Consider the following 142,615-nt stretch of genomic DNA (forward strand, 5'->3'; position numbering starts at 1 on the left):
ATTCTGCTGAATATTCTAGGTACATCTAACAGAACACATTGCTATACTGGTCCGTATTATGTACTCCTTAACATTCCAGTGAATGTCAATCGAATGGCAGCAACAAAGCAGGTAATATGGAAAACTAGCAGAGAAAGGACTAATACCCCAAATGCCTGACATACACAGGAAAATTCATTGGTATGATGAAATGTAAAGATGACCTAGCAATTAGAGTATTTTAATAGTACACAGGAATGAGACCTTGTTAATGTCAGAGTTGTGTATCTAACGTATGTGATTAAGCAACCGTAGGGAGCTTGATACCCCAGAAAAAAAGGAATTGTGGCTCAATACCTTTCAAAGTGTATGTGTGCGGGGAGTCATGTTTATTGCACTAAATGCTACCCTTATGACACTTATGGTCAGCTCCCATGAAAATCAGTCGGAGTTATGCATAACTACCTAGGCAGAATTTTGCAATATGAACGTATACGGCAGGTGCAGTGCTACCATTATGTATGATTTTGCACATTTGGTGCCCCTCGTTATTTATTCATCTGAAGTAGCTCCCCAAATACGCTAGGTGCTTTCCAAATACAAAGTAAGAAACAGCCCCCTGTCCTGAAGAGATTACAAACAAAATAAAGAAGACCACAATAAACAGACAGACAGACAGAGACAGACAGACAGACGAGCAAAATATCTCAGGTGATCTTAGGTATATATCAAGATAGAGCCTGTCTCCTTTACATCCCAGCACCTGTGAAAATCAGGCCATTTTTGTTTCTCTGCCTTAGACACCTGAGCTTGTACTGTGGCCTCTGATCTTAGTACCAGCAGAGGCTTACCCATCTCTACTCTAGACCTCGTATCTTATCTTAAAAACTTCTTCCATAAATTTGGTGTCTTTAGAGTATCTATTGCAGCCAGTTAGCCAGGAACCTGGAGCTGGTCACTTGTCACTGTAGGATAAATGTTGTGTGTGAGAGAGGGATCATACAAGTTTTGCTACTAATTCTTCATGCAGTGCACTGAAATCCAGTCCCCTGTCCCAGAAGATTACAACCACTTCTACTTAAGATGCATTCATGCCAAATCAAGTTTTGCTTTTATGAATTCATCATTAATGCAGAATTATGCAAATTATAATTATACATAAGATGGCTTTTCAGTTTATTCTTTCATGCATGCATGGGGAATTTCCATGTCTAACTCCCATTACTATTAGCACATCAGTGGGAGAGAAGATCCCATTATAGGATTTTGCACTTCAAATAAAGTCACTTTGACCGAAGACAGCTTTCAAAAAAGTACATTTACTATGAATTGTCTCTAAATTAATTGAAAGTTATATTACCCAAAGGGGTAACCTTGTGCTTCTAGCAAAAATACCCCCCCACACACAATTTACTATGTTAATGTAACCAATTTGCCAAATACAAATGGCTAATCAAAAAGATATAAGATGAATTTAAGCTATAGATTTGAAAATCCAAATACAGAGCTTTATTTTCTACTTTCTGCTGAAATAAAAGAAGGGAAACAAACCTGGAAGTGGATCCCAAATAAAGCCCAGTCCCATAGCTTATGCTCAAGTGCAGCTCTCTTGGAATTCATTGCATGAGTAAAGACTGGAGGGTCAGGTCCATAAATTTGGTATGTTAAAGGAAAAACGGTTACTTTCTTATAACTGTTGTCCTTCGAGATGTGTTGTTCATGTCCATTCCACATTAGGTGTGCGCACGCTGTGTGCACGAGTTTCGGAAACTTTTTCCCTTAGAGGCTCCGTTGGGCTGGCAGGCCCCCTGAGTGGCAACACTGCACCCCGCATATATACCCCCGCCGGCTCAACCCCCTCCAGTTCCTTCTTGCCAGCGACTCCGATAGAGGGGTAGGAGGGTGGGCGGTGGAATGGACGTGAACAACACATCTCAAAGAAAAACAGTTACGAGAAAGTAAGTAACCATTTTTTCTTCTTTGAGTGCTTGTTCACGTCCATTCCATATTAGGTGAATTACAAGCTTACCTCTGGAGGAGGGTAGGAGTCACAGAACAACTGCTCGGAGGACTGCTCTGCCAACTGCCGCGTCCTCTCTGGCTTGCTGGTTGACCGCATGGTGGGTCGTGAAGGTGTGCACCGAGGACCAAGTGGCTGCTCTGCAGCTCTCCTGGATTGGGACCTGTGCCAGGAACGCCGTGGAAGTCGCCTGTGCCCTGGTCGAATGGGCCGTGACCGCTGGGGCCAGAACATCTGCGAGCTCATAGCACGCCCGGATGCAGCTTGTAATCCAAGACGAAATCCGCTGCACCGACACTGGGAGGCCATTTAACCTCTCAGCCACAGCCACAAACAGCTGCGCGGACTTGCGAAAGGGCTTGGTGTGCTCCAAATAGAATGCCAGCACTCGACGCACATCCAAGGTGTGCAAGCTGCGGTGACTCGGGTCCATATGGGGTTTTGGGAAGAACACCGGCAGACAAATGTCCTGGCCCAGATGGAATTGGGACACCACCTTAGGGAGGAACTTGGGGTGCGGCCGGAGCTGCACCTTGTCCTTGTGAAATACTGTGTATAGTGGCTCAGAGGTGAGGGCCCCTTCAGACACCCTTCTGGCTGAGGTAATGGTAACCAGAAACGTCACCTTCCAGAAAAGGTGGAGGAGAGAACAGGTAGCGAGGAGCTCGAAAGGGGGTCCCATGAGATTAGAAAGGACCAGGTTAAGGTTCCATGGAGGGACTGGTGGGTGGGAGTATGGGAACACCTTCTCCAACCCTTTAAGGAACCGCCCCACCATTGGATGGGAAAACACCGAGCCCCCCGAGAACCCCGGATGGAAGGCAGAGATGGCTGCCAGGTGCACTCTGAGTGAGGATGGGGCTAGCCCTTGCTGCTTGAGGTGCAGGAGGTACTCCAGAATGGCCTGCACCGGGGCCTGGCATGGCCGCACCTGTGGGGGTTCACACCAACACGAGAACCTTTTCCACTTGGCCATATAGGCCGCCCTGGTAGAGGGCTTTCTACTGCCAAGCAGAATCTGCTGCACAGGAAGGGAGCACTGGCTCTCCAGGGCGTTTAGCCACAGAGCCTCCATGCCATCAGGTGCAGTGACTGCAGGTCGGGGTGGAGAAGCCACCCACCGTCCTGTGTAATGAGGTCCTGGTGTAGGGGAAGGACTACTGGGGTGTCCACCGACAGCTCTGGGAGCTATGTGTACCAGTGTTGGTGGACCCAGGCTGGAGCGATGAGGATCACCACCGCCCTGTCTCTGCACACCTTGAGCAGGACCTTGTGCACCAAGGGGAGCGGCGGGAAGGCATACATCAAGCCCCCTCTCCACGGGATCACAAACACGTCCATGAGTGAGTCTGGGCTGCGGCCCTGGAACGAGCAGAACCGCGGGCATTGGGCGTTGGCCCTGGTGGCAAACAGATCTACCCGGGGAAACCCCCACCTGAGAAAGAGTGAAAGCACGGTGTCTGCCCTGAGCGTCCACTCGTGCATGCAGTACGACCTGCTGGGGGAGTCCTCCAGCTCATTCCACACCCCTGGGAGATAGGACGCCTCGAGGTAAATCGCATGGGCTATGCGAAGGTCCCAGAGGAAGAGTGGAGAGGAATGAGCCCCGCCTTGCTTGCTTATATAAAAAATTGCAGTAATGTTCTCTGTCAGAACTGTCAGGCTGTGACCACTCAGAGCGGCGTGAAAGGTCTGGCAGGCGAGACGAACCGCCCTGAGCTCCTTCACGTTGATATGGAGCGACCGCTCTGCCTCAGACCACAGCCCCTGCGTCATGAGGTCCCCCAGGTGAACCTCGCATCTGTGGTCTGATGCATCCATCACCAGCATCAGGTCCAGAAGTGGGGCGGCAAAGGGGATGCCCTCGCAAACCACAGGCTGGGACTGCCACCACAGCAGGGAGTCCAGCACATCCCTTGGGGCTGACACTAGCAAGTCCAGGGGGTCCCTGCCTGGGTGGTACACCCAAGCGAGCCATGCCTGCAGAGTCCTGAGTCTCAGTTTGGCATGCCTGACCACGTGCATGCATGCTGCCATGTGGCCCAGCAGCCGCAGGCAGCACCTGGCCGTTGTTGTTGGAAACTGGCTCAGGGAGGCCACAGCTTGTTGGATAGCCCAGAATCGGGATACCTGAAGGCTTGCCCTGGCCTGCACTGCGACCAGGACCATCCCTATGAATTCCACTCTCTGCGTGGGTACAAGCGTGGACTTGGGGATATTGACCAGGAGCCCCAGCTCGCAGAACAATCTCAAGGTCACCTCCACATGGCCCCGCACTTCCGCGTAGGATCAGCTCGCCAGGAGCCTGTCGTCGAGGTACGGGTACACCCGGATTCTCTGCCTCCGAAGAAGGCCGCCACCACCGCCATGCACCTCGTGAACACCCTTGGGGCCACGGCTAGACGGAACGGGAGAACCACAAACTGATAATGTTCTCGGCCCATGGTGAAGCGTAGGAACTGCTGATGTGCTGGGAAAATGGCAATATGAAAGTACGCGTCCTTCATGTCGAGGGCGGCGTACCAGTCCCGCAGATCCAGGGAAGGGATGATGGTGCCCAGAGAGACCATGCAGAACAGGGCCTTGACCAGAAATTTGTTGATCCCGCACAGGTCTAGGATTGGGTGAAGGCCCCCTTTGGCCTTGGTGATAAGGAAGTACCAGGAGTAGAACCCTTTTCCCCTTAGACCATGAGGCACCACCTCTACTGCCCCTGCCCGTAGCAGCGAGCGGACTTCCTCCTCTAGGAGATACTCATGAGAGGGGTCCCTGAAGAGGGACAGGGAAGTGGGGGTGGGACGGGGGGAGGGAGGAAACTGCAGCGAGTACCCATTCCGCACCGTGCGTAAGACCCAACGGTCTGACGTAATGGTGGACCACACACGGGAGAAACGGGACAGGCGGTTCAGGAAACAAAGAGACAGATCTGGTGACTGGTCTGGTACGCTGTCCTTGAGCGCACCTTCAAAAGCCTGGCTTAGTGCCCTGCTGGGGTTTGTGCTGGCCTGGCACATTATTGTTATTATTGCTGTTGCGCCGTCGCCTGTTATCCTTGCCTCGCCTACGGTAAGGCTCATGTCTATGGCGAGGCTGGTACTGGCATTGGGGGGGGGCTGCAGCGTAAAGGGCTTCCTCTGGGTCGCTGGGGTGTGCATACCCAGCGACTTGAGTGTAGCCCGCGAGTCCTTGAGGCTATGCAGCCTCGCATCTGTCTGATCCGAGAAGAGCTCGGACCCTTCGAAGAGGAGGTTCTGGAGCATATTCTGGACCTTGGGGGGGCAGGCCTAACCCCTGGAGCAACGCTGAGCACCTCATGACCACCCCAGACATGATTGTTCTAGCCGCCATGTCTGCCCAATCCAAGGAGGCCTGGAGAGAGATCTTGGCTACTGCCTTGCCCCCGTTCATCAGGGCTGTGAACTCCGGTTGGGAACCTTGCGGGAGGTTGTCCTTAAACTTCCCCACTGCCACCCAGGAGTTGAAATTGTGCCTGTTGAGGATGGCCTGCTGGTTAGCAATCCTCAACTGAAGGCCCCCAGATTAGTACACCTTTCTACCAAAAAGGTCCAGGCGTTTTGCCTCCTTGGCCTTAGGGGCAGGGGCCCCCTCGTGGCAGGGCGCCCTGCTATCCATGGCGCTCCCTTTTGTTCACCGCCAAAACCACTAGGGAGCATAGACTCGGGTGGCAGAATAGGAACTCATAGCCCTTAGATGGGGCAAAGTATTTACGCTCCACTCCTTTAGCCGTTGGAGCGCTGGAGGGTGGGGTCTACCATATAGTCTTATAGTTAGACTGAATGGTCTTAATGAGCGGGAGCGCTATTCTGGATGGCCCTTCAGGGCTCAAAATGTCCACCATGGGGTCCTCCTGCTCAACCACCTCCTCGGCCTGCAACCCCAAATTTTGGGCAACTCTGCGCAGCAGTTCCTGGTGGGCAATATGGTCTATTGGCGGAGGGCCGGATACCTCTGTACCCACCACCGCCTCATCGGGGGAAGACAAGGAGGTTAGCTGCTGCTCGACCCCCTCTGGTTGGTCCTCCTGCTCCCCATCTCTCATGGCAGGGGCCCCCAGCTCAGGCTAGGGCGAGAGTCCATGGGACGGCACCAGGCTCGGTGCCGGACTCTCTGGTCTAAGCTGGGGGGTTGCTGGAGGCCTGGATACTGTTGCCTCTGGCACCATCTGGCATTGGTGTGGGGACTGGGACCACTGCACCAAGTAACTTGCCCTGGATGGGGCCCTTTGGCGCTCCTGATAGGCCCAGGAGGTCCAGAAGGGCCAATGGCCTGGCAGCCCCCATTGAGGTTGCCAGCTCCCCTGAGGGTCCCTGCTGTCTGGGCCCCGGTGTGGGTAGCTATAGAGGCTGGAGCTGGTGCTGGACTGCGGCGATGCTGATCGCAAAGGCCATGGTGGTACCAACGATCTGCGCCGGCAGCAGAATGAGCGGCTCCTAGCTGAGCGGGACCGGGAGCGGTACCAGGACCAGGACTGGTGCCGGTGTTCCCTGGACTGGGACCATCGGTGGGAGACCTCTGGCAAGGGCCGTCTCAACTCCTCCCAGTGCCGGTCTCTGGGCAGTGCCGGAGAGCGGTGTGTCCTTCCTGGCGCTTCTTCGCGTCGACCCGCTGCCAGTGCAGCAACCTCCTTCTGGGCCGCTGGCAAGTGCGAGTCTGCAGAGTCAGAGCTCAACTGGGACCAACTCCGGGAGCGGTGCCGGGACGGTGTCTTTGAGCAGCACACCATTGCCGGCTTACCCCTCGACAGCGCCCGAGGCATGGGTGCCAGAGGGTCCTCCCCATATAGGAGGGGGCTTGCTGCCAACAGCTCAGTGAGGTCCTTTGCAGCCTCAAAGGTGCCAGGCGTAGAGGGCTGATCCGTTATGCCCTTGAGCCCATCGTCCGCACTGAGCTAACTTAGGTCTGGGCTCGGTGGGGCTTCTGCCACTGGGACCGCCTGTGTGAGCGCCGATACCACAGCCTTCCCCCTCTTGTCGGTGCTCGGTGCCTTGGGAGGCGCCAGCCTCCTGTGCAGGGAACGACTACGCCTTCCTTTGGGCTGCGCCGGGGGCCGCAGCAGGGAGAACGATCGGTGCTGGGGCCTAGCCTGGTGCTCTGGGGCCAACAGTTTACAGTGCTTCGCCGGTGCCGGGTCTCCTGATGGCTCTGGGGCACTATGCACCGAGGAAGCCTGAGCCGGTGTCGGGCGCTCCGGGCCCAGCAGCTGCAATGCGGTCTCTATCAACAGTTGCTTTAGGCAAAAGTCTCTTTCTTTCCTTGTCCTTGGCTTGAACGCCTTGCAAATCCTACACCTTTCAGTTTGATGTCCGTCCCCCAAGCAACGTAGACACGAGTCATGGGGGTCACTAACCAGCATAGGTTTGCGGCACGTGGTGCAAGCCTTGAAGCCGTGGGCCTGCGGCATGCCCCGTGGCCTGGGCTGGTGCTGGAGGCCTCCAAGCATCTAATCACTTAAGTGTTCACAATCTATACGTAAATGAACTGATAACAGCTACTCTAAAGGCTAAGGGACTGCTCTTCTACGAGAGAGAGAGAGAGAGAGAAAGAGAGAGAGGTTGTTCCAATGCCACCATGGATGGTAAGAAGGAACTGGAGGGGATCGGGCCGGCGGGGGTATATAATGCGGGGTGCAGTGGCGCCACTTGGGGGGCCCACCAGCCTGACAGGAGCCGCTAAGGGAAAAAGTTTTCGACGCTCGTGCACGCAGTGCGCGCACACCTAATGTGGAATGGACGTGAACAAGCACTCGAAGAAAAATTGTTCTGTTTGACATTGTCATAATATATAATTATTGAGGCTATTCTACTGATAGACATCCCAGAACATGAATTAGAGGTCTTCTTTTTCTTGTCCTTAATGCAAGTGCTTGTACCTTGGTTTATCATTTCCACATTCTTTTATATGAATGGCAGGAGTGGTCATGCTGAACTCAGAAACCCTCAGACCAGGTAGGCGTTCCCTATTCTTTATATAGGAGGAGAATCTGGAGTTGCCCTTCTGCAGTTCCTGTTGACACAAAAGCATCTGAGGCCTTAGAAATCAGGCACTAAGGCCAAGATCCTCAAATGTACTTAGGGGCCCAACTGATTGTCTTTTTCATTGGCTTGTTTTTTAAAAACACTCAACTGCTATACATGGAACTATATCAAATATGTTCTAAATAACGGCTTACACCTGCTGCTATTGAACTGATGGTACCAGTCCCATTGACTTAACAGGGGTGTGGAAAACCAGTGCCATATTAAGAACATGGAATTTTCCTCTCTAACATGTAGTGATGTCTTCCCTCACAAGTAGAAAACTGATGGGTGGATATGAGCCCATCGGTGTCTGTATTCTGCACAGGTACATATATGTGTGCATTATAATGTAAAATACTTGTCAGATCACTGCACTTTCTGTGATATACAGTGTACACACATGTGAGCAGCTCAATGAATTCTAGTTAGCTGATGAGAAACACTATTTCTAAACTTTTGTGTAGCAATATAAAAACGGGTCATATACCCAATAATTTCCATAATATTACTACTTTCAGAGTAGCAGCCATGTTCATCAGTATCCGCAAAAAGAACAGGAGTACTTGTGGCACCTTAGAGACTAACAACTTTATTAGAGCATAAGCTTTCGTGGGCTACAGCCCACTTCATCAGATGCATAGAATGGAACATATAGTAAGAGGAGATATATATATATATATATATACATACAGATAAGTTGGAAGTTGACATACAAACTGTGAGAGGCTAATTAGTTAAGATGAGCTATTATCAGCAGGAGAAAAAAACTTTTGTAGTGATAATCAAGATGGCCCATTTAGACAGTTGACAAGAAGGTGTAAATGGCAGTATAAATGGCCATGTTCTATTAGAGACTGGCCCACACCTAAACACCACATCTAAACATCTCTTCACTTGAGAAGAGTACAGATCTGGATCCAAGCTCTTTGGCTTTGGGAGTTCTATGTGTTTTTAGGGGCCAGTGTCGCTAATTATTTGCGATGCTCCAAAGTCTTACATGTGGTTTTGGATTGTGTTAATAGTTCAATCTCTCAAACCACTTATTTGCTATTAAGCAAAAAAATTTTACCCTCCAGTGATAAAAGTGTTATATAATATTCTTGGAGATGTATGCATTATTGACAAAGCCACAGGGAACATAATGATGGAACCATAACAGAAAAATAACTTTACGGATTTTATTTTTAAATATATTCGATACAGTGCAGAAATTAGTGTTATATAACTCTCTCATTTTACAAAATTTAACATGTAAAGTTTAAAAACAGAACTGTTTGGCTTTTGATAAATAGTACACAGAGGGATAGGCATGCTAAAAATAGGTCAATTTTGGACTATAGTAACTTACAGTAACAGATCTTATACTACAGTAATTTAACAGATGAACAGTAATTTAACCTGAAACTCAACAGAAGTACTATCTGATAAAATGGCAAGCTTTTACCATAATTAGGGCCCTACCAAATGCATGGTCAATTTCATTTTGGTCATGCATTTTGGTCAATTTCACAGTCATTGGATTTTAAAAATAGTTAATTTCAGGGTTTCAGATGTTTATATCTGAAATTTCACAGTGTTGTAACCTTGGGGGGGGGGGGGTCCTGACCCAAAAGGCTGTCATGGGGCAGTCCCAAGGCTATTGTAGGGTGGTCGTGGGATTGCCACCCGTACTGCTTACCCACCAGAGCTGGGTAGCCAGAGAGCTGCAGCTGCTGGCCAGGTGCCCAGCTCTAAAGCCAATGCCGCCACCAACAGCAGCACAGAAGTGAGGGTTGCAGGATATGGAGGGTGGGTTACCATACGTCCGTGTTTTCCTAGCAGCTTCTCTGCCCAGGGTTCGGGCTGACAGCTGGGGCCCCAGCCTCTCCACCCGGGTCGGGGACAGAGAGTCACCCTCCCTTTTGCACTGCCTTCAGAGCTAGGCTCACAGCCAGCAGCTGTTGAGCATCCCAGAGATGGGTCTGACCTGCATCCAGGAGCAGCCCCTGCAGGGGAAGAAGAAGTCAAGTCCCGCCCCAGCCTAGGCCAGGACTAGCAGCTGGAGCCCGGCGCATGGTAGGAGCCCCCAAGCTGGGGTGCCTCCACCTCTGCTCCTCTCCTACGATAGCCAGATTTCATGGAGAAGATCAGATTTCATGGTCTGTGATGCATTTTTCACAGCCATGAATTTGGTAGGGCCCTAACCATAATGCACGGTAGAATAAAAATGTTACTCTGACAAAACCAATGCAACTTTCCCAACTTTACTCATTATGTCTCACCTAAGTTTACACGACAGTTTTATAGTTTAAAATACTTAGAAATACAAATAATACACCCAATAAAATACATTTATTATGATAAATGATAATGGGAAAGAGAGTCTGGCATAGTTGTCTATGTGGTATGGGTTTTTAACATAGAAGCAGTCAGAGATACAGAAGAGTCTTTTCATCACTGTCATTGGTGAATTACACCCACTGTGTTTACTTTTCTCCTCTTTTCTGTTACTGCTGGTATTGATGTTTTTCTTTGAATCAACTTTGTTAATCTTGTCAGATACATTACAACTGTTTGCAATTGTTGCCAGTACACCATTAATCTCTTCTTCGATCTCTTCATCCTCATCCTGACAGGAAACAAAACAGCAGGAGAGAGGCACTTAAGCATATGTTTCATTGCATATATTTACATTTGCACTAAACTGAATGATTAGGTTTCCCTATGACTCCCTTTTTGTAGTGCACACCTGATTTTAGTGGGTATAAACATACATGGCAGTAACTACTGTCAGTTTTCAAAGTCGCCAAATATAGGACAACACAATGACTTACATGGCAGCTTTTGGCAAAAGTTCAAATCTGACTGTAAAGGAAAACTAGATTTGTACAGAAATGTTCCATCAAACGTTGAAGTGAGCATGAAATCTGTTGAATGTATCAAAGGGGATAAACATTTTTTTTGTTGGAAAGATCAAGTTAATTGTGCAGCTAGGAACTGTTTAGGAGTACATCATTATTTTAGCAGAAGATCAGTGGAGCTGCAGCTATCCCTAGGTCTAGCTAGCTAGTTCAAGCACCTCAGAATTTGAGAGTATCTTACTTTTTGCACAGTAGGCAGACTATTCTTCAGCCTCTTAGGCTCATGAAGAAGGTTGATCTATCCTGACAAGGATGAGGAAGAGGAACGAACCCCACCACTAAATTAATACTTCAATATTTCATAATCCCCTATTTCAGTTCCTGGTCCAGCAAAGCACTTGAAACACATGCTTAAAGTTCAGGATGTTAAAGTTAAGCACATGCTTAAGAGCTTTGCTGAAACAGAGCTTTGTTGAGCCCTACACAAATATTTCAAGAGTTTTTCCTTTGTTTTGATTGGAAAGAGCATTGAGCCAGAAAGTTCATGGCTGAAGTCCTGACCCTTTGAAATATGGAAGTTCTGCTGTTGACTTCAGTGGGGTCAGAATTCTACCTCAGATTTAGAAGTAAAATGCAGTGAGTCAGTGAAACAAAATAGAAGGAATTGGAAAAATTATCATCACCATCATTTTTGTTTTTCAATTTGCTTGAAAAATCTAGTCTCTTCCATCTGACAGAGAGAAACCATGCACAACCCGGTGGGTCTTCCCAGAAAATGCACCTGATGGGAAATATTCCTTTCGTCTGCAGTATAGCTTCTTGCAGCAATGTCAGTAATTTGAAATCAAAAACTGAGATTAAAAATATGTTTATAAACTACAGATAAGATTAAGCCATAAAATTCCAGTCTGGATTTTAAGCACTGCCTGAGGAAATGCTAGCAATTGAGTTTTACTTTGAACCTATCTCTACTACACATTTCAATTTCTGAGCTAGTTGACTTTAAAAACTGTACTCAGCACAACATCGTTCTCATGATGCCAGAGAAAATCCTTCCCAGCAGTGTCTCTGACACTTTAAACAAAGCATCAATGCTGAGTCATAATGATTGTAACTGGCACTTCAAAAGTTAATAAAATCAAGAAACCTGCCAGAAGATATCTGACTGTTCCCAGGTTCTCATTTATTAGAAAGAGAAAAGGAGCAGAACAACATCTGTGTTTTAAAAATGGTGGGAGTTAGTGCATTGTTCAGTTTAAAATTTGATTTCTCACCCAAGTAAAGTCAAATAAAATTTGTACAGAATTACAGTTTTATTGCACAGCAGGAAAGGACACTGCCTATGTGCCATTTTTCTTTTCACACAGCTGCACGGAAATGATTCACAGGTGGCTTATACTTTATTAGGCTATTCTTAACTTATTTTCCCTAGGAAGCCCTTAAAACTTGAGTGGAAAATGCTGTCTATGGCGTGGTGCACGTCTCACTCCTGTTGCTGCGTTACAAGCCACTCTTTTTTCACAGAACATAAAAAGATGCATTTACAGCACAAGTTTGATTATCATATTGCACCTGTGAAAAGAAGAAAGAGAATCTACAACAGAACTACAAATAGCTATCTGCCTTACAAATCAGGGATGTTGGGGGACTTCAGAAAAAGAGGGGCTTTGGGGAACTCTGTGAGAAGAATAATTATGCTGCTTTACATTATGAAAACCTTGCATTTCAAGAGAGAATTCAATTGCAGCTGTATTTTTTAAAGGTGATGCCATTTACTCTTCTCTCACTCTCAGCTCTTAATGAGAGAATAGCAGATGGCACGATAAAGGGATTTGTTTGAATACAAAAATCAGCAGCATCCATGAAAAGGTACTGTATGAGAGCTGAAAAGTACTGTATATGTTATCTGCTTTTGCTGTCTATATTAACTGAAGTGTTTGACATCCAACAGCTGACAGGAGGAAAGGTGTCACTTCTGCTGAAAATTATAGATTTTTCAAGATTAAGTGTTTCATCCAAGAGTGTCCTGGTATCTCGTGCACCTGGAGATTCCTTTGCCAAGCCAATTTAAAATGTTTGTAAAGGCAACATGATGCTGTGCATTGTAGCTGCAGCAGGTGTGACCAGTAGGTATAAGAATGAGTGTTTCCACTACTACCCCATTTTCAATTTGTGGCACTTTCCCCTTTCAGGATGAAAATTTCCAGGCTTCTTCTCTAGCCAAAGGTGAATTTAAAAAAATACGGCTAGATGAGGATTCCTTTCTTTTATGCAGGGGAAAGAGCCAAAGGGTTTCTTTAGTCATAAAGGTGGGTTCTGTTCTTCGTACAGAAGAAAGTAAGATGTAAGGCCTTTGAAAGGTAACCTGTTGGTTTATTCAGACTCTTATGCAGTGGGCTAATTGAACTGAAATGAATGGGACATCGTGCTTGAATTCCCATGCAGCAGGTGACTCATCAGTTTTTGTCATCGACTTTGATGTTGTCTGTGCTGATCATGGCTCACGTGGAACTTGCTACTGCAGGTGTCTGTATATGGCTAGCTATTTCATATTTCATATTATAAACCGTAAATCCCCAGCACATCAAAAGAACTAAAATGTGCCAATTTAACCAATGCTGGATCTTGAACAAACTCATTTAAATACTAAAACAGAGTGCAACACAGATCATTCTTACTCATTGTTTAAGGCTACCATTACAAAATGGTTTCTACTTTGTCTTCTGAATTTTGATTCTGCAATTTTGTATGCACAATTTCTCTACTCAAAATCAGATTTGTGCACAAAGCCCTATTTCCCTGAAATTTCCTTGCTCACAATTTCTAAGTCTGGTCCTTCAGTCATTTCTGTGTCCAAGGAGCACTATCTCTGCTCCATGCTCACGACTGCTTCTCTCACTTTCAGATGGCTTTCTCTTGGCTTTATGCCTCTCTCTCACCCACACCCAGCTTGCCAAACAAATCCTTAGCTGCTGCATTTGCAACCATTCCCAGAGAATACCCTCAGACTACATGTCTTAGCCTTGCTCAGGCCTTATCTATATTACAAAATTAAGTCAACCTAAGTTAGGTTGACATATTGCCACCACAGTAATTACTGTGATTTTTCATGTCCATACTAGCTTTTTCTCTTGGTGGTGCATGTCCTCACCAGGAGCACTTCCACCGATGTAACCAACAGTGTGGGGCATTGAATTGTGAATGTAGTGATTGCAACTGCTGCTAAGAATGGGGTTATATGGGAAACAGACACTTTGAACTAGAGACCATAGAAAGGTCAGGATATCATGTAGCATGTGCCCCGGACAGGTTCAAGGGATGGAGTAGATATCATGCTTAATACCTGGGCAAGCAAGGTGGAAGACAAGAAGTTACAAAAATAATTTCCTAAGCTATAAGAGGAAATGCTAGTAAGTGATTGTGACCCAAATATGCTGCTCTTGGTTGCATCTAAACAGTACTGAGAGTTTTATGGTCATGGCAAGAGTCAGATTATGAGTGGCCTTTGTAGAGACAGCTCAGAGGATTGCCCAACTCTTGTGTAGTTATGTAAGGGCCTCCTGTAGTAGCTGTCCCTGCATTTAAAACAGGTTAAGGCGGAGTCAGAGCTATGGTCCTGCCCCACCCAGTCCATGCCACTCTGCAGAGCAAGGAGTATTCATTCGGGGAAGTAATTTTCTCCATCTTAATGGATATGGCAGATTGCTTACCCCCTTCTGTGCATGGAACAGCCCCAAACTCTGCCTTTCCTCCTCCGGGGGTAGACAATTCCATGCCTTCTCCCACATACAGCTGCAATATAAATGCCACAATAATAGTGCCAAAGACTTCAGTGATTCATGAACTATTCTTTGTTACTGTCATTGGGTTGTGTGGATATAACTGAGAGACATAAAGTGTCCCCTAGTAAAGAGGGCCTAAGCTGCAAAATTCAGAGCTGGCTTTCTAATACCCCAAAGTTCAAGGGGTATTAGAAATCTTAGTTTTTGTTAGACCCATAATGCCTTTTAGTGTCCTTGTTGTAAGAAATATTTCCATTAAATGTATATACAATTCCCATTAGTGCTAATGCAGGTAATGTACTCTCCTGACAAGGAGTTCCTGAGGTATTTGTTCTACTCAAATATTTAAAAATTTAAATACCTTTGTGAGTACCCTCAAATTGGAACGATGAAGAGTACAGAAATGAGCCACAGCATACTCCAACAAAGCCCCAAAGATGAAACTAAAACAAATACCAAGGTATACATCAATTGCCTTTATGAAGCAATTAGCATTAGGAAGTGAAGTCCTGGCTCCCATCATGAGAGTTGTCATGGTAAGCACTGTTGTGACACCTGCGGAACACAAGGAATGAGGTAAAAGTGGTGTTAGTTATGGCATTCTATGCAGCATTTGGAATAGCTGCAAACTAGTGTTTTCTGAGCTTTATGATCACTGTGAACTGTTCAGTGTGTGCAATCGCATTTCCCCATTTACTGCTGGATGTTCTAGAAATAAGACTTTTAAATATATTTAAGATTTTGAATTCCCGTGTTTAAAAGAAATAGAAAAACAAGGTTAATAATCCAGAGAGTCTGTAATCTAAAATGAGAGGAACTGAAATGACTCATGCTGTGTACACTTGTGATATTACGGTATTATGCAAATGGTCTGGATATTCCCTGACTACAAAGATGGTTCACAATGATTTTTTATAACCACAGTGTAATTATCTTGTATTTCTGCTGTGTAGCATTTGCATGAAAGTAGGTACAGTAACCATTTCTATGAAGTTACACACATAGTGCTAACACCACTCCATTCAACTGTGTTCACTCTGTATGGACACCTTTCCTTCTTACAAATCCAGAAGCATGAGGCTATACATCTTATAATTGTTTCTCCTCTGCTCTGAACATTTCAGTCTTGTGGCAGCTGATTCTTTTCTTCCCAACTCCACATCTCTCTCTCTCTCTCTCTCATTTAAAATGTGTTATTTTACTCTCGTACAGTACTTTCTCTTCCGTTATTCGTGGGTTAATTACTATGTATTGTTCATCCTCACAAACACCTCATAATTCTTTCTTGTGTGCAACACGTTGTACTTGAATGTTTTGAAGTGAGTTCAGGAATGACTGAATGTTCTTTGTGCTTGTCTGCCATCTAGACTCCCTATGGCTTCCCAGGACATTTTCCTTGTTAAATAATGCACAGAAATAAAAATCTGAGGGGAATCTACATGATGTATTGCATGTATGGCAAACCAAAGAAGTAATTGCCTAAAATACAGAAGTCTTTGCACTTTCTGGAAATGAATGCTATGTACCATGCAACAAAGAACACCTTTTAATGTTTCAACCTCCATTTTGTTTTTTTACTTACTCACCTATGCAGATTCTGGCTGGAACTGATGATTGGCTTATCCAGAATGATACCCAGGAGAGTACAACTAGCAAGATGGATGGTACATATGTCTCTAGTATGAAATACAAGATGTTCCTCTTGAGTTCAAAATGGAATACTAACTTTGGATAGCATCCTGTGAAAAGAGCAGCAAACAATCTTTTGAAACAAACAAACAATTAGTTGGTATAAGGTAATGTTAGATGGTGCCACTTACCACAATTTCTTGCAAATGTCAATTTTTAACATTAAAAATGTTTTTTCTACATTTGTCTTGCACACTTCCCAACAAATCTGTTAACTTTCCATTTCTGATACTTTGGCAGTAAAAGCTCTAATTAGGTCCAAACTGGTAAACCAATATTGTAATTCTTGTCAATTTTGTTTTGCTAAAATTCCAGTGTAGAGAGGAGAGCCTTTCTTAAAGTAAACCTATATTCAGTATATGTCAGAGTCATCCATTCTATACATTAACCTGAGCAATTAGGTTTTGTGCTGGGTATTAAATTGGGGGTAAGTGGAGTAGGAGGATGGAACAAAACTCCTAATCTATGGGAAAATCAATTAACTAAATCAATCTACTTCATCACAAGGCAACCTTAAGAATTTGACTTTTGGAAACATATTTAAATGTAGCTATTTGCAGCATATTAGCAATTGGCACCAGCAAATATTATTTAAACTGACATGTTAATTATATTTTTATAACATAGAATTAGGTGTAGTGGCTGCATCCATTCGGGTTCATTTGTTCATGGCTCTTTTATTTATTATTCCCCTATATGTGGGTTACAGGTACTTTCACAAATCTTGTTGGGCTACAGTTTGTATTTCTTTTCAAAAACCATAACTACAGTTTCTTTGTATTTTCATGGTCCACTCTTTTTAAAAATATATATATATTGCATTACAATGTTTGTATTGTTTGTGGTACAACTGTTCCTCTTATGTTTACTGCCTTCAATAGTAAGACATTCAGGGTCAGATCCTCAGCCACTCTAAGTGATTGTAGATCTGATGAATTCAGTGAAGTTATGCTGATTATCCAACAGGTTCTTGGAATGTATTGGAAACTTTTTTTTATTTCAGAAGATGGAGAAAGCCACTAGGGGAAAGGCTGTTCTAGATGTGATTTTGACAAATTTGGAAGAACTGATTGAGAATTTGAAAGTGAAATGCATCTTGGGTGAAAAGTGATTCTAAGGAGTGTTAGGAGTATTGATTCTATGGAATAGTAAGAGGGAAAATAGCACAAAAAAGACAATGGATTTCAAGAAGGCAGACTTTAGCAAACTCAGGGAGTTGGTAGGTAAGATGCCATGGGAAGCAAGTCTAAGGGAAAAATCAGTTCATGAGAGTGGGTAGTTTTTCAAAGAGACATTATTAAGGGCACAAGAGCAAACTATCCCACTGTGTAGGAAAGATATGAAGTATGGCAAGAGACCACCCTGGTGTAACCAGGAGACCTTCAATTATCTGAATTCAAAAAAGAGTTCTACAAAAAATGGAAATGAGGTCCAATTGCAAACTAAGAATATAAATAAATAACACAAATATGTAGTGACAAAATTAGAAAGGCCAAGGCAAAAAAGGAGATTAAACTAGCTAGAGACATAAAGGTAATATTTATATTCTACAAATGCGTTAGAAATAAGAAGACGACCAAGGACAGGGTAGGCCTGTAACTCAATAAGCAGGGTGCGTGGGGAGGGGGGGGGAAATAACAGAAAATGTGGAAATGGCAGAAGTGCTAAATGAGTTTTTTGTTTCAGTTTTCAACAAAAAGTTTAGTAGCAATTGGACGGCTAACTTAATGAATGGCAGTGAAAATGAGGTAGGATCAGAGGCTAAAATAGGGAAAGATCATGTTAAAAATAACTTAAACAGGTTAGATGTTTTCAAGTCACCACGGCCTGATGAAATACATAATAGAATACTCAAGGAGCTGACTGAGAAGCTATCTGAGTCATTAGCGATTATCTTTGAAAAGTCATGGATGTCGGGTAAGATTCCAGGGGACTGCAAAAGGGTAAATATAGTGCCCATCTATAAAAAGGGAAATAAGGACAACCCAGGGAATTACAGACCAGTCAGCTGAACTTCAGTACCCAAAAAGATAATGGAACAAATAATTAAGCAATCCATTTCCAGACAACTAGAAGATAATAAGGTGATAAATAACAGCATGTATTTGTCAAGAACAAATCATGTCAAACCAACCTAATAACTTTTTTTGACAGAGTAACAAGTCTTGTGGATGGGGACAGGGAGCAGATGTGATATATCTTGACTTTAGTAAGGCTTTTGATACTGTCTCACATGACCTTCTCATAAACAAACTAGGGAAATACAACCGAGATGGAACGACTATAAGGTGGGTGCATTACTAGTTGGAAAACCATTCCCAGGGAGTAGTTATCAGTGGTTCATGGTCAAGCTGGAAGGGCATATATCAAGTGGGGTCCCACAGGGATTAGTTCAGGGTCCAGTTCTGGTCAATGCCTTCATCAATGATTTAGACAATGGCATATAAAGTACACTTATAAACCCCCCAAGATGGGAGGAGTTGCAAGTGCTTTGGAGGATAGGATTAAAATTCAGAATGATCAGGACAAACTGGAGAAATGGTCTGAAGTAAATATGATGAAATGCAAACTATTCCACTTAGGAAGGAACAATCAGTTGCACACATACAAAACGGGAAATGAATGCCTAGGAAGGAGTACTGTGGAAAGGGATCTGGGGGTCACAGTGGATAACAAGCTAAATATGAGTCAACAGTGTAACACTGTTGCAAAAAAAGCAACATCATTCTGGGATGTATTAGCAGAAGTGTTGTAAGCAAGACACAGGAAATAATTCTTTCGCTCTACTCTGCGCTGATTAAGTCTCAACTGGAGGCCTAATTATGACCCATGAAGGAACACTGAAAAAATTGGATTTGTCTAATCTGGAAAAGACTGGTGGCGGGGGGGGGGTAGGGACACATGATAACAGTTTTGAAGTATATAAAAGGTTGTTACAAGGTGGGAGCAAAATTGTTCCCTTTAACCTCTGAGGATAGGACAAGACGTAATGGCCTAAAATTGCCGCAAGGGCATTAGGAAAAACTTCCTAACTGTTAGGGTGGTTAAGCACTTGAATAAATTGCCTAGGGAAGCTGTGGAATCTCCATCATTGGAAATTTTTAAGAGCAGGTTAGACAAACACCTATCAGGGATGGTCTAGATAATACTTAGTCCTGCATTGAGTGCAGGGAACTGCACAAGAAGATCTCTTGCAGTCCCTTCCAATCTTATGTTTCTATGATTTGCACAAAGATCTGAACCTTGGAGCCAAATGCAGACTTGGCATAAGTAGTGGAATTACACACCCTTATGCTAAGTCTGAATTTCGTCCTTCATAGTCCCAGAGTCCTAAGTGAGCTTTTGTACATCTGTGCAATTAAAGTTCAGGATGTGAATTTGCCTTTACCTTATGTTCCCTCTAGGCTATAATGCATGAAAATAAAGAAACAATCTGATTTTTTATTAACATAACTTGATCCACAATTAATGTTCAGTACAGACTTTATTTTGAACGTTACAAAATGATGATAACCTTTAACTTTTAAAAATTCCAATTTTTCCAACCTCTGTAATTACTACTTCTACCAGAATATCAATGAAAGGGCGAAATTCAGGTATTCACTGTGGTCAGTTGGCTTGAGCTATTTTGTTTGACTAAGTGAAGTTACGTGTTTGTTTCTAATATTGTGTGCCATGAGTCATGAGTGTGCTTTATAAATATGGATGCACTTTAGCTGTAAGCCACAACAGCAATATCTGCATTAATAGGCTATTTGTGCATCCCTCAGGTGCACTGTGAAGTATGAGGTTCAGAGTACTTTTTAACAGCGTGAAGTGCAACCACAGCCTACAAATGCACACGCTGGTCTGTCTTATTGCTACCAGACTAGAATATGGCTGCTTACATTTAAACATTTACAGTATTTTTAAAACATACAAAAAACTGGTCTAAAGAAGTTATTAAGGTTACAAAGGGCTTGGCTACATTAGAAAGTTGTACTGCTTTAACTATGCCAGTATAGTTGAGAGTTCAACATCCTTAATGGGGTCAGTTATATAGTACAATAGGAGATTTATACAGAATCATAGACTATCAGGGTTGGAAGGGACCTCAGGAGGTCATCTAGTCCAATCCCCTGCTGAAAGCAGGACCAGATCCCTAAATAGCCCCCTCAAAGGCTGTTGAACTCACAGCCCTGGGTTTAGCAGGCCAATGCTCAAACCACTGAGCTATCACTTCTCCTCCTCCACCCCCCCAGTAGTAGCTATTCTTACAGGGAAAAGAAAACTATACTGACATAAATCTCCTTTATACCGATATAACTGCATTTATACTAGAGGTTTTGCCGATATAACTATATATCTTTAAAAAATCACTTCCTTAAGCAAAAGAGTTATTCCAGTAAAATTTTCAAGTGTAGATCAGGCCAAAGTCAAGCATTCAAAAGTTTAAAAATGTCAAATTTACGGTTTCCTTTGCTAATTCTTCCCCTCTCTTCATCCATGTTGTGCATTTAATGAGGCAAAGGTGCTGGGGAAAAACACTGTGCAATCATGTAATGACAGACTGTAACATAAAGTATTACAGTTGTGCAAGCAACTGTAAATCTGGCATTTTCTAACTTGATTTTGCAACCTATATAACATTCTCTAAGCAATGTTTTCCATGTAATTTCCTAGGTTTTTTAAAAGGAAAAAGCTAAACACAAATTCTGTTATGTACATCTGTAACAATCCTCCCACCCATTCATCAGAAGAGTTTGACCCCTGAAACTTCAACACTGCAGCACAGCTTGAACGACCGAACTAATGGTATTAGCTGACAGCAGGGGAATGCTGCTGTCCTCAAGTGTAGGTGATGGGCCACTGGCACTACATGCTGAGACTGAATGGTCTCGCCTCCAGGACACCAGGAGCTCATGCTCTATTTTGTGACCCTAGAGTTTTTTAACAGTTTATAACTCAGAATAGTCCACACAGCAAGCCTCAGTACCCAGGTCAACAGACTTAGGCTTCTGCTGCGACCCTAAAAATAGCTGGGTAGACAACTGTGGCTCAGGCTGGAGATCAGGCTCGGAAGACCCACCCCATCCCTGGGCTTCAGAACCCAAGCTCCAGCCTGAGCTGCATGTCTACACAGCTATTTTTAGTGCTGCAGAACAAGCCTGAGTCTGTCACCCTGGCTCTGAGACTCACTGCCACTCACTGGGTAGACCTACCCTCAGTTAATCTGCATGGAATTGCAAGGCACAAAGAAAAAGCACTCTTCTAGTCTGAGGGCTTTCTCCCTGCCAAATTTCAAAGACCTGCTGCATACAAGGAAACAATGGAGGTGACACAGCTTTTCAAAAAAGGTCAGAAGAATCTTCTATAATGGAAAGTATTAGGCAATCTAATAAAACTGCTCTCCTGTGTATAACTGAAAGAAGGATGAGATATGAGATATAGTGGAGGTGTTGTCTTCATAGTAGAGATAACTTGAGCTATTTGCGTGTTGTCCCTAACTTGAGTTCTGTCATAGAATAGAATAGAATAGAATATCAGGGTTGGAAGGGACCTCAGGAGGTCATCTAGTCCAACCCCCTGTTCAAAAGCAGGACCAATCCCCAATTAAATCATCCCAGCCAGGGCTTTGTCAAGCCTGACCTTAAAAACTTCTAAGGAAGGAGATTCCACCACCTCCCTAGGCAACGCATTCCAGTGTTTCACCACCCTCCTAGTGAAAAAGTTTTTCCTAATATCCAACCTAAACCTCCCCCACTGCAACTTGAGACCATTACTCTTTGTCCTGTCCTCTTCTACCACTGAGAATAGTCTAGAACCATCCTCTCTGGAACCACCTCTCAGGTAGTTGAAAGCAGCTATCAAATCCCCCATCATTCTTCTCTTCTGCAGACTAAACAATCCCAGTTCCCTCAGCCTCTCCTCATAAGTCATGTGTTCCAGACCCCTAATCATTTTTGTTGCCCTTCGCTGGACTCTTTCCAATTTATCCACATCCTTCTTGTAGTATGGGGCCCAAAACTGGACACAGTACTCCAGATGAGGCCTCACCAATGTCGAATAGGTACTGTCCATACCCAAAAACCTGTAACTTGAGAGTTGTGGTACTATAAACTTGAATTGTCTGGCCTGAGAGGGGGCAGAAGGTAAAGCTTGAGGTAGCACAATTTGTCAGCTGATAGCAATCAGTCTGTGCAAATCAAGTGTTATTTTGCAGTGACTCTCACTCAAGCCAGGCTAACTCAAGAGGACTAATTCAAGTATGAATCACTCAAGCTAACTCTGTAGTGAAAACATAGCCTTAGACTTCCTTACACTTAGTTAGATACCCTTGCATATACTTACATTCAGAATATTGTTACATGAAAATAAACAGGTGTAACATACACAGTGAGGAGCAGAAGGTGTAAGTAAAAATGGCTCTCACTCAACATAGCATATGCCTTTTCTGGCTCAGTGGCATATCAGCTATATCAATATAGACTCCCCTATGCAATGGTAAAGCAGGTGTAAAGTCTAAGGAAGTCTGAGTGTAAGGAGATCTGGCTTACCCCATTTTATAACTTGTCTCTGAATTTGGCTGTTGGAGTCCAAAGCCATACGCTAGTCTCCAACGTTGATTCTGATTCTTCAAACAGATATCACTATCATAACCATGGTTTTATCAATATGGAATGTCACTGTACCACATAAGAAATATACCCAACATTAAATAAACAGATTTCCTTCTCAAGCTATAACATTTATCTTTGGCAGTTGATAATCATCCTGTATATCCAATTGTATAATAAAGTTCTGGTCTATAACTGACTGAAATCCTTACTGTGCGTACTTCTGGCTGATGAGAACATGCCACATAGAACAACTTCTCCCACATCTCTGCCCCCAACAATCAATGGCAGTGGGAGGGGCTTGTAGGGGGAACCATGCTACAGGGATGCTGCTTTTAGCTTTCTGTGTTCCCTTTCTCATTTCTGCTCAGTGCAAGTGGAGGGGAGAATCTGGCCCATGGCTATTTCCTGTATTCTTCCTGGTGAAATTTACTCTAGATAAAGTGCTACACAGAGCTCTTTATATAAGATGCACTTTTGTTATCCCATGCAATTCCACAAAGCATTCAGGCACAAAGAACACAATCTCCTCTCCCCCATTAAATATCTATACTAACCCCTTGGGTGGCAGTTGAGATGTATGGTGTACATCCTGTACAAAGGCATTAATACAGCTTTAGCCATGCATCCCTTGCTTCTCCTCTTGTGCCTTACAAGGTGTTGCTTTTTGCATAAATAAGGGCACAATGAGAAGAGTTAAATAAAATTTGACAGGGTGCCTCAAACATAGCTGATTACAGAAAATTGCAGTATGTGACCAAAATGGGCTATTACTGTTTAGGATGAAGATCACCCTTCTTGAATAAATGAAACTGGGGAAGGAGTAGGTTCTCCATTCCTCTTCCTGGCAACTGGGTTGTGGGACTGCAGTGCAGCTCCTCTATGGCTGTTGTTCCAGCTATTGTCCAGAATAGCAATAACTACTGCTCTGTACTTCCTATGCAGAGTTTCTGGTCCTTTCAATGTGCATTATGCATGGATCTGCTCTCAAACCTCTCATTGAACAGTGTATGTGTGTTTGCTGTACTTTCCCCCTGCAGGGCATGTAATAAGTCAAGAGACTTCCCTCCACCTATGCCATTCACTGCCACTCTGACCATGGTTCCAAAAGTTTTGCACTGCCTCTCTGCCCCAAGTAGAATCAATGATGATTTTCATTCCAAACCAAAGAACATAACTGTACAGAAATACAGCTCCTGTTTATGTAGACATTGTTACTTTGGAATTCTGTTTTAAGAGGAATACCGAATACACTGTGGCCTACATTTTCAAACACATCCACTCACTTTGGATGTCTGCCCAGCCTGAGACATGCAGGGCCTGCTTTTCAGAGGTGTTCAGCATCTATATTTCCTATTGAAGCCCATTGGAATTGTAGGTTGTCAGCCCATCGGTAAAGTTAGGCCCTTCGTGTCTCAGGCCAAGCACTCAATGTTGAAGCCACCCTAAGGTGATGGACAATGGAAAGTAGAGGCCTTTGACTTTTCCCCCCACATCATTACACATGTAGTTTGGCTATGCTGAGGTATGGTTGTAACATGCTTTCACATTTAGTTTAACTGTGTTGTTGTTGAGATCTGCATGGACCTTTTACAAAGTTCTTTCTCTAGTAGCCAGTCTACTGGATCATAAGAATGGTATGTATGGTATGGAAACACTAAGGTCCAGGTTAAAAAGAGCCTGGCTCTTCTCACATTGACTTCCTCCTCCTGGGCAACCCCAGGCACCTATACTGCCAGCTGAAAGACATCATCCTCTTCACAGCAGTGGGGTGGGCCTCTATATCCAATAGAGCAACAAGAGCATCCACTCTTTCAGTGGCAAGTCAAAGAGAGACAGCCACAGAGCAATGGGAAAGAGCACACATCTAGCTCACTCAGTGGAGAGACATAATAACTGTTGCTTCCCCTGTGGCCACTAATACCTCAGCTTTGCCTTCTACCCTGTTCATATGTGGGGCATTGGATGTTAGGATTGAAGGACCAAGTACAGAGTCCTGGGCTGATTCTGTAGGTGCAACTGGCTGAAGTCCGTAACTGATGTAGATCTGTGTGGATATTTTATTAAACACGTGCTTGTGCATCCTAACCCTCAACATCCCCTCTCCCCACCCAAGCCAGCTAATGATAGCTGAACATGGTACTTGTGTGAAAATTCAGATGTACCAATCTTAACATTTTAAAGCAGAATTGGATTTCTTCACCAGTTTCAACTATCTCTACTATAGTTTTAAACAATTTTACATCTGGTTTAGTCTACTTTTCTCTGCATAACAGAATTTCATTCCTTGTGTTTTCTAGATGAGGAGGAACACCTGGTATATGGGTACAGTAGGTATAAAACTAGCATTCTCTTCTATGCCCTTGTTTGTTGTTCTGTGAATGTAAGAGATGTCTCTAGTCAATTAAAAGAATGTACTATCTAAATTAGAATAATAAAACCAAATTATGTTAAAAAGGCTAGAAATAAAAATCCACCCTTTGGGCCTGATCTGGCAAACATTTACACCCATGCTTAACTTTACTCACATGATGATGGTCACAGAACTCAATGAGCCTATTCACATCCTTCAAGGTAAGCATGTGCATGTTTGCAGATTTTAAGAAGTATTGACCAAAAATCTAGCAAGTGACTGTAGCTCAGAATATTCCTATTTCCAAAATTAAACTTTTCTCCACTCCAACAAAACCAAAAAGGAAACTCCAATGCTATTAACGTCCTCTTTGACTTGTTTATGTAATTTGCTTTTGTTGCTTGATACACAAATTGTTTTCCGACACTTCATATTTTGCCATCCTTTTTCTTTCTCTTGGGGAAAGCTTTTCTTGTGACAGACTTATAGGTTTATCTCCTCCTTAACTGCACGGTTCTAATCTTGGTTTTGCCAATGACTGTCTCACCTTATCATTGGATGATTTAGTTGGGACTTGGTCCTGCTTTGAGCAGGGGGTTGTACTAGATGACCTCCTGAGGTCCCTTCCAACTGTGATATTCTATGATTTGTAAGAAGGATTGTACACAGCTTTTTGCCTAGTCTCATAGGAGCCTTTAAGGCACAATTAATATTTGTAAGATACTTTCAAATATATGTTTGTAAATAGCTACGTAAGTATTAATTTTGGTTTCTGTGTGCTCTTTTTATTAATACTGTGTATATGCATCTACAATATTTTTTTGCCTCTAATTTTTTAAATAAAGGATAGAGTATATATTGCAACGCTTCCATGAAACATTGTAGGGAAACTGAACAGCCTCTGTATATAACACCATATTCATAACCCCCGCCCCCTCCTCAGACGTTCTTGTTAAACCCTGGATTTGTGCTGGAAATGGCCCACCTTGATTATCATACACATTGTAAGGAGAGTGGTCACTTTAGATAAGCTATTACCAGCAGGAGAGTGGGTTTGTGGGGGGGGAGGGAGGAGGGGGTAAGAAAACCTGGATTTGTGTTGGAAATGGCCCAACTCGATTATCATACACATTGTAAGGAGAGTGGTCACTTTAGATAAGCTATTACCAGCAGGAGAGTGGGGTGGGGGGAGGTATTTTTTCATGCTTTGTGTGTATAAAAAGATCTTCTACACTTTCCACAGTATGCATCCGATGAAGTGAGCTGTAGCTCACGAAAGCTCATGCTCAAATAAATTGGTTAGTCTCTAAGGTGCCACAAGTCCTCCTTTTCTTTTTACCATATCCATAAAGGTTTAAAAGCGAATTAAGAGGGTTATGGTATTATTTCATAAGCTTTGCTGTTAGAAATGTACTGCATAGCACTTCATATTGCTCTGTTCTTAAACAGAAAAATCCCAAGTACAATTAGGGATGGGAAATTCTAATAAATTTAAGATATATTTGTTAAAGTATAGAAACACATTTGAAAAGTCGAAGTCTGTTCTCTACAGCTAGCACTGGAACCCGGGGGAGAGGGTCCACAAGAGATACTAAGGGAAAAGAACACGTCTGTCCATTTGACTGTGCCTCTAGCTGCATTTCACTTAAGTGGGAAACTGCCCTTATTCCATTTGAGGAAAAACAATGCAATCCATTTTGCTCTTCTGTTACAGTTTGGACCCTCCCTACATGTGATATGGGAAGGTGGTAAGAATTAAACAGATTTTTTTTTGAATGGTGAGCAGGTCCTGCTTCTTTTCTGGGCTGAACAGCACTAAAGGGTTATTCTCCTTTGACTGAGCCTGCTGCAGTTTATCTAGGGGCTGTGGAAGGGAGGAAGGGAAACAGATGCCAGTTATATAAGTAGCAAGACTCTTTGTGATAATGAAGCCTGCTATTCTGTGTTTCATCTGTATTTTTATATCCATTTAGAGGATTTTGATGCTTTAACCTGAGTTAATATTTCAGGTTAGATCATAGTGTTTCCTTCTATGCTGTGTTATTCAAGAATAAAATCCCAACAATGCAGTAGAGGAAAGAAGTTGCAATCTGTGTGAAACTGAGGGTCAGGAAAGCATGCTCCAGAGACCCGAATTACAATGTAAATGGGTGCATTAGGAGTCCTTACATAAAGAAAATCCTTATGGTTGGCATGGTAGGTTGTGCATAAGACAAATAGTATTTAATATGTACCATAAAACAGGAACAAAGAAGAGTCAGTGAATAACTCAAGGAGGATAAAGCATGTCTGATAGCTCTTCTTCCCTTTGAAAGATCCTTTAGCATCTCCAGAACAGCCACCATAACTTATACAGTCAGAAAGTCAAATCTCACAGCTAAAGAAATATTTTCCACCACTTTGTTCTATGATGAATCAAAGTTGCAGAAGTCCTATGGAACTTCTAATATGATTATTTATAGTACCCTAGATATCTTAGGTAAGGTAACTCACAGTTTTGCTTATTCAAGGTTCTGCTTATCAAGGTTTGACTGAAACTGCCAAAACCAAAAAGCTGTGGTTTAACTTACAAGCCCTCGTGGCAAAGTCTGCATTTCTTGTAAGTTGTACAAGTCTTTAACACTGTGGGATAAATATTGGTTTATGTTTTCAGAAGTGACTAGTTATTTTTCGCTTGCCCAATTAAGGAAACCTGAAAGATATCTGATTTTCAGTGGCCAGGTCATTTAAGGTGTCTTAAGTTGTGCACTTAAAATCACTAGTTACTTTTGAAAATTTAGATGCATATCTTTTAGAATTCCCTGTCATGTGAATGTTTCACTTTACAACCTCATTGTTACATTAAACACTTTTCCTCCTTCTCTCTCTTCTCCATGTATTCTGTATAGCATACAACATAAGCTTCAGCTAAGAGCTGCATGAGCAGAACTTTGCCTGAAATCAGCTTCTTCAAATTGTATGTAACTTTCCAAGATATTACCACAGAAGTCCAATAACTGTAAACGTTTGAACAGTCGAGTGCATTTTCTAAGAGGCTACAAATTCCCTAAAGAATATCATACAAGCCATATAGCTTACATGAATGAAATTGGATGAGATTTTTCATTTTTGCAAATACTAAAAGAAAGGCAAATTGTTTAGTTCCTTCACACTGTTCTACTTTCATCCCCTTATTCTGAACTTCAAGAGAAAAGTTCTCAAAGGGAGTTCCTACCTGTTTCATAGACTGCTTCAGATACTGAAGTAAAATGATCTTCTACTGTATATTGTGCCAACTGGAGTATCTCCAAGCCTCGAACTGAATCATTTCCTCTGGTCCAGTAGAACTGGACATCATTGATATTATAGCCCCCTGTAGTTATAGAGAAACCAACCAGTGAATGTTTTTGTTAAATATAATAAATAGTTTGTGCAGAACAAGTTTATCTATGATCCTTTGCCATTTGTAAAAAAAGTAAAATTGGATTATAAATAATGCAATTTTATGACAAAATTTGACAATTGAATCTGAGTGCATGGTCTGAGTATCTCAAAAGAAATACTATAGGTGGTGTAGAAAAATAAAAGCTGGTATAAACTGATAAATGAAAGGATGAGTTGTATCAGACTTCTAAAGGCAAAGCCCATCAAGTCCAACAGGAAGAGGGAAAATTGCTGGAGCTTGGAAATGCAGAGTTTATAAATTACATATGCTATAAAACTGAGACTTCTTTACAGGCATACCGGTTGTGCCTTAACCGGCATAGATGATTGGCACCCAAGGTGGGAGAAGTATCACATAGCAGGTGGCAATTGTGCTGTGTATACATTAATCAATACATGGCTTATACATCAATAAAACACCTTTGAAAGGTATTTTACATTAAATTAGAGTTTATACATTATACAGTTTATACATTAATATATATGGTCCAGTTGAGAACATATTGAGAACACCTAGGTATTAAGAGCAAGCATTTGAATATCTATTTTTGCTTCCATAGATCAATCATTTTTGCATTTGACAGACACTGATTCTCATTATTGCTCATTCTACTGCCCTGTGGAATAACTCAATTCCAGTTCACTGCAAAGTGACATTCAGACTGATGTCCAAAATAGTTTTGAATCCCTGCTAAAATGCAGATGTTCATAATTCCAGGTTTCATCTAACTTTATGAACTGGCAGTGGATAAAAATAATTCTTGAAGCCTGAGAAAGGTGTGAGCAAGCACACTACAGAAAGGAGGCTTTTATTTTCTTGAATAGTCCCCATTTTTTTGGAAAGGCAAATAGTTCTATTTGAGCAATTCGCTGATTTAGAGCATATTTTGGTATCAAAACATATTCAAAATACCAATCCTATCCATTACCATTTATGAAGAACTTTAGGGGGGCCTTCATGAGTATCAGGAAAATTAAATTTTTCATAGAAATATTACATTGTTTCCCCACTCTAACATTATTCTTAGGGTAGGGGAACGAGTTTTGTATATCACAACATGTTAAAGGAAGTTTGTCTTGACAAAAATTTTGAAACTGATAGGAACAAAACCACATTATTTTTCTTTAATGGGTATCCTCTTGTCTCTTTAAATAACATTGAGTGGGAGAAGCTAACTTTTACATCCATACTAATGCCTCAATCCTGCAAAGACTTCTCATGTTCTTTACTTTATGAGCTGTAAGTAGTCCCAAAAAAGTTAATGGGATACTCACAATGCATAAAGTTAATCACATGAGTAGGTCTTTGCAGGAACTTTTCCAGGCCTAAAGGTTTTCAGAATCTCATACGTAGATTTCCTTTCTCCTCAGAGTCTGTTTTTTCCCTGATTCTCAAGAATAAGTGCAGGGCCTTCACTGAACAGCAGTTGAAGAGCAAATTCAAAAAGGGAATAACTGTTCAAAGGTGGGTCTAAAAGATGAATAACTATTTGCAAGTGAGATAGCGGCCTGTGTGGAAACATAGTAATGTGATTGGATACTTGCAGTGTCGATAAAGATTGAAACTGTAAACTCTTTGGGGCAAGGTCTGTCTCTTACTATATGCCCGTACAGTGTGTAGCACAACAAGGTCTCAACTGGGGTTCAGGCTTCTAGGTGCTGCAGTAATATTAATAATAATTAATAATTTTATAGTCAATCGAAACTTGATTTTCTGGGAGACAAGTGAAATTTCTAGTGGTGGAATTATTAAAACTGGTTGAAATTATTTATGATTTCTACCAAAAAACCCAGTTCTTGTTGATATTTTTGTTACCATTTTTCAATCAGCTCTTATAATTATAATTAAATAGCAACATTACAGATGAAGGTAGGGTGTTTCATTATATAAGCCACTGTAGCAATGTACTCAAATAACACTACAAGATAATGATTATATAAGTATTTATATTTATAATAGTTTAACCAAAAAAATTCCTAACCTTTTATTTTAGTTCAAATATTTGCTTTATATTGTAAATGTTATATATGTGTATAATACCCAGCAACCATATTTACAAGTGAACAGTATCTGGAGAAGTAAAATATTCTTCTTCTGCAAGTCAGTGTTGCTTATCCAATAGGAAAACTAACACCACTGAACTGTAACCAAAAAAAAAAAAAAAAAATTGCTAAAGTGCTCTTAACAAAAAAGTGACTGCCACTGCTAAAGGCTGTTAATAATCCTTTTCATTCTCCAATGTGTGTTCTTGGCTATTTTTTTGAGAAACTAAAGAAGAGTGCAATGGGAGCAGTTTAGATTATATTACCGTGTTTTCCCTTTAGTTAGGGGATACTTGTGGGTTGTCTAAAATAACAGATGGAATCATTCCAAAACTCTGAGTTTTCAATTAGACAGGGAACTCCTCTATTTTTCCCCTTGTCAAATATATTTTAAGTTCCTGAGGGAAGTACAGAAACTGCTGAACGACTCATTAGGCAATGTCGATGATGTAATTACATCATTCTGTTTTTGACTTAACAATATGTTCTCTCTCTCTCTCTCTCTTTTTATTTTTTATTTATTTATTTTAAGAAAAAATATCACTGCTAACTAGTAATTCTGATTGTGGCCTCCATAGCACTTCCACTGACTTTAGTGTGAGTCTTGTGTGAGTGAGCCTTGCAGGATAAAGCCCTTAAATGGCAACATAATATTAAACTATACAGCATCTGCTTGATGGAAATTACCCATAGCATCATTTGCAAAATGAATATGGGATGTGCTGCTGTTCTGCAGAAATGAAGTGGTAAAAATGGGAAAATACTGAAAAAAAAATCCACAAGTATTTCCTCTCCCATCAACTTATCACATTTTCACCAGGCCTGCTAAATCGACGCCACTGCATTGATCACAGCGGCGCTGATTTAGCCAATAGTGATGACAAGCCCGTAGTGTTTCAGTGTTCTGGGGCTGGACTTTCAAATTATCCTAAACTTGAGAGGTACCCAAATCCCACTGAAATTCAGTAGCAGTTGGTCACCCAATTCTCACTAGTCTTCTTTGTAAATCCCAGCCCTCTTTCATAACATTATACATTATCTAGCAGCTCTTAAAATAGATCACAAATATTGTCCTAACTATATAAAAGTAGCAGTAAAAAAGTCTCTTACAGCTTTCCAGTTGCAAGGTGCATGTCTGCTTGTCCATAGGGTATTTGGTCAAATCCATACTACATGCAACAGTTGCAGTTATCCTTTAAAAACCAAAAGCAGATGGTTATTAACTATACATAATATTGTATGTACTATAATTAGAAATGGGTTATCCTACTTTCTTCAACTAATATTTGTGGGCAATACATATTCCTAGGAGAAGGTAACTGATGCTTTATGTAAACAAGGAACAATTGAGTTTAGGTTCAATAAAATATCTCACACTTGTTATGTAAACCTCAGCTTTGTAAGTAGCTATAGCAAAATAACAACTAATAGTAATGGGCCATATCCTGTGATCATTTGTAATGTGCAATGTAATGTAATGTGATTGGAGTTGCCCAAGGTCTAATTGCTGAATTTAGTCTCTACATCTAAGCAAGCTGATCTACTTAGAAATCAGTTAGTTAATATGTTAATTGCATTGGCTTTTATTTTCATAGAATCAGAGTTAGAGGCCAGAAGTGACCATCAGATCATATAGGCTGATCTCCTGTATAACACAGGTCACCAACACCACCGAGCCACCCATGCACTAATTCCATCAACTGAAATTAGACCAAAGTACTATAATCCACAGGAGACTAAGCTATTGTGCACCACTGGCAGAGAACAGGAGGGACCAAGGTGCATCAAAGGCCCCTGCAATGTCAAAGAATTTATATTGATATTAATATCTACAAGTGGCGGGTACCAATGACTGCCCTGCACCTGTATGCTGTGGAGGGGAGTGATATTTGGCTGACTGGCCAAATGAAGGGAACAGTGCTTTATGGTCGTGTGGGAAGAGATGAAAACGGCTGCAAAAGGGTCAGTGTGGTTGCTGACTCATCCCCTGGGAATGCAGGTTTTAAAAGGGGTATCTCTGTGCCCAAAGCCTCCCTTATACATGGAGCAGGCTGGTTGGCAACCAGGGTCCAGTGATGGAGTGAACCTATGTTGGCATGGAAGAAAAAGCATGTTATTGGACCAGCTGATGCCTCTGCTGTGTGCCATAGAGGCCAGTCAGCAGTCACCAACATGATATGGCACACCTTGGAAAATACTATTTGGGAATGTGTAAAGGGGTTCAATTATAGCCCAGAACAAGAAAGGACTTGATGCACATCTGTGTTGTCAGACATGCATTAACACAGGGTTTGTCTGGGAGCCGTGGAATGCCACCCGGGTGGACAAGGCACGACAGATGCTAATGGCGGGGATGGCCAAATCCCTTACGATCATAAAAGGTTCCGCAATTTGGGCATAGTGGGGCACCAAATTATTCAGGGAGGATGGGATTCCTCTCTAAAGCTTTAGAGCTCATTTGTTTTGGCTGATATAAAAGAGAGCAGTGAGACATGTCTGGGAATGCGACTGGGTTTGCGGGGGAAGCAGGCAAATTAATTGCTGGCACCTCCTTGTGGCAGATGTCCAGTGCAGATACTCCATAGGGAAGGTATACAGTGACTAAAAAAGGACTTAAAAAGAGGTGTTCATTAAAGGAATGAATGGGGGGTTGTTGGGGACTCCTATGATTGGTAAGGCAGAGAGTCAATTCCCCATTCTATCCCACCTTAACCCTCCTATGGGGGGCAGGAGGGTAGATGGTAAGGTCCCAGGCAATGGATTTGCTGGAAGGACCTGGATGGAAAAAGAGGGGGAGCTGGTGGAAGCCCCCATGAGTATGGTCAGGTCCCAGCAATGGATTTCCTGGAGGGACATAAGAACGGCCATACTGGGTGAGACCAAAGATCCATCTAGCCCAGTATCCTGTCTTCAGACAGTGGCCAATGCGCTGGAGGAAATGAACAGAACAGGTAATCATCAAGTGATCCATCCCTTGTTGCCCATTCCCAGCTTCTGAGAAACAGAGGCTAGGGACACCATTGCTGCTAACAATGGCTAACAGCCATTGATGGACCTACCTCCATAAATTTATCTAGTTCCTTTTTGAACCCTGTTATAGTCTTGGCCTTCACAACATCCTCTGGCAAGGAGTTCCACAGATTGACTGTGCATTGTGTGAAAAAAATACTTCCTTTTGTTTGTTTTAAACCTGCTGCCTATTAATTTCATTTGGTGACCCCTAGTGACTCCTGACCTAGATGGAAAAAGAGGGGGAGCTGGTAAAAGCCCTCTTGGTAATTACATAGAATAAGCATGTTACCTGCACTGTATACTTTTATTTGCCAGGTAGTCCCAGACATCTAATAATAAAGTTGCAGCCTGATTAAACTCATGTCAAATATCTCCTGTCCTTCTTTCAGTATAGCCAGACAATACCTGCATTTATATAGAACTACAAATATATATATATAGTAGATGTCTACAAGCAGAAAAATTTCTAAACTGGGACCAGATTAAGAGCAGATCATGCTAAATCTGAATTATTTAAAATGTAAATAGAATTTATGTATAAATATGGCTTATAAAGTATACATACCGTATGGCATAAAGGACTGTTCCATTGGGATATATTCTTATTAGACGATTTTCAACAGTGATATCATGAAGGAAAGATTTCTTTGAGTCTACTATGAAGGTGTCTGGTATCCAAAGCATTTCTACAAGACGACCATCTAAGCTTAAACTCTTATTACCCTCAAAACAAAGTCGTTCATCAGTCCATCGTTGTCTAAGAAATATGGTAGCTGTGTAATCCTGAAGGGAGATACACAAGATGTCACAATGAACAAACCATTATTCTTCTGTTTTTCACAAGTAATTTGACAGAAATTTTGTCCTTTTTCTCCTCTCCTAAATGCATGGAAACAGAGCTATGGGTCACTCAAAACAGACTGTAAGTCTGCAATTCTAATTCTTAATTATTGGAATTAAAGTAGGCAGTTTTAGTAGCTTGCTTGCTGTTAAATTCTCCAGCATTTGAGAATTCTTGTCGTTTGGTGTGAGGCTGACATCATGAATAAGTATGGTCTCTAATGGAATTAGTTCCTTATGACTGAACAGACTCTTATAGCAAACATTGTGGGCCAAACTCTCTGCTGACATAGCTGCCTTTGTAAATCTATGGTCTTCAGGGTAATTTATGTAAATATTACAAACATCTATTTGCAGGGCCGGATTAACGTTTCCAAACATATTTGTGGGCCCCCATGGAGGCAATGGAGCATGGTGAGGGGAGGTCAGTCCCCAGAGCGAGGGGCCAGCCAGGGTCAATGGGGCATGGCATGGCAGGGGTGGCCCCACTTGTCCAGCCCAGTGCAAGGGCACTATTTACAAACTGGAAGTTGCCAGATGCACACTGGCCTGCCCGGCCCTGTGCTGCCAGCATGCCCCTTCCCCTCAGGGGCGGGCCCATGCCGTGCCACACAGCCCCCTTGCCCAACATGAACACCCCCACCCCTAACTGATGATGATCTATGGGGGACATGATTTGCACTTGTACTTACAGAAGACACAATCTTATCATAAGGTAACTACTGCATATCCTTTAAATATAAGGCTCCATTTCCTAATATCCAAGGCATGGAGTCGGTTGAACAAGAAGGAAAGCCATCTGAAAAGTACACTACTGGGGTCTGTAAAACAACAGGCATTAACTTAGATAAGATAAAAAATATTACAAAGCTACTATACCATGTTTATTTCTGATATTGTATCAATGCTTGCTATATCCATACTCATTCCTACTGAGACAGGACCATCTGAAAAAAATTGAAGATCAGAACATTGTTTAAATTAATTGTATTTAAATATTCAGTTTTCATCATTTACAATAGACTACAAAATTATAGTAACTTCCATTTCAATTGAAGTTGATGTTTAGCAGGGCAGCTATTTTCAATGAAAATAAATTAAACCAACAGTACAATTTCAATATCAATATTTTAATTATTTAATGATACCATGATTTAATACATTTAGATAACAACTTTTGTTCTTTAGATATTTATTTCCAAAGCTTTATAAAATGTTAGGCTTTTTTAATTGTAATGAAAGCTGTTGGGAATACATGATGCAATAAGGTGCTGAGGGTACTGTTCCCACTGTACATCACACCCTTTTACATCCAGATGCACAGCCATGGAAAGAATTCTTCCTGTTACAGCAGCTGGTTCCTCAGATGTCAGTCAGCTATGGAGTTGCTTCTGGGTCTGTCACATGCTTAATCTACAGATGGGCTATATGAGCTACCTTATACAGTGTCTATTTAAGAGATTACTGTCTGTTCGGTGTCACTGTATCTTGACATCACTAATTGCTTTTTGATCTTTAGCAATGAATCATTTGTGTAGTTGTGAATAATTACAGTAGAAAGCTAGTTGGGCATTCCATTCTTCCCCTAAAAATACTACAGCTTTAGCGAGAGCCTGCACATCAAGAACCCTTATATAGCAATGTGATTAAGCAACTTAGAAATATATTAGTTAGACAGAAAGAGATACAGTATTGTCATTGTTTCATAGTGATGCTTGTAGGGCTAGGCTTCTGATGCCCCAAAGGAGTCTACATTTACATAGTGTGGAGAGAGGATGGCCAGTTGTGAACTGAAGTATTCAGGATTGTGAAGGGCTCCCATGAGATCATAGTACACAGTTGTCCTGGCTATATGTGTGCATAATGATTAAAAAAGAGAGCACCTACTAGAAAACCAACATTGAATATATGCACAACTTTTTAAAAGTAATTATGAGACGTAGAGCATATTTCACCTAGCAATAAGGGACGGTTTAGATAAAATGTATCTAGTTTACAGTGGCCCTATGCTGCTCCTTCAGCTCTTTGCAGTGCATTAATATCTCGTGTACACTATCAGAGTGACATATAGGGTCCAGAAGCAGTCCCACAGAGTATCACATTTTTTGTGTAGCACTTGAAGTTACTATATATATATATATATATATATATATATATATATATATATATATATATGTTAGTATAATTGTAAAATGTTTTCTTGGAGTAAGATCTGGATGGAAAGGCAGGGTTCTATTTTCCAGCATCCTTTACTTTTAAGAGCTGGAACTCTGCTGAAGAGGTTAGAGGAAATGTAGCTCTTTTGAATAGAGTATGATCATGGCCAAGTTTGGTGCTCTTGGAAGACACTCCAGCGGTGGTTAGCTTGGGATTCTGTCAAAAAATTTAATACAAATGCTCCAGTTTAAAGTAGCTCACTGGTCTATCAGTGTAACATTATGTTTCCCTGTACATTGTACACTATATTTAGGGGTGGAGGCATTGTTCCACTACTCAAACTAAATTTTTGAGGATCTAAGCAAATTTTGGAAGAAATTACTTGATTGAAGAGTTCTCAGATACATCACTGATGTCTTATCTTCCTGGTTTCTACAGTAACTTCCATCATCTTCAGCTCATAATAAGCCAGGAAGAGGGTAAGTTTTTACTATGTAAAATTTGCCACAAGAATTGTTCAGTTCATGTTTATACCATTTCCCATTCTTTTCTCCTGTAAATTGTCATGAAAATGGATTGCATTATTAACATTGAACAAACCCTGCATGGTCATTTATACAAACCAGAATCTGCAAAGTCTAGTTATGGGATCTGGCAACTGAGTTGTCTTTGCTGCTTCTTCAAAACCTGGACTTTCATGAAATTCAATCCCTTTCCATCCAGGATGCAGCAGTGCCTACTGAAATTAGCGTAGTTCTCGAATGTGTAACATTAGCATTTATTCGGACTGGCTGTCTCAGGGTGTTGCTAATAAGCTATAAAGCCTTTCACCTGTAGGTCACTCATTTGAATCCTGCTTACCTCTGCAGGGATTAGATGTTCCATCTAATGGAAGTTTGATGATAAGTTGGGTAACCCTCAGTTCCAGCTCCCACATCACAAACCCACACCTGTGTTAACACGGGGGCATGGGCTGAAATTCAACCAATGCTGATGCTTAAGCTAGTAATACAGGAGGACACAGCTACCCTGTGCTGCTGATCCAATCACTCTGCAGTTTAATTGCTTTTCACAGTGTGGTTAAGCTAATTCAACAGAAGTTAATTCAAGTTTACATCACTTGAGCTAACTGCAGTGAGGACAAACAGACTCTGTCAGTCACATTCTGTTCTTAAAGGGCTGAGCCCATAAACCCAACCACAAACACTAAAAATGCAATAGTAAAAACAATATTAGCACAACATCCAAATTCACTCATAAATGCTATGATTTGCAATCTGGAATTACTCCAGGATCCATCCCTACATGGGTTAATAGCTGGGTCTGAATCCACAACCTTGTAGTCTACAGCACAGACCACTTCCTCTTCAATGGTGAAGGACAGGAAATAAAGACCTATCTTTTAACAGCTATTTTGTACATCAAACCCTTAAGATACAAAGCACTCCTTCTATCCTGAAAGGCTTATAATATCATAGAAATGTATGGTTGGAAGGGGCCTCAAGAGTTAATTTAGCCCATTCCCCTTGCTGAGGCAGGAGTAAGTATATTGAGACCATCCCTGGCACATGTTTATTGAACCAGTTCTTAAAAACCTCCAATCCCCCAAAGTAAGGTTTTGTTTTAATAATTTATTATTTTTATACTTAACACAATCATGAAGGATACTTTTTAAAAATATAATTTATTCTTATTTAATGACATAATTATGTTTTCCCATCCCTAGTTTCAATCTTGTACCATATTGTGCAAGAACATAAATTTGTTAATGATCATAGAGTTAGCCGAAACAGTGCAAACACAATCCCTTTGATACCCTCTGGACAAATGTATACTAACACATCCAGAATAGCATAAGCTATCTTGCACTGTCTGTGTTTGCAGATGCCATAAGTTCACATCATCATGGCAAGTGAAGACTAAGGAGGCAAACTGAAAGAATATCAACTATTCCGGTAAAATATAAAATGAAAATTGGGTGCATGAAGAGGAATTTTGAAGAGTAATAGCCCTAAGATATAAAATAAACAAGTAATTCTTTAAATATATCAGAAGTGGGAAACCTGCAAGAGAATCTGTAGGTCTGTTGCCTACCAGGATGTAAAGGAAGCCATTAAGGCGGTATGGATATTGCAGAAAAAGCTAATTGATTTGCTTGCCTCAGTGTATACCATAGAGGATATTAGTAGGATACTTACCATGGACCTACTGTTTTCTGGTGATAAAGATGAGGTACTAACAGAGTCTGAGACATAAAAAAAAAGAGTAATGGAACAAACTGATAAATTCAAAAAAACCAAAAAAAACCCAAGTTACTATGACAGGATGGCACACATCCAAGAGTTGTGAAGGAACTTAAGAATGAAAGGGCTGAGCCTCCTGTAAAAACATGCCATTGCTAGTTAAAATTGGCTGTTGTTCAAGATGGCAGAAAATGTTGAACCTGTTTTTAAAAAGGTGCTAGGATGATCCTGGAAATTACAGACCAGTAAGATTTACTCTAGTACCAGGTGAATTGGCTAAACAAATTAAAAACAGAATTATAAAACAGCTAGGTGAATAACATGATTGGGACAAACCAGCACAGCTTCTGTAGAAGAGAACTGTGACTCTAAATTATTAAAGTTCTCTGAGAATGTCAACAAAAGAGTCGACTAAGATGAATGGGTTGACATAATTTGGATTTTCAAAAAGATTTTGACAAAGTCCCCCCACAAGAAGCTATCAAAGAAACTAAGTACTCGTGAGGTGATATGGAAAGAACTATTATGAATTGTAAACAAGGAAAAAAATGGGAAAAAAGAATACACATAAATTGTCCATTTTCAACGCGGTAAAAGGTTAACTGTGGCATGTGTCAAGGTTCCGTATTAGGACCAGTGTTTATTATATTTAGTAATGATCTGGGAAAGGGTTAAAAAGTGGAACAGTAAATTTGCAGATGACACACAATTATTCAGATTAGTTAAGACTCAAAACATCAGACGTTTCAATTGATTTAACAAAAATGAGTGAATGGGCAGAATGATGGCAGATTAAATTCAGTGTTGACAAACACAAAGTGATGCCCACTGGAAGGAATTCCTATTCAATGTGTAGTGGTATTCTAACACAACAACAGCAACCAAATTGCTATGGTGAATAAGGAATGGGATAGATGTTAATACTGGAAATAATATGATACTATCATATAAATCAATCCTGTAACTTCAGCTGGAATGCTGTGTTAAATTCTGGTCAGTCTTTCTCAAAAAAGGTAGAGCAGAAATAAGGGGGTTCAGGGTGGGAAGAGTGAAAGTGAACAGAGGCATGGAAATATTTCCTTATAAAGAAAGATTGAAAAGAATAATACTGTTTCATTTAGAAACAGGATGAATAAGAGGGGACATGTTAGAATTATACAAAATAATGAATGGTATAAAGAGGATAAATTATGCATTCCTTGTTTTTGCATTATGAGAAAGGATACATAGGAATTATTCAATTATATTGACAGCAAATTTCCAACTGATATAAGCAGATATTTTTGTAGAAAATATAATTTATGTGTGGGACTCATTGCCACAAGGTATCATTGAGATTAAGAGCTTTGTAGGAATAAAATAAGAAATGGATATTTATATTGATGAGAATATTCACAGTTACATATAGAATGTTTTGTGTTTGGGGAGGGAGGCTATAAATCATCAGTCCTTAGAAAATAACTGACAGAAGTTATACAAAATGTCTACAAGGAAGTTATTCCATAATTATCCACTAAAGAGTTCCTCTAACTTTCTTCTGAAGCATCTTCTACTAGCACTATCTGAGACAGGACATTGGATTAAATGGGATGCTGGACTGATCTGATATGGCAAATTCTTAGGTGCTTTGCAAGCAGCATTAGCAAATATATGTACAACCACAGCTCAAAATAATTTACGTCAGTAAAGTCATATATTCTGTTCTTTATTACTGCAATAGCTATTGCTGGGAATCTATTCATAGCCTCTGGATAAAATGTGGTAAATATAGCAAAGAAATGCCAAAGAGAGTGAGTGTCTTACTGTGGTGATTTGCACAAAAATCTAGTTAACATGCATTGTTATTTTTGAATCTAACTTTCAACAACTGTGTTAAAAATGTATCCCTCAAGGCAATTTTGTAAAAGCTCTAATTATGGCCATTGTTTCAGCTGATACATCCAACCATGATGTTGTTATGATGATATAGTGCACACACCATGCTTCAGCAATACAGGCATCTTGTTTGGTGGGATTGCATTTACCCTGATGTAATTCTATATTTGCAGACGGGACAGACATTTTAACCTCATCTAATTTTTAGGGCAAAATTCTGCCCTGCTTTGCATAGGTTTGCTTGTTGACAAAAAAAAAAGATGAGGGCACTTGGTGCTTCTCCCTATTCCCCCTGCTTCTAAGGTATATGTACATAACCAGCACAGAATATGAACCTGGTGCTCTCTTGAAAGCTAGGAGTGGGGGTGGAGGGGTGTTCTTGGCTAATGGTGTACTCCATGTTCTATGGACATAAAGGAGCAGGCCTCTGGGCCCCCTAGCCTCTTCCTGCTATTGTCACTGCATTATGGGGAAATGCACACTGATCCTTGTAGAGCAGCAAGGAGCACTGCAGAGTACATTGTTGCACTGAGCAGGCAGGAGGGCTCAAGGAATCTCTGCTTGTCTCTTAGCACTCCATGCTTCCTTTCTCTGGTCCAACCCCAGGCACGCTACACTAATAAAGCCAGATTTGTCAGTAACAGTCATTAACCTTTGCTGCATTTGATTTGTCATTTTTTGCATAAAAATGCAAGATCCAGAAATATAAATGTAAACTGATTATTACTGTGATTAGCCATTCGTACTTTGAACAGAGGATGAGAATTATGCAATAAAAATAACTGTCCACACGGAAACAATAGTTATTGCTCATGTATAAAACTTTTACTAGCCAAAGGCAGAGCGAATAAGCACTTTGAAAGCTTCAGGATTGTGTATACTAGAGAACTTAGAACATTTAATGCACAATAGAATTCTCTCTAAAGAGTTTCTAATTGAGGAACATTACATGTTATTGACATCTACATGTAGATAGTGTTGCTCTCTAGCCCAAGAACACTAATTGGATTGTGGCGACAAATGAAGAGAGAGAAACAATTCTGAGGGAGCGGATGCCTTAAGTTTATATCTACTTTATAATAATGTAAATAAGTTGCATATTTGGATTTTCTTTGGAAAGAGGACAGACAAGAGGAAGTGAAAAGAGGAAATCAGACGATGATGAACTAAACAGAAAGTTTTGAAACTCCCCTCACTTAGAATAGATTTATAAAAAAACTTTGAGAGTGAGATTATTCCAGCCTACAAATATTTTTAAGAACACATCTTTGTAGGAAGAGGGGATAAAATAGTCATCCTAGTTTAGACTGTGGCTAACTTCAACACAGAGATGTGGGAGTCCCAACTTTTACCCCGAATTTGAGAGTTTGGGGGACACACAGGCCTGTATCAAGTTGAATTGGAGAGTGGGCATGCGGTTTGGGGCTAATATCTGTCTGGAATACTGGTGACTAGAGGAGAAGAGGGGTGTAAGAGTGTGAATTTACTGCATGTTAAATAGGAAACATACAATTATTTTTAAAAAAACACTGCATTACTCAAACAAATTAGCATAATTAGTAGGGCTGTCAATTAATTGCAGTTAATTCACACGATTAACTCAAAAAATTAATTACAATTAAAAAATTAATCATGATTAATTGAAGTTTTAATTGCACCATTAAACAATAGAATACCAAATGAAATGTATTAAATATTTTTGGATGTTTTTCTACATTTTCAAATATTTATTTCTATTACAACACAAAATACAAGGCATACACTGCTCAAAATACAAGGCATACACTGCTCACTTTATATTATTATTTTTATTACAAATATTTGCACTGTAAAAATGATAAAAGAAATAGTATTTTTCAATTCCCCTCATAGAACTACTGTAGTGCAATCTCTTTATCGTGAAAGTGCAATTTACAAATGTAGACTTTTTTTGTTACATAACTGCATTCAAAAACAAAACAATATAAAACTTTAGAGCAGGGGTGGGCAAACTTTTTGGCCTGAGGGCCACATCGGGGTTCCAAAACTGTATGGAGGGCTGGGTAAGGAAGGCTTTGCCTCCCCAAACTGCCTGGCCCCTGCCCCCTATCCGTCCCCACCTACTTCCTGCCTCCTGACTGCCCCCCTCAGAACACCCGACCCATCCAACCCCCATTGCTCCTTGTCCCCTGACCTCCTCCTCCCAGGACCCCCCGCCCCTAACTGCCCCACTGGGAACCCACCCCCTATCCAACCCCCCTTGCTCCCTGTCTCCTGACTGCCCCGACTCCTATCCACACCCCTGCCCCCTGACAGGCCTCCCGGGACTCCCACACCTATCCAACCACCCCCTGTTCCCCTGTCTGCCCCCTGGGACCCTCTGCCCCTTATCCAACCCCTCCACTCCCCGCCCCCTTACCAAGCTGCTCTTAGCACCAGGACTGGCAGCCGTGCTGCCTGGCCAGAGCCAGCCACGCCGCCACGCTGCCCAGCAGGAGCTCACCCCCCCACCACCTAGAGCGCTGGTGGCATGGTGAGCTGAGGCTGTGGGGGAGAGGGGACAGCAGGGGAGGGGCCGGGGGCTAGCCTCCCCAGCCAGGAGCTCAAGGGCCGGGCAGGATGGTCCCGTGGGCCACAGTTTGCCCACCTCTGCTCTAGAGCCTACAAGTTCACTCAGCCACTCAGTCTTGTTCAGCCATTGTCTGCTTCTTATTTACAATGTCACTTAAAAGTGAGAAGAGGCATTTGCATGGCACTTTTGTAACTGGCATTGCAAGGTATTTACATACCAGATATGCCAAACAATCATATGCCTCTTCATGCTTTGGCCACCATTCCAGAGGACATGCTTCCATGCTGACAACACTTGTTAAAAAAAATGTATTCATTAAATTTATGACTGAACTCCTGGGGGACAATTGTGTTTCCTGATGTTTTATCCACATTCTGCCATATATTTCATGTTATAGCAGACCCGGATGATGACCCAGCACATGGTCATTTTAAGAAAACTTTCACTGCAGATTTGACAAAATGCAAAGAAGGTACCAATGCTGGTAAAGATAGCTACAGCACTCGACCCAAGGTTTAAGAATCTGATGTGCCTTCCAAAATCTGAGAGGGACGAAATGTGGAGCATGCGTTCAGAAATCTTAAAAACGCAACACTCTGATGCGGAAACTACAAAACCCGAACCACCAAAAAAGAAAATCAAACTTCTGCTGGTGGCATCTGACTCATGATGAAAATGAACGTGCAATGCTTTGGATCATTATCAGTATGGATATTAACATCATTATCAGCACCTCTAGAATGGTGGTTGAAGCATGAAGGGACATATGAATCTTTAGCATATCTGGCATGTAAATATATTGTGATGCCAGCTATATCAGTGCCATACGAACACCAGTTTTCACTTTCAGATGACATTGTAAACAAGAAATGGGAAGCATTATCTCCTGCAAATGTAAACAAACTTGTTTGTCTGAGCGATTGGCTGTATGAGAAGTAGGCCTGAATGGACTTTCTAGGCTCTAAAGTTTTATATTGCTTTATTTTTGAATGCAGCTATTTTTTTGTACATAATTCTACATTTGTAAGTTTGTCATTAATTTTTTTAATCATGGGATTAATCACAATTAATTTTTTAATCGCTTGACAGCCCTAATAATTAGAAAAAAAATATTCAGATTCACACAAGACAGTGGTAAATTAAAGTGTTGCTGTAACCATGTTGGTCCCAGGCTATCAGAAAGACAGTGTGGGTGAAGTAATATATTTTATTGGACCGACTTCTATTGGTGAGAAAGGCAAGTGTTTGAGCTTACACAGAGCTTTTCTTAAGGTCTGGGAAACATACTAATTTGACGTTTTGGTGTCCAGTTCCTTTAAGAACTACAAGAAAAATCATGCAGACAGGTATGAAGGTTAAAACTTTCAAAAGCCCCAATGTGATTTGGGAGCCTAAGGCCCATTTTCAAAAGCACTTAGCACAGGACTTTCAAAAGTGCCTAAGCAGATTAGATGCCTAACTCCTATTGACTTTTAATAGGAGGTAGGTGCTTTTGGAAATCCCCCTACTAGGAGTGTGTCTCATTGAAAGTTAATGAAAATTTTACCCAAAGTCACTATGTTGGAGCATGTTTACCAGCTGACAAAGACTTTAGTAAAGTGTCTACTAGTTAGTTACAAAGCTAAAGAAAATGATATTTTCACAAAAAATACGGTTTTAAGGTTGAGAGTGCCGTTAAACATGGGTTTTTTCTTTTTCATCTGGAGGTAGCCATTATGTACTTGGGGAAGGATAATTTTCTTGTTAGGGCACAAGCCTAGAACTTGGGAGACCCTAGTTAAATTCCCTGCTCTGTCATAGACATCCTGTTGGACCTCAGGCAAGTCACTCTGTTCCTCAATTCCTCATCTGTAAAAATGGAGATAATACTTCAATACCTCACAGGGATGTTGTGAGCATAAATTCAAGGGTTGTCAAGAAGTCAGTTTACCACCAGACAGTCCAGCAAGAATGACCTGATGTAGGTGGCAGCCTACCTTTTTGATTGCATCATAGTGCCATCTGTTAGCTAGCCTACTTAAAAGTCTTGATCAGTCATTTGAATACATGCTAATGCCACCTGTTGGGGAAAAGGTGAACTAATTGATTGGCTAATCTCCAAGAAAAAATATTGTATTTATGTATACCTTTGTTTGTATACCAGGCAATCAATGTACATGGTGGTTTACAAAGCAAATTCAACAAATTAAGAGATAGGGTCCCTGCCCTGACAAGTTTACAGTCTAAACCAACTAGACAAACATACATAAATTAACTCAGAAGGGAGTGGGGGGAAGGAGAGGAGAGTTCACAGTCATTAAACATGAAAAGTAAGATACATTCAGGAGTCACTCTACATTAGGGAATTTGATTTTTCAGTAATATTATCACTCCACTTCCATCCTTTGAATTCATTCTGACTTGACCGATGAACTGATGCAAAAGAAAGACATTGCCATAGGATTGTTAGGAAATGTGAACATTATCGTTATTGTTAATAATAAAAAAAATTAATGATATTACAGTAGCACCTTTTAGGAACAAGGTTGGTGCCCTGTTGTGTTAAATATTCTACAAACCTCTAGTAAATGAGAGGAGTAGATATGTACTTAAACAGATCTGATATAGACAAACCTAAAACCTCTTGATCAATTTTACATCTGCAAAAAGCTATGAGAGATTAGACTCTATTAACTACATGGATACTACACTAAACAAGAGGGATAAATTACCATTTTTCTATTGCTGGAGAAGAATGTTCACTCTATTCACAAGAATAAATATCTTCATAGTCTCTTCAATGGTGATTCTAGCTTGGTTTTTTTTTTAATTGAAAATAATTTCCAGTCATCTGTCTACCTCAGAATAAATGAAACATGTAAAGGAACTGGAAAGATGGAGGCTTTGCTGAAACAAGAAATTATGCCTCCTTAAAATGTATCATTAATTAATTATAATGATACTTGTCTCTCCCTCTTGGCAACAGCAATGGGGAATCCACAGTATCTGTCTGATGCCAATCTGTTAATAAATGATGTTCTCTTTTAGGAGTTAGAAATCCATTTGCTAAATATTAAAGAGAATTTAGTGTCAATTTTATTTGATAGTGTAATCCTTGCACACTAGTATCACTCCAAGAAATTTCATGTCCTGCCTGAAGTAAAACCTCAAATATGAACATCTCTGAACTATTGGGTTTCAAAATTCAGGATAAAATCTGTCCCATTTTTCACCAGATTAAATCATATTACTAGATCCCTTTATACCTAGTTAATACTAAACTCTAAACATTGTTGATGCCAGCAGTCAGCTCATCTAAACAAGATTATCTAGTCATATGACAAACTAATTCCCTTTTGGGAGCATATTTTTTCTGTAAACATCTTTACTGACTGTATAATTAATAGCAAATCAAACGGAGAGCAGATACAAACAAGAATATGCACACTATGTGTTGCATTCCAATGTCAGTTTGTATAAGAAAATTAATGAAAACAAGAGATGATTTCATTAAATCTATGAACTCCTTGATAAAATGAATTATACAATCTGCAGAGTCTCCTGAGTAATGTAAGCAGCATTATGGCCCAGATTTCCAAATTCGCAAGCACACTTTTATGCGTATCCAACATACATATGTACAAATACTTGCATGCATTTCAGGGATTGTACAGGCATACTTTGGACTCATGCCAGTGTACATATATGCTTATGTGCATATGCATGTGGGTCTATATGTTGCACTTAGGACCAGATCCTCAGGTGGTATAAATCAGCATAGCTTCATTGACTTCAGTGAAGCTACACCCATTTACAGCAAAAAATCCATTTGCATTTGGTCAATGCTTTGTCATTTTCTGTATACAATTATTAAACAACTAAACGAGAAAAAATAGTTGAGGTACCCATAATAACAAGACCCGAGAAGAGGTTTATGTGACTTCACTGATCCAGTGGCTTAACCCTGCATTTAGGGGTTGTGGACATTGTTGCAGCTCTGAGTAAAGTGTGTTATACTTTAGGCTTGGTCTACACTTAAAAGGTAAGTCAGCATAAGTACATTGGTCGGGAGTGTGGGGAAAAACAACAACAACAAAACCCACTAAGCTATGCCGGGAAAACCCTCAGTGTAGATGCACCTATATCAATAAAAGGGGGCTTCTGTTGATGTAGCTAATGTTATTCAGGGAAGTGGTGTTCCTACATATACAGAAAAAATGCCTTTGTCAGTGTAGGCTGTGTCTACATTAGAGAGCCATGCTGCTTCAATAACTTCCTTACTAAAAATCATCATTCGGTGCCACTGCTGCCCATATGTTATTCTCACAAAAATGGTGCCAAAACACTAATGCCAGTCACCTACGTTACTCCCTGTTAAATTTCTTCTCTCTCCCATCATGATTAATCCTGTTGTAAAAATTGCCACCTGTAAAATGCATTTCCTTTGATCTCACCCCACCTCTTCAGCAGACTTACTTTAACACAACTGAGAGGTAAGAAGCTCCGGCCAAACTCCAGTAGCTGAGAGCCATTGCTAAAATGTGCTCATGTGTTAGATCTCAACTAAAGTGATTTTGCTGAGGTGCTTTAGTATTGGACCTCAACTGAAGTGCTTTGCTATTGCTCTGTGTCTGTCTCTGTGCTGAGTCTCACTCAACCAAAGCACATTAACAAATGTGTACTAGTAGCGGACTAGAACTAAAGTCATTTTCCTCTGATCCAGCCACATATACATGTAGTGGCCCCAGCAATGATTATGCCTAAAAACGAAAGTCCTAATGGTAACCACTATTAGCCTATCTCATTGTGTATTATCCTAAATTAGATGGAATGTACTTAGCACTCCACATTTACTAACATTGTCTGTTATTTGCTAGCAAAAGACTGTCTCCCCCAACATGCTACATAAATGACCATTTAAAGCAGCTGTGTCAGCATTTGGGGCTCTTTTAGAATAAAAGAGAGAAACAGATGTAGGTATTTTATGCACTTTTAAATACAATATAGTAATGGCTATTCATATTTTATAAAATTGCTCTAAAAATTACATGTGGTCTGACACGCTCTGGCTGGTAAACTGACGAATAGTCTCACCACATGTGTTCAGACATTAGGAGATAATTGCATGATCTAAGAACCTCTTTAGCCAATGACTTTAAGTGATTACATAAAAGGAAATAATTTTGTCAGAGAGAATGGAAGCTTCTGAATGCCTAACTTTAGAATTAGTGCCTCCTTTCCCTTCTGTTCATTTATTTTACAATGCCATACATGACCTGCATATGTTTTAAAACTTAAGAACTTCAGTTTCAGAGTTTGCATGTTATTCAAGGAAGACAGATTTTATACATGCTGATCCATGCAAAGAACTGATCCATTATTAAGCCTTCAGATTTGTAGCTATCCCATGCAAGTCAATGTACCAGAGCTTTAAAAAAAAAAAGTTTAATATATAGTTGTTGCTGCTAAGTGTGTTTATAGCTAGGACCCCATAAATCTCAGTGCCAAGTTCAGAGGCAGAAGTGAGATTTCTGTTGAGAATATTGATAGATGCAGTAACATTTCTGTTGGCAGTAATCCTGGAGGTCTATAGAAGCTACTGTTGGTTTCACAATGCTAAGAAACCTCATCACTTTTTATTGTCTGTATATCTTACCTGAGTGTATGAGGAAATAAATATATTTACACTTAGGCCAAAGTAAGAGTAAAAAAGTCATAGCTCACTAATCCCAAGAGAAGGTTACATTTTAATACTAATCTCTTTTCTTCTGTTACTCTATCAATTTAAGAACAAAAATTGATGTTGGTTACATGTTTCTACTAGCACTGACTTATGATTGCATTTATTTTTAATTTATTTTAAAAGGTTAATATTTAACTTCACCAACTGGAAACCTTTAGAAATATGCAAATGAAGCCGACTATGGGGATTCTCAGGTAGCTGGCTTTCAAGCTGTTTTGTACCTGCAGCACAGCAAAATTCAGCCCTGATTGCAAGGGAGAATCTGGGTCTTCTTGTCTGGTGAGGGTGCGGGGGCTTTGGAATGAACTTCCCTTAGAACTCTGTCAGAGATCAAGTTCAGTGACCATTAGGACACAAATGCAAGATTCACTTATTTAATATTTGGTTTGTTGTGACCTTACTTTTATGTTTCAATTTCCATATTTAAAGCATCTAACTTCCTGGGTGATAAGAGCTATCAATTAATAGTAGTAACAATATTTGTTTCCACTTTTGTATAAGCAGCTTGAGAATCATTAAAATGAGATGTAAAGCTCTTCTCATGTCTAATGCTACATTCTAGTAGTCATAGATTATATTATATTGTTTTATGTAAATACACAGCTTAAATAATTACTTTAACTGATGGTCAAAGTATGACCCAATACCTGTGGGTGTCTAATATAAATAAATGAAATATTGGAAGGCTTGTTTATCATTGTTTGGTCTTCATAAACCCCACCTTGGTTCAAGAAAGCCATTACGTTATTGGTCACATTCTGATATTATAGGCAGCATACATCTGCAAATCAATGTGCCACTGTCAAATCTGGAAAAAAAGAGGTACAGAGAATAAGGAGATCTGCTCTCAAAGTTGGGCTATGTCTTTCAGATGCTGTGTTGTGTTACCGTGCACATGCGCCAACTCCGTGGGTGCTCCGGGGCTCAAGCACCCATGGAAAAAAAATAGGGGGTGCTCAGCACCCACGAGACTTAGTGGTTCCTGGCCCCCCTGAGTTTTGTACCTGAGGTCTGCTCACAGGGCACGCCCTCGCCCTAGACAGAGCTTGTGTGTGGAATGTGATCAGTTCTTTGCTGCTAACAGCTTCTGCCTTTGGGACAGGGAGTTTGTTTATAAACAGAGGCAGAGTGATTAAGATAACAAAAGGCTTGTCATTAAATTAAATTAAATTAAGGATCCTGTCAGGATCCTGAAAGCATTACCAGGCACTCCAGTTAAAAGATAGGAAACTCAGGGCTTGTCTACACTGGCACTTTACAGCACTGCAACTTTCTCGCTCAGGGGTGTGAAAAAACACCCCCCTGAGCTCAGCAAGTTTCAGCGCTGTAAAGCACCAGTGTAGACAGTGCCCCAGGGCTGGGAGCCACACTCCCAGCACTGGTAGCTATGCCCCTCATGGAGGTGGGTTTTTTAGAGCACTGGGAGAGAACTCAACTACACAACTGCTGCAACTACACAAGCCATGTTAAAGCACTGCTGTGGCAGCACTTTAATGTTGTCAGTGTAGACTAGCCCTAAGGTTAGGAATAAATGGTCCATTTTCAGAATGGAGAGAGGTAAATAGCAGCGTTCCCCCCCCCCCCAGGGGCCCGTACTAGGATCAGTGCTGTTCAACATGTTCATAAATTATCTGGAAAAAGGTGGCAAAATTTACAGATGATACAAATTTACTCAACATAATTAAGTCCAAAGCTGACCTCAAAATGTTGCAAAAGGATCTTACAAAACTGGGTGACTTGGCAACAAAATGGCAGATGAAATTCAGCGTTAAATGCAAAGTAATGCTATTGGCAAAATATAATCCTAACTATATATACAAATATATATACAAAATGAAAGCACTCTGCTTTCAGACTGCTTCAAATTTATATATCTTTCTCACTGTGCTTGTACCATCCTGAACTGCAGAACACTCATTCTCCAGCTTCAGAATGCTTAAAAATCATCTCCAGTCATCAATGAGACAAGTGCAACTGAATAATGTAGCTGTCCTTAACGAGCATCAAGACCATACCAGGGAACTAGATGTAAATAAGATTGCTGACAGTTATCCAGAAAGCTACAGTGAGATACCTAATGTCTTTAAACTGGGATGCTAGTGAAGACAGCTTGTAGGAGATTACAACGATGTTAATATACTGTAATTCATGATAATGTAATTATCAATTAATTAGTAGTTCATAACAATTTAATCATTATTGAAATAATAAAGTTACCAAGGACAGACACATTCAATAACTAGAATATGAAAGAAGTGTATAAATATGCTAAAAATAGCCTCCCCCCAAAACTGGCAGAGCCCCACTCCCCCAAACACACACACACCTCCTCAAAAGCACCCACCAGCAAAAACAAAAGTCAGCGCCCATGTTATGGCGTAAACTTGTCCAAAACAATTTATATACTTACTATCAAAAAATGGACGTAGGTACTTGTTGTATCCCTTCATTATTTTCTGAATAGTTGGAGGAAGAATTTCACCTTTTCCTTCAGCTGTGGACATTTTCATTAACCTAAAGGAAAAGAAGAACATGAAGGAAGAGTTTTATACAGACAAAATTGAGTTTCTTGAAACTGGTACTTGTGTCAGGGCCATAAAGGACTGCTTGCCATTAGATTTACATAACATGAAATGTTTGTGCTTTTGTATTTCATAATGCACTTATCTACAGAAAAATAATATCCTAGAGAATGTCAGACTTCATGAATCTTGTTCAGTCCCTAATTTGCAGAAACTACCATTTTTAGCCTTAAATATTTTTTTAGACTGCACGAATAACTGAACAGCTTGTGGAAACAACTCAGTTTTCTCTAGCGCTGAATGTGTAAAACATACAGTACCATATATCTTTTCTGGTGTGTTTGTTTTTTTGTTTCCTCATTTATAATGATGCTTCTTTTTATACGGCGAGATCCACTTAAAGTCCCCAGGGAAAAGAAGACAGTTTTTAAAAAAGGAATATTTTTATACACTAAATCTCTCAAAATCCTGCTTTTACTGCACCACATTTTAAGAGAGAGAGAGAAATAAATATGTTGAGTAAATCAAGTAGGATTACAGTGTACAGCAACACAAACTTGCTATGAGTACAATATAGGAAAGTAAAACAAATAAAACTAGTGGTATAACACGATTATTCCAGTGACTTAATAGTAGAGGTTTATGTAGAGATGTGGGTGGGAGTCCCATGGATTGGATACCAGACTGGAAATCGGGAGACTGTTGTTTTATTCCCCAGTTTGCCACTGTCCTACTGTGTGCCACTGGGCAAGTGTATTTCTCCTCACAATCTTTGCTGGGAGGTAGCTATATTTCATTGTCAGTTGTAAAGTTCTTTCTCCTAGAATCACATAGACTATGTGAATTCTTCTGTCTCTGGAAATTGATTTATTAGGCAAAGGTATTTCATTGATTTACTCCATTTTCTTTTAAGTATGCTCTTTTAACAATACTTGGCCACAATTAGATAGTTTGTTCACTGTAAGATTAATGATCTTCTAAAGAAGAAAGAACCTTTAAGTCAAGTGTATGTTTTAAATATGAATGAAATGTAGTATAATTACTTGCTGTATAAGTATCACCTTTTAATCTGTTACATGGAGGCCATGCTTGCAGTAGTTTTTCTGTCTCTCACCTAGTAACACATAATTACAGCTAAATAGCCAGTGAGTTGCACGAATTTAACCACATCGTTTTAATGGGCTGTGGATGAATATATTTCATGTTGTTATAAAAAAACCAGGGAAATTGCCAGACAACATTCTTTTTCATCACATCACACAACATCGTTCTTCTGATCAACATCTGATTGCGGATTGTATTTCAGTGGTCTGGAGTGTCAACTTTGTTATAACTTACATAAGCTGTTGCATGGTGTGTATGTCCATTAAGTAATTGGTGTTTTGAAACCATTTCTTTGAATCATTTTAATTATCACCCAGCTCTATGCTATTCCAGGATAATTCTGGATTTATGTAATGAGCTTCTAATGTGCAACCTCATTCCTCTTGTCTTTGATTAAATAATAACTAAGGGTCCTATTCAGTCCACAAGACCTCAATCATTTGTGCATTAGGACAACCCATTGTATTCAGGTGGCTGGAGAGGGTACATTACACCTCTTCCATAAGCAGAATAGCACTAACTCTTGAGTTTCCAAAACACAAGTTAAATAAGGCCCTGATTTAGCAAGATATTTAAGCATATAGCTAACAGTCCAACTTAAGAGTTTAAAATTAGGCTCCTTGCTTAAGTACCATGTTGCCTTTGGGGCCAAAAATCTGAGCCTACCAAGTAGTCCTATTCTGTAATAGGGATGCTGTGTATTTCCTTCTTTACGCCACCTCAAAAGGAGCAGGAGTAATTACTGCGATAGGGCATCTTGTACAGCTATAACAAAGGGAATTTTAAAAAGCCACGAACTTTTTGCTTTTCCCTTACGCATCTCCTCCACATATGTACCTGAGTTTCCTTTGCCTTGGTACTTAATTTTTAAACACATCTACCTCCTAAAGTAAGTTTTGTTCCTAAATGTTCTTAAGGAATTTATCCAAAATGCATTAGCACTCATCATAATAGAAAATTACTTTGAAATAGCTGTCTCAGGCTACTGTCTAGAGAATGTGTTTTAGAAAAATTATGAATATGTATTTATCCAATAGACTGGAATGCCTATTTGTTCTGGTCTGTCAGGTGTATAATGCATATTTTAAAACATTCTATATTTAACAAACCACAGAAGCTTCTACACAGAAAAATAATAATACTTTGAAATATACCAGCAATTGAAATGAAACTCTCTGTTACTTCAGTCTATCAATAATTTAATATGTATGTTAATTCTTTCCTTATTAAAAACCCAATGATGAAATATGGTAAATGCCCTCAAATCCAGGTGAAGGCTGTTAATATTTCACAGAAGGTGGTTGGATCAGTTCCTGAAAACCCAATCCAACAGTCCTTCCTTAATCTTATAAAACTCTCATTGTTCGATACTTTGAGCCAACAATCAACAGAAAAAACTCAATGGCCAAATTATTCTCAGATTTATTTGCAAAAGAGTATTCTATCAGGATAATCAATTAATCTCCCAATTTCTTAGAGAGATTTCATCTATAAATACATGGTATTATGAAACAAAAGGGCAAACAGAAAGGAGTTCCTGATTAAAGTCCACAACATACTAATCTCAGAGAAAATATTTGATAGTAAAATAGTGGGCGCAATTAAGCAGTATGGGTAAAACTTTCCATGCAACTGGCTCCAGAATAATCAAGATTCTGTATAGTGTGGTTCACTTAGGGACCAGCAAGCATAGTCAGCAGGCCACAGAAACAGTCCCCAAAGTAAAAAGGCAAACAATGTTAATGGCGTATTGAGGAAATGCACACAAGCCCAAGGATTACCCCAGGAACTGTGTACAACAGAAACCTCTCAGAGATAGCACTGCACACTGGGACCTGTTTGAACCAGACCACAGCAAAAGCGCTTTCCAGCAAGTGGAAAGAAGATATAAAAGTGGGACAATGACATCATCATGGAACCTCACTCTCCCTGCAACAACACACCTGGAAACACCTGAGGGGCAAGGACTGAAGTGGAAAGTGAGGATCTTTAGCCTGTGGTATGAAAACCTGGGAAAGCCAAAGCAACTTGTGTCTTAAGAGTCTGCCAGCCTGTTTATCATTCAGAGTGAGAATTTGCTAATTTACATCCTACTTATCTAGTGTGTTAAACTCAGTTTGCAGTTTTTGTTTATTTACTAAGGTAATCTGCTTTGATCTGTTGGCTATCCCTTATAACAACTTAAAATCTACCTCTTGTACTTAATAAACTTCTTTTTGTTTTAAACCCAGTTTGTGTAATTCATAACTGGGGGGGGGGGTTGCAAAAAGCTGTGCATATCTTTCCACATTAAGGGAGAGGGAGAATTTCAATTAGCTTACACTGTACAGTTCTCTGTGCAAAAAGAAAAGGAGTACTTGTGGCACCTTAGAGACTAACCAATTTATTTGAACATAAGCTTTCATGAGCTACAGCTCACTTCATCGGATGTATACTGTGGAACATACAGAAGATGTTTTTATACATAAAGACCATGAAAAAATGGGTGTTTATCAATACAAAAGGTTTTCTCTCCCCCACCCCACACTCCTGCTGGTAATAGCTTATCTAAAGTGATCACTCTCCTTACAATGTGTATGATAATCAAGGTGGGCCATTTCCAGCACAAAGCTTATGCTCAAATAAGGTCTCTAAGGTGCCACAAGTACTCCTTTTCTTTTTGTGAATACAGACTAACACGGCTGTTACTCTGAAACCTCTCCTTACAATGTGTATGATAATCAAGGTGGGCCATTTCCAGCACAAATCCAGGTTTTCTCCCCCCCAGGCCCCGCCCCACCCCACTCTCCTGTTGGTAATAGCTTATCTAAAGTGATCACTCTCCTTATTATTTGAGCATAAGTGTTCGTGAGCTACAGCTCATTTAATCAGATGCATACTGTGGAAAATACAGAAGATGAAACCTGGATTTGTGCTGGAAATGGCCCACCTTGATTATCATACACATTGTAAGGAGAGTGGTCACTTTAGATAAGCTATTACCAGCAGGAGAGTGGGGTGGGGGGAGAGAAAACCTTTTGTAGTGATAAACACCCATTTTTCATGGTCTGTGTGTATAAAAACATCTTCTGTATCTTCCACAGTATGCATCCGATGAAGTGAGCTGTAGCTCACGAAAGCTTATGCTCAAATAAATTGGTTAGTCTCTAAGGTGCCACAAGTACTCCTTTTCTTTTTGCAAATACAGACTAACACAGCTGTTACTCTGTTACACAGCTGTGTCCACTGACTCTTTTGTCCTCACTCCTGTGCCTGTGTTCTCCTTTGTTTCTTGTAATCAAATGGAGCCTGCACTTACACAGACTAACACAGCTGTTACTCTGAAAAAAGTTCTCTGTGCAATGCAAGACAATACAATTTTGGGTTTACTCTCCAGAGGGGAAGTGCACTTGAGTGCTGGACAATTCCTTAGCTAAAAGCTTTCCCATGCAGTACTGATTTCAGTTTCTGTGTCTTTCTGCAGCTGGATGTGTCCCTACCTGTGTGTGTGCTAGAGGAGGCTTGTGGGCCTGGCTTAGCAAGACAGGGTAAAGAAACCAAGGCTGGTGGAACATGCGGGCTCAGTGGTGTCCGAGTACATCAGGTGGTACCCCAGAAGGAGGGCAACCTGTCACAGACCTCTTCAAAATTATTTTGTTCTTTAATGTTTTTTTAAGAGTGCTTTTTGACTTTGTTTTTGAAATGTTATATCCTTGCAACCCTATTGATTTCAGCAGAATTACACACGTTTAAAAGGTCAGAATTTGGCCCATTAGTTAAGGGAGTCACAAAGGGAACTGGATTTCACAAACATACTGTAACCCAGGAAAAATGTTTTCAAACTCCTTCCCTAAAGTCTTTCAGTGGTGATCAGATCAAGATGATTCAAGTTTGTAGGGGTGTTCACACACTCCTGACACCTGGCCCTTCCACAGTGAGAGGGAGACCCTGGCACACTTCTGTGTAGGGTGTGTCAGGTTACAGGCCCTCTTTTGGCTCCTTCAGAACCTCTTACTGAGGTTCCGGCTGCACTTCTCCACACACCTCCTGATCTGTGCACACCCCATCCATGGTCGCACAGAGTCACGGGACCTCCTCATCAATCTCTTTTCCTAGCACTGGCCAAGATGGTCATCCATCACGCCAGGAGGAGGAAACTTGAGGGGGTGCTCTGCAACTATGGGAGCTATTTTTGGTCCCTTCTCCTCTCACATCTCAAGGCAGAGTTCCTCTGGGCAGTGTCCACTGACTCTTTTGTCCTCACTCCTGTGCCTGTGTTCTCCTTTGTTTCCTGTAATCAAATGGAGCCTGCACTTAGTGGTTCCACCCCCTTAGTTGAGGGCGGGATCTTTAGTCATTGGCAGGCCTAGACCTGCCTGCACCCAGTACTTCTAATAGTACCTCAAGCTTGTACCATCACCTGTTGTACTATGTGTGGCTGAACTGCTTTGTCTGAAATAAACTGTATTATGCTTCAGGCAGGGACCATGTGTCCATATATATTTCATATTCGTATATCACCTAGCACAGTGTTCACTTTCCATAAATAATAATAGTAATCAAATAATATCACTTAGCAAAGTTCATGTCCACTTTATTTCTGAACAAGTTCGACTGATCAACAGTATACTTAATATAAAATATTATGGATCACTGAAAACAATGAAGTTACACCAAGGGTGAGTTCAGCTCTATATTTCCACTGCTCCTAGCTGAAGTGGGCTTATTTCTATAATAGTGAGGTAAAATTCAGCTGGTAAATCCAATGTGTTCCTTTAAACTTCTTCCTTGCAGGCTCTCAGGTGCGTTTGTTACTTGGGCAAAAAATAATGTTCTGACTAGAGAGTAAAATTTCGAACCCTTAAGAGAGGGCCTGGACTAAATAATGTGGCTTATGTAAACCAGATGAAGGATCTGTTAGACAAATGGGTCCAAGGAAAGGGTGTCATTAGCTTTGACGGAATGTGTGATTTGATAGCTCAGGAGCAATTCCTGAATATGTCCAAGGAGGAAATAAAACAGTGTTTATGGGATTAGGAAATGGACTCAGCAGAAAGTCTTGCTTCTTATGCTGATCAGTACGAGCAGACCACCAGAGAGGCGGGGCAAGCCGGAACAAAACGGGTGTACGGAGGAGAGAGGAACAACCCTGGTCACAGTTGGAGCGGATACCAGAAGGGACACCCTCAGACCACACCCTACTACCGGGGGCAGCCCAAGGCCCCAACTACACACCAAGGAATACTCCAGACACCTTATCGTCCTGCCACACTGCTCTCCAGCAACCCACCTCACCCTAGTGACCCGTCAGCTGGACGATCTTTTAAATGTAACGAGCCGGGGCATGTAAGGCCAACTGCCCCAAGAACCCCAACAGATTACAGTTCATTGCACCAGAATCACACTAGAGGTCCTCAGGCCCAGATACCTCCCAGATACCCTCAGAGCGGAGGGAAACTGTGAGTGTGGGCGGGAAGAAGGTCACTGCGTGGAGGGACACCGGAGCACAAGTGTTGGCTATCCATGCTTCCTTAGTGGACCCCAGAGATCCAAGTGACAATTCAACCCTTCAAGTCCAACTCTTTCAATTTGCCTACAGCCAAGTTGCCTGTCCAGTACAAGGGCTGGTCAGGAAAGTGGACTTTTGCAGTCTGTGATGATTATCCCATCCCCATGCTGTTGGGGGAAGACTTGGCCAATCAGGTGAAGCTAGCCAAGAGCGTGGGAATGGTCACCCGCAGCCAGGCTAAGCAAGCTGTCACGCCTAGCTCTGTTCCAGAAACTTCTACCAGGACCCGGTCAGAGGTAATGGAACTGGACCCCATGCCAACTTCAGCAACAGCAATAGTGAATCCAGTCCCAAAGACCCAGACAGAGCCAGCCCCAGAACCGGAACCAGCGGAACAACCAGCACCAGACCCATTGCCAGCACTGAATCCAGTACTTGCAACCCCAACATCAGAGGGCCCCACCAAACCTGAACTGGCAGCAGCCCATAACCCTACACAAGAGGCTCAGCCAGAGCCTGAACCTTAACATAGTGCACCAGCGGAGAGTGGTTCACAGTCAACGGAAACAGCCCCATCCCCTACATCACTTCCAGAGGGACCAAGCCTCGGGCCACAATCCAAAGAGGAACTGATGTCTCCAGCAACAAGGGAACGGTTCCAGACTGAACAGGAAGCAGATGAAAACCTCCAGAGAGCTTGGACGGCGGCACGGAACAACCCACCGCCTCTCAGCTATTCTAATCAATCCAGGTTTGTTGTAGAAAGAGGACTTTTATACAAGGAAACTCTTTCTGGTGGACACCAGGAAGACTGGCATCCTCAGAGTCAGTTGGTAGTTCCAACTAAGTACCGGGTAAAGCTCTTGAGCTTAGCCCACGATCATCCTAGTGGCCATGCTGGGGTGAACAGGACCAAAGACCGTTTGGGGAGGTCATTCCACTGGGAGGGAATGGGCAAGGATGTTTCTACCTATGTCCGGTCTTGTGAGGTATGCCAAAGAGTGGGAAAACCCCAAGACCAGGTCAAAGCCCCTCTCCAGCCACTCCCCATCATTGAGGTTCCATTTCAGCGAGTAGCTGTGGATATTCTGGGTCCTTTTCTCAAATAGACACCCAGAGGAAAGCAGTACATACTGACTTTCATGGATTTTGCCACCCCTTACCATCATCAAAAAAATGGCCTGGTGGAGAAATTTAATGGAACTTTGGGGGCCATGATTCGTAAATGAGCACTCCAGTGATTGGGACCTAGTGTTGCAGCAGTTGCTGTTTGCCTACAGAGCTGTATCACATCCCAGTTTAGGGTTTTCACCATTTGAACTTGTATATGCCCATGAGGTTAAGGGGCCATTACAGTTGGTGAAACAACAATGGGAGGGGTTTACACTTTCTCCAGGAACTAACATTCTGGACTTTGTAACCAAGCTACAAAACACCCTCCGAACCTCTTTAGCCCTTCCTAAAGAAAACCTACAGGATGCTCAAAAAGAGCAAAAAGCCTGGTATGATAAACATGCCAGAGAGTGTTCCTTCAAAGTAGGGGACCAGGTCATGGTCTTGAAGGCGCTCCAGGCCCATAAAATGGAAGCATCGTGGGAAGGGCCATTCACAGTCTAGGAGCACCTGGGAGCTGTTAATTATCTCATAGCATTCCCCACCTCCAACTGAAAGCCTAGGGTGTACCATATTAATTCTCTGAAGCCCTTTTATTCCAGAGAATTAAAGGTTTGTCAGTTTATAGCCCAGGAAGGAGATGACTCTGAGTGGCCTGAAGGTGTCTACTACAAAGGGAAAAGTGCTGGTGGTGTGGAAGAGGTGAACCTCTCCATGACCCTTGGGCATATGCAGCGACAGCAGATCAAGGAGCTGTGCACTAGCTACGCGCCAACGTTCTCAGCCACCCTGGGACTGACTGAACGGGCATACTACTCCATTGACACAGGTAATGCTCACCCAATTAAAGTCCAACCTTACCGGGTATCTCCTCAAGCTAAAACTGCTATAGAACAGGAGATCCAGAATATGCTACAGATGGGGGTAATCCGCCCCTCTGAAAGTGCATGGGCATCTCCAGTGATTCTAGTTCCCAAACCAGATGGGGTGATACGTTTTTGCATGGACTACCATAAGCTAAATGCTGTAACTCGCCCAGACAACTATCCAATGCCATGCACAGATGAACTCTTAGAGAAACTGGGATGGGCCCAGTTCATCTCTACCTTGGACTTAACCAAGGGGTACTGGCAGGTACCACTAGATGAATCCACCAAGGAAAGGTCAGCCTTCACCACACATCTCGGGCTGTATGAATTTTAATGTACTCCCTTTCGGGCTGCGGAATGCACCCGCCACCTTCCAAAGACTTGTAGATGGTCTCCTAGCGGGATTAGGAGAATATGCAGTCGCCTACCTTGACGATGTGGCCATATTTTCGGATTCCTGGGCAGAACACCTAGAACTTCTACAAAAAGTCTTCGAGCGCATAAGGGAGGCACAACTAACTGTTAAGGCTAAGAAGTGTCAAATAGGCCTAAACAGAGTGACTTACCTTGCACACCAGGTGGGTCAAGGAACTATCAACCCCCTACAGACCAAAGTGGATGCTATCCAAAAGTGGCCTGTCCCAAAGTCAAAGAAACAGGTCCAATCCTTCGGCTTGGCCGGATATTACAGACGATTTGTACCGCAATACAGCCAAATCGCCACTCCACTGACAGACCTAACCAAAAAGAAACAGCCAAATGCCGTTCAGTGGACCGAAGAGTGTCAGAAGGCCTTTAACCAGCTGTCAAGGTTCCCTCCCCACTCTGAACTCTAGGGTACAGATGTGGGAACCTGCATGAAAGACCCCCTAAGCTTATTCTTACCAGCTTAGGTTAAACGCTGGCACCATCAAAGTGTTACACAAAGAACAGGGGAAGTGCCCACTTGGAAATGTCTCCCACCAAAAATATTCCCTCAAGCACTACACCTCCTTTCCTGGGAAAGGCTTGATAAAAATCCTTACCAATTTGCATAGCTGAACACAGACCCAAACCTTTGGATCTTAAGAACAATAAAAAGCAATCAGGTTCTTAAAAGAAGACTTTTAATTAAAGAAAAAGTAAAAGAATCACCTCTGTAAAATCAGGATGGTAAATACCTTACAGGGTAATCAGATTCAAAACATAGAGAATCCCTCTAGGGATTACGTTACAAAGTTACAAAAAGTTACAAGTTAGTTACAGTTACAAAGTAACTTAAGTTACAAAAAGACACAAAAACAGGAATATACATTCCATTCAGCACAACTTATTTGATCAGCCATTTAAACAAAACAGAATCTAACGCATATCTAACTATATTGCTTACTAACTCTTTACAGGAGTTCTGACCTGCATTCCTGCTCTGGTCCTGGCAAAAGCATCACACAGACAGAGAAAGCCCTTTTTCGTGCCCCCCCTCCAGCTTTGAAAGTATCTTGTCTCCTCATTGGTCATTTTGGTCAGGTGCCAGCGAGGTTATTTTAGCTTCTTAACCCTTTACAGGTGAAAGGGTTTTTCCTCTGGCCAGGAGGGATTTAAAGGTGTTTACCCTTCCCTTTATATTTATGACACCCAACTATATTATCCACAGATATCAAAGGGATACCAACAGTTTAGCTTTCTTACCTGCAAAACATCAATAGAAACAGGGCTTTGGAACACCAGAAAAGAGTGTACATTGTCAGAGATGGCTTCAAGAGTTCTTGTATTTCCTAAAAGCAAACATGGGAAAGGTTTAATAGTAAAGTATAATGATAAATATATATTCTAAAAAAAGTTTATAGTAGATCAAACTTCAAATCACATGAAGCTTTTTATATGGTAATGGTATACAGTAAAGCAGGGGTGGGGCAAACTTTTTGGCCCAAGAGCCACATCTGTGTGGGAAAATTGCTTGCAGAGTCAGGGTGCAAGGGTGGATTGCAGAGTGTGGGAGGGGGTGCGGTGTGCAGGAGGGAGCTCAGGTAAGGGGGTTGAGGTGCAGGAGGGGTGCGGGATGCAGCAGGTGGCTCAGGGCAGGGGGTTGGGGTGCAAGGTGCAGGCAGGGGGCTCACGGCAGGGGGCTCACGGCAGGGGGTTGGGGTGCAGGGTGCAGCAGGAGGCTTGGCAGGGAGTTGGGGTGCAGGAGGGGTGTGGGATGTGACAGGGGCTCAGGGAAGGGAGTTGGGGTGCCGGGTGCAGGAGGGGTTCAGGCTCCAGCCCTGTGCCACTTACCTACAGCAGCTCTGGAGCAACAACGGCGTGCAGCGGGGCCACTGCAGGCTCCCTGCCTGCCCCAGCCCCATGCCCAGCCACTCCAGGAAGCGGTTGGCATCAGGTCCCTGCACGGCCCCTGGGAGTGGGGGGGCACAGAGGGCTCCGCGAGTTTCCCTCGCCTGTGGGTACCTCCCCCAAAGCTCCCATTGGCTGCAGTAACCAGTTCCTGGCCAATGGGAGCTTTGCGGGAGGTACCCACAGGCAAGAGCAGCGTGTGGAGCTCTCTGCCTTCCCACCCCCGCCCCCAGGGGCTGCAGGGCCATGGTGTGGCTGCTCCCCGGAGCAGCGGGGCTCCCCGGGGGTGGCAATCCCACAGGCCTGATCCAAAGCCTCGAGGGGCCGGATTCGCATAGTTTGCCCACCTCTGCAGTAAAGCCATGCTAATTTATCCTGAACAAGTGTTGCCACATATTTATTAGCAAATATCTAAAACAAGCAAAAAGACCCACATTTTAAAAAAAAATTACCGTTTTGAAAGGGCAGCAGTATTTGATTTAACTCAGTAATAGATTTGCTCTCTAGTAAATTCAAGCTGTGTGTCCTTTTTGAGGACCAGTCGTTATTTTTTTTTTTTTTGTATTACTGTAGTACCTAGGAGTCCTAGTCATGGACCAGGACCCCATTGTGCTCTGTACTGTAAAAATACGGAATAAAATGACAGTCTCTGCCTCAATGGACTCCAGAAGAGTACAAGGAAATAGTGAGTCAATATTGGCCAGTATGACAGACTGTTGTCACTGTACACCAGCACCCTAACTTTTGTTGAATGTTTTGTGCGTCTTGTGGAAAAGAAGAGTTTTGAGGTGGGATTTGAAGTTGGGTAATGAGGTAGCTTTGCAGATATTCCTGGGGAACAACTCCCAAGCATGTGGGGAGCAATGGAGAAAGGATACAGGAGGCTGGCATCATGGGGTGATCAGAAGTAAGCACCAATAGCTTGACAGAGAAAATAGGGTGGGACTGACCATGAAGGGCCTTGAAAATGAATAAAAGTATCTTATGTTTGATTAATAGAGAACGGGGAGTTAGGAGAGGGATTCAAAGAGAGGGATAACATCACCAGATGGGCGCTAGGAAAATTTGCAGCAGCATTCTGAATGCATATGAGTGGGGCAAGACTGCATTTGTCAAGGCCAGAGAAAAGGATGTTGCCTTTATCAAGACATGAGGTGACGAAAGCTTGGATGAGCATTTTAGCTGTGTGGATGGATAAGAAAGGCTGTATCTTAGAGATGTTATAATGAGATATGGCCTGGATGTGAGGCCTGAGAGAGAGATCTGTGTCAAAGATGACACCCAAATTACAGACCTGAGTGACAAGTAGGATGATGGTGCTGTCCACAGTCATCAAGAAAGGAAGTAGCTGGCAGGGCTTGGTGGGGAAAGAACTTAGGAGCTCTGTTTCAGCCATGTTTAGTTTGAGCTGATGGCTACACATTCACAAGAATATGTCGGAGAGCCAGGCTGAGATTTTAATTTGGACAGAGGAAAACAGGTCTGAAATAGAGAGGTAGCTCCGTGAGTCAGCAGCATGGAGATTTGTGTTTTTAATGTTTTAACATTTTAATTTTAATATTTTTGGAAAAGTGGCATTATAATATAAAAATAACTGCATACCTTTGGTAAATTATAAACAACAAAAAGTTCAAGACAGTTTTAGCCTACAGTATCACTGCACACACACCCACACTCACAACCCACAGGTGACTAATCTGTAATTTCTTTTCACTGTATTTTTCTCACATAGCAGTTTTAGGGCCCATTGCTATCTAAGAATAAAATTCCTTTTATATATGCTGTACCTATATTTGTTACACATCCCTAGCCAGATTTTTGTTAATGGACAAAAGTTTAGATGGCAGTTGAAAAAAATGAAACTATGTTTTTCTACCTCTAGCCATAAATAATCCTTGAACTGAAAAATACAAACGTCCACATTCATCAAACTGTGTCTGGTTGGGGGCAGGTGTTTTAGTTTTAATATGAAATTTTCTTGCTTTTGTCAGATTGATTCACAACCATAATGATAATTTTAAAGCAGTTTGTAAGGTCTATAATCCATTTCCTGACTTTAAGATAGAGAGTAAATCATTCAAAATGATTTTGTGCAAACCCACACTATAGATCTGAAATTAACTATTGATCATCCAGTCCCTGATAGGAATAGTTTTGCAGGCATGCTTTAAAATATTAAGAAAAGACGTACCACAGAAATATTAACAAAAATTCTGAACAAAAGATTTATCTTGGATGTGGAAGGGTAAAAGAAAGTTTTAATACAGAATCCATGTTAAATGCTGTGAAAGAAATATCACATCTGACATGATTTTCAGTTTTTAGCATGTATTTCGCAAGAGCACAGACTCTTGCACATTGCAGGTTCATGGAAAATTTAGCAATAACAAAGAATTTGTCCAGGCTTTGTACAGGTTTGTCCCCATCCTTCAACTGAGCAGAGTGTGAACTGCTAGCAGCTTTTTTTACCCCAAGGTAACTTTTGTGTGTATATAAATAAATAAATTAAATAAAAGAAGCATGATTGTATTTTTATTTGTTGAATTACCACAATCTGAATGGTATGTTACTTCATCTGAAATATTAAAAAAGTAGTGAAGTGACAAAAGTAAAGGTAATGGTTATTACTGTCTCCTGTAAAAAGGGAAAACTATTTCAGTGTCTCCTTTAAAACAATTCAAGAATTCATTAACTTTGGTCATTGAATATGGTAGTAGATATTGATGTTAAGATCAATTATGTACTTACACACATTGTCCTCAGTGGAAAAACATGCATAAGACATTATGATGGTCTGTGTTAGGGGAATCTGGCTTAGTGCAAATGAGCAGATGGTGATATCACAACATTTCCCTCTGAATTTTGATTGTTTCACTCCTACTTCAGGTCACAGTATCAGTATTCACAAAAAGAAAAGGAGGACTTGTGGCACCTTAGAGACTAAAACATTTATTTGAGCATAAGCTTGCGTGAGCTACAGCTCACTTCATCGGATGCATGTATGTGCATATAATATCAGTGTTGTGATATTTTTCATTCTTCTTTTGCATGGATGCGTTCTGATTCTCCATGGTTCATCCTTTGAGCACATTTCCCTCATATGTGAGAGTAATGACTCCCTTATTTTTATTTTGATCTTTCATTCCCAGGAAATTGTTTATTGTCTTTATAACAGGCTCACGAGCCTTCTTTTAAATATAGCCTTTGTGTTGTTGCTATGGGCTTGTGAACATGTTTTAGGAAACATGCAAGTGGAATAAGGGAGTTTGCAGAAATTTCTGTGAGTGCATTTCTGTCCTTGGTTCATGTCCATGATCATTTGAATCAGTTGCTGATCTTTTGTAAAGCAATCATCTTTACCTACAGATATTACTGAATTTCTAATGTAGAACTTTAAGGGTTGAAAAGATAATTTAAACTTATTGTAATCAAAGGATTGCTTTATGCCAACTGGCAGAGGGCACAGGGATACATAATCTTTACAGGGATCCCCTGAATCTGGTATTTACATTCTAATTCTCTAAAGAGGGTCATGTATTGTTTCTGCTGAAAGCTTGTGTTACACTGATCACCATAATCTTTGTGAAATGTATGTGCATATAATATGTAAGGAGAAATGTATATATTGGAAATTATGTTCCTAGGGCCTTGTAGTTAAAGGCAGGTCATCCAGAGGTAGCGTGCCTTCAGGGAAGTTACCCTATACAGGAGATGGGATACATTTATATCCCTGGCCAACCATTGTGTATTGTGTGTGTTACAATGGGGACCTATTTGCAAACTGAATCAAATTCTAATGAAGAGATTGTGGGAACTTCATAAGGAAAATTAAGAAGTAAAACAGGTGGGGTAGGGCCCTGTTTTAAAGATAAAGAACAAGGACTGGTCTGGTATATCTTGGGGTGCAGAAAGATGCTTTGGCATCCTTCACTGAGGGAGACAAATTGCCATCAGACTTGATGCCATAAAAGAAGAGTCTCAGCCATCCTGGTTAAAAAGTGCTCTAAGAAGGACTGCAGTACCTTACTAGACAAGCGGGCATCTTGTGAGTTGTGTTTAGGGTGTAGAATGCATGTTAGGATTTTATTTTATATGTAACTTTTTATACTTGATTTCTCCATAAATAAATCTAAGCGTTATGTATTAAGTGGAGCTGTGTTCTAAGGTATAACTAGTAAGCTGCAGGGCACTGTTCCTTTGGGAACTGCAGGTCTGGTAATTTCTCACACTAAGGGCCAGTGGTAGCAAGTTGCCTCACACCCCTGAGTACTCCTAGGAAGTGGCATACCCATTGTGGAGCTCATTTGGCGCATCATGTTTTCTGTGCAAAAATGTTGGATTAAATCCTGCCCTGTGCTAGGCAGGTGTGTTAGTGGGAGAAGAAAGCATGCCATACCCCCCACAAAGCAGTCCACCATGATTCTGCCCTAAGCACTAGTGACGAGGACTGGCTACTAATAGGCTGGTGCACCATACCTGCAAAGGGTTATGGTCTGCCAGGTGGGGAATAGTACTGGCTAGCCATTCAGAATGTAGGTGGCTTTCGGTAGCGTGTGTTAGCCAGAAGAACACACTGCTTCTTTTTTTTTAATTAAAAAAATTAATTATCCCAAACCATTTTACCCTGTGCCAACAGGATGGCTCCCTTCTTCCTGCACTTCTTTGCCAGGTGCTGCACACTGATAGGATTTCCCTCTTAAGTGTAGATTTCGCTCCAGCCATAGTATTTAAAATGTTATGCAGAACCTTGTAATAGTTTGCTTACAGATTCTGATGGAAATTCTCTTTCTATGGGTGCCATAAATATAGGGAGAAGGGTAGCAACCTTTATGTATGCAGTAGCATAAAATCTCTCCTTGGCAGCTGTATTGGATTGCTTTACCTGTAAGGGATTAAGCAGTTCAAATAACCCAGTTGGCACCTGACCAGAAGGACCAATGAGGAAAGATGATCCTTCCCCCCACAGATTTGAAAGTATTTATTGTTGTTCTCTTTTGTTGTTCCCTCTCTGGATGGAGAGAGAAGCCAAGCAGGTACAATATCTCCTGAAAATATACCTGAAATAATCCATCTAAAACCACAGAAATTGTGAGTAAGGCAAGGAAATGCATTAGGTTATTTTTTGTTTTGGCTTGTGAATTTTCCTATGCTACAGAGGTAGTTTTATTCCTGTTTTTGTAACTGTGAAGCTGGCCCAGAGGGGAATCCTCTGTTTTAAATCTTTTTATTACCCTGTAAAGTTACCTTCCATCCTGATTTTGCAGGTGTGATTTTTTTATTTTTTTTATTTATAAATAAAGTTCTTCTTCTTTTAAGAACCTGATTAATTTTCAGTGTCCTAAAGACAAAGGGTCTGGTCTGTGCTCACATTGCTAAGGCAATTGGTTGGTACATTATTCTCAAGCCTCCCCAGGAAAGGGGGTTAAGGGGTCTGGGGGGATATTTTGAGGAGATAGGGATTCCAAGTGACCCTTCCCTGAATTTTTGTGTAAATCACTTGGTGGTGGCAGCAATACCGTCCAAGGATGAGGAAAGGAATTTGTGCCTTGGGGAAGTTTTAACCTAAGCTGGTAGAATATAAATTTAGGGGATCTTTCATGCAGGTCCCCACATCTGTACCCCAGAGTTCAGAGTGTCGGGGGGAACCCTGACAATGAGTTTTGTAAAATATTTAACATATTCTTTACATAAGTAGCCATTTCAGTTTGACTGGAGTTAAAGTCTGGTCAGGGCTATTGTTCTTGTTTTTGCCTGTCTCAGTGTTTTTAAAGATTTCATTAGATAATTGCAAATTGTAGTTTCTGTAATGGTTTCCACAGGAGTCAATAGATTCTGATCTCTACCACATAACAGAGGCACTGACCTATGTCACTCTGATTGTGATTGGGGCCAGGAAATAAAGTCCAATTGCTTACCAGCACTCCTGAGCACTCCAGTCTTTATTATGTGGTATCAGAAGAAAACTGAATCTTTCACAGAAATGGAGTAAGCTAAATCTCCCAAACCCCTGAGGATAAAAGGGAACCAGGCAGAGAACTGGAGGAGATGGTTGCAGCACTTCTGAATTTTCCTGGGAGCAAGTGGTAATGCAGAGAAATCAGAGAGGGTGAAATCCCTCACACTGCTACAAGTGGCTTGTCCAGCTGTATTGGAGGTCTACAAGAAATTCCAGTGAGAGCATGAAGGGGACTGAAAACTAGCAGGCAAATGTCAGTATCCCTGTCATATAATAGCGGTCAATATGCCACAATTTCATTGGCTATTATAATGATCTCTGAAACTACAGGTGATGTTACCCACAGGGTACTACATTCACTGTTCTGTAAATGGCATGAGCTGGGCTTGCATTACTATGAAAATGACAATTGCATTTATCTGACTTCTGCATCCAGATTTTCTAAGTAGGCTTGGGTAGCTAGAAATTCAGCCAAGAAGGCAATGAAGCATGACTAGCCCCATATTTTCTGAAGCCCTATGTACAGCAAGATGTATGGATTCCTTTCCAGCTTTCACCCCTTCCTGTGACTGCCCAATCCCCAGTGAACAACCCAAAGGGATGCCAAGCATCAGACATTGTGTGTGACAGTCACACTGTCGCAAGCCCTATCACACCTGTCTGCATCTCCTCTGCCATCTCATGCATTCAACTAGGCATTTGCAGTTCCTCTTCCCAGCTGGTGGGATATGCTCTGGAATCAGGTTTTTGCTATCAATTTATCTCTGTCTCGCCTCACTCTTCTCCCCCAATTGGTATCAGACCCAGGGAGGAGGAAGTAGTGCCAGCAACAGCACCTGGTAGTAAAAATGTGTGTGTGTGAAGGGATAGCATAGTGAAGGGGTCAGGAGTGGGTAGGCTAATGGAGAGTGGGGCAGAATAAGGAAGGCTGCAACAGAATCCCTCATATTTCCAGCAACCCTGCAGTCCCCAGGATTCCACTGCCCCTGCTCATTCCTCCACCAACAATCCTTCAGGCTCTCCTCCTTCCTGCCCAATCCCTATTCCCATACTAAGCTCCCTCACAGCAGCTCCTGCTTCCCTTCATTAACCTCCCCATTGGCTTCTCTAGAACCCTGGTCTGCCTCTGGTTGCTCTTGCTTCTGAGTTGTGTGAAAGATAGCTTCCTGCCTCCCCTATACTTACTGCTACTGCACAGGTAGACCCTGAAGGGAAAAATCAGTGACTTTTGCTCACTATCGAGAAAGGTCACACGTGAAACTGCACAAAATTAGGCCTCTATCCAATCCACACTCACTGATGTACATTTCACTCATTTTTATATAATTATTCAGTATAATTAAATAGCTACCTTCTAACTTGACTACCTGCAACCTCCCCAGTTCCTTCACTTGTTTGTGAACCCCTAGGAACCAGAAAGAAGATGAAAGGGGAAAAAAGGGGGGATAATTAAATGTATTTTCCATAAACTCAGTCTAGCTAACACTGCAGATAGGAAGGGCTGGAATGAAAGCCAGCAAATCCTCTTGCCACTGTGGAGATTTTATTTATTTATTTATTGAGTGGGGAAAATAGGGGAGAAGAAAGGACAAAACCTGGCAGGCAGCTATACTCCAAGTCTGATTGACTGATTCACTCTCTGAATACAAGCAATTGATGAAAGTGGACCAAGACACATGTCTGCATTCCGTTATGAGCCGCAGCTTATTCCCTCATTTGGCTGACAAGTTAGTTCTCGGCATGTCACTCAGGCTACTTCTAAGCCCTGGCAGCATTTGTGATTCTTGCCTGTAAAAGACATGCACTATGCAAGCAAAGGCTGCTGGGGCATACAAGAAAGTGCTATATAAGAGCTAAGTATTAGTACTCTGAAGTCCAGAGAAAGTAGCTGATGCTTATCCTCTCTACTGAGACTGCCAACAAGGTGCCAACGGTGGTGATATTTTTTAGGAATTAGACTAATACCATTAGCTGAGTTAGTTCTGTTATTTAAAATATCTGGCATTAGTTTACAAAATCAAGCAGTCGATTATTACATACACTTAGAGGCACTTTTCTATTTAAAAAAAATCTAACATGGCACATATGAAATTGCAGAAAACTCCAACCGAATTTTACCATTTTCTATTTGAATTTATTTTAAATGAGTTTTTTATAATTACTTTGTACATTAGTACCCTTCTCATAAAACATTTTTCTTGTCTGACATAATTCCCTCATTTTCCTGTCACAATTGTAGTAACCTTTTTATGCAGCTAGTAAATATTTTACTACTGTTTCCCTCAAAAATATTCTAGATATTTAAAAAGCTTTGTTGTGAAGCAGATTTAGGGTTGCCATAAGCATAGCTTACCTAACACAACCTCACAAAAGCAAGGCAATGAAAGGTTAAACCACCTTATGATACATACGCTCTGCTCATCTACCCACACACAATCCTTAACATTATCACATCTGCCATATAGCACAGACCAGACATCTCAACCTTATTTCTGCTCCCCTTAACCTGCTGTTCTACACACACCCATTTACCAAACTACCTTCTCCCAATAAAATTAATTGTGGATGTTTGGTGTGGTAGGATAGGAGGGTTTGATTTGTTAAAGGTAGTGATGGAAGACTGTATACTTAGGGGCCAGAGTGAAGGTCAAGGTGTGCCATCTGTGGTGTATTATACAGTTAAGCTGTGTGCCTGTGGGTGGAGGAGAAGAGGATATCTACTTGTAGGTGGCTTAACTTTTCATGCCCTTGCTTTTATGGGATTATGTCAGGTATGTTGTGTATCTAGCAACCATAACTTCTTCACAACAAAGTTTTTTGGATATTAACTTCCTCGGTTTTTTTTTAAGGATTAACCAACAGTAGTAGGTTATGACAGGTATTGCACATCAAACATCAGTAGTATAACATATGACAGAAAAGCATACCAGGTGCTGGTGCATAAACTTTCAGCTATGATGAATAACAGGTAAAAATGAGATCCACTTTCCCCCAAAAAAACCCTAGATGTTACATCAGATCTACACAAGATACACTGATGTCTCAAATGTTGTGCAGAGACAATATTTTTTAAAAGATATCAGTCAACAATGAAAGGTCAGACTGCCTTTGGTCTGACCCAGTATGGCCATTCTTATGTTCTTAAGAACAAAAATAGCATTAGTTTCAAAGACTTCTTATTAAAAACTTATAAAGAGAAACCAGCAAAAACTGAATAGAAAATTCAAAGGTCATAGTGAAATTTCACATTGATAGGCCACCTATTTTTAGAGAAAAAACAGAAATACATCCCTCATTTAAAGTCCATTTTATAACACAACCCTAAATATGGTGTCACTACCAGGCAACACCATAAAATCTATTTGTGTGTATTAAATTGGAACATTACATAAAAGTGCTAAGAACCTGGTATAGGTTTATATATGAAATGTGTAACTGTGTCCTTAAAGTCACCAATTCCGTTGGATAAATAAGTACCTGCAGTTAGATACCTTAGTATTTGTAGTATTCAAGGTATTTCCTATGGTTTATCCATATATTTTACTTCTGTGTAGGGAGGTCAAAATAGTCCCTAGATGGGACTTAAGTGGTGCATGGCCCCTTGTGCTGATTCTCCAAACTGGGATGAATTTTACCCATAGTGAAGAGTATAGGCTGGGCCCAAGGTATCTATGATTCACCAGGTTGCTGCAGAATTCAAGAATCTTGCCACACAGTACATGAGGCCTTCAGTACAGGGAGCTACTTCAAATACTGAGATAACCTTATCTTACATAAAAATTGAAAGCTTTTAAACACTTTTTAAATGTGCATCTGTGCATTATCATGGGAGATGCTGTGAGCTTTAGTTTGACTACATAATGTTTTCAATCCCAATGCCCTGTTTATAGTTGCTCATAACGCTGAAATTTTCATTTTTCAGAATGAAATTTTCCAAGCTTGGAGTCTGTCCAAAGATTAACTTTTTTGAAAAGATTGAGCAGAAATAGTTCAGCCATTTTTGCATATGGCAGGAATGGAAAAGAATATACGTTTCTGATTATAAAAACCTCTAGTTACCTGTTTTGAACACTCCTACAGCTGGGATTAGAAATTTGAAAATTAACATGGAAACAACTGTATTTATGTCTTCAACTGTTTTGGCAAAACTTGTTTTTGTTCTGACAACTGTAATAATCACAGGTTGCTTATTTTTGCTAACACACAAAGCATGTATTTTAAGAAGGTGAGACAGACATTCATACATGGCTGATTTAATGCTCAAGAGAGTATTGATGTGCACTTAGGCGGAAGCAGACTCCACTGGGGCACTAGGCTTGATCCCTGCAGACCTTTTAAAGTAGAAAGGGGTTAGGGAAAGTTGCTATGCACTTTGGAAAATTTCTAGAAAGATGCCATGCCAGAACTTCACTCCTTTCCCAACTATGCAGCTAAAGTGAAGACTGCATTATAATACATAAGGTTTTTTGGATGCAACCCTAATATTGGCATTCCTGATTTTTGAGTTCTTAATCAAGCAGCCTAAATGTTTCCTTAACCTGGGTTGGTTGGGTGTTTTTTTCTTAATATTTAGGGTTTTTTTAAGATCTTAACTGTTCAGTTTATTTTAGATATCCTTTAAAGACTATAGACTTTAACATATTAGACTAAATAGTCTGTTGGTGACTTTTGTATATCAGGAACATTAGTCCTGATTATGAACAGAGTGCTTGAATTTGACATGGCTCTGCTTCAGGCTGCAAAGTGTTTGCAAATAAAGAGGCCGTGTTGAGAGGATTGTGCAGTTACGTAATATGAACGATTTATGAAAAGCAGCTTTTTTCATTTCCAGGGAGTGAGATGAAATTTCTTCCACAACATGAATAGTCTTGGGCACTAGTATCAAGAAATTTTGAAATCCTGTTGGCCCTTTAGGATTATGTTTTTTAAACCTTATGCTATTTTAAATTGAAAAGTAAATGCATTTGGATAATAAAGAAAACAGTATTCCAAGTTTGTGAATGAAATTCTGGCCCCACTGAGATCAAAACAGTTGTCCCAAATGCAGCCAGGTGTTCACCCTGTGTAACAATGACTCATACTAACTTATTCCAATTTCTCCATGGATAAACAGTTAACATGCCTCATCCCTGTATCTCCAAAACAGATGTTTGGTGGCCTGAACCTAGGTGAAAGATTTGGACTTCCCAGCCTCACAGAAATGATTGTCATTGTCATGTTGGATTATGCCAATCCTTCCAGTGCTGTCCTCAAAAGTAGACTCATAGACTTTAAGGTCAGAAGGGACTATCATGATCATCTAGACCAGGGGTGGCCAACCTGCGGCTCCGGAGCCACATGCGGCTCTTCAGAAGTTAATATGCGACTCCTTGTATAGGCACCAACTCCGGACCTGGAACTACAGGTGCCAACTTTCCAAATGTGCCGAGGGGTGCTCACTGCTCAACCCCTGGCTCTGCAACAGGCCCTGCCCCCACTCCCTTCCCGCCTCCTCCCCTGAGCCTGCCATGCCCTCGCTCTTCCCCCTCCCCCACCCCAGAGCCTCCTGCACACCACAAAACAGCTGATCAGGCGGTGCGGGGAGGGAGGAGGAGGCGGCACTGATCGGTGGGGCTGCCGGTGGGTGGTAGGCGCTGGAAGCAGGGTGAGGGAGCTGATGGGGGGCTGCTGATGTATTACTGTGGCTCTTTGGCAATGTACATTGATAAATTCTGGCTCCTTCTCAGGCTCAGGTTGGTCACCCCTGATCTAGACTGACCTCCTGCACATTGCAGGGCATAAAACCTCACCTACCCACTCCTGTAATCAGGGTCAGTGGAAGCTTCCTATCAGTGGGGGGGCCACCAGTGCCCAAAAGAATCATGGCCCCACCCTCCACACCACCCCTCCTTCCACCCCGTGCTACCCCTTCCCCCCAAGAGCCCTGCCTCTCTTCCCATCAGTCATCCTTATGGCTGGTTAAAAAGGGGAGAGGGGGACCCCGTTCCAGAACCCCTGCCTGTAATAGACTCCTAACCTTTGGCTGAGTTACTGAAGTCCTCAGATCATGATTTAAAGACTTCAAGTTAGAAAGAATCCACCATTTACACTAGTTTAAACCTGCAAGTGGCCCATGCCCCATGCTGCAGAGGAAGGCAAAAAAACCCCAGGGTCTCTGCCCATCTGACCTGGGAAAAAATTCCTTCCCGACCCCAAATATGGCATTCAGTTAGATCCTGAGCATGTGGCTAAGACCCAGCAGCCAGATACCTGGGGAAGAATTCTCTGTAGTAACTCAGAGTCTTCCCCATCTAATCTCCCAGCCATTGGAGATATTTGCTGCTAGCAGTTGGAGATCAACTACATGCCATTGTGGGCAGTTTCATCATACCATCCCCTCCATAAACTTATCAAGTAGTACATAAAGGAGTAAGATGTTCATACATTTCATTTCTATCTAATTACCAAATATATCACATATTTTGAACCCAGATTCACATTTGATTCATACTTAAATCGTCTGGTGTTACATCACTGCATACTGCACATTGTTAACTTCATAAATGCTAAGGTTCTAAAATATGTAAAATTAATTAATCCTACCCCATATTATGGGATATTTTCTCCTGTATTTGTTGTTATGATTTTCTATTTTGAGTCTTTATCTTAAATTGTAAAAACAAATCCAATATATTTGGTCCATAGCAAGTTGACAGGTTGCAATATTCTAATGTATTCCAGCACTGATTGACCAATGCAATGATTTATCTTCTGGATGCATTAAGTCTTAGAGATTATATTTCTGGGACATAATATATGGTATTGCAATCTCCTTAGCTGTATTGTATTATGTGCATGTATACAGTTCATTTCCATGATAATGGGAGGGGGAGGAGTGTTGTAAATAGCAAAATGGAGTAATTCAGTGCTGTCAAATTTCTAAATAATGTGTGCTAAATTCTGCCCACATGCAACTTCCATGGAAATCAGTAGAATTTGCCTATGCCTGACTTTAAACTAGCCAGCTTTAAACTAGCCACAGCAACACAAGCTTCAGTGTGAGCTAGCCCCGGCAAGTAATTTCTAAGGGTTCCAGGCAGGCTTGTATGCTGGAGCGCATGTGCTGCAACTTCACTTCTCCGGGACCAGAGATAGCTAGATTAAAGCCTGAGTATGTCTTCTCGACACCCTGTGATTACAGTATAGACATACCCTAAAAATAGATTTTGGCCCAGTATACTTTTCCCCTATACACTCCATTGTTCTTTTTTTTTCTTCCAAAAATCGATAAAGGTGAATGTGACCCATTAAATTTAATTCAGAATCAGAGCTGGCTGAATACTGTACACATTTTTCTCAAATATTCACTTTTAATTTTAAATGGATTCAGACACCTTTTGTGTTTACCTTCCAGGAATAGTTCAGGAAATAACAAATTTCACATTTGTAATCACAAGTACTTGAGATGGAAACCCAAAAAAAGTTACTCTTATGAAATTAGGGACAGAAGAATGTCAGGTGACACATGTCCTATCAGAACAACTCCACATGTGAATGTCAAAAGTTCACAATGAACTGCTTTCTAATAATCTACGGCAGTAGACGGTTATTCACAGAATAGATTCACATTAATTATTCACCGAAAAGTCCAGTACACAGAATCATAGTCCTCAAGACCTATTTTTCCCATGATGCCTACTGGTAATTATCCATTTAATTAAGGGTTGGTTGGGTGGGTCTCTTATATTTAGTTGATTTTCATTTATTTTTTTGAATATAGTGTATTTAAATATGTATTTAATGCAGGCGTAAATAGATATTTTACATATTTCAATTACATCCCTAGCCTTCACCCTGCCTGTTGTTGTTTAAGACCCAGTTCTGCTATCCTTGCAGTTGGACCCCATGTGACTTCTGTGCTGGTGGAAGGGTCTACCCTTACAAACTGCAGGATTGGCCTTTAGATGGAAATCTCATTGGGCCATTGACTGTGGCTTTCAATGTTTCTACAGCACATAGCACAATAGGGCCAAAATCCTGACTGGAACATCTGAGCACTATCAAACTAGAAATAATTCATAATAATAAATGGTTGAAAGGCCAAGCCGCAAAAATGATCAGAATGTTTGCTGGCTGAGGATGACAAGAGGGCAATTATTAGATTTGATATCACAAGCAAAATCATGCTTTTCGGGTGCAGGTTTGAACTGTTGTTTCCCATGGAAGTTAACAGAAGTATAGTTCATAATCCTGAAGAAAGAGTCTCCCTCCACATGCCCCAACTTCCATATGCCAGTCAGCAGTATATATGGGCCGTAAAGACACTGCACATGGCTGGGGAGAATTCCCCCACTGCAGAAGCAATGTAGGGCCGATTTAATCAGCTCAGTGCCAGGGACCACACCAGCCCTCTCCCGCCAACTGACCAAAAATCCACGCAGAGCGGAGAAGGTTTGAAGGCACCTCTGTCTTCCCTCCCACTGGGTTGCGTACTCTGGTGTGTGCTTCACAGAGTCACAGCATAAAACTGTTTTGTTAATTTAGGCAGAAATGATTTTACTTTGAATTTTAAAGATTTTTTCTAATTTCAGCTATCATTAATTGTGAAATGGACCAATAGATTCTTTCAGTTAACATATTTGAGAAACAATAGTTTAAGCCTGTACAGAAAAAGCATGACTTGGAATTTTAGAGTTAATAAATAACTTCCTGCCTGTCCAAAATTAACTTATTGAGAGTCCAGCCTACATTCCTGGCTCAACCAAAATTTCTGTTGACTTCAGTAAGAGTTTTGCCTGAGTCCTTACTCTGTGACAGGTCCCTTAAAAAATCTATGTTTTAGCCAGAAAAATTAGCTTAAAATAGCCCCTTGTAAACAATACAAGGCTTTTAAATTAAAAAGTATGAAATCAGGTTTCATAAACTGGTTCTATAACAAAACAGCTCAGAGTCACTTTCATTGTAAAATCAGTTCTTGCATCCTGAACAAATTTACAGATACACATGCATTTAATATATAGCATCCAAGAAATTAGTAATATACATTACTTTAAGCAAGTCCTGTTGAGATACAATTCTTGAATATACATGCATACACAGAAGCTTGAACATTCTGAAAAAGAAAGTTTAGATACAACCTTTGCTCTGGGGCTCAGTTTTCCATTTCCAACTGACATGACGAGTCAGTCCCATTGAAACCAAAAGGGCTACTCATGTCATTAAGGAATGCAGAATTGAGCTCTTAATAAAATCATTGAGAGTTTTGTCTGAGTGAGGACTGCAACACAGGGCTATGAACGTGAATGTTGTTTTTATGCAGTAAAATGAATAATTCATCATTTTCATTAGTGCAGATCAAATTAGTTTGCTTTAATTCAGATCAATATAGTATCATGTTCCAGGATTTTAGTATTTTAAGTTTTATAACAATGTGGCTGTGATCTTTAGATTTTGGGAGATTTGTTAGAATTGGCTACAGTTCTGTAAGGATGGAAAAGGCAGCATCAGCAACCTGTATACAAAGTTAGAGCTGACCTTTAAAATAAGAATAAACAACATATATACTGTATATGAGTAGAAAAGGATTCCTAGTGAAATAAAAATATAGATATTTACATTTTCTTCAATAAATTTCCAGTGACTAAAAGTGCAACCGTTTTTAATAAATACATTCAAATGTTTTCATTCAATGCTGCATATTTTAATCAGTTACATTATATATTTTTCAAATAAAGTCACTATTACACAGACAATTTATATAGCTATGTTTAAAGTAAATTTTCAAAATGAGAGATTTGCAGGGATAGGAGGTTGGCTTTCTAAATACCTTTCTTGGAGCAGTGTCCTGTGTGCTATCAGTTCAGTTTTCATAAGCAAATTTTACTTTTTAAAAAGAGCTTCCTCTAATTTGACTGTTTTCATATCTTCATAAATAATAATTCCCCAGGGAAAAAAACTAACATGATTTTTCTATAGTTAAGTATAAAAGACATGTAAATAGAAATATTAACAATGTTTAATTTATCTGAAGGGAAAAAACAGCCAGGGGCACTTCTGGATCGAGGTACTTGGGTATCTTGTAAAGCTCCTGGAAATAAAGTTGTGCCTTTATAGAAAGGATGCTCCAGACTTACCTATATGAAAAAGATTTTGCACATCGTTCTTCCTTTGTGCTGGAAGGAGAGAAGATAATGCTGCCTGCTGGTCACCTCTAATCCGGCTTTGCAGCCCTAGGATCAGTTCAGGGATCAGGAATCATGGATGCTCTTCTTTGCCGGAGTAGTGCACTCGGGTTAGAGTGTGGGGGAGCCTGACTCACTAGCGCCTTACTGAGCGTGTTTGGAGGGGGAGGAAGATGGAGATAGCAAGGGGAACGGCATGAGGGGTGGGGGGTCATGGTCTGAGTACACATCTGCTGCGACTCATCTCTACCACTCTCAGTATACTGCAGGAATAGTCCGGGGCTTTGGAAGCAGCCTGGATTCGCTGGAGACGGGGAAAGAGGGGTGTGAATGGCTGGAGAAGGGAAGTCCGGGCTCGGGGTCAAATTGCACGTGTAGTGCTAGATTCTCCTCCCCGTCGGATTTTCCTCCCTGCCTGATAGTAAGAACGCCGAAGTGATCGGTGCTGCTTAGTTACAACAGTGAAGCTGCTGCCCTAACTCTGCCCTCACTTGCCATCAGAATTTGTCCTCCACGGAAAACAGGAGTAAAAATGGGGCAGGGGGAAGAGAGGGGCAAAAACGAGAAGGAGGGAACACAAATGAGGACGATTGGGCACAACTCACTAGAGGAGGGACAGAGCGGGAGCGAGGACAGAGAGCCACACTGCAGAAATGAGGGCGAGGGTAGAAACGGGAGGAAGGGATTAGAGGGGCCGAAATGGGGAAGAGGAGCGGTGTGTCGCTCCCCCTGAGGCGGTGCCCCCTCCTGCCTAAGCCGGGCTGTGGTGCTAAAGCCATGACGCAGCCCAGCGCCCGGATAACGCAGCATTGATCAAGCCAGAAAACTGAGAGCTGCGGCCGGCGGGAGACTTGATTCATTGACCTGCCACTACTCCCTGAGCCCGGCTAAGCACTCGGAGCCATGCTTGTGTGGTGGTTAAAAGAGTTCCCTGCCCGTGGCAGGGACGGGGTGGGGACTGAGGTGTCCTAATTGTTCGGTTGAAGGCACAGGCAGAAGGAGGAGAATGGAGGGGAAGCTCCTGGCATAAAGCAGGAAGTCCCTCCCTGACCAACAGCCCCTTCTTTACACTCTGTGTGTGTCCCACTTCTGTGCACAGCTGGAGCCATCAATAAGAGTTAATCTGAGCAAAGTGACATGGCTCTAGCCACATGTACCCTGTGTGGTCCATGGAATCTAGTTGTTGTTTTTGGGTTTTGGGGGGGAGAAGAGGGTATTTTTCTTCAGAACAGTTCATTTAGTTTGCATTAATAAATGTCTGTTTTAACATTATAATGAGATAATATCTTTTATTGGCCCAACTTCTACTGGTGAAAGAGACACAGAGCTCTTCTTCACTCCAAAGCTTGTCTCTTTCACCGACAGAAGTTGGGCCAATAAAAGATGTTACCTCACCCACCTTGTCTCTAATATCCTGGGACCAACACAGCTACACAGCACAGCTAAAACAACATGTTAACCTTTATCATGTGAAGTTTTGGAATAGCCTTCCAAGGGAAGCAGTGGGGGCAAAAGATCTATCTGGCTTTAAGATTAAACTTGATAAGTTTATGGAGGAGATGGTATGATGGGATAACATGGTTTCGGTAGTTAAATATTCATGGTAAATAGGCACAATGGCCTGTGATGGGATATTAGATGGGGTGGGATCGGAGTTACCCAGGAAAGAATTTTCTGTAGTATCTGGCTGATGAATCTTGCCCATATGCTCAGGGTTTAGCTGATTGCCATATTTGGGGTCGGGAAGGAATTTTCCTCCAGGGCAGATTGGAAGAGGCCCTGGAGGTTTTTCGCCTTCCTCTGTAGCATGGGGCGCGGGTCACTTGCTGGAGGATTCTCTGCTCCTTGAAGTCTTTAAACTACGATTTGAGGACTTCAATAGCACAGATATAGGTGTGAGGTTTTTTGCAGGAGTGGTGGGTGAAATTCTGTGCCCTGCGTTGTGCAGGAGGTCAGACTAGATGATCATAATGGTCCCTTCTGACCTAAATATTTATGAATCTATCATGGTTTTCAGGAAAATTATGTTCTGCTCACATGTAAAGCAGAAAGGATTTCTTCCAAAGAGGAATACATTTCAAAAGCTTGTATTACCAGAGGGGGAACAGTAGCAGGCCTTAAAATTGTTTGCCTAACGCTTTCTGTTTAGAGCCTTATTTTCAGTCGTGCTTTATTTTTTCAAGCCGTGGCCAGTTAGGCTGAAATTTCCCATGCATGCTCTCTGCCTCTGGCTACAGTTTTCTGGAAAATTTCAGTTAAAACCATTCAAGTGTTTCTGAGAATTAAATTAGGGGAAAATGGCTGTTTTGCCAATACAAAGAAAAATGTTTCTATAACCCTTACAAACACACTGGAGTACTGTTTGCTGCCTGTGAGCTCTGCTCGCTACAGAGCAAGAGAAAAGACAAGTGGGGGAAGCCATTTCTGGAGTTTTTCTTTTTTTCCAGTCAGAAATTTCATCCACTGGACCAGGTCTAAGGACAGGAAAGCATAAGCAATTTCTGACAGGGTTTAAAGTCAGCCATCAGAAATTGTTACTCCCGTCTGGGGCTAAGGCAGGGGTGGCCAACCTGAGCCTGAGAAGGAGCCAGAATTTACCAATGTACATTGCCAAAGAGCCACAATAATACGTCAGCAGCCCACCATCAGCTCTCCCACCATGCTCCCAGCGCCTCCCACGCACCAGCAGCCCCCTTAGATCAGTGCCTCCTGCTCCCTCCCCCACTTCCTGATCAGCTGTTTCATGGTGTGCCGGAGGCTCCGAGAGGGAGGAGCGAGGGCATGGCAGGCTCAGGGGAGGGGGCGGGAAGGAGTGGAGTGGGGGCAGGGTCTGTGGCAGAGCCGGGGTTGAGCAGCGAGCAGACCCCGGCACACTGGAAAGTTGATGCCTGTAGCTCCAGCCCCGGAGTCAGCGCCTAGACAAGGAGCCGCATATTAACTTCTGAAGAGCCGCATGTGGCTCCTGAGTCACAGGTTGGCCACCCCTGGGCTAAGGAAAGGGGAAGGGAAGCGATTTCTGACAGAATCGCCACCATTTATCAGAATGTGCTATAATTGGTCTGGGGGATAAGGAAAGGTTAGGGAAGTAAATTTTGACAGAGTTCTGTCAATTCATTCTCACCTGTCAGAATTTAATATCTTTGAACCAAGGTGAAGAGAAAAGGTGAGAGAGACAGCGTTCATTCTCAGCTCTCTGAAATTGGTACCCAGGGGCCAAGATGATGACAACAGTTGAGGTAAGCAACTTCCGAGAGGCTCCTTGTCACCCACTAGAATTTGGTACTTGTGGTCCAGGGAGGAGATGGAAGCATGTTTTATTATGGTAGAAAAAATGATAGGTAATTATAGCCAGTGTTACCAGTAGCAAATTCTGACAAGGAGGGTGATTCTGACTGTGCATGCCTGCTAGCCAGTCACATAGTGCTGAAGAATTCTCCAGCTACGGGACAACATCAGCAACAATGATTAAAGTTAAAAGTAGGAGTGAAAGAATAGCTCCCACTTCAACAGCTCTCAATAGCAAAACTGGAGCAGATTTTGCTGCTCTCTTGTTTTTCTGTTATTGACTGTTATTGCCTAAAGCCCTTTTTAAATTAAAGAAATGTAAAATCGTACATATACTGCAAACGCTGAAGCCTGATCTGATTATAAACCCAGCATATACGCTGAGCTTGCCTGCACTGAGGTACCCTTCCTATCTTCATAACTGGGACACTCTCTCTCTAGCTATGTTCCATGTACAGCATTTATTTTTCATTCATCAAATAAGCAGAAAGGAAGCTTTAAAACACACTGAAATACACAAAATCCCTGATTGTTTTCACCACAGAACAGCTGCCACTGCAGGAGACAACGTATTTCAATCCCATGTGGTGTTTTATAAAATTAGAATAAAGAAAACAGTTTAAGAGATTATACTATTACCAGTGTGATGACAGCACCGATGCGTTAGTTTGCTCATTTTTTCTCTTTTCTATTCTGAGATTATTGTAGGATTTTGGAAAGCTAATGGGAAACACTGAAGGTCCTAACTAGTTTCAAGGATTATTGTTTTAGAGATTTCATAGTATCTGGGTCTGTCTATGTTTCTGGTTCCCCTCTGAGTGTAGGCCACACAGAAATTTAGTGTGAAAAAGAATTTGGCCAAGATTTTCTAAAGTGTTTATTATTACTGTGTACTTCAGTTTTCAGCGCACCATTTGAGCTGTTCAGCAGATTCTGAAATTCAGGCACTTGTAAAGCATCTCAAATTGGGAATGAAAAATTGAGGCCCTTAATATCACCAGACACTTTTGAAAATCTTGGGCAGCTATAGCTCTTATATCACTATAGCAATATTGAATGACAGTAGCCTTTGGTCAGCCTGAATCAGAATTTCCTGAAATAACATCTTTACAGGGATGAATGTGCCAGTGTCAGAGTCATGCAGATAAAATAAACAGTATTAGAATTAAACCCAGTTAGTGTACATTAAACTATTAAGGTTGTCAATATAACAGGTTAATGTAAATGTAAGTTCTTCCTCTCTCTTACTCTATTCATTTTATTGTGATTTGGGCTTGCAACGCACATAGGGTCAAATTCTCCATTAACATTTGTGTTCCAAGTCACAGACAGGTCAATTCTACAAGGTGTCCTCAGTTCCCATTGAGATTATTTTGTAGGACCAGAACCATAATCTGGCTAGAACAAGATATATTTAATTGTATTGATATTGGGCTTGATTGAAGTACACTTATTTATTTTCAGTTGTGTCTACCCCTACAAATAGTCTCATTAAAGTCAATGGGATTTCTTGTGGAGTAAGATACTACTCACCTTGAGTAAGGCAATCACAATTTGGCCTACATAGTTATTTATTCTGGCTTCTTAGGACACATTCTTGTCTACTCCCATATGCTTAATCATTCAGAGAGAAGCTTTACCCCTTCAATCTCATTTTTATCCTTAATCTAAATCCAGGAGACTTATTTTAAATTGTTATGAACATATGTTTGTAGCTATACAGTTTAAACATAATTATACAACAACTTTGCTATATATTTGCCTTATAATGAATAAACATATATATAATTTCAAAATAGATGTTCAGTATTCATATTTCAGATTAAAAAAACACTTGTCACAATCTATAGAAATACAAAATGTAGATGGACTGTAGAAATTTATTGACCCATATGTTCCTAGTAATTTTCTGCTAGTGACAGAATAATTGGTGCTAAGGCCTATGCTTCCTTTCAAATCATTGGTTTGTGGTTGATGAGGCTACAGGCAGGTTCAATTGCTAGTTCAAAGCTTCAGCCATCTGTAGAGCAATTTGTAGGATGGGAAAATCAGATGACTCCCTCCCCAGACTGACAAAGAATGATGGGATTGGTTCAAGCAACTTCTAGCAAAAGAGAATCTTTGATATAGAACATTTGTTGTAAAACAAGAATTAGATGTACTGGATCAAATTCTGTGGTGCTCCATGACTGTTTTGTGCTACATCAGAGGTGGAATCTGGCACTAAAGTCACCTTAACCAGCTCAGGGAGAATGACTACAGTGTAAAAAGGATCCTCCAGTGGTGTGAAGCTGATGTAGGAAGAACCACTTATTTTTCTTGCTCCCAGTGTAGCAAGGAAAAGGAAATACAACCAGAGGAAATAGAATGTGGCTGGGGTATGTGCTGATCCTCTGCTGCAGTTTCAGGTCCTTGTGGCTATTTGGAGCCTACAAAGTTTGAATACAACCTGAGGGCCATTCTGAGTACTTGATCCTCCATTGCCATGCACCTGTATAGTTACATCAGTGCAAAGTGTGTGTAAACAGCTACCAAATCAGAATGGTAGCATTTTACAATCATTTTGCCATTTGTGTAAGTGAATACACAAGCTGCAGAGCAATGGCAAGTCAGGCCATGAGTGTTAAATTTTGGGAGGTTTAATGCCTGCTTTAAATGCAAGTCCCAACTCCAACTTAACTATTGAGCTATTAACCTCTATAATATTATGTGCACAGAGTTTAGGGTGACCAGATGTCCTAATTTTATAGGGACAGTCCCGATAGTAAGGCTTTGTCTTATATAGGTGCCTATTACCCCCATCCGCAGTTCTGATTTTTCACACTTGCTATCTGGTCACCCTAATAGAGTAATAGTCAAAACATATAAATCATAGCTAATGAAATACTCTTATTAATCATGATAATTATTGAATCTAGTAAAATATCATAAGAAACCTGTACAGTTGCCATGCTACTCATACTACCAGTAGTAGTTCATTGAGATTTTTGGGGTTATTGAATATTGAGAATAGAAAACCGAGAGAGCACACCCCTTTTTTAGAGTGTTATTCTGGTTTTCTTACATAGGCAAAACACCCACAGAGCTGAATGGGGTTGCACAGTACATCTGAGAGTAGACCTTAGCCCATGATTTATGTCTTAATAGTGTCTTTTTAATAAATTGTTTTCTGGGACATTCTGTTACTTAGAGTACCTGGATATGTTCATCATGATACTTTCAACAGGTTTCATATAATGTCTGATTCTTATCATGCAAGTGATATGTTTTTTAATGAATGGAAATTCATGCTAATAATATCAGTGTTTAAAGGTAATTAATTAAATTACCATTTTAAATTAGAAAGTGAATGAATCATCACAGAAATTTCTGTCCTGTTTCCAGCCAAAAAAAGTTGAAAAATGTCATAAAACTTGATATATGTCACAGTTGTAAAATATTTTCCTTGTAGATAGTTACATTTAAAACTAGTTATACATTATGCTTGAGGGCTTCAAATTCTTTATTTGCTTTTATACAAATATTCTAGTAAATTTGTTGTTTTATCTCAAAATAAAAGGAACCATCTTCTTCTGATTTCAGCAAGAGAAATACTTGTGTGGGGGATTTCTCATTTTATCACTCATGCAATTTTGTAGTAATCAAAAATGCCAGACTTCTCAGTCCCCAATGTATTACCATGGGCTCTGTTGACTCTTTCATCTTACGTAACTTAAACCCCAAGTTCATATTGGTTGGTTCATAACTTCTGCTGCTACTACTGTCAAGAGATGCTTATGCACTTAGTACTCAAAATGAACAGGACAGGAGCAAAACAGCTGTTATACTTGGAAAGTAAAAATGTATGTTTCCCATATAACTGTAGTTTCATAGAATCTATAAATGTGGATATGTTGCTGTAAAGATCAGTTTACATATTGTTTTTGCTGAATAGAAATGACTTGAAATGTTAGGATATCTTGGGGCATAAGATTTCTCAGTATTTATACTGCGTTCAATGCCATCTTGGATAATTTGATTCTGAGAAGACTTTTTTTCACAAATAACTACCTTTAAAATCTAGATCAGAACATCTGCAGCGCTGATTACTAGTGCTATATGACCGTTAGGAGCTGGAAAATTGAGACTGATGAAAAACATGGCGAACCTTCAGTTGTGAGTAAATGGACATTCTGGAGAGTTATCAAGGTTGGCTGGACAGGGTGGATATGCTGTTTTAGTCTCTAGGGCTATTTGTGTTACAAATTAAAATATTCTCAATATATTAATATATAAAATACTTAAAGGGACATCACACATATTGTAGGCTAAACTTTAGTTGTTTGTTTCATTTTATATAACCTAATATGAATAATATATATATAATCAATTTTTTTTAAATTACTGCAAAGATTTTTATATGGATTTAAATATTTACTTGCAGTATTTACAACCCAAATCTTGCAGAAATGTGCTACTGACTAAGAGTCTGAAAATGAGACTTGTATATTTTCATGGCTAAGCTGAATGAAATGCAAAAAGTAAAAACAGTATAACAGCTAAAATATAAAGTTGAAATCATTCAGTTTTAATAATATAATTATGAATAACAGTTAAGGATTTTAAAATTCATTTATTAAATAGTATCCATTTTAAATGTTTAATTAAAATGTACTTCACTATGCAGTCCAGTGTCTAAGTAAATATAGTGGGATGGAAAAAAAACACTTTAAAAATATGGTGTATTTTTAGAATTCAGAAGAACAAGTATATTTTTCTGATTATGATTATAAATTACATGAGAAGTAGAGGATGAGTCAGTCAGTGTTCCAATACCTAACAAGGTTTACATTCAAATGTGAATGTCCATCCATGAAAAATCCACATACTTATACCTAGTATGGGCTGCATGGCTAGTTGCATTTAAAGGATTATTACAATATTCAGTGACCCGAGGACTACATTCTTCAGCAATGATCTCAAAAATTATGTAAGTGAAAAATGAGTAACATACACTTTTAAAAAGCTGGCTCAAAGATCCTGAGGACTAATATCTACTCTTATTGTCACATCTCTTCCCTTGGCCCTCAGGAGGCAGCACACCAGATGGTTTCTTTATCAGGATTATACATGGCCTGTGTCACATTCATTGAATGAAATCACTAGCCTCTTATTCACAAAGCAACTTTATCTCTTATCTGGTATATTTTAACAATGACAACTCTGAGAATTAAATGTATCTCTTGGAATATAAACAGTTTTAATAACCTCATTCAAAGAAAAAAATATATACTCAGTGCTTAAAAAATGAGACTTGACATTTCCATGCTGCAGGAGACACGGCTGACAGAATTTGAAAATTGTAAACTTACTAGACATTAGAAATTGAGAGGCCTACCCAGTTGTTTTAATTCTAAAGCAAAGGGTGTTGCTATACTAATACATAAAAAGTTGTATGTTAATATTCTGCACACAAGGTCTGACAGTGAGGGCAGATTTACTATCCTCATGGCTGAAGTTGGCAATTCTGCAATCATCTTTGCCAATCTTTGATCCCAAATGTTTTCATTGTTTTTTTTTTCCTGAGAATAAATGACATGGGCCGCTATCCTGTTGTTGTAGCTGGAGACTTTAATGAAACTATAGACCCAGTCTTTGGTAAGTCTTCTCCATCTCCATATAAAAACACTAATACTTGTCAGATACTTCATACATACATGGTTGATTTTGTGTTACCAGATTTGTGGAGATTGGGTAATGCTTTGGCCAGAGACTATAGGGTGGTTTTTTTTGGTTGTGGGGTTCCGCAGCTCATTCAACATATTCAAGACTTGATCAATTCTGTCACTGATTGTAGCATTGGTACTATAGTTATATCTGACTATAGGTTCCTGGGTATGCACCCCAAGCTAAAATGTGGAGATTAAATATCTCTCTGCTGTTTGATACATCTTTTATTAACTCTATTCAGTAGCACTTGGACCATTTTTTAAAAACAAATGCCCCCCCTGCTTCATCAGCTGCCACACTCCTGGAAGCCTTTAAAGCCTTCATCAGAGGCCATATAATCTGTTATGCCCCCTTTAAAAAGAAAGGGAGAGAACATAAAATTGATATCCTTGAAAAGGAAATTAAGACCTTGGATACAGATTATGCTTCAGTCCCTACCCCAGAGAAACACAGAACCCTCATCTATCTAAGGTATGAAATCAACAGACTTCTGCTCTAAAAGGCTGAGTTTGCTTTATTCTGTTTGGGTCAAAACTATTGAGAATCTGGTAAGAGAGCTGGAAACCTGCTGGCATATAGATTTAAGCAAAGGCTAACAAATAAGATTGCTGCTACTCACAATAGTAGCAGTAAATTATATACACCACACCTATTAATAATTTCAAGAGTTTTATTCAAAACTATATTTAGCTGAAGAGGGATCAGTGTATTTCTTTCTATTCATCAAAGTTATTTCCAGAAATTCAATAATATTTTCAGAACATTCCTTTGGAGTGCAAGTAAGGAACCTAGACTGGCTCTGAACAAATTATAGTTACCCCCATCTCTGTGGATTTAATTTTTCCAGTGTGGAAAATTAAACGTATCTCCTTTTTGGTAAGCCAGACATTTTTATGGCTGTTAGATAGGACCCCACAGACACCCCCCCCCCCACATGGGTTTTAGATTGAATTAGAATTGGCATACCAGCTCCCCTTTTCAGGTATTGTAGAGTCAAATTATTATAGACTTGATGGCTCCAGATCTGCCACACTAATGTATATGAGACAAGCTTGGTCAAACTTGGCTGGAAAGTTCTGCTTCCATCCATTCTTCCATGTAGAGCAGAGGTGGGCAAACTACGGCCCACGGGCCACATCCGGCCTGCAGGACCATCCTGCCCGACCCTTGAGCTCCTGGCAGGGGAGGCTGTCTCCCCCACCCCCGCAGCTTCAGCTCGCCATGCCACCAGCGCTCCGGGCAGCAGGGCTGCGAGCTCCTGCCAGGTAGCGGGGCTGCGAGAGCCGACAGGTGTAGTGTATTAAATTGCTCCCAGTAGGAATGTGCTACTCACAGAGCACCAGGACTTGCATCCATAAGTAGTACACCATAAATAGCACATTCCTACAGGGAGCAATTTAATACACTACACCTGTCCTCCATACAGTTTCGGAACCCCGATGTGGCCTTCATGCCAAAAAGTTTGCCCACCCCTGATGTAGAGGCAGTCTTGTGGAACAATCCTATCCTTAAAACCAGTGGCAGAACCTTGTTGTGGAGGGATTGGATGGACAGATGAATCATGACTGTGTCACAGCTAATTGACAATGATAAATTTAAACCATTTGTAGATCTTCAGCAACAATGTAGCTTACCTGGTTCCAAAGCATGGAAATATCTCCATTTAAAGCATTTACGGGTGGGGAAATTGGAATCATGTTTTGCTAAAGGGGGAAATGGGAACAGCGAATGGGGGTGGGAAAATTGGAATCATGTTTGGCTAAGGGCAGGAATGGGAACAGGGACACAGGTGTAAGGCTCTTTGGTGTCAGAGCTGGGAAGGGGGACACTAAAGAAGGAAACTGGAATCATGCTTGCTGGAAGTTCACCCCAATAAACATCGAATTGTTTGCACCTTTGGACTTCGGGTATTGTTGCTCTCTGTTCATGCGATAAGGACCAGGGAAGTAAGTGGGTGAAGGAATAAGCCCCCTAACAATATTTGGACCGGGATGCCTCAGGAGCTCGAGAGCCTCCTCGACTTTTACTTGTTTGGAGCAAATTTCCTGGATTTACACAGTCAGCCTATCCTTTTACAATTAGAACTTTTTCTCTAAACCAACCATGTCTTTCCGAAACCACTGTTTCTTACAGGATTGTTTTGAGAGGCACAATTTTTTCAGTTGCTACTCTACTAGTCACATTGAGTCATATAAAAAATGGTGCATTTTATCACAAAATTGCTAGAAAAAAATGTCCAGATGTTTAATGTATTGCTGTGATTAACTATACAAATACTGAGAGGAAAAATACTAAGGAACTAGACCAAATGAACAAGAAGCCTGAGCAGCTGGTTTCAGTTGCCTAAAGTACTTGTCTCTTATTTCTTTGCATGATTGTCATAGGGTGGCTGGCTCCTTAAGAGAAGATGGGCCTCAAGCCTCCTGTGACAAGCTTAACTCAACCTCCCTGGGTGGGGAGAATAAAGATCATGGGAGAGGTGATCCAATCAGGGCTCTTATAAGGGTTAGGTCTGAGGGACAGTGGAGAGCTCACATAGGACCTGGTAACATTCCAGCTAAGAGGGTTAGGTAGGACAGAAGCCTGAGAAGTTGTAACTGGTTTGAGGAAGCAGCTGCAGATGAGTTCTGCAGGGAGCAAGACTGGCTCCAGCAGGGAATAAAAGGGACTGTTTGGATGATAACCCAGCTCTGAGAAGGAGGGCTGGAAACTCCTGACTCAAGGAGAGAGAACTGTTTGAACTGTGGAACCAGTGGCCAACTGGGTGAAGATGGCATGGAGTAATAATGTGCTTATGGATTAAATTAAGTGGATCCCCTTTTTTTCTGTCAGTGGAAAACAAACCCCAGATGTGTGCCACTAAGTCAGCAGGAAACAGCTTTGACAAGCCCAACTTGCAAACATAATTTTATAGCTTTCAGAAAGGCCTTGCTACTGGACATCATGAGACCACTGGGTCTCGACACTGGAAGAAATAAGATAGCTCTTTAGTTTAGTGATGGTACTAAGACAAAAATCTTAGCCTAGAAATGATTCAGTTAAAGATATTTAAATAGAGGACAAACTTAGCCTCATAGCCCTCTTTCCAGACGCTTTGTCGTACAGATCAGGAACTTAAAGCTCTCCTGATAGAGATGGAGGAATCTGTAAGGGCCATAGAAAGAATGACACTTTATCAAGGAACTTACAAGATCAGTTCAGGATAACTCTTTAGTACTGCTGGGACTTGGAACCAACAGAGATGATAAACCCAGAGGATAGAACCCACTAACGCTCTGTTCACAACTAGAGAAAATTTTCAATAACTTCCCATTGTTACTAACCCCAGTTTGGCTCCATCAATGTTAGTAATTTTTTGGAACTTCATAGATGGACTGTGCCACCATAACAAGCACTGTGTCATAAAACTGTTCATAGTGCATCTTTAAAAAGTGGCTATCTATACAAGAGCTCCAAATATTGTTTATACCAGTTGAAGTGTTAGTAAGAATGAAACATTTTTGAGAAAGGTCCCAATTGTAGGCAGGGCCTTTGTACAAGTTTTGGTTTCAAGAACCTTTGTAAGGTCCTCAAGCCAAGTGGGCCCAGAGTGTGTTTTTTTTTTTCCTTTCTTTTTAGTTCTACTCTGTAAAACACCAAATTTTAAACAAAACCATGGAAAACAGAAAACAAATAGCTAAAAAGAAAATTTAGTATTAGTGCAGTGCTAAGTGTTTGTAAAATATATTAAAGAAATTCTAAAAGGAAATATCACTCACATATTTGGCCAGGGTACCATACACATTATGTAGCATTTTCTATTTTTGTATTTGTTATTAAATTAAATCTGTACAGCTTACGTACAGCTCATTATTGTTTATTATTCATGCATAAAGTATAGGACATATTAAAGTTGTCTGAGATGAAACAATATATACATGGAAGACAACTTAATTATATTTACGACTGCCTCACAGCTCTGTAGATCTGAGGTGCTGTGACTTGCTCTGTTTAATTTTTGTAAGTCACTTATGAAAAATGGAAAAAACCTCTGCTTCTAATGAGCATTTGTCATGCTTCCATTTGTAATTAGGCATGAAGAGTTATTCTCTGAGATTATAAAACAACAGCATTTAAAAGTCATTTAAAATTATGCTTTCTAAAATATGAGTTTTAAATGTTAAATTTTATTTATAAATGTCTGATTCTTAAAATATATGTGTGAACACCCTATAATGCAAGAATATTACCTTAAAACAGTATGAACACTAATCACCAGTATCAGGAGGTAGCTGTGTTAGTCTGTATCCAGAAAAACAACAAGGAGTCCGGTGGCACCTTAAAGACTAACAGATTTATTTGGGCATAAGCTTTCATGGGTAAAAAAACCCACTTCTTCAGATGCATGGCCTAATCACCAGGACTCTGCAGTTCTTCCAAGAGCAATACTTTATTTAGCAAATATAAGAGATGACTGCAATGTCCGGTAGTCTTGAATTCATCTTTTTCAGGCATTTGGACATAGAGCAAAAATCCCAGAGACTGGAAATTTTCCTTCCAGTGTTACCTAAAACTTTAGAGGCCAATTAAATTACCCTACCTTAGCACTTCCAATTTAACTAAAAGGTAACAAGGTTGTGGCCTGCCCTCAAGGAATTGCCAGGGTGTTACCAGGGGGCTTGTCTCTGACCAAAAAAGGGCTCCCCAGAGCAAGCCAGTTTTGCTAACCCCTGAAAGGACACAGATATAGCCTTCTGCTCAAGGATGGACACACAAGCAGAAATTCTTTGAAAACAAAAGAATTATTTATTTAATAAAAATTACAGCAAGTTTAATAAAGCAAGAAAAGATATATAGGATGTAATAAAATACAACAGAATTACATTTATGAATTATATAGTAAAGCAGTGCTGCAAAATAAAAGACACAGGTTCTACGAAATAGTCCCATATCACATCTAGAGGATACAATAATTACAATGTAACTACATTTAAATGATATTACAATTTAATATGATCATTCTGTGAGCAGTGATCAGCCGGTCGCAGAATGGGGTGGGTAGATCTCACTCAAACACAGCCATCCAGCTTTATTGACAGACAGACTCAATCATTCCTTGGTAATAGAGAGAAAAATCAGACTTGCAATCCTTCTTAAATTCCCTCTGTTACAGCTGATGGGCCTTCTGTTCTGTCAATAAGACGTTACACAAGCTGACGGTAAAGGTGGCACACTGAACTGCAGCTGCTGTTGTTACCTCAGAAGCTGTAGTAGTGGTGGTTGCTGCCTGTAGGTAGTTGCTTTGTTGCTACAGAAGCTGTTGCTATAGGGACTTTTTAGAGTCCTATAGCAGACCTTTTCAGAATCTTCTTAGGATGCTGCTGCAGTTGTTTTAGCTGCTATTCTGGTTGCTTCTTGAGGCTTTTGATCTTCACAAGCCCCAAAGGCCCAATCCTTAAGTCTGCTAGCTGCCGGCCTTATATACTGGCTATTCTCTCAAGGTCAGTTCATTAACATAATTCATTAGCCTGTCTCAGCCAATCAACTTACAGATATCAGCATATTTCCTCTTGCTGTGTAGATCCTCCAATTTACATCATCCTATTTTAGATAGCTAAGCTTCTCTCCTGACACCATCTTGCACTCTACATCTATCTAAGTTCCTCCCCCCATGCCATCTTGGATTCTAGACCTTTATAAATTCCTCACCCTGACGCCATCTTGGATTCTAGACCTTTATACTGCCTAAATTTAGACTATCATCCTTGTTTCCACCATTTTGATCTGCCATGTTGGATTTTCTAAATTTAAACTATCATTAATTTCTACTTAATTAGAACCTTAATCTTAAAATAATTACTGTTTTATGCAAACCAAAGTGTCCTAATACTGTCACCACCTAATTATGTCAATTGGGAGAAGTGAATTTTATGGTGTTTCTAAACCCCTTCCAAGGTTTTCCTGCAAGTCTCTGTTAAGGTGCTGCAAGGTAATTCAGAACATTCAGAGTAAAAATCTCTTGTTACACCAGAAACAATTTTGTAAAAGCAACAGTATGATAATTTTGTATTAATTGGCTTTCTTCTTGGCGGTAGCCTTGTTAGGGAGACCAAGAGTTGAATGAGTATGCAGAAATAACTCCTTGAGCTAAATCCTTTGCTTTGTTACATTGGCTTTGTACTACTCTGCTGATAAAAAGCTAGACTGCCTTACCTCTCCCCAGGAGTATCTTCCCTGCACAGGTGTTTACTAGGGACAGAACCACTGTAATAACTCATATGCCATCCCCTCTCTGCAATCATTGTACGAGGTGTGGCTGGGGAAGATGGATATGCCTGGTGATCCCCAGCTGCCTGAATTGCTCTTTGGTGGAAAACCAACCATTGCAACACAAAGCAGCCATGAGGCTACTATAACTTATCATAGCAGGGACTGGCCTGGCACAGATCCACCCAGGGTGGCGCGGGGAGGGGAAATAGAGTGATGCATCTAAAATATGACCTGTCTTCATAAAATTATCATTTTCAGATCCTTACAACTGTATTAACAAAATATAATTCCTGAAGATATGCAGAAAGCCCTATAAACAAATGGATTCACCAGTGTCTGGCTTTCCTCAGGTTAACACAGTCATAAGGATACAAGGCATGTATCTAAATCCCTATACAGCACCTTGAAAATTCTAGATTATGCAGCTACTCGGTATAAAAGGATGTAATAAAGATGCAATGTCAGGTGGAATTTTCTATCCTTACCTTGAATATCCATGACTTATTCAATCTGTGACAGAGTGATTAAATTAATATCATATAGTTGCAGCTTAACCCACATGCACGTCGGTTTATTGGATCAGTGCCTGCTTGTGTTCCCATTAAAGTCAATGGCAAAACTCCCATTTGGGAGCAGCATTGGGCCCTAAATGTGTAGTGTCAAAACTGGAAGATTGTATTAAACATATTACTGCTAAGGCAAAAGAGTTTTGAATTGCCAAGGGACTGTGTTAAAATTAGTAATTATGCTGACATATTTAATTTCCCTCAAGAAAACATCTACAGTTGCTTTGACTCAGAAGATAAAATATGTCAGATATATTAAATTTGAGGAAAAGAACAATCCTCAAAATGAAAATGCCAAAAGTGGCATAAATTTAGATTATAGATTTACCCAATTTACAAAAATCTCTCAGTAAAAGCTAATGCAAATCAACATCTATGGTGGTCTGGAATGCCACATTGATTTGAGATCTTATAATAATTGATGGAACTAGAATGAATTCTCCTCAGTGTCTGTTTTAATGAACTCAACAAAGTATGCTAGCCTGATAAATGAGCAATGCCTGGGATCTGAAGTGCTGGCATTTTATACCACTGTTACTTTAATATTAATGTACCCCAACAGTTTATAAGGCTCTAATTCCAGCCAGAGGTAGTAGTGTAAGTGTAATCCTAAAAACAAAGATAGAATAATTAGTTCATGTTTCCAGAGCCCCAAAATGGAATTGCTCCCTCAATTTATGGACATAGTTACTTTCACCAAAAAATATTCTTTTACCCTATATTATATTTTATGTCCAGTTCTTTTTCTGTACTTCAGTTTCCCCTAACCTATGCATTGTATTCTCCCCTACACTTTCAGTGCATTTCTAATTAAGATTTGCCATTTTGTTTATAAAGCTATTTTTATTTTTTATTTATAAATTATGTAACCATCAATAATCTCTGGGTCCAATCACAATACAAAGTTAAAACATTATGCAACAACAAGAAAAATAAACAAAATCAATGTAAAAAGCAAACTCCTCAGACACAGGAACCTAGGAATTGCTATAATGGATCAGGTCCATACTGTTTCTGTTAAGTGGCCAGCACCAGATGCTTCAGAGGAAGCATCTCATTAGGCAGTTGGGGGATAATACGCAATACTCTCCCCCCACACATTAAATAGTGAGAGATTGGTTTAAACCCTGACATATGACGGTTTAATATCACTTACTAAATTTGCTAATATGGACTATAATAGTCCAGATTACAAAAACACATACTCTACTCACATGAGTTACTCAGGAAGGGCTGGAGTGAACACCTAGACTTTGCAGGGTGCCCTGAAGATCCGAAAATTTCTGCTTTGTTGAATCAAAAGGGATGTGAGGTCAACCTCACCCTGAGTGCAAATCTAGGGGGATGCTAGCCAGAATTAGGGTTGCCAACCCTCCAGGATTGTCCTGGAGTCTCCAGGAATTAAAGATTGATCTTTAATTAAAGATTATGTCATTTGATGAAACCTCCAGGAATCCAACCAAAACTGGCAACTCTAACCAGAATGTCCAAGCTGAATTCAACTGCTCTGACAGTACATAGCAAGGGGTGATTTCTAAGGTAGCCACAACCCAAATTACATAGAGGTTTATGACCTAAAATCAAAACCTTTAATTACACCCAAAAACAAAATGTTAGCCAGTGCAGTCTAAAAACCAGAAATAGGTTTATAAAATAATATTTATCTTGTAGGATTTTTTCCATAAAGAAAAAAATATATGTAGTGAAAGTCATATATGATAAAAAAAATTATAAAATACTGATAAAGCTAATTGATACAGTGAATATGAAGAAATAAAAAGAGAAACTCCCAGAGCCACAAAAAGACTTAGGGTCCAAACTCTCCCCTTTAAGTGTCTAAGTCCAAACTTTAGGCACTGTTGAGATCCTCAAAACCCATGCTCAGCTGTCGCCTACCTCTGGAGGTGCCTAAAGTTCCACTAGTGGTCTTAAACCATAGCTCCAAGTACAGTACACTGTAGTCATTCAACATGGAGTTAAAAATACATAGACAATTGTGATGAGACCTGAATCTGATAAGAAAGATAGCAAACTACTAGGCAGACACAAATGGGAAAAAGCACTTCTGACTAGTGCTGCTAATCCTCAACCATATCTATCACTCTCTGAAAAGTAAAGGAGTACTAGTGGCACCTTAGAGACTAACCAATTTATTTGAGCATAAGCTTTCGTGAGCTACAGCTCACTTAAAATGTTTCAATGAAACAGAAACTGCTCTGGGAATCCTGGCTGTAGCCTGAAGTAAGCCATTATCTGACCATCATGAGCCATTCTTACTCTCTTCCCATATCTCTTCTTTCAACTGAATCTGTGAAAAACTGTTTGTGTTTGAGCACAATGAAATGCAGGAAACATTTGGGGGCCCTTAAAATTTAATACTTTTTTTCTGTAATGATCACATTTTGAATTTGATTGTGAATATTTCACAAACTTTTACATCTGAAATCAAAAATGAGATCCTACAAATCATCTGGGGTAGTTCCACTGTTATCATAGTAGTAGTTCCCAAATCAACCTATTTGCGACATTTTCTGTATGGCTGCTGGTTTCACCCTCATTTTAGATGCCAATTAAATTAGCCTAGGATAGCATGTCTAATTTAACAAAAATGGTAACAAAGTTGTGGCCTGCCCTACAGGAATTGTCAGGGTGTTACCTGGGGGGCCTATCTCCAAAATGCAGAGGGCTCCCCAGAGCAAGCCAGTCTTGCTAATCCTTGAAAGGACATGGGTACAGCCTTCCACTCAAGGATTGACACATACAAGCAGAAATTCATAAAAAACAAAATAATTATTTATTGAACAGAAATAAAAAAAAATACAGAGAGTTTAATAAAGCAAGAAAGATACATAGGTTTTAATAAAACACAATGGAATTACATTTAAGAATTATACAATAAAGTGGCACAGCAAAATAAAAGAGACAGACTGCATAAAATACCTAACAGATACAGAGAATACAGTAGGCTCAATGTAACATGCATATAAAGATCCTTCATGCACAAAGGCTTTTAGTCTTAGTGTTACAATCTAACCCCATAATTAATACAATTTAGTATACGTGGTCTCTATATACACATATGAGAAACCATCATCATATTCACAGATTAAAAAGAAAATATTTATTTAATACTAACATTAACACTTAACACTAAACATATAACATCTAATATTTAATATTTAACATCCTGTAAGCACTGCCAAGCGGTCACAGGATAGGCAGGGGAGATCTCATTCAGAAGCAGGCATCCAACTTTAACAACAACTATACCCAGGCACACTTAAAATAATTTATAAAATTACACTTACACTCACATCAAAATCCCTTTGACTCGTCTTAGGGCCATCTGCTCTGTCAATATAAAAGATGAAGATCATAGTATATCAGGGTTGGAAGGGACCTCAGGAGGTCATCTAGTTCAACCCTCTGCTCAAAGCAGGACCAATCCCCAACTAAATCATCCCAGCCAGGGCTTTGTCAAGCCTGACCTTAAAAACCTCTAAGGAAAGAGATTCCACCACCTCCCTAGGTAACCCATTCCAGTGCTTCACCACCTTCCTAGTGAAAAAGTTTTTCCTAACATCCAACCTAAACCTCCCCCACTGCAACTTGAGACCATTACTCCTTGTTCTGTCATCTGCTACCACTGAGAACAGTCTAGATCCATCCTCTTTGGAACCCCCTTTCAGGCAGTTGAAAGCAGCTATCAAATCCTTCCTCATTCTTCTCTTCCACAGACTAAACAATCCCAGTTCTCTCAGCCTCTCCTCACAAGTCATGTGCTCCAGCCCCCTAATAATTTTTGTTGCCCTCTGCTGGACTCTTTCCAATTTTTCCACATCCTTCTTGTAGTGTGGGGCCCAAAACTGGACACAGTACTCCAGATGAGGCCTCACCAGTGTCGAACAGAGGGGAATGATCATGTCCCTCGATCTGCTGGCAATGCCCCTACTTATACAGCCCAAAATTCTGTTAGCCTTCTTGGCAACAAGGGCACTCTGTTGACTCATATCCAGCTTCTCGTCCAGTGTAACCCGTTGGTCCTTTTCTGCAGAACTGCTGCCTAGCCATTCGGTCCCTAGTCTGTAGCAGTGCATAGGATTCTTCCGTCCTAAGTGCAGGACTCTGCACTTGTCCTCATTGAACCTCATCAGATTTCTTTTGACCCAATCCTCTAATTTGTCTAAGTCCCTCTAACTAATCCATGCTAACTGTTCCTGATCACTTTCCTCTCCTCTAAGTGCTTCAGAATTAATTCCTTGAGGACCTGCTCCATGATTTTTCCAGGGACTGAGGTGAGGCTGACTGGCCTGTAGTTCCCCGGATCCTCCTTCTTCCCTTTTTTAAAGATGGGCACTACATTAGCCTTTTTCCAGTCATCTGAGACCTCCCGCGACCGCCAGGAGTTTTCAAAGATAATGGCCAATGGCTCTGCAATCACATCTGCCAACTCCTTTAGCATCCTCAGAAGCAGTGCATCTGGCCCCTGGACTTCTGCTCGTCCAGCTTTTCTAAATAGTCCTGAACCACTTCTTTCTCCACAGAGGGCTGGTCACCTCCTCCCCATGCTCTGCTGCCCAGTGCAGCAGTCTGGGAGTCTGCACCTCGAGAAGATGGTTATTGCTAATGGGTCACAGCGGTTATCTGCCAGAGCTGCTGCAGTAGAGGGGGCTAGCTAGCTGCTTTAGAAGTTGCTGCCCTCTAGAAGTTCTACTACTGTTGCTTCTGCAGGTAGCTGCTTGATTGGGTTGCTATGGAAGCCGTTGCTGTGGTGACTTTTAGAATTCTGCTGCTGCCCATTACATCATACCTATTTTATATATAGAGCTCCTCCCCTGATGCCATCTTGGATAGAGCTCCTCCCCATCCTATTTTTAGGAAGCAAAGCTCCTCCCTATGAGTTGCTGGAATCTTCTGGAATTTTCCACTCTCTAAATTTAAACTACGTCATCCCTGTCTCCACCATTTTGATCTGCCATGTTGGATTCTCTAATTTTAAACTATCATTAATTTCTACTTATTTAAAGCCTAAATCTTAGAGCTAAATTACTGTTTTATGCAAATCAAAGTGTCCTCATAATGTCATCCCCTTCATTTTGTAAATTGGGAGATGTGAATTTTACGGTGTTTAAATCCCTTTTCTTCAGTTTTTCTCTGCTGGTCTCTATCAGGGCACTGTAAGGTTTTTCAAAACAGCTAAAAGCAAAATTCCTCATTACACTGGAATCACCAAGCATTGACAACTCTAATTCCAGGCTTAGATTTCCTAAAATACAAAACATGATCTTTTATTGTGTATGCTTATGTATCTCTCATTCTTATTATAACATCTAATACTGAGTAGTGAGGCTATAACTCTTTTAGAAGTATCACAAATTTTCATGTGCTATAAATTGCATTGAAATATGTGGCTCATTGTAATTTTCTACCAAAATACACCATCATAATTATAATACTCAATGTTTTTCATCTGTAGATCTCAGAATTTTCCATGACTCAAGGATCTTGGGTGACTTCTATCTAAGCACATGTAGGAGAACACACTCTTTTGGGGTTAAAAAGAGAGGTGTGGGAAATGGTCACAACAAAATTCAAAATGTGTGCATTTTACAAAAATGTGATATTTCAAGGGCCCAGATACAAGCAAAATGAAATGGAGAAAAATCCAGAGTTTCTTCTTTTCCCTAGTTTTCCTAGTTTGTCAACCATTTATTTTTAAAATAAGAGACTATGACGAGAACTCTAATTTGGTTATTATGTGTAGTGTAGAAAAATATTAGATCTTGAATTAATGGAAGTAGTCAGAGCAATCATATGATACTTCTGGCTCATATGCAGCCTAGTTGCCGTATTTTGGTTTTCTCAACTGGTGGCTCAGCATGATGAAATATTTGAAAGGTGGATTTAATAAGTTATTATTTAAAAAAAACCTCAGAATGTAAGATCCATTTAAATTTAGTGATCAGTTGAAAACTTAGTAAAATAGAACCATTAAGATTTTGTCAGTTGTAATGACAGTGTGATCATACAATGTCTGGTCTCTTGACAATGTGGAATTTATAGTGTGATATTTATATGGCTACTGTGCCCACACTATCAAAGCAGCAACAACACTGTATTTTATCAAACTCAAAGAAAAGTCCTGTAGGGAGGATGATATAAATATGAATCCAATAATGGAGACTGACCAGATTATTGCATTTTACCAACACATTGTACAGCTATAGCAATTTAAAGCAAAGAAAAGTTTTTAAAAAGTTAAATAGTTGCTAGTCTCCTGTGCATTAAAGTATTTATTCTAGAGGTGTTGTTAGTTTTAGCGGTGCTCAAATGTTTGCCGAACTGTTTCCAAAATAATTTGGGTATCTGAGAAATTTGGAGACTTCAAAATGTGCCTCCTTGAAACGAATGCTGAGTACAGAACTAGTATCTCCTTCCCAGTAATTAAAAAAATACATTTAAAAATATGGATTGAAGGCTATATGGTAAATTATTGGCAAATTTCCAATAATGCAGCTGTGAAATACAAGGAACAATATACCACTTACAGTGGATTATAAGGCTGTATTTTCATCAAGGTTTTCTAGTGAAACAATACAGCACAAATGTGAAACTCAAGTTTTTTAGCCCAAGATGGAATTATAGCCTTAATTTATGAATACTTTGGGAGTGTGTTATTTATTATCATGTCTGGGAGTGCTGTGAAGGCAGCATAATCTGCTCTGGAGGGTAAGGCTAGCCTCATGTCTGCCAAAAGCAGCAACAGCTGAGCTCTGTAAAGAGCCCTGTTCAGCTAGTGTAAGCAGAAAATAACCATCCTCATGTGAAGCATATGTAATAAATAAGATGGTTGCCTAAGATGGAAAAAATGAAGTCTTTGTGAAATCACTCTTTGATCTGGTTCCCAGGCCATGGGTTTGATAAACCAGTTAAGTTATTCTCACCTGGAAGGCCCCTGCTCTGTGGGACAATTGAGGTGTGGAGCACATAGATACCTTAGATAGTGAGTAATGTCAGAGAATGGATATGGATGATGTGGTGTTTGCTTTAAGGGATGAGACACCTAGCAGCGTGAATTGTTGTTTTTCTTCAAAACAGTAATTTAGTGGATTGCAATAATTGTTCTCAAGTCAGGTTTGGGAGGTTAGTTATGGGCTGCTCCAACATTTTTTAAAATGTACATATTTTTACTGTGTTAGTGATTCTAAAGTTTTTTAGTTATTTGTAACAGAAGTAATTAATACTTTGTATTATAATTGTAGTTATGATGAGCATTCTAGGTGCATGAGAAAGTTGCATCAGTTTAAATTAATCAGTGTAAAATCATAAATTTAGTTAAATTTACTAATTTCTCCTGTATCTGTTTAAACCAATCTTACTTCTTTAGTTTAGGTCAATTATGACTATATTATACTCAGAAATGAGCCACTCTTAAACTGAAACAAGAATGTCTTCAGGGGATCTGGTGCAGCATTTGTCTACACTTGAAAGTTATACTGGCATAGCTATGTTGGTCAGTGGTGTGAAAAAAGCAGCTATGGCCCAGTGTAGACATAGCTATATTGATGGAAGAATGTTTCCATCAGTGTAGTTAACATTGCTCCGAGAAGTAGTGTTCCTACAGTCAGCAAAACCTATACTGTTGGAGTAGGACGCACCTACACTACAGGGCTATGCTGGTATAGCTATGCTGACATAACCATGCTGGTATAGTCTCCGTATTGTAGACATACTCTCTCATTCAGTAAGACACTAATGCAGCTAAATCTGTTAAAATATAGTAGATTGATGACTTAAGCTAAATAAGTATAAGCAAATGTCAAAATGGTTTAAGTATATCTATATTGAGAGTTTGCACTTGTTTAATTAGATTGATTTTTTAAAATTAATTTTAGTTAAACCTATACACTTTTATAGACTAGATAAGGTCTAAAGCTACTATGCTTCAAATATAGCATGTGCTTAATTTTACTCACGAGTAAACCTGTTGAACTAAAGTACATGCTTGCAGGTTTACATTGAGTTCACATTTGAAAGGTCTTCACAGTCCCACTGGCTACAAGCTTCAGACACTGATTCAGCAATGTACTTCAGCATGTACATAACTTTAAGCTGAGTAGTAGTATTGATTTCAGAAGGACAACTCACTCATGCTTAAGCACCTTGCTGAACTGGCCTTAATTTTTTAAATTAAATCTTGCATTCTGGAGCACAATTCTGTAGCTAAGGGTGGATTTTGACATGATTTCTATGGCTGCAGAAAATGGAGTGCATGGGATCCTGGATATCTGATGTACAGTATCCTATTTATATAAGTGTGTTACACAGAGTCTCAGAAAAAGTTATCTTTGCCTCAAGCCCTGTTCAAAATAAATAAGTACAAATAAACATTTTTCATCTTCTGTCTGAACTCATGTAAGCATACACTGTGAGAGAACCCAATTTTAAATGTCTTAGAAGTGCCTTCAGGAAAAGAAGTTTCCTCTAAATAAGATTAGCTATGTGGTGGAGCTCCAATAATTAGTAGTTATGTTTGAAAGAACATCAACCAAAATCTAAACCCTGGAATTCACTTTCCCTAGAGCTTTAAACTGTCTTTTCATTACTGAGGAGGTAAAAGGTTAATTTCAACTATTTCAATTAAATTTGAATAAGGTTTTAATGAAGCAGTTTTTACTATATATATTTTGAAACCCAGTTTCCTCAGAGCCTTTACAAATACAAAAATACTGGACTCTTTCATTTTTATGAATTACCAGCATATCACTCAATCAGCATTTCAAAGATAACATAACTGGGAGGGAGAATAGAGGGAGTTAAACAGTGAGACTAGAGGAAGCCAATTACATATAGAGGAATGCAAATACAACTCAAAAGAAATATGCCTAGTTATAGATAGGTGAATACATGAACTTAAAGACTAAAAGTAAGCAATCACCTGAAAATTAAATTGACTATAATCTGCTGGCAGCAAGTAATGCAAATAAGAGGAATCAGGTTACATATAGCTTGATCTTAAAAACACATCAGCACCCAGTTATTGGATAAATTCATAATAGTAGCAATATCCCCAATTCCTCTGTCCTGCTGCTGCACACACACCAACCTTTGTTGTTGTTTTTTAACAAAGGCATCAGAGGCATACTGTGTAATCCATTTATATATACTACCAGATGGTGCTCAATGACTGCAATGGCTAATGATTCTTCTTTATCGACATGTGAATGTGTTTTGCTTGCAGGCTGAGGAAATAGCCTTTTCTTTTGGTAGGTGAAGTTATCAGCCCAGTTATGATACTCCCTCCAACCACTCACTCATTATCTTTGCTACACTATTAATTACTATTTATTATTATTATACATTGGTATCAGATCAAGTCTCCATTTTGCTAGGCACTGTATAAACACGTAGTAAGAGATTGTCCCTACCACAAAGAGTTTGTTATCTAAATAGAGAAGTCAGACAAAGGATGGAAGGAGAACTCTACCATTTTCTTAATAGTCTTGGCACTGGTGTTTATGGCAATGGTAGGCATTAATGTTATCCTCACCAAACATTGCACATGCCCATGGTATATTATCAAATGGCACAAGCATATCTGAGAGTAGAAACAGTCACAAGCAGTGATGCCACAGTGAGTAGGGGTCAGTACAAAGGCTTAAAACATGTGTTTGCCCAAAGCGGTGATCTGCTGTAATGAGAGAACAGGAGTTTGCAGAACAGAGGAAGATAGTATACTGTCACCTGTTCAACAATAGTGGTATAACAAAGCGGCGATGTCCATAACAATAGAACTAATGTATTAAATGCAAGAAATTTCATCTCCATAAGTGAACATAGTGTTTTAAGCCTTTTGAGATCTACTGATGAAAAGCACTATATAAGAGCTAGGTGGTACTATTATTATTATTAATTTTATTATATTCTCTCAGTTCTCCAAAGCCCCTTTCTGCCCATCTGCAGAGGGTCCCGATACAGCAGAATTTCTGTTTTTCCATTTTGCAGTTTCTTTAGAAAGTATTTTTTTTCTGCAGTGTGAATTCATCACAAACTCTTAAATATAAACCTGCAAGCTTATGTGCACAGGCAGAAACCACTGAAGTCAGTGGACTTCATGCAGACTCAGGGTCCAGTGCATTTGACCTTACAGGATTTTGCAGAAGGTTTGATACATTTGAGTTGCAATTAATTTCCCCATTTTTAAGCAATTAATATTAAACAGTAAACACACTCTATTGAAAAATGTTGAAGATTTTGATGATAGTTACAATCATAGAATTAAATTATGGAATCTGTAATTGCAATCCTGATTAATTCTATCTTTGTACATAGAAAAATTGAGGCTATGGAAAATGTAATGACATCCTGAATTATAATAATGTTAAAAATAACACAGGAATATTGAAATTTCTGATAATAGAGATGTGGTTGACATTTTTGGAAAAAGCTCATATTGTTAGATTCTCTAGATGTATTTGAACCACATGAATATGTTTTCATGTTCCAATAAACACTTTATCAAACACTCCAGTATCTTGCCATACTGTTTCTGCTACAACTGTTGTTGTGGATTTGAGATTGATTCGGGCATGAACAGATTATGACTTTTGTATAAGAATTTAAAGTAACATTCTGTTACAAGATAAGAATTTGTATTTTTCCAGAAGACGATAAGGCCACTCAGATACACAGAAAAAAGACTTTGAGCCCTTCAGGCAGACTTTTAGTCATTATGATTTTGTTTTTTGTTTCTCTTTTCAACAAGTCTTAGACTGATTAAATATGATGATAAAACTGTGTTTTTAAATTACGATCAAGCTAAAGATTTTCTTAGATGGAAAAAAAGAAAAAGGATTTAGCCCTAAGTAATGAAACAAACATGCCTTCCATCTCAAAGCCATCCAGTGTGCTTCTTGTTTCCATAACTACATGAGGATGGTCTGGCTGATTGGAAATAAAATATTAAAAATATTGATTTACATCTGATGTATATTGTACAATTGAAATGCAATGTATTCTATCCAGGTTCCTTTTAAGAGCAAGAGAGAAAATCAAAACTGATTGATTGTGAAAGTGTTGGCAACTATTAAATAAACTACCTGAATTATAGAGGAATTGCCTTTCATGCCTCCCACACTCTTACACATTTTGCATTTGACCATTCATTGTTTAACTTGATCACATCTGCACATCTCCACATCTGCACCCTACTCTGTTTCTGCTTAACCTAATTTTAGACTTGAATCAAATCAAAGTAAGGGGACTACAAAATTTATTATCCAGATTTACAGTGTGGTTATCATATACACACAGAAGCCAAGCTTGGGTTGTGCATAAGTACTGTGCTTGTGCTGGTTGTACGCCAGCAATTCTATCGATTTGACATATTTTTAGTATGCAGGTTTAAAATATAAAAGTTATTGATTTTTCACCCAAACGCATCAAGTAATCCTGCTTTTCAAGATAAAAACTCTTGCCCCAGTTCAGCAAAGCACTTAAGTGCATGTTTTACTTTAAGCATGTGAGTATTCATGTTGAAGTCAATTGCTTAAACTTCAGCACGTGCTTAAGTCCTTTGGTGAATTGGGGCCTCTGAAAGTAAATCAAAAATATGTTATATCAGAAAGGTTCAGCAGTTTCCTTAGTAGTGAGGCCCAAAGGAAGTTGTTCTTACATCGCGTTCATCATTGGAGTATCTGAATAGAATTCCTATATACACATCCTATTCCTATATACACATCCTATTCCTTCTACACTAACAATTTCCCTATTTGCTGGATACAGAAAAGTACATGTATGGAACTGAAAGTGTATGCTGCACATGTTGACAATCTGTTGTTGCTCCTTAGATTATATATGTGGGGATTTGTGCTCCAGAAGAACCAATTCATTTCCTGCTAAAAGAGGAAAGGGCTAATAGTTGTAATACATGAAATTTATGAGCTCTAATACTGGCTTTGATGGGAAAAGTCCTGAATGCCTCCTGAGTGGTGCTGAGTACCGCCCCCCTCAATTATGTTGACATTAATGAGGCCCTCCCATCAATTTGGGGGGGATGGACTCAGCACTTTCCAGAACCAGGCCCTTAACCTTTCTGTTTCAGTTTTCTGATTTCTAAAATGAGGATAATCAATAATAATAATTGCATACTTAGCAAGGGTGTCCTGAAGACTAATTTGTGTTTGTAAAGTGCTTTATAGATGTAATTATGTAATTTCTAAGCATCCTTTTGACAGCTTCAGTTCACCAGAGCAGTTTAAATTAGGATAAGCAAGAAAGCAATGCCTTTTACCAAAGATCTGCATTTTTACTTTTACCACCTGAATTCATAGCTTCTCTGAAGAAAAAGGTGACCACTCAGTAGAATTTCTGAAATGTTTCTAATTCATCTATGTATCTGTAGTCATCTTTTTTCCTTAAATTACTTTCCATTCCATTTGTGTTAAAGAGAAAAGTACATCTGCCACCTAAAATTCTTTCAAACCAAACACAGAAGCTTTTAAGCTCAAGAGGTAATTACATTTTTATGAGCTTTTCAGGGATGTGTAATATGGTAAGTAAGTCTTAGGTGTTGCCCATGAGCCTTTTAGAAATCACTAAACATAGTTTTGGTTAGGGAAATAGCCCTCAAATGTGATAATAATGAAGGAAAATTATATCAAGAATAAATTTTAAATGTTATGAAATTCCTTTCTCCTATATTACCCAGGCAGTACAGTACATTTCATCCAGTCAGAGAGAAACAAACAAATTTATCATTTATTGGTTTGCTCCTTATAAACTAGATGCTATACTTTCCAGATTCAAAATACACACTGAGCCTGATTCACTAATGTATTACTTCCATTTTATGCCACTGTAACTGTATTAATTTAAATGAAATTACACCAATATCAAACTGGAATAAAGCAGTAGGTCAGCAGGCTCAGCATGTTTTCCACAGTTGATTTAAGGTCTAATTATGCAGGTGAAAATTTGGAGGAACTCTGAGTACATCATAGTACACCCCAAGCCACCAGGCCACAGTCACTCTGGTAATGGGTGCAAAGGAAGCTGTTGACCCTTTACCATGATATCTGCAAGTCCCAGTGGATAGCAGGACATAGCCTCTGCTATCAAATGCACATGCTGGTCCTCATACAGGACAGAACCATTTTAAACTGGCAGTGAAACAAACCAGAATGTGAACAGATGCCTCCGGGTGTCTGGTTCCAAATTCTCCCACTCAATCTGGCCTCTTTGCACTGCTTAGCTAGCCAGCTAATATCCCTCTAGCTTAGGGGCATAGCCAAATCTAAGCCTATATGAAAGCAAAAGCTGATGTCTGTGTGGTTGTGGATCAGAAACTCCTATCTGAAGGGTGGTGGCTCTTGACCCGTCTGCAGAATGCTATGGCCAGAGTAGAGCAACCTGACCGGCCCGGCCGCTGCCTTCTCCCAGCCCCATACAATTTTGGCAAGATTCAAAACACAGAGAATCCCTCTTGGCAAAAACTTTAAATTACAAAAAGACACAAAAACAGGAATATACATTCCATCCAGCACAGCTTATTTTACCAGCCATTAAACAAAAGGAAATCTAACGCATTTCTAGCTAGATTACTTACTAATTTAACAGGAGTTGTAAGGCTGCATTCCTGATCTGTTCCTGGCAAAAGCATCACACAGACAGAACCCTTTGTTACCCCCACTCCAGATTTGAAAGTATCTTGTCCCCTCATTGGTCATTTTGGGTCAGGTGCCAGTGAGGTTATCTCAGCTTCTTAACCCTTTACAGGGGAAAAGGTTTTGCCTCTGGCCAGGAGGGATTTTATATCACTGTATACAGAAAGGTGGTTACCCTTCCCTTTATATTTAAGACAGGGGCCTACCCAACTTTCCAGTCCTAGCTATGTCTACTTCTCCGCTGGTGAACAGATCCTTGTAGACTGCTGCCAGCTGCCATAGGTTACTGCTGCCCCTAAGTGGCTTTAAACTACGTCAGACCTGGGACTAGACCTGCACATAGCAGAGAAACAGGGAATTATAACTGTCTTTTTGATACTCCTCCCCTTCTTCGCTGAGCAGATGTCAGGTCTGAATACATACACTTGGAATTGGGGGATATGGTGTAACAATCCACAGGTCCTACAACTCTTGCAGTGTGTTGCATACACCTGAAACAGCGTGACTAGTATGAAAACATCGCACAGTTGCAGTTGTATTTCTTTACGGTAGGCAATATTTGTGTAGTGTTGGGCAAGTCATTACATTTCTCTGCACTTCACCTTTGAAACCCGTATAATAATATTTACTTGCCTACCTCAGATGGGTACCATGAGTGCTAATTAGAGGGAGTTTTGGAAATGGAAAGTGCTATATAAGTGCTAAGGGCTAGATTGTAACTTAAGGAACAAATGGTAGTGCATAAACTGCACCAACCTAGAAGTCAGCCTGGAAGACCTAATGACTCAGAGACACTACTCTTATTCTCTGTGCCTCCCCTGCTTCCTCCTTGCCCTATGGTGACAGTAGGGACCCTAGGCTTGCAGCCTATACTAATACAGTGTTGCTAACTCTTATGATTATTGTTTTCCTTAAAGCCCCAGCTCCTGGAGTCAAGTGGATATGTGATGATTTCAGCTTTCATTCTTAAAGAAAAAGTAAGTTTCTAGCCCTGCTGGCTGTGAAGAAAATTTCCAAATGTGACCACCACACCCCCCAGTGCATCCTAAAAGCTCAACGAAGCAAAAGGAAAATAAAAACACCAAATCTATTATTTTTGCATAATCTCGTGATTTTAAAGCCAATCTCATGGGTTTTGGTGAGCCTGACTCAGGTTTTTTTTAATATTTGGGGTTGACAATACTGATAATAACAAATTACAGGACTTCCTAAAAGGCTTAGCTCAACTGGCCAGAAAATGTCAAGTCTCTGATCATTTTTTTGCGCTTCTCCACCCACTCTGGAGGGAGGAAAATAAGCAAGTATGCAGATAACCCATACAAGAAGCAAAGGGGACTCATAGTCAGATTCACAATCAAGTTCTACCTTGTTATTTTTAGGTTTCCATTAAGAATCTCACAAAATATTTGCAAATAATACATGTGAGCTATTAAGTGTAGATAATTATCCATAGATAATTTCTTAAATAACGCCGGTTCTCACAGCTCTTAAATATCAGTTTGTTCCAAGACACAGCTATACTTTTATATTGCAATTAGTCTTCTGAATAGATTAGAAAGGGAAATAATATAGTTAAGAAAATGCTGTCGAGTCTACAAGACCCTCAATCACGTCTACCAATTTTGTTAAGTAAATATTGCAGTTATTGTTTCTTTTATAGCATCAAAGGTGTGTTAGGCATTTTACAGAAAAACAAGGGGACATAGTCCCTTTCATGAGAATCTCTTAGTCTAAATAGCAAGGGTCAGGGTGCCATCTCTGTTCTTTTCCTGCCTGCACTATGCTTATGAGCACACCCCTTGTTTTTTCTAAAGCGCTTAATAAAACTGTCACTATGGGTCTATGGCTGGCAGATAACTGAACAGAAAAACTGCAGATCTAACTGTATACTACAGAGGTTTCTAAGCTGTGGTTTACGGGCCATTGGTGGTCCGTGGTGCACTTGCTGGTGATTCATAAATATCTGGCTGGGTATGCTGCTGTTTTCTTTGTATCCTGCAGAGAGGAAAAGAATGGATGAAGCAGGGAGATGAAAAGGGGGGCAAAAGTAGATGGTGAGATTAACTCAGTTCAAAAAGGGAAAAATCCTTAGTGCACTAAACACAACTGAAAATACAAAACAAAACATTTCTAATCGTTTTTCTATATAGGCAATTGCCACAAGAATGTATGTGATCATTACTGTGCTCAGATATTGTGGTGATAATCATGGTATAAAAATCTATGTAGAATAGAATGACTGGGAGAGAAAGTGATCCATGCTGTTGTGAATGGGAGAGGAGGTGTATTGATAAGTTGTGGTTCAAAATGTGAAAGAAGTTTGAGAATCTCTGGTTGTGACAGAGCGCTGGGCTGGGACTGCTGAGCCAGCCCTCTGTCACTCCAGCTCCAATTCAGGGAGTAAATTGGAGCTGGCTAGAGACACCTATACCTGATTGACAAAGGGGAAACAACTGCCGGCCCAATTAGCCTGGAGCCATATACAGGCCCAGAGGCAGCCAAAGAGGGGATAGCTCTTCTCTTCTGGGTGAGGAGGCTAAGGAGTCCTCAAGGCTGAGAAACCCAAGTTGCATAGGATGAGAAAGTGGTGGGATTACACCCTGTAAATAAACTGCATCGGTGATTGTTGAAACTGAGGGGCTCCGAGTGGTTTTTGGAGCAGAGCAGAGGCAGGACCAAGCAGCACCCTGCTACACCCTGTTACACTGGTGTATTATAAACCATGTTGTGGAGGGTTGGAAATTATCTTCATTTTCAGGGCAAACTTCTAAAAGTGTGTTAGTGTTTTTATGTTCCATACAGTAGTTCTAGAAGTGAGCTAGGTGATCTATAGAGGAAGATAACAAGGTTCTTGAACTAACAAATTTAAAATCTAAACAAAATATTCAATTAAAGGGAATGGAATTCAGTGACAAGTGCTGTGATTGAGGGGTGATGTTTAGCATGCATTTAGGTGGGTCTACATTTGGGGTTTTGTTTTGAAGGATGTCTTTTGACGTCTCTTTCTTATGCTCACTTTCTTTCCTCACATCCATCCTGTTAGAATTCCTAGAGAGGTGAGCTAGGATTTGCAGGCCTCTTACAAGAAGTGGGTCCCAAGGAGGGACTTGGAGGAGGAGTGGATTAGTGAGGAGGCTACAGATGTAGGGGTTGCACAGAAAAAGGCACAGAGATGAGAGTGGAAAGATACAAAAGGTGTGTTAAGTTCTACAAAGTAGATTGGTGGAATGAGGAGGATGTTGCGTAGTTTATTTTTGCATTCCTTAACTGTAGCGTAATAACAGGTTGACTTTTTTTAAACTAAAGCTGAGGGCCAGATGTAAACCTGACTGCACTGCGGGGGAGATAAGGAGAAGCCCTGCAACTACAGGACTGGTTGGCCCAGCTAGACAGTATTCTCCCAGAATTCCTCTAGGGAATCTAGAGGAGCAAGAATTCCATCCCTCTGTGCTGCCTTGGTTTCACCATGGAAGGACAGGGCCATCAACCCACTCTCCCTGGACCTTTTGGGGATGCTAGTAGCCCTGCTAGTCTATCTCCTTGCATCCTCTCCTACACCCCTTTGCACACATCAGAGCCAACCACATTCTGGTCCTGAGTATATACAACATAAGAGGAACTGAGCATTTTGCCTGTTTCCCAAAGGCCAGAATGCTGCCTTTGTCTTTTGCTGCTGCTGCTATGCCAATGAACACCAGAAATGTGTTCAGTTATGGTCAGATAGTGATCATATTTGTTTTAAGATTATAGGACCTTTGGATTAGGACCACAATTCCTACATTGGATTAGGCTGTGTAGCATCAAAGCAGTGTGCTGATAATGGATTAAAATACTTTTCCCCACATACTATACATTATAGAAGAATACCTGAACAAGATGTCTGCTAACTCCATTGCTATTTCTAAAGAACAAATAGTTCTTTAAAGAACAAATAGTTGCTATTTCTAAAGAACAAAGGATTTCAGTCAGGGTGTGGAAAACATAAAACGTGGATTTTTACAAATGATATTTTGCTCCTATTAGTTGTAAAATATCTTGGACTCAAAATGTTTTCTGAGATCTTGGGGGAAAAGTCAGGTTTAATATAAATCGCAGAAAAAAAATTTAAAAATCATCTTCTGTTGTTTAAACTTATAAGAAAAGACTTTGAAAATACTGAAGATGTGTGCTGAACCAAACTAAAATGGTAAAATATTTAATATTTGACTTGCTGGGAATTTGAATGGAAATATATATGTAACATCTGGGGGACACTGCTGATTAGATAGATAATATACAGCAGTGACTCTCAGATGTTAACACCAAATCTAAATTAGCAGAGAGAGACCCATTCACAATTAATCTAGATCATTATGGGGAAGGACTGGTGTCATAAACCTTCTCTATCTTAGGTTTATTTTGTATGTGCTCACTGTTACTTCCATTAAGATGGTCTAATGATCCAAAGTAAATTAAAAATATCCTTTCCATGGTGAAGGAGCAAGGAGGAAATATACTCGGTCAGTATAATTTGCTGCTTGTGTGAGTGTGTAGAACTCCACTGAAATTAATGGAGTCTCACCCCTTTACAACAGAGCAAAGGACTGAATGTGATAACATTTTCTTCACTCTTCATCCTCTCTTAGGCCCCTATTCAAAAAATCATGTTGGCATGTGCTTAAGTCCTGTTAACTGCAATGGGATATAACCACATGCTTAAAGTTAAGGTTTAGATTTTCCCATTTGGAAGTATTATCTCTGATTATGGTCTAACATTCCATTTGTATGCTGACAGCACACTAGTTTCCACTGCGGGTTCTTACTGGTAAGTACCATCTAGTGCAGGGGTTCTCAAACTTCATTGCACCACTACCCCCTCTGACAGTAAAAATTACTACACGACCACAGGAGGGGGGACCGAAGCCTGAGCCCGCCCGAGCCCCACTGCCCCGGGTGCAGGGTAGGGTGGGTGGCAAAGCTGAAGCCCAAGGGCTTCAGCCCCAGGCGGGGGGCCTGTAACCTGAGTCCCGACATGCAGGGCTGAAATCCTCAGGCTTTGACCTCGGGTGGTGGGGCTTAGGCTTCAGCTTCGGTCCTGGGCCCCAGCAAGTCTAAGCAAGTCATGTGAACTTGAACATCTAGTTGGTGGGTTAAAGATTAGATTATTTCTGGAATAACCAATAGCCAGTCAGAGCAAGGTTGTTGTGAAAAATGAACTCAATTTTGCAAAGAACAGTTATTATTTGCATACTAGTGAAAGTATTAACAAGCAGAGAAAGAATTGATGTGCAGCCAATTAAAAATGAATACCGAGGCATGAAGGCCAACAACAAGGGGTAAAGAAACAGGTGAGTCCAGATTTTTTTTTACTGCGACTGCAGAGTCAGCCATAACAAAATTGAAAGGTGTCTGCCACCAAGGGCTTGTATATTGAGTTTTCAGAAAAACAATTATCTTGTTGAAGTATTCAGCACAGATTTAAAATATGGGGTGTTACAGATACATTGGGAGAATAATGGGAAAGACTGGAAATTAAAGTTGTCAGGAAAAATAAATAATATTTCAGACAATAAAGTGAAATATAAGGAAGTGAGCATTAGAATACAAAACAAAATGATCTTATATAATACTCTTTGGTCTTTTGACACATTGCATTGTACTATTTTTACTTTATTGCACCCTGCCTAGAACATTGGATATGCCACTTATCAATAGACATAAATAGAATTAATATAACTAGTGAGGGTAAAGATCCCAGATTATCAAAGTCTATAGATGTGCAATTATTGGAATACTAGCACTTAAAGCAAAAGCTGCTAAATGAAAACTATAAGTACCTGCTTGTTACAGGAACTACTTCCGTCATTTCATTAAAAAAGCCTATATATCATGATATATCAGAAATGAGAGCAAACAACTATTCATAAATGGATACAATCTATGACAGACTTTCAGCTCATTAAAGAATGTCACCCACTGCTGCCACCATTATTACATTTCAATAGATAAACATTTTAAATGTATACAGTATGATTTCTAGGATTCAATTATAATTAGCTATTAAATTTATTCAGAGTTTGGAGTTCGGTTAGACTAATAGTATAAATTATGTAGTGCTTTGGTTATGTCATATGGTATATTATCATCATTGCCATGTTTGTGTTAATCCCTAGATTATACATTTAGGAAAAATCTAATTTAGCAGAGCATCTAATCTAATCTAATTTTTTTGGGCAGTATGGCCATTTTTCTCACTTTAAGCATAGTTTATAATCATTTTATTCAAAGCTAAACTTAGGCCTGCAAAATACAGCCAGTCACACAGGGCACCAAATTCCTATTATCCCTCTGCTAGCAGAGAGCCAGATGAAAGGAAATACTTTTTTTTTTTTAATGGAAACAAAGGGAAGAGTATTTTTCTTTCTAAGAAAGAGAAAAAGGAGGAACACGAGAAAACAAGGAGATAGTTAAAAGGGAGAAAACAAGCACTAAATGGGGGAAAACATCAGAAAATGGAAGGGAAATGGATGATGACAAAGGAGTTCAGGAACGGAAAAGGGAAACTAAGCAGGAAACAACAAACAAATTGAGGTTAGTGATTTGTATTTCACTTATTCCTACATATTTTTGTATTTACCTGGCCGGGTGTTCCCATAGCACCAAAAGTTTGAGTGAAAGGAGGTGTCGCTTTGGAGATTTGAGTTTTCTTATTTCATAATATTAGGCAGATATTTTTTAAAGTACCAGCATGTTTCACAGTGGTAGGCAATACAGGTATTCTCCCCTGAATTCCAAAACCTCTTTTGAAATAAAATTTGAAAATAAATGAAAGGGACCCAAAAAGGGAAACAGGAAAGAATGAGGCTAATTTGCCAGCCTTTGGGGGGAGATAGGCTGTTCCCTCAGTCACAAAGAACCCTATTGCTCCTTATGTCAGAAAACTCCTGCTTTTTGTCCACTATTTGAAAACAAAATACACACATTTAAAACTCAGTTGTCTTACAATATTACTAAAACACTCTGGACCATATTTCTAGCTGTTGTAAACTAGCATAGCTCCATTGAGCATTTGGCTCTTTGGGGTAGGGTTTTTAGATGTGCTCAGTGTAACCAAGGATAAGATATCTGGTATATTTTGGATATAGAGGTGAAATAGAAGTATTAATTAAGGTTGTGTAACAGATCCTAGAGGCCTCAGGCCTGTAAGATATTTAGCTTAGCCAAACATAGCCTCAGGCCCAAAGATAGGCTGACATGAGTAGCTAACCGGTGAATGATTCTATATCACAAGATGAAATATTTGACAGGTTTCAGAGTAGCAGCCGTGTTAGTCTGTATTCGCAAAAAGAAAAGGAGTACTTGTGGCACCTTAGAGACTAACAAATTTATTTGAGCATGTCATAAATATAAAGGGAAGGGTAAACCCCTTTGAAATCCCTCCTGGCCAGGGGAAAGCTCCTCTCACCTGTAAAGGGTTAAGAAGCTAAAGGTAACCTCGCTGGCACCTGACCAAAATGACCAATGAGGAGACAAGATACTTTCAAAAGCTGGGAGGAGGGAGAGAAACAAAGGGTCTGTGTCTGTCTGTAGTCGTCTTGGCCGGGGATAGACCAGGAATGGAGTCTTAGAACTTTTAGTAAGTAATCTAGCTAGGTATGTGTTAGATTATGATTTCTTTAAATGGCTGAGAAAAGAATTGTGCTGAATAGAATAACTATTTCTGTCTGTGTATCTTTTTTGTAACTTAAGGTTTTGCCTAGAGGGGTTCTCTATGTTTTTGAATCTAATTACCCTGTAAGATATCTACCATCCTGATTTTACAGGGGGGATTTCTTTATTCTATTTACTTCTATTTTTTATTAAAAGTCTTCTTGTAAAACACTGAATGCTTTTTCATTGTTCTCAGATCCAAGGGTTTGGGTCTGTGGTCACCTATGCAAATTGGTGAGGCTTTTTATCCAACATTTCCCAGAAAAGGGGGGGTACAAGTGTTGGGAGGATTGTTCAGTGTTCTTAAGATCCAAGGGTCTGGGTCTGTAGTCACCTAGGCAAATTGGTGAGGCTTTTTACCAAACCTTTTCCAGGAAGTGGGGTGCAAGGTTTTGGGAAGTATTTTGCGGGGAAGGACGCGTCCAAACAGCTCTTCCCCAGTAACCAGTATTAGTTTGGTGGTGGTAGCGGCCAGTCCAAGGTGTAATATTTTGTACCTTGGGGAAGTTTTGACCTAAGCTGGTAAAGATAAGCTTAGGAGGTTTTCATGCAGGTCCCCACATCTGTACCCTAGAGTTCAGAGTGGGGGAGGAACCGTGACATGGTGGCACAGTGGTGGGATTAACCGGAAATCATTTTGAGATCCAGTTGAGATTTTTTGAACTAGAAATACGGATTTTAAAAAGGAATTTTTAGGAAGTCCAGAAGGCAGCTTTGAAACTGAAAGCAGCTTGGTTTCTCTCTGCTTTGTGGCCAAGCAGAGACAAAAGGGGATTATCTTGTGAATTGCAGGTTTTCTTTGCCTGGAGGCAGGGTACTTAACTCCTGCAGGGAAATTCACAGTCTTCCAACCCAGAGGTTTTTTTTTTTTTTCTTTTCTTCCTAAAAGTAAATAGGGGGTGTGTGCTCTACCCATTTGCCTGGAGACAAAAGTGGCAGGGTTTTTTTTTAGGATTTTGATTTTTTTTTTGTTTTACAAGGAGCACAGGTTTGAAAAGACATTTTTTTTTCCTTTGGGCTGGGTAAGCAGGTTTCCAAGTGGTTGGAGGTTTTTTGCTTTAATTTGGGCCCAGAGCAGAGACAAGGGAATTGTCTTTTTCTGTAGGCTGACAATCACTATCAGAGAATAGGTATTCTATTCCAGCACAGCAAAATTTTACAGCCAAGTTTTGTTTGTTTATTTCTAAACCTCGGGTGTAAAGTTAGTTAAAAACAGAGAGGTTAGAATGGCCAAATCCTCGGCTCGACTACAGCTGGAATTAGCCAAATTTCAGGCTGAGGAAAAACAAAGGGAACATAAAAGACAGATAGAACTCATGCGGCTGGAGAAGGAGGTACAGGAGGCTGCCCACAAGAGGGAAATGGAGGCAAGGAAGCATGTGGAGGAGATGGAGAGGATAAAGGCCCAGCAGAATGTACCAACAAACCCTAGCAATCCTTCTCCAGATACCACTTCCCATCCCAGAAAGTTCCCCACCTACGAGGCAGGTGATGATACTGAGGCCTTCTTAGAAAACTTCGAAAGGGCCTGCCTTGGGTACAACATCTCTACTGACCAATACATGGTAGAGCTGAGGCCGCAGCTCAGGGGACCCTTAGCTGAGGTGGCAGCTGAAATGCCTAAAGAACATATGAACAAGTATGAACTGTTTAAATCCAAGGCGAGAGTCAGAATGGGGATAACACCCGAGCAGTCTCGTCGGAGGTTCCGAGCCCTAAGGTGGAAACCAGACATGTCATTTACCCGACATGCCTACCACATTGTGAAACATTGGGATGCCTGGATATCAGGAGCAAGTGTTGAATCTCCAGTAAATTTGCCCTTCCTAATGCAAATGGAACAATTCTTAGAGGGTGTTCCTGAGGAAATAGAAAGATACATCCTAGATGGGAAACCCAAAACTGTAATCGAGGCAGGAGAGATTGGAGCCAGATGGGTGGAGGTGGCAGAGAAGAAGAAAACTGGTCGCAGTTGGAGCGGAGACCAGAAGGGACCACCCCAGACCACACCCTATTACCGGGGGCCGCCCAAAGCCCCACCTACCTCCCAAAGAACCCTCCAGACCCCTTATCATCCCACCACCCCGTTCTCCAGCAACCCACCTCGCCCCGGTGACCCGTCAGCTGGACGATGTTTTAAATGTAACGAGCTGGGGCATGTAAAGGCCAACTGCCCCAAGAACCCCAACAGATTACAGTTCATTGCACCGGAATCACACCAGAGGTCCACAGGCCCAGATACCTCCCAGATACCCTTGGAGCGGAGGGAAACTGTGAGTGTGGGCGGGAAGAAGGTCACCGCGTGGAGGGACACCGGAGCACAAGTGTCAGCTATCCATGCTTCCTTAGTGGACCCCAATTTAATCAACCCAGAGATCCAAGTGACGATTCAACCCTTCAAGTCCAACTCTTTCAATTTGCCTACAGCCAAGTTGCCTGTCCAGTACAAGGGCTGGTCAGGAATGTGGACTTTTGCAGTCTATGATGATTATCCCATCCCCATGCTGTTGGGGGAAGACTTGGCCAATCACGTGAAGCAGGCCAAGAGGGTGGGAATGGTCACCCGCAGCCAGGCTAAACAAGCCGTGAGGCCTAGCTCTGTTCCGGAAACTTCTATCAGGACCCAGTCAGAGGTGATGGACCCGGACCCCAGGCCAATGTCTGCAACAGCAGTAGTGGATCCAGTCCCAGAGACCCAGACGGAACCAGTCCCAGAACCGGAACCAGCCAAACAACCAACACCAGACCCCGTGCCAGCACTGAATCCAGTACTTGCAACCTCAACACCAGAGGGCCCCACCGAACCTGAACTGGCAGCAGCCGATAACCCTACACAAGAGGCTCAGCCGGAGCCTGAATCCCAACATAGTGCACCAGCAGAGAGCGGTTCACAGTCAACAGAAACAGCTCCATTCCCTATATCGCTTCCAGAGGGACCAAGCCTATGTCCCCAATCCAATGAGGAACTGATGTCTCCAGCATCAAGGGAACAGTTCCAGACCGACCAGGAAGCAGATGAAAGCCTCCAGAGAGCGTGGACGGCGGCACGGAGCAACCCACCGCCTCTCAGCTCTTCTAATCGATCCAGGTTTGTTGTAGAAAGAGGACTTTTATACAAGGAAACTCTTTCTGGGGGACACCAGGAAGACTGGCATCCTCAGAGACAGTTGGTAGTTCCAACTAAATACCGGGCCAAGCTCTTGAGCTTAGCCCATGATCACCCTAGTGGCCATGCTGGGGTGAACAGGACCAAAGACCGTTTCGGGGGGTCATTCCACTGGGAGGGAATGGGCAAGGATGTTTCTACCTATGTCCAGTCTTGTGAGGTGTGCCAAAGAGTGGGAAAACCCCAAGACCAGGTCAAAGCTCCTCTCCAGCCACTCCCCATCATTGAAGTTCCATTTCAGCGAGTAGCTGTGGATATTCTGGGTCCTTTTCCGAAAAAGACACCCAGAGGAAAGCAGTACATACTGACTTTCATGGATTTTGCCACCCGATGGCCGGAAGCAGTAGCTCTAAGCAACACCAGGGCTAAAAGTGTGTGCCAGGCACTAGCAGACATTTTTGCCAGGGTAGGTTGGCCCTCCGACATCCTCACAGATGCAGGGACTAATTTCCTGGCAGGAACTATGAAAAACCTTTGGGAAGCTCATGGGGTAAATCACTTGGTTGCCACTCCTTACCATCATCAAACAAATGGCATGGTGGAGAAGTTTAATGGAACTTTGGGGGCCATGATACGTAAATTTGTAAATGAGCACTCCAATGATTGGGACCTAGTATTGCAGCAGTTGCTCTTTGCCTACAGAGCTGTACCACATCCCAGTTTAGGGTTTTCCCCATTTGAACTTGTTTATGGCCGTGAGGTTAAGGGGCCATTGCAGTTGGTGAAGCAGCAATGGGAGGGATTTACACCTTCTCCAGGAACTAACATTCTGGACTTTGTAACCAACCTACAAAACACCCTCCGAACCTCTTTAGCCCTTGCTAGAGAAAACTTACAGGATGCTCAAAAAGAGCAAAAAGCCTGGTATGATAAACATGCCAGAGAGCGTTCCTTCAAAGTAGGAGACCAGGTCATGGTCTTAAAGGCGCTCCAGGCCCATAAAATGGAAGCATCGTGGGAAGGGCCATTCGTGGTCCAGGAGCGCCTGGGAGCTGTTAATTATCTCATAGCATTCCCCACCTCCAACCGAAAGCCTAAGGTGTATCATATTAATTCTCTAAAGCCCTTTTATTCCAGAGAATTAAAGGTTTGTCAGTTTACAGCCCAGGGAGGAGACGACGCTGAGTGGCCTGAAGGTGTCTATTACGAAGGGAAATGTGCTGGTGGTGTGGAAGAGGTGAACCTCTCCATGACCCTTGGGCGTATGCAGCGACAGCAGATCCAGGAGCTGTGCACTAGCTACGCGCCAACGTTCTCAGCCACCCCAGGACTGACTGAACGGGCATACCACTCCATTGACACAGGTAATGCTCACCCAATTAGGGTCCACCCTTACCGGGTGTCTCCTCAAGCTAAAACTGCTATAGAACGGGAGATCCAGGATATGTTACAGATGGGTGTAATCCGCCCCTCTGAAAGTGCATGGGCATCTCCAGTGGTTCTAGTTCCCAAACCAGATGGGGAAATACGTTTTTGCGTGGACTACCGTAAGCTAAATGCTGTAACTCGCCCAGACAACTATCCAATGCCACGCACTGATGAACTATTAGAGAAACTGGGACGGGCCCAGTTCATCTCTACCTTGGACTTAACCAAGGGGTACTGGCAGGTACCGCTAGATGAATCTGCCAAGGAAAGGTCAGCCTTCATCACACATCTCGGGCTGTATGAATTTAATGTACTCCCTTTCGGGCTGCGAAATGCACCCGCCACTTTCCAAAGACTTGTAGATGGTCTCCTAGCGGGATTAGGAGAATATGCAGTCGCCTACCTTGACGATGTGGCCATATTTTCGGATTCCTGGGCAGACCACCTGGAACATCTACAAAAAGTCCTTGAGCGCATAAGGGAGGCAGGACTAACTGTTAAGGCTAAGAAGTGTCAAATAGGCCTAAACAGAGTGACTTACCTTGGACACCAGGTGGGTCAAGGAACTATCAGCCCCCTACAGGCCAAAGTGGATGCTATCCAAAAGTGGCCTGTCCCAAAGTCAAAGAAACAGGTTCAATCCTTCTTAGGCTTGGCCGGTTATTACAGACGATTTGTACCGCGCTACAGCCAAATCGCTGCCCCACTGACAGACCTAACCAAAAAGAAACAGCCAAATGCTGTTCAGTGGACCGGAAAGTGTCAGAAGGCCTTTAACAAGCTTAAAGCGACACTCATGTCTGACCCTGTACTAAGGGCCCCAGACTTTGACAAACCGTTCCTAGTAACCACAGATGCATCCGAGCGTGGTGTGGGAGCAGTTTTAATGCAGAAAGGACCTGATCAAGAATTCCACCCTGTAGTGTTTCTCAGCAAAAAACTGTCTGAGAGGGAAAGCAACTGGTCAGTCACTGAAAAAGAATGTTATGCCATTGTCTACGCTCTGGAAAAGCTACGCCCATATGTTGGGGACGGCGTTTCCACCTGCAAACCGACCATGCTGCACTAAAGTGGCTTCACACCGTCAAAGAAACTAACAAAAAACTCCTTCGGTGGAGTTTAGCTCTCCAAGATTTTGATTTCGACATCCAACACATCTCAGGAGCTTCTAACAAAGTGGCTGATGCACTCTCCCGTGAAAGTTTCCCAGAATCAACTGGTTAAAATCGTCCTTGAGATGTGGAAAATATTGTTAGTCTTTATGTACTTCGTAGTATATTTAGAGATGCATGTGTCTTATTAACTCTGTTTTCCTAGAGCTCCAGGAAGAAATCCCAGCCAGTGTTTCACCCTAGCTGAGATTTGGGGGGCGTGTCATAAATATAAAGGGAAGGGTAAACCCCTTTGAAATCCCTCCTGGCCAGGGGAAAGCTCCTCTCACCTGTAAAGGGTTAAGAAGCTAAAGGTAACCTCGCTGGCACCTGACCAAAATGACCAATGAGGAGACAAGATACTTTCAAAAGCTGGGAGGAGGGAGAGAAACAAAGGGTCTGTGTCTGTCTGTAGTCGTCTTGGCCGGGGATAGACCAGGAATGGAGTCTTAGAACTTTTAGTAAGTAATCTAGCTAGGTATGTGTTAGATTATGATTTCTTTAAATGGCTGAGAAAAGAATTGTGCTGAATAGAATAACTATTTCTGTCTGTGTATCTTTTTTGTAACTTAAGGTTTTGCCTAGAGGGGTTCTCTATGTTTTTGAATCTAATTACCCTGTAAGATATCTACCATCCTGATTTTACAGGGGGGATTTCTTTATTCTATTTACTTCTATTTTTTATTAAAAGTCTTCTTGTAAAACACTGAATGCTTTTTCATTGTTCTCAGATCCAAGGGTTTGGGTCTGTGGTCACCTATGCAAATTGGTGAGGCTTTTTATCCAACATTTCCCAGGAAAGGGGGGGTGCAAGTGTTGGGAGGATTGTTCAGTGTTCTTAAGATCCAAGGGTCTGGGTCTGTAGTCACCTAGGCAAATTGGTGAGGCTTTTTACCAAACCTTGTCCAGGAAGTGGGGTGCAAGGTTTTGGGAAGTATTTTGGGGGGAAGGACGCGTCCAAACAGCTCTTCCCCAGTAACCAGTATTAGTTTGGTGGTGGTAGTGGCCAGTCCAAGGTGTAATATTTTGTACCTTGGGGAAGTTTTGACCTAAGCTGGTAAAGATAAGCTTAGGAGGTTTTCATGCAGGTCCCCACATCTGTACCCTAGAGTTCAGAGTGGGGGAGGAACCGTGACAGAGCATAAGCTTTCATGACGTACAGCTCACTTCATTGGATGCCTGTTAGAATATTCTGGTGATTTGTGTGGCCATAACTTGTCAGCATTCCTTTTGTAATGATAATCACCCATTTTTTCATGGTTTGTGTGTATAAAAACGTCTTCTGTACTTTCCACAGTATGCATCCAATGAAGTGAGCTGCTGCTCACGAAAGCTTATGCTCAAATAAATTGGTTAGTCTCTAAGGTGCCACAAGTACTCCTTTTCTTTTTGCAAGTAATTATGGTGACTCAGTGATGTAAATGTTAATGAGTACAAGGGGAACTAACAAGTTAGCCTATGAAAAATGGGACACCTCAAGTTTAGTGGCGTATAGAAGTATAAATAAGGAAGAGGGGTTTAAACCTTCATAAATAGGTCCGAATCCCAGTGGGGGTCAGCGCAACTCATTAAAAAGCTGTATTCTGGCCTCTAGGTTTATAAAGAATTGCAAAATTGACTTTAATAGGACTAGTGGCATTGGTAAGACAACGAGAATTTGGCCCTCAGTTTCTGTGAATATAATGAGCAACTAGCAACACAAATGAAGTCCTTTTTGCCCCTGCTCCCATTCAGTGTGTTTAAGCACATAAAGTCTAAATGGAAAAAAAGCATTTTACTTTGTCTTTTGCATTCTGTAATGTCCCCTCAGACATCACCTTGAGTGCTGGCAGAGTTTTGCACCTAACCACTCCAATTCTATCAAAATCATTCTGTAATTCAAACAAAGCAGCACATTTCAGAGTAGACTTAGGAGCTATGTATTACTGCTTGAAGCGGTAAATGGAAAAATTCCCAGTCAGCTTCTGGCCAAGCGGTGACTCCTGCCATGTAGAAGGCAGAACCAGTGCTGGGGGTAGTATCACTGCCCAAAGGTACAGGGACCGTTAACAGGGGTAAGAGGTAGCTCAAAGTTTTGGTTTGTAGCTAGGGAAAGCACCTTCATCATAAGGGCCTGTTTATTATCCCCAGCTCACAGTGTGTATCAGAGAACTACCTCTAGGAGCACCCCTTCCAGCTTACAGACAATCAGGACTCATAGCACAAGGAGCACCTTTTCCTGCTAGCATCAATGGTGCCTGGCTGGCAGCTTCTTCATAAGTAATGCACCCTGGCCTGCTGACTGGTAGATCAGGGGTATGATGTCCATACGCTACAGTGAGGGGCACTAAATAAGTACCTATCTAGCTAAATAGCTGTAGGCCTCTATCTGCCCAGGCCACTGGTCAGTTGTCACAAGTGAGGGCAAGGGTTTTGCCAAAAATGGTTATTTATTTAGATTTATAAAGCCACAAGCAGTGCCCATCTTACGTACTGGCTGGCGGAGTACAGTGGTTCCCCAGATGGTGGCAGCTGAGAGAGCAGCTAGCGGTGACGCCTTTCCAGGCCAGGTTGCTGGGGCCATAGAGGCCCTTCTGGGGCAGTGACACTGCCCAACTTTCTTATCAGCTGTCCAGGCTATGATTACCTCCAAACAAGAGGAGCACAAGGCACGTGAGGGCCTGTCCGTACTGTTAGGTCATTACACATGGAAATCGTTGAAAAGAAAATTTGGGAATGAATTAAAATTTTCTTCATATTTGAGCACAAGCTGAAAGGGGCAATGGTGAAGGGAAGAAGCCAAAGCAGAAAACAGCTGCCCAGAACCTGATCAACTCTCATTTTCACAAAATAACTCGAAGTATCTAAGCCTGATGCTCTTTCAGCACCTACGTGATGCTCTTTCAGGCCTACATGGTGCATACAGCAGAACATGACAGCTAAAGTGCAATAAAGATTGTGTGTTTGTACCACGGATGAAACCCCATTACCATGTGGGAGACCAGACTTAGGAGTGTGACTACAGTTGATGATGTCAAACTGCTTAGCCAATATGCTGGTATTATGATAGACCTGGAAATAATGTGGTTTTTGTCCCACTTTCAGTTCAAACCGCTAGTTGAAATTTTCAGAATTTCAAAATGTTTGACAAATTTACTTACAGTTTCAAATATTGTTCAGAAAAGGGTTGAATTTTCATGAACATTTTCCCCATTTTTTTTTCTCATTTTTCTCTAGTTCCAACACAAATGTCTCAAATGTGGTGCTACTAACAGAGCATACATATCATCCCTGCAAAAAAGAAGACTTGCCTAGGATGTAAAAGGACCAGATCACACTGCAGGGACCAGCACAGGGAAAGTCATTCCATAAGTTTTAATATCCTGTACCAGGGCCAACACCTGAAGTTCCCACCAACTTCAGTGGGAATTTTGGGCATAGGTATAGCTTGACTTCTCTATTTTGGTGGGAAGCTCCAGTCAGGCCAATGGGGCCACACACATACGTGTGTGTGTAAATTCCATGCCTGCCCAAGGCTTGCAGTTTGAGGGGCCAATGCCCCCGCCCTCCAAACTATGCCCTGGTTTTTGTTGCACAAGGAATACAGAACAGTTTGATTTTGTGTTTTCAACCCTTTGCGTACTTTCCACAGAATAAGCTGATAATACCATGACGTTCTTTCAGAAAAGTGTAAACATATAAATTTTTACTTCCTAAAAATGATCTGGATTCTATGCCCACTTCCACCTCCTGCAGTCCCTTTGACTGCTGTGGGCTACATGGGGTTGGAGAGACAAGGTGGGTGAGGTAATATCTTTGTCAGACCAATTTCTGTTGATTACATTACATGGAAAGTAAGTCAGCACAGAGTTTGGGCCAACATACTGTACTTTCATTTTGCATCTCATCATAATGTAAAACATTCAAAGCCCTCCAGGAACTACTGACCTTTTGAGACTTTTTTTTGTTTGTGTTGTATCATTGTTGCCCATATGTAATGCTTTTCATCTTCAAGGGTCTCCTGCAAACATTAGTTAAGTACAATAGGAAAGATTTTGTCCACAGCATATTTTTCAACATTCTAAATTGTGTTTAATTAATGCTATGTGTTGTCACAATATATATAACTAAATTCACAGTTGGTCTTCTCTAGGTGCAATTATTAACACTAGAGATGAAATGAAGTAGCATTTCTGAATACTAGTCCTCATTAGCCACTTTTAATGAGTGTTTGTCAATATGTGTCATTAATCAAGAAGTGTTTTTTAAGGGCATTTTCTATCAGTTCAGAGCTAGAATTCAAGTTAAAGTTTCAGGAGCTATATGTAAATTTGAAATATCTAACCATGTGTGAATTTTGGCATTCCCTAAGGGGTTTGCAATTAAAATTATTCACTGATGTTTTAGAAAATACTGTCATCAGCAAAATCAAGGAGACTGAAGTCATCTTGAAGTTCAGGTATTTTCTGCAGAATGCTGAGAATTTCACTTTTTTAAAGAAAGTATATTTTAATGTTTAAAAACTATTTAACTTCATAACTCATAGGTGACATTTGTGATATGAAACTGTCATTGAAGCATGCTTTCAATACAAAAAATCTAACATTCAATACAGATGACAGTTAAAATATGTCACCAGTTGAGGGACTTTAAAAAAGACATAATAAATAGTAGGCTGTAAGCATTTTACTTAGATTTTTTGGTGATGGTGGTTGTTGTGGGAAGGTTGCAATTAATATCTGCTTACAAAAGGGTAGTTACCCAGATTGAGTGGTACTTTATTCCACAAGTAGCTCCACTGATTTCAAAGAAACTATCTGTGGAGTAAGGGATTAAAGTGTGGTTTAGGTAGTGGAATCTCATCTATACAGTTTAAGACTTTTTTTCATGCATATGAAGCATAAAGTAATTCTTACATGCAACACTAAAATTCACTTCCACAGGAGACAGTAATATAAGCAGCAGGATTTTTAAAAGACAAGATAAATTTTTGAGCACCACTAAATAAGTGCACTGAGAAAAAGCAAGGCCTGTTGGCTGTTGTACTGTAGCCAGTGGCTGGTGCAGACCCCATCCAGAAAGCTCTAACAGGAAGAGAGGCAGGGTTGCTCTACAAGGGTGATATGGGCTGGTACTGCAGATACTCTTCTAGTGCTGCAAATACACAGACCTAGAGACAACAGTAACCAGGAACTTCACCTGTAAAGCACTCTGCTCAGGCAGTTTCAGAACACCATAAAGCTGGGGCAGTCAGAGCAGGGGCCAAACTTTCAGAAATTCTGAACCAGCTACACACATTTTTGAAAATCCCCCCAATTTTAAGAGCATCCATACTTAATCAATCCAGTTCTTTGCAGAATATACCAAAAGACTCCTTTGAAAAATCACCCAGCACATATCTATTTGGTAGATGATTGTTGAATTTCTAGGTGCTTAGCCCGATGGAATGAAATTTGTCTATAATCAGAATAAAGCTTTATTAATAAAGCAATTTTTGACTTTCACTCCACTTCACTATCAATAGGGTTTTACTATACCTAAATTCACTATAAATAGGCTCAAGTGTACTCCTGGTACTGTCACAGATAATCCTTCAGTTTTCAATTAGAATTTATTAACCTACAGAGTAAACACTTTTTGGTCATACTGGTTGCTGACTCCAGGAATCCTGAACATTAAATTATAAATCTTCTTATCTATTAATTTGTGCCACAACACGACCTATAATTTGTCTCTCAGATATTCCTAATTTATAGTAGACTGATGGAATGATAGATTGCTTTTCATTCTCATGATTGTCACTTACTTTCTGCATACTGAGTCTCATAAAATTAGCTAGATCTCTTTTCTCAGTTGCATTTTGTTTTTGGTAAGGTAGAATATTCTTTTAAAAACAATTAATAGATACAAAAAAGAATAATGAACACATTTTAAATGACTGAGCAGTCAAGGTTGTGTAAGCAGGGTCTGAATGAGTTCTCCCCTGACAACTTGCTGGGAGAGGGAGAGACTTCAGGAGCAAATTGTATTTACATGAACACACCTACTCTGCCGAGGTATCCAGCAGATAGAGTGGTGTTGCTCAAAGTGATCAGCTTTGGCTGGTGTTGGGTTACAAATCACTTTAATACTGAATGCAGGGGTAGTAAAATGTTGTTAGCAATGTTGTTGTCTTTGTTGCATGGATAAAGGGGAACAGAACTGTGCTTAACCTGTCCCAAATGAGGGGGTCACCCTCAGCTGAAAGGACTTAGTTAAGCCAGAGCCTAAAATGCCAGACCCTTCTGAAACTAAGAGGGGTTGGGACAGGTATCCCAGCCAAGAGGTGTGGACTCTCCTTAAGGGTCCCCAGTATGGTTTAACCTGTTCATCCCCACTGTTCAAAGATAGAGCTAAATAGGCACCATTAGGAGCCTCTGTTATTTTAAGTGCTTAAATGAGAGCTGAAATCATGTGGGTGGGACAGTGTTTCTGCCCAGACTGCTAAAAGCTGAAAAATCACTAAGAGCTGACAATCACTAAGGGATTGTTTACATTACCCGCTGGATTGACGGGCAGCAATTGATCCAGCAGGGGTCTAGTCTAGACATGATAAATCGACTGCCAAGTGCTCTCCCATTGACTCTGGTACTCCACCATGATGAGAGGCGCAAGCAGAGTTGATGGGAGAGTGTTAGCTGTTGACTTACCGCAGTAAGTAGATCTGAGTACGTCAGCTTCAGCTACTTTTATGTAGCTGAAGTTGCGTAATTTAGATCGATTCCCCCAACCCCCCAGTGTAGACAAGGCCTAAGAGACTGACCTGCAGAGGTCACAGCAGAGAGGCAGGTGACAGCAGACGGTAACTGACAGTCGGCCGGCGGGAGCAGAATGAGCTGGCGGTCAGCAGAAGTGGCCGGTGGGAGTGGAATGAGCAGCCAGAGCAAGTGCTCAGATGGTGGAGCAAGCAAGGTGCCTTCTTCCCTGGATGGGAGGTGAACTCACACAGATGCACCTCTGAACCCTGGGTCCTCACTGACCAAGGACAACTACTGAGTGGGGTATGGTGAGGTAGCATAGAGGAGCACAGAAAAGGAACTTTTGGTTGTAGAACTCAAGAACATGAGGCCCCATGCACTCTGGGGTGGGTGTCCTGCTCACAGTTTTATGATTATGAATCCAGCTTGTGGCATTTTCCCTAATTAATGTCAGATGATTTCCCTCCTTTCATTAAAAGTTTCTTTTCTACATTCAGACTCTGTGCTTGTGAGCGAGGAAGTATTGCCTCTCAGAGGTGCATAGAGGCAGTGTGTAATTTTCCCAGGTTACTGGGTGGGGGCTCGAGCTGGTTCTGTGTTGTATTATTGAAAAGGGACCCCAAGATATTGAACCCAGCCCTGGCAGAAGGATCACAGTTGCATGTCTTTCCTCACTATTTTTTCAAAATATGACAAAGCTTTGGCAATTTGTCACTTACCTAAAGCAACGTGAACCAATAGATTGCTGAATAGACTTATTGGACATATTGCTAGACTAGTTATAAATACATATGTGAAAGAAAAAAGAAAAGTTGTATCTACTAAACATTCACAGAAGACCAAGATTATTTTCAAAATTGAGGGTACTGAAGACTAAAACCTTTGTGACAATCCAGGAAAGTTGCTCTCCAAATAGATGTTTTACTAAAGGCCAAATTCTGTTCTCAGACATTTGTCTGAGCGCAGAATTTGGCTCTCAGTAATTGTCTTTTTCCATAAATATTTATTTTATTTATTAAAAATGACTCAACTTATAAGAAAGACAAGATGGATGCAGTAGTATCTTTTATTGGATCAACTTCCGTTGGTGGAAGAGACAAACTTTTGAGCTTCACAGAGCTCTTCTTCCAATCTGGGAAAGGTAAACAGAGTGTTATTAAGCATAAGGGGTTAACACATGTTGCAGTAGACCACTTAAAATGAAGTGGGCAATTAACACTTCTGCAGTCATAAGAGAAAGGAGGGTTACTAGGTTGAAAATTGTTGTATGGAAGGCATAAAACCAGTGTCTCTGTTGAGAAGAGTTGACCAATTAGTAGTCATCATGAAGAGATGAAAAATATGAGATTATTTCAGAAAATAATGAATTGGTCCAAAGGTAAAGAAAGTTTCACCCACTTAATTAAGCACATTTTAAAAAATGCTATTTCTGAGATTACAGTTGATGGGAACTCTTCTGCTGGAAGTTAACACAATTGGTGACATCACCAATGCTGGTGCCCTGCCTGGTACTAGAGATTGTAAACCACTCTTCACCCTGCTTTAATTTTGGTTGAACAATTGAAAGAAATTTAAAGATGTTAAAAATTCAGCAGGACAGTTCTTTTTTTGTTTATACTGATTCATAAAGCTAGGGGGAGAAAAAGTTTTCCAGTTTCCAATTATGTGTGAAATTTCAGACCCTGCCCTACCTAGGAGATCAATTAATAAAATATGAAATATAGATTTATACATATATAACATGAAAAATTCCATGTCAAGTCTAATGAAAATATCATATCAATTACATATCAATATGACATCAAAAATTACATATCATATCATATCTGTTTGTCAGAGGTTGGAGATGGATGGCAGGAGAAGGATCACTTGATCATTACGTGTTAGGTGCCCCTCTGGGGCACCTGGCATTAGCCAATGTCGGTAGACAGGATACTGGGCTGGATGGACCTTTGGTCTGACCCAGTATGGCCATTCTTATGTTCTTATACCCAAAGTTACAGTCCGTTCTCTCAGCATTAGGATACTTTTTCAAATGCAGAAGATGAAGTGTAAAGTGCTTTGCAGAAGAGCAATCATGAAGGCCAACAAAGGTTGAGTGTTAAAGAGAAAATTAACAAGATGAAACACTTGTATCTAAACAGAGATGATTAAGGAATATATAAATTCACACAATGATACAGTTCATGGTGATGGTTTAAAAACAAATCTGGAAACTCCTGTTTGCGCACACAGTGAAGTTCACCCATCTGTGGAAGGCCAGTAGAAAGCCCATAATGGGAATAGGAGTGGCCTAAGGAGGGCCACAGGATTTTAACTATGAGGATCTAGTGGCCACTCTTCTGATTGGGGTGCTAAATTACACTCCAACAATTTGTTCCCAGCACAAAGGCTGATATCTCTCGTTCTGTGCAGGGAGAAGTTCAGTGAATTTTATCCTTCTAGAACACTGAGAAGCAGGTGGACTGATTTATCATGGATATGGATTCAGAAACCAAGAAGAATGAAATTAAAGATACTCAGGACCTCCAAAACAGCCACTTTCATACACTGTAGTTAGTTAGTTCTCTTCTGTCTCAAGAAACATATATATAGCTCCACTTTTTCTATAGGTGCAGTGATTCACTGGATGTGTGTGTAAATAGTGCTGAGGAGGGATTGGAGTTTGTGATTTTCCTGGGTGTGCTCACAACAGGATGAATCACTTTAGCAACAAAAAATGTGTTGGTTTCTCACATCAACTTCTTGCAGATAAAAACAGGGTCTTGTTAGCCTCTTTAAAAAATTGTATGTATTCAATTTATCCACATCTTCTACAATACTCACTAGTTTTATTCATTTAAGAGATATGAAAGTGAGTGGGAGAGACTCTTAACCTGATGTCAGTGTGTGAATAGTGTTTGAAAGTGGCTGTTGATCAGGCACAGAGATGGACTTTAGATGGCAGGACTTTAAATTTCATTAAACTTGGCATGTGGAGGGATGCTACTCACTCCGTCACCCATACTCTCACATACCAGGCATTTTAAGTGGTTCTGGTGCAGGGTTTACAGTATATAATCCATAACTCAAGGTAGACTCTCAGCAGCCTAACTCTAGGATTCAGCTTGGTCTTCTGAATCCTTTCACACACTCCTCCCCACAAGGAGAGAAAAGGGTACTAAAAAGGAGCCCTTGGTCGCTGAAGGCCACAAGGTTTCATCCTATCCCATAGGCACAATGTCCATCAGCAAAATCCCAGCTCTTTTACCTCTGAGATCTGGCCTTTTTAACCATCTGCAACCTGGCCACTGGAGGCCATTATTTCTCCTAACTGTCCTTTTTTCCTTTCTTCCATCTTTTCTCTCCTCCCACCCCCACCCCACCCACCTCTCTTTTTCCCTGTCCTCAGCATTTCTTTCTTTTTCTCTCCATTTTTTTGTTTGCTTTCTAATTTTTATTTTTCTCTATTTTATGCCCTCCTCTTTTCTCTCTCAAAAACTCTTTGCTTCTCAAGGTGGGCATCCACTGGTGACTCCTTAGAGATTTCAGAGAAGAGAAGCTTGAGCTGGAAGGTTGTGGCTTGAGCCACAACCCTGTAGCTGTGAGCTGTTCCCAAGGCTAGTTTCATTAGGAGGCTAGGAGCTGCTTCAGGAGCAGGGAGGGAAGGTTGGGGACTTTCAAGGAAGTCCCTGTGTGAAGTCCATGTATTTGGAAATGTCAGATTTAGGTGAGACACAGGTGGGTGAGTGGGGGCTCTCTGCAATAGCATCCCATGGTAAAATCATAACAAAATACCCGGAGGTACTTCTGAATTCTCTGAACATTAATTCCCATGAATTACATATTGTATTGTCAGTATTTATTAAATAATCACTGATAATACTTACCCTTCTGGACATTCCTGTCTCCTTGGAAGGGAAGCTTCGGTTCAGATGCTAATAGGAGAGCATTAAGCCATGCTTCCACATAGGCAAAGAGTCCAGGAGAGTACTGGAAAAAGGTATAGAGTTACACAGATGTACCAAGGTCCATAAGATTTCTCTGTAGGTCTCAGAACATCCTCAGCCCCATTCCACCCCAAGGGTTTCAGAATCATGTCTCTGAACCCCAGGATGTCCCAGAATCTCTGCAGCCCTAAAACATTTGGAGATTTGCCACCAATTATCATCCTCCCATTAGGTTTTCCAGTGCAGGGTATGATCTGAGCCTTGAACCCATTGAAGTCACTGGCAAAACTGCCATGGACTTCAGTCGAAACAGGGTAAAGCCCAAATGTAGAAAAATCCCATTTAGGGTTTCTGAATATTCTGAAGCAGGAATATTTGTATCTTTGATTTATTGTCAGAGGAAAGAGTAAATCTGTTGGCTTTGTATTCATAACTCAAATTTATTGAAAGATTTGTTGCTGTGCTAGGAGATACAATAGGAAAAAAAGATTTCAAAAATTAATTTTCTACAATGGATGTGAATTTTCACTCAATAACAGAAATGCAGGAGTATAATTTTAACATTCTCCAGCCTACAAAAATGTTAAAGTCTATTAGCCTAGTTTGTGTGCAGATTAATATTTGTTTAAGAATAAATAAGATACATTAGAGCTTTTCATTTTTAGTAAAGGTGTTATGGCTACCAGGTTGTTAGCACTGCAATTTACAACAAACTGTGTGCCATAAAAACTATTATTATTTGTTCGAGTGCCACTTGCCTGATATACCTTTTACATTTCCAGTTCAGTGTGCTGTTCTGTCCTGGATGAATTTCTGCTTTTCCTTATCTGCAGATATTTATGCTTAATAAATCTGACAGTACAGTATTTGTAAGAACTACTTGTTATGCCTGACCTTCTCTCTGTATGTTTATGTTTAACCCTCAAAAGCTTACTTTATTTCCATCCATGGCAGAATTACACTAATGTGAAAGGTCAACCAAACAATGACTAAACCATTTGGTTCCTTGAGTGGTTTCAACTGGATGTACTATCCTTTAGAGGCATATATGGTTTTAATAGAATATCCTATCTTAAAAATGTGGAACATTAGCTTTTATTTCTCTTTTCTGAAATACACTAGTCATCAACAAAATCTATCCTAATAATGCCAGAATCCAATTATTTTTCTCAGGTTGCCTATATGGAAAAAAAAGGAGGAGATTGCTATATGCATATTAAAGGTACTGGTAAAGATCTGCATCTCAAGATCACTTATATTTGAAAGTGCATAATTTTTCTTAATCTTCAGTAATGGAAAAATTTCCTAGTTCATGCAAACTCACATCAGGTTTTGCAAAGCAAAAGCAAAAAACGGAGGTAGGAATCCATAAGGAGGCATACGCAAGTTCTATACATCTTTAGGTACAATCACCATATGCACAGATAATTTTGAAAGTTACATTGGTTTGCCCCCTCTAATGTGGGGTATATTCTGCCCTTGTACTTTCTTATCAACTAGCAACAAAGTGATTTGTGTCTGGACATTTAAGAAACAATATACTGATAGAAGTCTACATATATTTCGGTTTCAGAGTAACAGCCGTGTTAGTCTGTATTCGCAAAAAGAGAAGGAGTACTTGTGGCACCTTAGAGACTAACCAATTTATTTGAGCATAAGCTTTCGTGAGGTACAGCTCACTTCATTGGATGCATACTGTGGAAAGTGTAGAAGATCTTTTTATACACACAAAGCATGAAAAAATACCTCCCCCCACCCCACTTTCCTGCTGGTAATAGCTTATCTAAAGTGATCACTCTCCTTACAATGTGTATGATAATCAAGTTGGGCCATTTCCGGCACAAATCCAGGTTTTCTCTCCCCCCCCCCCCACCCCACAAACCCACTCTCCTCTTGGTAATAGCTTATCTAAAGTGACCACTCTCCTTACAATGTGTATGATAATCAAGGTGGGCCATTTCCAGCACAAATCCAGGGTTTAACAAGAACGCCTGAGGAGGGCGAGGGGCGGGGGGAGGGAGGGGAGGAAAAAACAAGGGGAAAGCAAAATTTTCTCCACTGGTACAAGGAGAGGAATTGCTCTTTTGTTGCTTCATCTAATGTGAACTAGAAACGTCCCTGGAGAAATGGGAAAATCTGGTCATAGAATCATAGAATATCAGGGTTGGAAGGGACCTCAGGAGGTCATACAGTCCAACCCCCTGGTCAATTATGTCCCTTTGGCATCTGACTGTGCTTGAAACAGAAAGTATCAGAAAAGGAGAGGATCAGCATGTCTAATATTTTATAATGAAATGCAAATGTAGAAAAGATTATCACTGATCAAAGCTTCAGCTACAGCACGGATACTTTTATGTGGTCTGGAAAGCAGCTTTTCATGTCTTAGCACAAGCTGCTGTTAATAACGCTTTCTGCTGCAATACCACCTCCCACTGGAAGATCTCAAAGTATTTTATACATTTTAATTAATTAAGCCTCACAACACTCCTTTGTGGCAGGTATATTAATTTATTATTCCTATCTTATGGATGGGGAAACTGACAGGCTGAGATAATACAAGACTTGCTCAGGGTTACACAGCAGGTCAGTAGCGGAGGCAGAAATAGAATTTAGGTCTCCTGGCTTCCTGTCATGTGCTTTTGGACCTGGTCTATCTTGGGTCTCCCTACCCTATGATCCCATGGTCTCCTATAAAGGGACATGGTAGGGAGAGACAAACTAAGGCCGTGATCCTTTAAAATGCTGCCCACTTTGGCCCTGATCCAACACAGCAATCCAGTACATGATTAACTTTAAGTGTATATGTAGTCCCATTAATATATATGGGGTTGCTTGCAAGCTTAAAATTAGGCATATTCTTAAGTCCTCTGCTGGATCTGGGCTAAAGTGCTAAGCTTTAAGAGAAATACCCTATAGCAAACAACACATCTTTGTAAACTTTAAATGGTTTCTTCATTCTGTACTTCCTAATACATTGCTTGCTATGCAATTCAGTATCTATTTTTCATGCTGGTTTCAAGACCACTTGGTCATTGTCTGATTCTGTTGGTATACAGCTTTAAAGAAAGACTGTGAGTGGAATCCACAATTCCTTATGCACGACTGTCTGTCACTGCTATTTTGCTAGTAAATATCTTCATTAAGTATTCTGTCTATCTCTTTTGGTACTGCTCCTGTGACTCTTGAGACATGGTCTTGGTCCAGTAGTAGATATTACGTACAGTAGCATGGTCTTGGTCCAGTAGCATGGTCTTGGTCCAGTAGCAGATATTATGTACCTTGTCTCATTGATTTCAGTGGAAGTTAGGAGCCTAAGTACCTTTGAGGATCTGGGTCTAAGCAACTATGCATGCATCACAAAGGCTTCCCATGTATTGTACTTTCCTCATAAATAAAGATAGAATGGATCAAAAAGGGACAAGCCCTTGGTTTTGCATTTCATTAAAATCTTTATTTGCTTTCACCAATGAACATCCATTATAGTTCCTCACTACATTTTTGAGGAAGAGCCACAGACAAAGCTGAGTTGCCTTGAATTTATCTGTATGAATAAAACATAATACCATAAAAGTAATTTTATTTTTCATATTTCAAGATACTCTAGGTATATGCAGTAGCCAAAACAACATGTTTATTTTATATGTAATGGCTTAGCAGAGCAGAGCAGTTATTCTGTAGGAAGATTTGTTATTATGTAAAGTTTAAGAGGCTCTTCTTGGCAGAAGCAAATATTTCACAATATCTATGTGATGCTTTCTTTTTTAAAGACCTTAGTAAAATATAATGTTTAAAAACCTCCTAGAGTGAATATTTTAAGTTATGTTTTCTAGTGTTTTATCCCCATGGATAGATTTTTTTAAAAGCAAATAACTGATGACTTTATACCTCTTTGAAGTCTGAGAAAATATATTTAACATATGTGGGTTTAAAGTTATTTTATAGTAGGCAAAATTTTTATAGTCTTTAACCTTTCGTATAACTCCTCCAAGCAGAAGGAAATGTGCAAGTTTTTTAATTGTTCCAAGTCTACTGGAAAGAATATTAGATAAAGTATTTCAAGTTTAGCTCTTCTGGTTGGATAAGGCACTCTTCAACATGTAATACTTTTTTGAAAACTGCACATAGAAAATTTAACACTGTGGCCCAGATCCTCATCTCGTGTAAATTGGTGTAGCTGCATTGACTTCAGTGGAGCTACACTGATTTACATCAAAGAGTATCTGGCCTTATGAGCCTAATCCTGCCATGATTACAATGCAGAGCTATTGAAATCATGCAAGTGACCTCACTGGGTGAGTATACACTAGGAAGATCTATGAGTGTTTTCCTGCATAGGCACAGCTACAGGATTCCTACCAGTAGTGCAAACTGTTGTGCAGATTGGTTCCAGGTGTTCTTACCATGTTGGTGGCATCAACCTAGCTGTGGCATTGCTGCAAAATGCTTGCACATTTCTGTAGTGCAGACAGTACCACTCATGTTGTACAGGCTATAAAAAGCAGCTGAATTTGGCCGAGCTAGTTTAGCTAACAGAAGTATTCTTGCCAGTTGGGTTTACAAACTTGCAATAGGCCTGAAAAACAAACTATCAAATATTAAGCACTGGAGACACATATACTTTCACTTCTCAAAAGACATGGAAACTGATAGTTTGTGGTTATTTCTTTTAGAAAGAGAAGGTATAAAGCTGAAAAATTGATAATCAGTGTCAAACAAGAACATACTGATCTCAGGAGGGTAAGCTTCTTTTTTAAAGGGTTTTTTACACAGAATTTCATATGTACAAGTAAGGAATAGCACCTAATACATTGTGTGGTTGTAATAAAATATTTGCAAGAGATGTCTTGTGTGAATAGCCTCTTGCCTGGAGCATTTGAATAGTGTGCCTATCTCACTGTAAAAATAAATTATTTTGGTCAACTTTTTCATAAGGTTATTGCCAATAAAAACACGGAAGCTATGTGGAAATACTAGTAAACTGTATCTCTTATTAAGTTCAATGTGTTTTTGTGAGCATTTGTATTGTATAAATATGAGTTCATTCTAGCTGAATTTAGGTACTGTACACTATAGAATACTAGAAAATACCAGATTCTAAGGTCTGAGTTGCTTTGGGCATAATGATAGTCTTAGCTATAACAGTTATGTTTGACAACATTTGAAAATGGTGGATCAGATTCTGCTCTCATTTTTCACAACTGTAAATTGGGTATGTCACTTGAATTGTGCCTAATTTACAAGGTGTAATGAGAGCAGAGTCTCACCTGCATAGTTGCCTGGAGGAAAATGTAATATTTCACATCTCTTGGACTTACTATAATAAAAATCTCACATGGTGGCTCAGACAGAAAGAAATAAGTTATTATTTGGACATTATGAAAACCCTGGGTTCACCGTAATCGCCAGTGCTTTACAATAGTTACACTGGGGCTGAAGTCAGTCAGAATTTTGCTTGTAAAGTCAGAGTGTTCTAATTGGTGGCATGGAAGCAAATCTGCAAACTGAAGATTTAAGCAGAGCTTTGTAGACATTAGAGATGACATCAGAGACAATAATAGGTCAGCTAGTCCAGTCTGTTGCAGGCAAGCAGAACCAGAGAGGAAGGGGGTGCCACAGCATGGGCATCAGCAGCAATGTGTTGTCCTAACATTTCCTGCGGCTGCTTATCTCCTGCTATATTCTTTGACAGGGCTACTAACCTAGTGGATAGGAGGGAAGCAGTAGACATAATATATCTTGATTTTAGTAAAGCTTTTAACACAGTTACACATGACATTCTCAGAGGCAAACTAGAGAAAATTGGTCTAGATGAAGTTACTATATGCCTGGTGCACAACTGGTTGAGAAACTGTACTCGAGTAGTTATCAATGGTTTGCTGTCAGACAGGGAGAATGTATATAGAGGGGTCCTGAAGAGGTCTGTCCTGAGTGCAGTACTATTCACCATTTTCATTAATGACTTGGAGAGCATGCTTATAAAATTTGTGGAAGACACCATGGTGGGAGGGATTGCAAGGATTTTGGAGAACAGGATTAGGGTTTAAAATGACCTTGACAAATTGGAGAATTGGTCTGAAATCAACAAGATGAAATTCAGTAAAAACAGTTCAAAGTGCTACACTTAGGAAGCAAAGATCAAAAGCACAAATACAAAATGGGGAATAACTGGCTAAGTGGTAGTACTGCTGAAAAGAATTTTGGGATTACAGTGGATCATAAATTTAATATAATCCAACAATGTGATGCAGCTGCAAAAAAGGCTGATGTCATCCCTAGATGTAGAACAGGAATGTCATATTTAAAATATGGCAGGTAATGGTCCCAGTCTACTCGACACTGGTGAGGCTTCAGCTGGAATGCTGTGTCCAATTATGGGCACCCCACTTTAGGAAAGATGGAGAGAAACTGGAGAGAAGCCACAGCGAGCCAAAAAAAAAAAAGATAAAAAGTTAAGAAAACCTGATCTATGAGGAAAGGGTAAAAAAGCTAGGCATATTTAGTCTTGAGAAAAGAAGACAGTGAGGTGATCTGATAACTGTTTTCAAATATGTTAAGGGATGTTATAAAGAGGATGGTGATCAATTGTTCTTCATGTCCATTGAAGCTAAGACAAGAAGTGATTTAGGTTAGATATTAGAAAATATTTCAGCTGTAAGGATAGTTAAGTACTGGAATAGGTTATGAAGGGAGGTTGTAGAATCCTTATCATTGGAGGCTTCAAAGAACAGATTAGATAATCACCCATCAAGGATGGTCTAGGTATAGGCGGGCTAAGAGGGAGCTGGACTAGATGATCTTTTGAGGTCCCTTCCAGTCCTTCATTTCTATGATTGTATATCTTTCTTTCCCTAAAGTGTACCCTTACCTTCTCTGAGAGATTCAAGAGCCCACTTGTTTCTTCAGACATTTCTCCTGTTTATAAAGTTAGGTCATCGAATCAAGGAAACAGAAAACATAGCATGTGACAAAATGACCATTCCCACAAACCAAATTCCAAGTATGAAACGCTCACAGAATTGCTCTCTATGAAAATTTCATGAAAATCCATAGGCCCAAATAAGTTCTTAAAAACAAAAAGAAAAGGAGTACTTGTGGCACCTTAGAGACTAACCAATTTATTTGAGCATAAGCTTTCGTGAGCTACAGCTGTAGCTCATGAAAGCTTATGCTCAAATAAATTGGTTAGTCTCTAAGGTGCCACAAGTACTCCTTTTCTTTTTGCGAATACAGACTAACACGGCTGTTACTCTGAAACCTGTTCTTAAAAACAGTTATGAATTATGTTGAAATTAATAAGAATTGTTGTCTATTCACAGTCAGTTTGTGAATAGTATAAAGGATCAGATCCATACAATATAGTATCCACAGTAGATACTTCCACTTTCTGTAAGTTGATCTGTCCAACATCTTAATCACATTGTTGCTCTTCTTTGCATTCCCTTCAGTGGATCAATATCTTTCTGTTACTGTGGAGACCAGAAATAAATGCAGTATGTTAGGTATGATCTCATGAGTATTGTACATGAATTCCATTGTTCACGGTGCAATGCATCTGCATATGCAGCCCAACCGTCACAGTGGGCCAATCCTCCCCTGAGATGCCTGACCCAGAGGAGAAAGGAAAGAAGCAACATATGGGAAATATGTCATAGAAGCCTCCTGGCTAAATGAGCAAAGCTAAGTGGTATGCTGCCATCTCAGATCTTTTTTTTAAATTAAAAAATAAGCTCCGACAGAAAAAGTCATTAGAGAATCATTAATTTGCCATGCATGCGGACAACTGTTTGCATTTGCAAACTGGAGCATTATTGAACCAGGAAATACTTAATATTAGAAATAATTGCTTTATGGGTAAAGCCAGTGATGCATAAGGGGTTTGATCCATCCTCCACTGAAGTCAATGGAAAGGTTTCCATTGTCTTCAATGGGTGTTGGATCAGTTTACTCCCTTGTTTCTTTATATGGAAGGTGAAAGGATCCCCATAATGAACAACTGGAATAGGGAATAACCTGCCCTTACTGGAACTTTCTTCTCTAACCCTGTTAATAAGTGGTTGGTTTATGCCCTGGAGCATGAGAGTTTCTATCTGTTATAGTTTTAATCTTATTGATGTGATATAAATCTGTATGTTCTCATCATCCATATAAATGGAGGTTATTATAGCAACAGCCAGGGCCACATCAAATGATGTGTGGCACTAGTATGGCAGTAATTATTAGTCAGATAGCTGAAGTAGCCAGGAGTATTTTTTTCCATCTGTGATTGACCAAGAGTTTGTGACTATTTCTCTTAGGTGTATATCTCAGCACAGTTGTTCATTTCATCTTCATTTCCATTTTGGATTACCACAATTACTCTACACTAGGTTACACTTAAAGACAATTCAAAAAAGGACAAAACTTGATTGTCCTACTCTGTGCTTTTTGCAATGGTACACAGAATGAATTCCCTTTCAGCCCATTTCTGAGTGAATACAAGTTGTTGATTTTAACTTATAATGACTGTCTCTCTCTCTTTGCATTACCAGTGGCAAAGATCAGCTGAATTGCTTGAACTGACCATCCTTAGGTTTGTACATTGGGGAATGTAGGCAGAGTGTTCTCAGTGATAGGCTCTGACAGAGCCAGAATTTGTTGACTTTCAGGACATATTGTAAAGTCTGCCTATTAACCCAAGCTTTTAAGAAGAGTGGAGGGTTCTGAGTGTGGCTGTGAACCTTATCTTTTATAAGATTACTTCATTTGCTTACCTTGAAATGTGTTTTAATTTTTATTGTATATGGGCCTAGAGCTTTTGATAGATGTATTGTGTCCGTTGAAAAATAAATCAACATATATGTGTATTACACAACTTGGAACTATGCTATTCTTCAGGCCAATACCCATTTCAGCAGCCAGTTCAAGATACTCTAAATAGAGATATGCTTGAGTTGGGAAATGCTGGTGCTAGAATTGGATCCAAACTCTACTCACCCATGTTCAAGTGGATTCAGATGCAGTGTTCTTGTTCAGCCATTAGACAGATAATAAAAAAGATAAACATACTGTGCACTAGAAATGGTCAGCTTCTAATCTGAACTTCTCCATATCTCATGAAGGAGGAGGGTTTATACCTGCTGTTCCAATCTAGGTTCATCTCTAATTGTAATGTTCAAGTAACTGGGCATGCGGAAGACTATTAAAAATATGGAAGACTATTAAAAATAGTTACTAAAAATAGTCCAATGAAGTGAGCTGTAGCTCACAAAAGCTTATGCTCAAATAAACTGGTTAGTCTCTAAGGTGCCACAAGTACTCCTTTTCTTTTTGCGAATACAGACTAACACAGCTGCTACTCTGAAACCATTTTTCTTACTGTATGCCTCAAAACTCAGATACTTGCCATTTATGTTGAGACCTGTCATATTTTCAGAGATGTTTGAAATGCACATCAACACCATGCCATTTTCTTCGTGTGTGCAACTTTGGACATCTGCATTCCTTGACTGGAATTCTGGGATCCTGAAAGAGTTGCTAAAACTCTTTTGCACTTTCATTGACTCCACATGATAGATTCACTTTGGTTTTTTGCATTCACTGTTCATATACAGCCCATGTGGATGTGTGGTATTGGTTCAGTTATGTGGAAAGCCAGAGAAATACTGACTAGCAGTCCTTTGAAGGGAATGTACAAACCTGCATTTTCACTACATGCAAGATTTCCTCCAATTTTGGATTAGTTTCATAAGTCTAATTTATTGCTCTATTTTAGCATTTTCTAAAGCTCAGCTATAGGGTTTTCTTTCGTCACTGTACTTATTATCTTATCTCAGGCTGTCAGTTGCAATCCTATTTTTGAGTTGCAATCCTATTTTTGGCACATTTATATATATCATAGACACATTAATACTTTTGGTGGGGAAGGACAGATAGGAGAATTTCTCAGCTATCCTGTTGTATTTTTGAGGTTGTCCTGTGATTCACTATGTAAGTGCGTGCAATTTTGCCTTCTTGGTGAACCTGGAGGATGGTGATATATTTCTAGCACTTGTTTAGGATTTTTTTTAAAGCATAAGTGGTCGAGGCCCATGGTTTTGGAGCTGAAAGACAAGGGTCCTAGTCACATACATATGTAATGTATTTAGTAACTGGTCTGGATCTGTTGCCTGCCACATAATTTGTTATGCTCCCTAGTTTTATCACTTTTTGCCTGCGTAGCCTCTCATACTGACCATTATTCTATCAGAGTGGGACTGAGAAGGACTGAATACACCTCCTTTGGCAGCTTGTCAGTGCTATTGCACTTCTGAATGATATTAAATGCTCCTCTTACTATCCCATAGGTTGGAACATGCTGCCTTTACAGAATTCCCATCTAGCCTGAAATGCAAGAGACTTAGATTCATTTTCTACCGTATCTAGGCATTTATATTGTTTTTATCATTGTGGCTTCTGA

The 142,615-nt window shown here is 40.6% G+C and overlaps 1 protein-coding gene across 1 annotated transcript; it reads right to left on the reverse strand.

Annotated features, from left to right (window-relative positions):
- Positions 1 to 9,272: 9,272 nt before the first annotated feature.
- LOC311524122 (gamma-aminobutyric acid receptor subunit pi-like) lies at positions 9,273 to 79,047 on the reverse strand. Its single transcript, XM_084634913.1, has 10 exons — positions 78,641 to 79,047; positions 61,928 to 62,013; positions 51,574 to 51,677; positions 35,495 to 35,562; positions 34,341 to 34,558; positions 31,874 to 31,956; positions 28,512 to 28,649; positions 16,246 to 16,398; positions 15,021 to 15,214; positions 9,273 to 10,645 (listed from the first exon to the last, which is right to left on the reverse strand). The coding sequence occupies exons 2-10, from the start codon at positions 61,978 to 61,980 to the stop codon at positions 10,334 to 10,336; spliced, it is 1,323 nt and encodes a 440-aa protein (XP_084491039.1). The 5' UTR covers positions 61,981 to 62,013; positions 78,641 to 79,047; the 3' UTR covers positions 9,273 to 10,333.
- Between the last annotated feature and the right edge of the window lie 63,568 nt (positions 79,048 to 142,615).

The sequence above is a fragment of the Lepidochelys olivacea genome, assembly GCF_965140295.1.
Source record: "Lepidochelys olivacea isolate rLepOli2 genome assembly, chromosome: 7".
Classification (NCBI taxonomy): Eukaryota; Metazoa; Chordata; order Testudines; family Cheloniidae; genus Lepidochelys; species Lepidochelys olivacea.

What these genes read in the sequence shown, in the direction of transcription:
- LOC311524122 (XM_084634913.1), bottom strand. Translation starts at nt 61,980, where the DNA reads ATGTACACTCTTTTCTGGTGTTCCAAAGCCCTGTTTCTATTGATGTTT. An exon ending in TTTCTATTGATGTTTTGCAG is followed by an intron (nt 51,678 to 61,927) that starts GTAAGAAAGCTA and finishes CTTTTCCTTTAG; the next exon opens with GTTAATGAAAATGTCCACAG. An exon ending in CACCTTGCAACTGGAAAGCT is followed by an intron (nt 28,650 to 31,873) that starts GTAAGAGACTTT and finishes CTATAACTACAG; the next exon opens with GGGGCTATAATATCAATGAT.